The sequence below is a fragment of the Saccostrea echinata genome, unplaced genomic scaffold (assembly GCF_033153115.1).
Source record: "Saccostrea echinata isolate AGI-Se365-2 ecotype Australia unplaced genomic scaffold, CSIRO_AGI_Sech_v1 ptg000054l, whole genome shotgun sequence".
In the NCBI taxonomy this organism is placed as follows: domain Eukaryota; kingdom Metazoa; phylum Mollusca; class Bivalvia; order Ostreida; family Ostreidae; genus Saccostrea; species Saccostrea echinata.
In genome coordinates this window covers 29,729,267-29,830,283 of record NW_026889803.1, presented here as the reverse complement: position 1 = coordinate 29,830,283, position 101,017 = coordinate 29,729,267, and the positions used below count along the sequence as shown (strand labels likewise).

At 33.1% G+C, this 101,017-nt stretch overlaps 6 protein-coding genes across 8 annotated transcripts in view; 3 read left to right on the top strand and 3 right to left on the bottom strand.

Moving 5' to 3' along the window:
* Window positions 1-2,580: 2,580 nt before the first annotated feature.
* Window positions 2,581-7,398, bottom strand: LOC133205992 (max-binding protein MNT-like). The gene is made up of 8 exons (XM_061341897.1): window positions 7,276-7,398; window positions 6,886-7,009; window positions 6,346-6,387; window positions 5,843-5,954; window positions 5,236-5,422; window positions 4,406-4,474; window positions 3,914-4,270; window positions 2,581-3,681 (listed from the first exon to the last, which is right to left on the bottom strand). The coding sequence occupies exons 1-8, from the start codon at window positions 7,340-7,342 to the stop codon at window positions 2,750-2,752; spliced, it is 1,890 nt and encodes a 629-aa protein (XP_061197881.1). The 5' UTR covers window positions 7,343-7,398; the 3' UTR covers window positions 2,581-2,749.
* A 7,571-nt stretch (window positions 7,399-14,969) lies between these two features.
* On the top strand, window positions 14,970-15,791 carry LOC133204774 (transmembrane protein 248-like). Its single transcript, XM_061340519.1, has 2 exons — window positions 14,970-15,090; window positions 15,585-15,791. The coding sequence occupies exons 1-2, from the start codon at window positions 15,040-15,042 to the stop codon at window positions 15,789-15,791; spliced, it is 258 nt and encodes an 85-aa protein (XP_061196503.1). The 5' UTR covers window positions 14,970-15,039.
* Window positions 15,792-19,054: 3,263 nt separating this feature from the next.
* LOC133205873 (transmembrane protein 248-like) lies at window positions 19,055-32,406 on the top strand. 3 transcript variants are annotated; one of them, XM_061341758.1, is made up of 10 exons: window positions 19,055-19,199; window positions 19,745-19,758; window positions 22,442-22,562; window positions 23,057-23,239; window positions 25,030-25,211; window positions 25,600-25,721; window positions 26,441-26,588; window positions 27,108-27,279; window positions 28,732-28,869; window positions 30,066-32,406. In XM_061341758.1, exons 3-10 carry the CDS (start codon window positions 22,512-22,514, stop codon window positions 30,081-30,083), a joined length of 1,014 nt encoding a protein of 337 aa, XP_061197742.1. In that variant the 5' UTR covers window positions 19,055-19,199; window positions 19,745-19,758; window positions 22,442-22,511; the 3' UTR covers window positions 30,084-32,406. The 3 variants fall into 3 exon arrangements, with proteins under 3 accessions (XP_061197742.1, XP_061197741.1, XP_061197743.1); XM_061341757.1 differs by lacking the exon at window positions 19,745-19,758 and having other exon boundaries at window positions 22,462-22,562; XM_061341759.1 differs by lacking the exons at window positions 19,745-19,758; window positions 22,442-22,562.
* A 948-nt stretch (window positions 32,407-33,354) lies between these two features.
* On the bottom strand, window positions 33,355-38,390 carry LOC133206260 (protein CUSTOS-like). The gene is made up of 6 exons (XM_061342208.1): window positions 38,276-38,390; window positions 37,915-37,960; window positions 35,506-35,598; window positions 34,989-35,047; window positions 34,383-34,506; window positions 33,355-33,551 (listed from the first exon to the last, which is right to left on the bottom strand). The coding sequence occupies exons 1-6, from the start codon at window positions 38,385-38,387 to the stop codon at window positions 33,362-33,364; spliced, it is 624 nt and encodes a 207-aa protein (XP_061198192.1). The 5' UTR covers window positions 38,388-38,390; the 3' UTR covers window positions 33,355-33,361.
* A 341-nt stretch (window positions 38,391-38,731) lies between these two features.
* LOC133204526 (ATPase MORC2-like) lies at window positions 38,732-77,115 on the top strand. The gene is made up of 29 exons (XM_061340272.1): window positions 38,732-39,099; window positions 40,026-40,079; window positions 40,241-40,275; window positions 40,591-40,659; window positions 40,941-41,031; window positions 41,394-41,502; window positions 44,020-44,094; window positions 44,334-44,551; window positions 44,948-45,193; window positions 46,511-46,556; window positions 47,162-47,247; window positions 47,719-47,859; window positions 50,332-50,486; window positions 54,807-54,831; window positions 55,010-55,113; window positions 55,313-55,418; window positions 55,831-55,924; window positions 56,193-56,231; window positions 56,345-56,593; window positions 56,869-57,030; window positions 57,333-57,584; window positions 61,334-61,409; window positions 61,527-61,569; window positions 61,659-61,748; window positions 68,641-68,674; window positions 68,881-69,038; window positions 69,566-69,698; window positions 69,860-69,976; window positions 76,564-77,115. The coding sequence occupies exons 1-29, from the start codon at window positions 39,032-39,034 to the stop codon at window positions 76,651-76,653; spliced, it is 3,165 nt and encodes a 1,054-aa protein (XP_061196256.1). The 5' UTR covers window positions 38,732-39,031; the 3' UTR covers window positions 76,654-77,115.
* Window positions 77,116-97,990: 20,875 nt separating this feature from the next.
* Window positions 97,991-101,017, bottom strand: part of LOC133206045 (T-box protein 2-like) — a 9,091-nt gene continuing 6,064 nt past the window's right edge. Inside the window, exons 4-7 of the mRNA XM_061341952.1 lie at window positions 100,660-100,806; window positions 99,723-99,790; window positions 99,527-99,588; window positions 97,991-98,961 (exon numbers count right to left, since the gene is read on the bottom strand). Coding sequence (XP_061197936.1) covers window positions 98,309-98,961; window positions 99,527-99,588; window positions 99,723-99,790; window positions 100,660-100,806 — 930 coding nt within the window. The 3' untranslated portion in view covers window positions 97,991-98,308. The remainder of the gene's footprint in view (window positions 98,962-99,526; window positions 99,589-99,722; window positions 99,791-100,659; window positions 100,807-101,017) is intronic.

The window sequence follows — 101,017 nt, the reverse complement described above, 5'->3', positions numbered from 1 at the left end:
CCCCAATACCAATACACACTTAGGTCTGTGTCCAGTTTAGAGATCCACAAACCACTTACACTATAAACATTATGTATAAAAATTTAGTTTCAAAATTATGATTGTCTCTTACTTCAGAGCTTAGAGAATTCACTTGCAATTTATCATGTTTGTCAAATACACGTAAACCATACTCTGACAAACTTGAACTTCTTGATGTTCAAAGTATTCAAACACAAGTCATCAATATTGATTACTTTTATTTTTGGATTAATTTTCAAATATTTATAGTATATATGTAATTTAACAGCTAGAAATGAATAAAATTACCCCCCTTTTACAAATGGTGTTTGTAGATTCCTATATGACTATCCAATTTATAATACAGTAATGGTTTACAAATTCTTGTAGATCTTTATACATACTGTATGTGTACATAAATTGGCGTATTCAAAATTTAGCACAATCACTGGGCATGTAGTTGTTGGCATAATCATAAATTAGCGCTTCACATTTCCATGCCATGTTTTGTATATATATAATTGATTTCTTAGTGGTATTTATGAATTAGCGCATCGCTGTCTGCACCAAAGCCACTAAAATATGAAGCCCGCTTTTTTAAGTACACATACAGTATTCTATGATGAATGAATCTGACATTATTATACACAGTTAATATAAATGTAGAGGCATGTTTTTGTTTATATTAGACTTTCCAATATCAGACAATTAAGTATAGCTTTTGTTGAAAGAAAACATTTTTTTAAATCTTTATTATCTATGATGCTCCTCAGGAGTTTCCAACTCTGAATTACAGTAAGTTTTTATCCGTGTTAAAATCTAACAGAAATTCAGCTAGATTTTGTTACACAAAATGAAATTGCAAATGAAAAACAAACCCAAATGAAAAAAAAAAATTCTGCATCATTTCTCTTACTTCTGAAGTCAGAATACATATACTCAAATGGAGTAAACCTTTACCATTCAGTATTTCTCGAAAACATCACATTCTGTACCTATATATATAATGTGTACAAGCTGTATCTTCACTAAAACTGAGTAGCTGTCATCATCCAAATTCAACACATAGTCACAATACATACTGTACAAATTAACTGAATGCACCAAAGGGAATTTTATAATGCAATACCTTGTACTTAAATCTAACTATTAGTATCATTCATAAATATCTCTATGTTCTCCAAAATATCATGCATTTTAAACAACCATACCTCAAAAACATATATCGTTCTTATCTTACACACTTCACGTAGAAGTCTTCTACCCTCTCTCTAAAATTTCTGCATCATTACATACACTGTATTTTTACAAAATGCTTATGGTAAATATGTTCCACATAATTAATATAAGATCACAGACAGAGGTGATTTGGCCTGTATAAACAGAAAACCAGAAATATTTACAGTCATCAACAATAACAACAGATTTAACAAAAACATATACAACTTTCTCAAAATGAAAAAAAAAAATACATGTAGCACTTTACAGAAATGGCGTGAAATGCATTGTTTTACCACCTCAACAGTTGAATGCATTATGTCACAGTTTGAAATGAGGCACATGGACAAAATCGCTCACCTGAGTAACTAAGACCCTGCTCTTCTCCATTAACATAAGCCCCCCCCCCCCCCCCCCAATATATTCCTATGTTAAATTTTGATCCTATATTGTAGCTCAACCCTACCGCAGGGATTATGATTTTAACAAACTTGAATCTACCTTTCCATGTGAATATGACTTATCATGGCCTTACTGTTACCTGAGGATGTTTCCATGTGAATATGACTTATCATGGCCTTACTGTTCTTGAGATTTTTTTTTTAATTCCACCATATTCCTATGTTAAACTTTAATCCCCTATTGTGGCCCCATCCTACCCTGGGGGTCAAGATTTTAACAAATTTGAATCTACACTATGTAATGAATTTTTTAAATACGTTTAATCTTGTCTTGACGAGTGATTATTGAGAAGAATATTTTTAAAAGATGCCATTAAATTTCCACTAATTCTTAATGATCTCCCCTTGAAAGATGACATGGACCTTCAAATAAAGAAATTTAAAAAATATTCACCCAAGGAAGCTTTGAGGCAAGTTTAGTAGAAAATGACCCAGTAGTTCTGGAGAAAAGTTTGTGACAACAAAAACAACAGATAATGGACAAATTTGGATCACAAAAGCTCACTTGTGCCTTTTGCTCAGGTGAGCTATTAAAATGCTTCGAGAAGCCATTCCACATTTGGAAATCTGTGAATTAAGTTAGCATAAACTAATACATTGTTGTAAAAATAAATACATATATGTGAAATAAGGTCTGTGAATGATTATTCAAGAAAGCTGGATGAAATTGAACTACAAATTACTGTAACAATTGATAAAGTGATTATTCTTCAAATCAGGTCCATGAAAGGTTATAAATATTTATCAGAATGAATGACATATCGTATCCATATGTAACATGAAAGCAATATTTTCATATTTTTTCTCTCAAGTACTCCTCATTCTTGAACTTATCAGTTTGACACGATATGGAAAATACATATACATGATCCAATGAGAAAATACATATACATGATCCAATGAGAGATATTAAGCTCATCAATTTAAAATTACTAGACTGTACCCAAAATAACATAACAGTTTGTGATACATTTTACATCATTACATATCTGTATTGATGACACATGGTTGTGAGTTTCTGCTAAAATTGTCTGGATTTCAATAATGACTCAGTTGGCTTCCTTCAATTCCTATGATGTGGTGGTGGTGGTAGTAGCAGCTATGGTAGAAGTGGTGGCAGTGGTGCTCACCACACTGGGCAGGCTGACCACTACAACAGGTTTCACCACTTGTTGTCCTAAAACACCCCCCATCTGAGCTCCCTGCAAGAATCCATGGGGAATCAAGGGAATCTGCTTTAAAAGAGGACTTGAAAGCATAGAGTTTAACTGTGTCTGAGTTAATCCCTGTGCAAACTGCACTCCAGGGGACATAACTGTCATGGGGGACACCAATTGTGTCCCTTGAGTAATTTGAGCAAGTGACATAAGCTGCTGCATGTTAACATTCTGTGGCAGACTAGAGGGAATAGAGACTGACACTGTGGAAGTGGATGGTGTCACGACTTGTCCTAAAGATGTTCTAGGCAGTGCTTGAGCTAGAATGTTGAAGGGGATTTGTCCCAGCATGTGAGTTGTGCCTGTATTTGCAAGTGGTCTGATGTTGGAAACATTTCCTAAGGTAGCCATAGAAGGAGTCCCCGACAGCTGTGTAGCTGACAATGGTGTAGTTGATAGTGTTGTAGCTGACAGTGGTGTGGCGGATAGTGCTGTGACTTTGACAGTGGTGGTTGCTGTAGCAATTGAAGAAGTGGCAGCTGCAGTCTGTTTTGCCATACTCTGTGTTGCAGCACTATTCAATATCTGTTGTTGCTGACTAGAAGTTAGTCCTGTCATCAGGTTAGTAGATACCAGAATGGGCTGGGCAAATCCTTTGGCCATGGAGACCGGCATGGCTAAGGTACCCTGGGAAACCAGTTTATTAATTGCTGCTAACTGGGCTGCTCCTTGGGCAGCAACAAACTGTGTTGCTATTGGAATGCCCAGAGAATGTCTCAAAGGAATGGTCTTTAATGGTACTGTTGGTACTGGTGGTGGTTTAACACTGGGACTGACGCTTGTCACTGAAAACCAAGACAGACAAGATATAGAGGCACACCTTACAATAAATGCTATGCCTATTATACCATGGAACTTTAACATCTGTTGCATAATTTTATCATTACATCAAATGAAGAAATTTCTATCAAAAATAAATTATGGACACTGTATCCATAAGACTCATAATGTGAGTAAAATTGTTTTAATTGTGCTGATGTGTACTTTATGAAAGACACGAATGTTACAGATGATTACCTGTGACTATGGCACTCTGTTGTTGTTTCTGTCTTTTCTCTAATGTCCTGGCCAACAGCTGCGTTACTGGCGTGCGTGTATCTAAGGAATTCGAGGTAGTCACAGTAGCAGGTGCAGATGACGTCTGCTCAGGCCGAGCTGGAAGAGGAGGCTTTGTTAACAGAGAATTCCCTTGTATGGGAGACATTAAATGCTGTTGAAGAGGAGATTTAGAGGTTGGAATTTTCAATATGGTGGCTGCTGGCATGTTGACGTGGTCAGGCTTGCTGACCTTTATTATTGTCAGTTCTCTCTGGTGGTTGATTGCATTCTGATTGCTGCTGCCTGGGAATAATTTCTTTACAATGTCCCTTTCACCTAAAAAAATAAATGTATATCTTGACATTTCTAGATCATTCTCTTTTTACTTGAATCATATGTAACAGAAAATTTAACTTACAGCAATGCATCACTTTCCATACACTTTGCATAACATTTATTGTATTAACCTACCCATGTATGATTTATTGGGACTTCTAATATCATCATCATCATCATCACTGCATATTGGACTTCCTTGTTCTGTAATAATGACAAATAAATACTTTTTTAGTGCTTTTTTTTTAATGTTTATAGTAAGATAAAAGAAAATATACATTTTTGAGGTACCTGAAAAAATTGGTCTTAATATTTGTTATGTCATAATATACAAAGATAGTTTGCAAACAAATTCTTGTTTTTATTCTCTGACACAGCAAATAATTTCACTCACGGACAACCTAATTTGAAAAAAAAGGGTTTAGATGAGAATCAAAAAAAAAAAAAAATTGATTATAAACAATGTCTTATATGAATTAGATACAGCAACTAAGATTAATGCCACTCAATAGAGCAAATGCACAGTCCAGAAGTTTGTTTTTTTTCATTACAACAATGTTATAATTATGTGTGGTCAAACAAAATCTTTGATATCATGAATGAAAAATGTTTATCAACTTCATGTGCAATATACCATATCTCATGGTTGTCACTGGTGAAAAATTACCACATAATCAGAACTCTTTTGTATGCAGTATATAGTGGACTCTTAATTTCTAGCTGATTTCACCTCCATAAAATAAATAAAATATTAATCTTCATGGCTTGTTACTTAATAAAACTATAATAAAATTTTATTTACTTCTTTTCACATTTTTTGTATAATTTTAACAAATGGTTCATATCATTTTAATCAATTCATTTACTTCATTGTTTCCTTTATTAGGAGGGAGAGAGGTGATTCAAATGATAATAATCATTTTTTAAAAAATCATACAATCTTCAAAAGTTACATCTACTATTACCTGTAGCTGTTGATGTGGAATTGGTGTCTTGCTCATCAGGGAGGGTAACCCACTTATTTAAATCCACTTCAATATTCATCCTGGCTAACTCGGATTTTAAATTGTGGATTCTCTCTTGAAGTGTTATTTTCTCCCTTGCTAATCTTTGCATTTCTAGTTCATATTCTTTCTCTTTCCTTTTTACTGCCTAAAATACAAAAAAAAAATGTGGAAGTACACTAAAAAGTTTCTTAAACATATGATTTAATTAGCATTTTACAATTTCAATTTGAGTTGTCTCTCTTTCTCCCTCACCCCAGGTGACCTCTCACGTGCTAGTGTTTATATATGACGAACCAATCAGATTTCAACATGTACTGGATTTAAAGCCATGGTTCCCAGGTTGACCTACTTATTGTACCTTCTGTTGGCTCCACCCCTTCTCGTTACTAATTATAGGTAATCTGCACAAGCATGTCCATATCATTTTTATCTTATCAAATTACAAATGTAATTTCTCTGTCACTTCATACCTAATGGCCTCTAGATCATTTCTGTACTGAGGATAGTTAATGGTGTCTGACAGACAAAATTTTAGCTTTTGTACATTAAAAAATATCAAAAATACCTGAATGTATCGTATAGAGCCACGTAAAATACAGAGATTTGAAGTCCTCTTATCCTCCAAGGTTGGAATCTGTTTCTTTAAAATATCAAAGCATTCCTTCAGATGTGCCCTCCTACAAATATTTCATAGAAATATGAATTATCTTCTCATTATAATTATCCAGTGGCATCATATTAATACTGATATATTCAGCATGCTCAAATCTACATTTGTTCTAGTGTCCTGTATGATCCTAGCTATGCTTTTTGCATAAACATGTACACATATTATGAAAGTATATTTACCATGAGAAAGTTTTGAAGACCATATGCTATAAGAACAAATATGGAACAATGACTAAAGGATACTCAAAACTTATTATGTATGTAATATTATATGCAAAAAAAAAATGAAAGGAAATACATTGTATCTCCTTTTTATGTTCAAACACATAAACTAAGTTCTTAATCACCATCTACACGGTTATAACAACTATCTACCAATATGACAACTGGTATATTCACCTGTTTTTCTCTAATTTATTGTGAACCTCTCTGGTCCCAGCTCTGAAATGTTAATCAATCTCATCAAAATATCACTTGTACTCTCAAAAACAGTCATTTTGGAAGTAATATACATTCAAATCTTTCATATCTTAATAACTTAATCATCATTATTTATGATAAAAATTGTTCCGTTCCTGGTGGAAATAGTAAAGGTAAATGTTTTTGAGCTTTTAAAATTAACATCAATCATGTACCATGTGTACATTTTCACAAACCATCACTATTTTCATGACTTTCCTAGATGTGATACAACATATGAATGTGTGCAAGTGTGACAGTGTGCATGTGAGTATTGCAATGGATGACGTATTTATTTGTAAATAAAATTTTATTGTTTTAAATTAGTGTTTATAATTTTTCTTTATCTTTTCATCCCCTAAATGACAGACTTCTCGTCACTTCCTCCATATGATGTGCAATGCACACATCGACTGTTTCGTCATCAAGCACGTGGATGATACCTCAAGGTCAAGTCTGTTTACATTTTCAGCGGCTTACCCTCCTGCACGCCGACGTAACGTTGCGTCGTCTGGATCCATGTAGATGATTTTTGCAGAGCTGTAGGAATCTTGTGAAGTATCAGATCCGTTTGTTGACGATACTCGGCCTGCAGACTCATCAACTACAAGGAATGTAAATATCACGTTAATGGCGTGCTCATACATATGCAAATGAGACAAAAATGAAAGCGAGACCGGACGATTGTACACCGATCTTGTGTACAAATTTTAATCACTTGACCATTGTTTTCTACCAAAGTACATACAAATATTGTGCCGTAATCGATAAAGGGAATAATGCTTGCAACATATTCAATACATTTTAGCCTTTAAGAACGACAAATTACACTAGCATTTTCAGCCAAAGTTTGCCATGTGCGAAACATACCACGTGTTTTGGACTGGTTACGCCATTCCAGAAATTCAGCAGCTTCAAGCAGTGTATCCAGACTCATTTCAGTTCTCGATTTGAATTTTTAGCAAGCAGAGGTGACGAATATATCCTTTGCTGAGTGTTAAAAGGCCGGGCTGTATTGTTGGTCCAAAGAAACGTAAAACAACGTACATTCGAGGAAGATGGCGCGGCCCGACCAAAACACTCAACGCTAGGAAAATATTAATACACCACGTGGTTTTTGAGTGGCACCTGTCATTGAACAACCAATCAGAATTGACTATTTTGACGTCATCAATACACCACGTTAGAAATCACATGTTTTGTTTTGATTTTTATTGTCGAAATAAATCCCGTAAATTCACCAAAACATTCAAATGATTGTAAATAAGCACACGTGTGAAGTTAGATTAGCACTGAAATCAAGTAAATTTTGTCTATGTTTTGCATTTCATGTAATTACACACGTAGACATTGTAATCAGTGGGCGTTGTCCTGGCAATAAATTGTTGTGGAAAGGTAAAAACCACGTGATACTATCCTTATATGGATAACACGTGGTTCACCAAACCACGTTTAAGCTTGATGCGAAAGAGGTGGATCACATTTTAATTCCAAGTTTAATGGATGTTGCAAATATACGTTATGAAAAAATAAAGATTTTTTTTTTATTTCGTGAACGATCCGGAAATATAGAGAGATCTAAAAAAAAATAATAATAATAATAATAAATAATTCATCAAAAACATAAAATAATTAATAAATAAGAAAATTTGAAATACTTCACTGAACAACCAATTTTCCTATTTTCAGTGCTAACATTACAATTATGTCTTTTTTATGTATTTGTGTGTGTGTGGGGGGGGGGGGGGGTCCCTGCCATATCAGGTACGTATTTTTTTTTTTTTTTTTTTTTTTTTTTTTTTGAGGGATGGCGGTAACTTTTGTTTGCCATAACGAATTCTAATGTACTGTTGTATACATTTACGAACCACAGCATCGGACCTTGATATCTAACAGTGAATAACAAGAGGCCAAAAGGGCCTCAACGTTCACCCGAGCACTGAGTACACCTTGGCCAGAAGTTCCCTGTATATTTGATCCCATGTTACGGCTCCAGCCTAGCCCCAGGGGGGGCATGACTTAACCAAATTTAAACACATTGCATGGGGTTTGCTGTTCATGAGAAGATTTTTTAAAGATTTTCTTCTACATATTTGTACTATTTATGGAATATATGATCCTCATCCTTTGAAAGAACTGGAATCCATACGGTGTAGGAATGTTTTTGTCTCAATTAACATGATTCTTGGTCATTCAGCTGCTCTCGATTTTTCTGATTTCAAATTTTTAATACCATATGTTTAGTCGCATTGACTCAACCCCCTGGGACCATGAAAAAAATGCACTATACTGGGATGCTTGCATATTAGTGTGAGTAACCATTTATTGCACTGTTGTTTTTTTAAGAAGAAGATTTCAGTCCCCCCACCTATCCACTTTTTCTAAATATAGTATTTTGCTATAGTAAATTTTACCTTAGATACTGCCCCCCCCCCCCCGCCCACTTTATGTTGCTGTAAGGTAGAGCACTGGCTTTTCTTTTCTTTCCTTTTTTTTTTTTTTTTTTTTTTTTTTTAATGTCAAATTAATTTGGGAAGTTGGCCCCTCCCTCCTCCCCATTTTGAAACCGTTGCTACAGGCCTGGATTTTAAAATATTGTTTCCCTATATGCATGTTCCATGTGAATATCTAAACCCTATCATAACCCATCTATATTCCAGTTTGAATACATTTAAATTTGAAATGTCTGGGCAAGTTTGTATAATAATGTGGTTTATAACTTATATTCCGGTTTGTATACGTTTGAATTTGAAATGTCTGGGCAAGTTTGTATAATAATATGGTTTATAACTTATATTCCGGTTTGAATACGTTTGAATTTGAAATGTCTGGGCAAGTTTGTATAATAATATGGTTTATAACTTTATATCGTACTCCTCCTGAAAAGAAGATTCTTTTCTATGATTTTCCTATGTACAGATTTCGAGGGTGTATAATTTTGATACCCCCCCCCCTATTTTGGTTCCACCCTAAGCACAGGGGCTAGCTTTGAAGACACCCGAATCTGCACAAAATAAGGACGTTATTATTCACATTATTTTAATCTTTTCTGCATCAATGGATCTTGAGATGATTTTTTTTTAATGATCCAACCATATTTTCAATATTTCTTAACTATCTCTCCATTATTCTTTATTTGAACAAACTTGAATCCTCGTAACCCTGGAAAAAATGTGAAATGTTTATAGATGACACACGTAGAACATACGGACATTAGACACTGTAGGGAGTAGGGAAACTGACACACGATTGTTCAACTCTCATTCATAGTCATGATGTTCCTTTAAAACAGACAAACAAAAAGGAGACTCATGGGCCACAACGCTCATCCGAGTCACTCTGGTCCTGCTGTTCTTCATCAGAGAAAAAAAATCATTTTTAACCCCATATAGTGGCCCTCCCTTGCCCCAAAGTGGTCATGACATGTCCTAATTTGAATTCACATATCTGGAGGTGCTTCAGTATATTATACATTGCCTTGCATGTGTTTTGCAGAAAAAAAGTGAACATGCTCCGATTTTAAGCCTAATAATTTAATCCCAGGATCCAAAATTTGAAAAAAAAAATAATCAACATATCTTGCCAGGGACCTATATACTAGTAGTATAGTATATAGGCCCCTGATCCAACAGTGGTTGTCAGCTATCATCCGCAACTGTACTCGGCAATGCTGGTAGCTGACAGACCCCACTCCCCTGATCTTGCTTATGTTTCTTTATGTATATGGAACGCCACAGCTGCCTTATGTGATGGGTCTTCATAATAATGAGGTTGCAGGCCCGTAGAACGCGGGTTTCATTGGGATGATCACCAAATTATTTATGAAATAACAACTGCTCCCAAGACTAGATATGGTACATGTATGTGTTTTCGAGAAACCTCGTTAGTCATGTGACGAGACTTATCTTTGAATATGAATAATTATAACAGAGAAAAACTATCAATGATATGCAAAACTAGATCTGCAAGTAAAATTTATAAATTTTATATAACTTTATAGGTATCGATAACATAAGGTATTAGAAATGTTTCTTACTAAAACGCAGGAGAAAACTGAACTATTCGATTAAGTGATATATCACCTATTCAAAATTCATGAATAGGTGATATCACCTATTTGAATAGGCGATATCACTATTTGAATTGGTGATATCAACTAATTTATTTGAATAGGCGATATCATCTATTCAAATAAATGATATCACCTATTCAAAAAGAATATGAGATATCACCTATTTGAAAAGATGATATCACCTATTTGAATAAGCCACGTCACCTATTCGAATAGGTTATGTCACCAATTCAGGAGCTGAATAGGTGATATCACTTATTCAAATAGGTGATATCACCAACTGAATAGGTGATATCACCTATTCGGATAGGTGATATCACTTAATGGTAGTAAATGCCAAAACGGCGCCTCATACATTTCTCATGACGGCCAAGCCGGTTTCGATCCTTCATATCTGCATGAATCTTCTTACCAACTTGAACTTACGAAGTGTCAGTGTTTCCTAGGGAATTCTAGGTCATTTTGGGATACTTGATTATATAAATTGAATAACTGTAAGAATCCCAAGAGTGTTCCAGCCCCCTTTCTTTGTTGAACTGTGCAAAGCTATAGACCACCACACTTTCGATATTAAATTCATAAAAGGGGATGGGGTCATTATTTTTTTATGTAATCTCTACTAACTTGTAAGCTTTGCAAAGTCATACTCAAAGTGAACAAAATAAATCATAAACCATGATTTATTGACTGGTGGCAGTAATTAATACAGTTTCTTTTCAATCTAATTAAAATAATATTTGATCTTCTCCAATTAGATTGATCCCTCATTTGTGTCTAGCGATCTAGTTGGAGCGGATCGAAGGTCTCATTTCGTTCATATTGGTCTTTTTCAGTGTCTCAACTTCTTCCAAACACTAAATATATTATTAGAATAAATACACAGACAGAAAAGGCGATATAACTCAATACAAAAAGAAAAAGTTTTTTTGTGAGTGTATATTATAAAATATATTGATAAAAGAGATGTTGATTATAAAATTATATTTATTAAATTATTTTTTTTTACTTTTTGATTTGATATTAAAAAAAAAAACGAATATTGTTCCATCCTTACAAGTGGCCGGAAATAGAATATCCGTTTCGAATAGTTTTTAATAGTACACACCTGTCATGGCTGACGATGGACACGTACATTGGCCTTAGTTGAAAGTAACAACAAAGTTCGACGCAGTAACGTTGAAAAAATGACATGAAAGATTTTATACGAGCTACGATAGTGTAACAGATATCCAAATTACTCAAACAAACAGGTAAAACTGTGAAAAGAATGTAGACATGTTGATTTTAATTTGAATTTCCTGTTTGGGATTATAGCATGAAGCAAATGAGAACTTCAGATGTGGGTGTTTTAATAAATAATGTTTATCAATTTGAAATTGAGCGTATACTCCTGTTTTTATTGACTTTAATGTAAATATTTCCAATGAATCTAGCATTCTTCTTAGAAGACAATGAAGCAAACAGAGAAATTTAAAAAAATAAATGCAAAAAAATGAATCAAGTAATGAAATTAGAAAGCACACACATGGTCACCAATAAGTTGAAGATATATATAAATGGAAATCTATTGTTAAATTCTTCTAGAAGCTATCATTGACTGAGGGTAAACTAAAATGTATTGTCCAAAAACAGCACTCTTCATCCTGCCTTTTTCATTATTTGATGTGGATAGTCTAAACATGTCAATTAAATTTATTTACTGTCAAGCAATGATGCTATTCAGACACAGCTCAAATTGTTTGATGTTTCAAAAATATGTTTATTTACTGTAAAGATTTATTCATTTTATTTATAGTGAAAATCATTCAAGTAAGGTAGACATAAATGCTGTGTGGCAGTGCTTGTGTCAGATATTTCTAATATATGTGCATGTGCATAGAGATTTTCTAAATGCAATCAATAGATAATCTTAAAAACTGGTTAAGAAAAAAATTGGGGGTGAGGGTAAACTGATCGTTAGTATGCAACTAAAAACTAAGGATGCCTCTCAAATCATGTTTAGGGAAGTATTATTAACAAGACATTGTGCTTATTAAATAATAATTTATTAATATTATTTAACTTAATGTCCTTGCCTGCTTGAACTGCTTGTATATCCAAGATGTTTATGGCTTGTAAAACTTTTGTTGCACACTATTTCAGTGCTTTGCCTATTAAAATTGGTGGGCCTGAAATTTATGCTTGTCAGAATTATGTTGCTCTAAATGATCTTTGTAAATGCCTATTGTCTGATTAAAAGTACACTAACTGATTTCTGAAAAAAATACAAGTCATTCAGGCACCACTAAATTTACTCCACACTAAATACAACACAGTTTGCTGGAACCTTTCTGTGGTTCCTTTTCCATTCTAGCTTTCAAATTCGTATAATAGACTATTTCCAGAATTTATTAATAGCCAGCAAATATTAGTTAATGAATAACCTTCATCAAGTTTTACATGTATTTTTGGTAGTTAATTTTGTTTTTATTTTAATGCATTTAGCAATATTGTATATATATCACATTCAATTTCAATTCTAAGTATAAATTTCATTTATAAGATAATGAAGCTGGCAAATGCTGAATTGATTCAGGTGAGCGTTATGGCTCCTAGACAACTATGTTTTCTCTCTGTCACCATATCTCTTTCACTGTTTAACATAGAGAATCAAAAACATGATGTTTTTCATGACACAGTATTATTTACAAGTATATATGCATTAATGGATTTTTATCGTAATTCATTTTTTTTAATATAAATATCAAAGTTTAGATGCTAATAAAATCATCCATTTAAATTTCTTTGCTTAAAAATTAATATTTTTGGTGTTTCAAAGTTTGAATTTCTCAATATGCCTATTTTGATCGCCATTTTAGATCAATTTAGAAGCATGATAAAAAGCCTTTAATCCTTTTCCAAATTTCCCATTTTATTCACATCATACTAAGTTCTTGTAGGTTAATGCAAACTGAAAGTACCAATAATAAGATGGGGAAAAAGGTGTCCTTTTTCTGATATGATGTTTACTGTAGCAATTCAACCAATTTTGTTTGTTTGTTTTTTTACAAATGAATTTGCTCTCAGACTGAGAAACACATGTATGCATTAACTGTTTCTAATGAAGAAAATTGCTAATCTGTCAATCAGTAATGAGATTATGATCAATCCATTGAAAGTACTAATGGAAACAGGTCATAGAAAACTACTTCAAAATTTTCCAATGTTGGATTTATTTCTCAAGAATATTTACACTTCAATTTGAGACTTTAGCTAGTATCTATGAAAATTGCTTTATGCTTATGAAAAAAGCAACTTGAAAATCCACTTCCTTTCAAATTCACTGTAGCAACTCCTGATGTGCTTCACATAAATGCTGATTGTGTCTTACTGTGCAATAAACTATCAAATTTTCTACAAGTTTATCTGATATCAGGCACATAGGAGGCAATTTTTTTTTTTGGGGGGGGGGGGGGCAATCTCAACTGATGAACAGAAATTCCTTAATACCAGAAAAAAAGTCATCAGACAAAATTATTGAGGGCACACTATCATAAATAAGCACAGATTTTCTATTGTTTAGTGTACAATAACACTGTTTTCTTTTATGGTATGGTAAATACATGTATACTGGTTCCTACTGGCCTGGATATTGCAGAATTGCAACTGTACATGTATCTTTCTATAGAATATTTTATAATGAAATAGTAGCTAAAATAGTATAATATAATTCTAATTTGTTAACAAAATTTGCTAACAAAACTAAACCAATTAGGTATATCCATTGGAGCAACTAGAATACATATATGACTCGTATGAATATTATGGTGCTTGATCAATCTTTTGTATTATATATGATATAGGAAAAAAATGTTTGAAATAGGGAAAAAGAAAAAAAATTCAGGTAACTGATTGCTGATATTCAAGATACATGTATATTTCTAAGAATTTGGATCATGCAATACTGTCAACCTTTAATATTTAATCAGTAAAATCAATGCACTGATCAATCAGTTTAGTGATACATACATTTTTTTTTCTGTTTGATATATTAAAATGAAAATTTCATGTGCACAAATTTGAAAAAAAAATTCTCGCATGATTTGTCAGCATGTCATTTTACCCAATGCAGATGAAGTTTTGGGGTATATTGGAAAATAATAGCTAGACTGTCTGTCTGCTTCAAAACTTAATTTATGTGTGGTCACCATAATAGGAGGAAATGTTCAAAGGTCATACTTGATATTATACCTGTAATTGTTAATGTCCAGACAGCGGTCATGACGTAACCTGATTTCAATTTCATAAGGACAAAGGTCACTGCATATAAAACATGTGAAATTCTTGTTAGACTGAAAATTTTCTAAGAAACAGATAGTACGAAAAAATGTTTATTTGATTGGGGAATTAAGGAGGAGTCTTTACTTAATTGATTCAAATGAATGTTATTTACAATGCGGTTCAAATGTGCCCCACTTCGTCTTGCAGCGGGTATAAATTTTTGTTTAATCAGCTCTAGTTTATGATATACAGAGCAACTCAACAATTCACCATTATGTCATTTGGGGTTCTTCTTCATCACTATGAAGTTTGAATTCCACTCAAAAAAGAAAGGTTTTCTTCACCTGAAACAGGTGAGTATAGATAATGCTTCACAGGTGTATTTTCTTTAGAGTGATACTTTTCCAGTTAAAACCTAAAACTGTAAAATTAACAGTATTTTTTTATCATTGAGGTAGAAAATGTGAGTAGAAAAATTTGGGATAGATATCACACACACATACACACCAAAAAAAAAAAAATCATTATAGGGAAAATCAAAGATTATATACAGAATACATGTATTTATGAAAAAATTCAGAATACTTTGTACAAAGACGCCATTTTATGTTTCAAAGGTATACATAATATTTTGTTGGTGGCTTCTATTAGTAAATCTTTAAACAAATGACAAATAACAAATATTTTGTCATGCTATCAGGAAGAAATACATGTAATATGAAATTACATCAACAAATAATGGGGGATTGTTCTAAACAATCAAAATTGTTCCCAATGTCTGGTATTTATGACTATCACAGTATAGGGATACTCTTTACACTAAACTGCATTTTATTTTTAATTTCAGGGACTACGAAACGTAGCGATAATGGCATTTGACTGTGCTATTTGTGAAAACTTGAAGAGTTTCGCTAAAAACAAGCCACCAATGGTACTGTTTGTGATAAGCCTAGGGACCTTTGCCGTGGTGCTGCTAACTCTAGCATACATAGTCAAAGTCAAAGAACTACCCAATCCAGATCTCACAAAGGTATTATATCTACAAATATTCTGACGAATTGTGTGATATAAAAATATCTTTGTTTTGTTTCTTTGTTTTCCTCCCAGTTTTTGAAGTAACCTGTAGAGTAATGGTAGGTTCCTATGAGTCTTTTATGAAGATTGATATGTAGGTAAGGGATAGAGAAATTGTCAAGAGAAAAATCACAGCATGGAATTTAAAAGACACATCTTTTATTATACATGTACATTATACTGTCATGCAATGAGTAAGAATTCTCAATCTTCACAGACATTTTTAGCTCTGCTCACCTGAGCTGAAAGCTCAAGTGAGCTTTTCTGAAAAGATCACCCGTTTTCCGTCGTCCGTCCGTCTGTCTGTAAACTTTTCACATTTTCAACTTCTTCTCAAGAACCACTGGGCCAATTTTAACCAAACTTGGTACAAAGCATCCTTGGGTGAAGGGGAGTTTAAATTGTTAAAATGAAGGGCCAAGCCCACTTCAAAGTGGAGATAATCAAGAAAAAACAAAACTTGAGTGGGGTCATTAATAAATCTTCTTCTCAAGAACCACTGGGCCAGAAAAGCTGAAACTTATGTGGAAGCATCCTGGGGTAGTGTAGATTCCAAATTGTTCAAATCATGACCCCAGGGGTAGGGCCGGGCTACAATAGGGAATCCAAGTTTTACATTGAAATATGTATAAAAAATCTTTAAAAATCTTCTTCTCAAGAACCACTTGGCTGGAAAAGCTGAAACTTATGTGGAAGCATTTGTCTCAATTAACATGATTCTTGGTCATTCAGCTGCTCTCGATTTTTCTGATTTCAAATTTTTAATACCATATGTTTAGTCGCATTGACTCAACCCCCTGGGACCATGAAAAAAATGCACTATACTGGGATGCTTGCATATTAGTGTGAGTAACCATTTATTGCACTGTTGTTTTTTTAAGAAGAAGATTTCAGTCCCCCCACCTATCCACTTTTTCTAAATATAGTATTTTGCTATAGTAAATTTTACCTTAGATACTGCCCCCCCCCCCCCGCCCACTTTATGTTGCTGTAAGGTAGAGCACTGGCTTTTCTTTTCTTTCCTTTTTTTTTTTTTTTTTTTTTTTTTTTTAATGTCAAATTAATTTGGGAAGTTGGCCCCTCCCTCCTCCCCATTTTGAAACCGTTGCTACAGGCCTGGATTTTAAAATATTGTTTCCCTATATGCATGTTCCATGTGAATATCTAAACCCTATCATAACCCATCTATATTCCAGTTTGAATACATTTAAATTTGAAATGTCTGGGCAAGTTTGTATAATAATGTGGTTTATAACTTATATTCCGGTTTGTATACGTTTGAATTTGAAATGTCTGGGCAAGTTTGTATAATAATATGGTTTATAACTTATATTCCGGTTTGAATACGTTTGAATTTGAAATGTCTGGGCAAGTTTGTATAATAATATGGTTTATAACTTTATATCGTACTCCTCCTGAAAAGAAGATTCTTTTCTATGATTTTCCTATGTACAGATTTCGAGGGTGTATAATTTTGATACCCCCCCCCCTATTTTGGTTCCACCCTAAGCACAGGGGCTAGCTTTGAAGACACCCGAATCTGCACAAAATAAGGACGTTATTATTCACATTATTTTAATCTTTTCTGCATCAATGGATCTTGAGATGATTTTTTTTTAATGATCCAACCATATTTTCAATATTTCTTAACTATCTCTCCATTATTCTTTATTTGAACAAACTTGAATCCTCGTAACCCTGGAAAAAATGTGAAATGTTTATAGATGACACACGTAGAACATACGGACATTAGACACTGTAGGGAGTAGGGAAACTGACACACGATTGTTCAACTCTCATTCATAGTCATGATGTTCCTTTAAAACAGACAAACAAAAAGGAGACTCATGGGCCACAACGCTCATCCGAGTCACTCTGGTCCTGCTGTTCTCATAACAACTGCTCCCAAGACTAGATATGGTACATGTATGTGTTTTCGAGAAACCTCGTTAGTCATGTGACGAGACTTATCTTTGAATATGAATAATTATAACAGAGAAAAACTATCAATGATATGCAAAACTAGATCTGCAAGTAAAATTTATAAATTTTATATAACTTTATAGGTATCGATAACATAAGGTATTAGAAATGTTTCTTACTAAAACGCAGGAGAAAACTGAACTATTCGATTAAGTGATATATCACCTATTCAAAATTCATGAATAGGTGATATCACCTATTTGAATAGGCGATATCACTATTTGAATTGGTGATATCAACTAATTTATTTGAATAGGCGATATCATCTATTCAAATAAATGATATCACCTATTCAAAAAGAATATGAGATATCACCTATTTGAAAAGATGATATCACCTATTTGAATAAGCCACGTCACCTATTCGAATAGGTTATGTCACCAATTCAGGAGCTGAATAGGTGATATCACTTATTCAAATAGGTGATATCACCAACTGAATAGGTGATATCACCTATTCGGATAGGTGATATCACTTAATGGTAGTAAATGCCAAAACGGCGCCTCATACATTTCTCATGACGGCCAAGCCGGTTTCGATCCTTCATATCTGCATGAATCTTCTTACCAACTTGAACTTACGAAGTGTCAGTGTTTCCTAGGGAATTCTAGGTCATTTTGGGATACTTGATTATATAAATTGAATAACTGTAAGAATCCCAAGAGTGTTCCAGCCCCCTTTCTTTGTTGAACTGTGCAAAGCTATAGACCACCACACTTTCGATATTAAATTCATAAAAGGGGATGGGGTCATTATTTTTTTATGTAATCTCTACTAACTTGTAAGCTTTGCAAAGTCATACTCAAAGTGAACAAAATAAATCATAAACCATGATTTATTGACTGGTGGCAGTAATTAATACAGTTTCTTTTCAATCTAATTAAAATAATATTTGATCTTCTCCAATTAGATTGATCCCTCATTTGTGTCTAGCGATCTAGTTGGAGCGGATCGAAGGTCTCATTTCGTTCATATTGGTCTTTTTCAGTGTCTCAACTTCTTCCAAACACTAAATATATTATTAGAATAAATACACAGACAGAAAAGGCGATATAACTCAATACAAAAAGAAAAAGTTTTTTTGTGAGTGTATATTATAAAATATATTGATAAAAGAGATGTTGATTATAAAATTATATTTATTAAATTATTTTTTTTTACTTTTTGATTTGATATTAAAAAAAAAAACGAATATTGTTCCATCCTTACAAGTGGCCGGAAATAGAATATCCGTTTCGAATAGTTTTTAATAGTACACACCTGTCATGGCTGACGATGGACACGTACATTGGCCTTAGTTGAAAGTAACAACAAAGTTCGACGCAGTAACGTTGAAAAAATGACATGAAAGATTTTATACGAGCTACGATAGTGTAACAGATATCCAAATTACTCAAACAAACAGGTAAAACTGTGAAAAGAATGTAGACATGTTGATTTTAATTTGAATTTCCTGTTTGGGATTATAGCATGAAGCAAATGAGAACTTCAGATGTGGGTGTTTTAATAAATAATGTTTATCAATTTGAAATTGAGCGTATACTCCTGTTTTTATTGACTTTAATGTAAATATTTCCAATGAATCTAGCATTCTTCTTAGAAGACAATGAAGCAAACAGAGAAATTTAAAAAAATAAATGCAAAAAAATGAATCAAGTAATGAAATTAGAAAGCACACACATGGTCACCAATAAGTTGAAGATATATATAAATGGAAATCTATTGTTAAATTCTTCTAGAAGCTATCATTGACTGAGGGTAAACTAAAATGTATTGTCCAAAAACAGCACTCTTCATCCTGCCTTTTTCATTATTTGATGTGGATAGTCTAAACATGTCAATTAAATTTATTTACTGTCAAGCAATGATGCTATTCAGACACAGCTCAAATTGTTTGATGTTTCAAAAATATGTTTATTTACTGTAAAGATTTATTCATTTTATTTATAGTGAAAATCATTCAAGTAAGGTAGACATAAATGCTGTGTGGCAGTGCTTGTGTCAGATATTTCTAATATATGTGCATGTGCATAGAGATTTTCTAAATGCAATCAATAGATAATCTTAAAAACTGGTTAAGAAAAAAATTGGGGGTGAGGGTAAACTGATCGTTAGTATGCAACTAAAAACTAAGGATGCCTCTCAAATCATGTTTAGGGAAGTATTATTAACAAGACATTGTGCTTATTAAATAATAATTTATTAATATTATTTAACTTAATGTCCTTGCCTGCTTGAACTGCTTGTATATCCAAGATGTTTATGGCTTGTAAAACTTTTGTTGCACACTATTTCAGTGCTTTGCCTATTAAAATTGGTGGGCCTGAAATTTATGCTTGTCAGAATTATGTTGCTCTAAATGATCTTTGTAAATGCCTATTGTCTGATTAAAAGTACACTAACTGATTTCTGAAAAAAATACAAGTCATTCAGGCACCACTAAATTTACTCCACACTAAATACAACACAGTTTGCTGGAACCTTTCTGTGGTTCCTTTTCCATTCTAGCTTTCAAATTCGTATAATAGACTATTTCCAGAATTTATTAATAGCCAGCAAATATTAGTTAATGAATAACCTTCATCAAGTTTTACATGTATTTTTGGTAGTTAATTTTGTTTTTATTTTAATGCATTTAGCAATATTGTATATATATCACATTCAATTTCAATTCTAAGTATAAATTTCATTTATAAGATAATGAAGCTGGCAAATGCTGAATTGATTCAGGTGAGCGTTATGGCTCCTAGACAACTATGTTTTCTCTCTGTCACCATATCTCTTTCACTGTTTAACATAGAGAATCAAAAACATGATGTTTTTCATGACACAGTATTATTTACAAGTATATATGCATTAATGGATTTTTATCGTAATTCATTTTTTTTAATATAAATATCAAAGTTTAGATGCTAATAAAATCATCCATTTAAATTTCTTTGCTTAAAAATTAATATTTTTGGTGTTTCAAAGTTTGAATTTCTCAATATGCCTATTTTGATCGCCATTTTAGATCAATTTAGAAGCATGATAAAAAGCCTTTAATCCTTTTCCAAATTTCCCATTTTATTCACATCATACTAAGTTCTTGTAGGTTAATGCAAACTGAAAGTACCAATAATAAGATGGGGAAAAAGGTGTCCTTTTTCTGATATGATGTTTACTGTAGCAATTCAACCAATTTTGTTTGTTTGTTTTTTTACAAATGAATTTGCTCTCAGACTGAGAAACACATGTATGCATTAACTGTTTCTAATGAAGAAAATTGCTAATCTGTCAATCAGTAATGAGATTATGATCAATCCATTGAAAGTACTAATGGAAACAGGTCATAGAAAACTACTTCAAAATTTTCCAATGTTGGATTTATTTCTCAAGAATATTTACACTTCAATTTGAGACTTTAGCTAGTATCTATGAAAATTGCTTTATGCTTATGAAAAAAGCAACTTGAAAATCCACTTCCTTTCAAATTCACTGTAGCAACTCCTGATGTGCTTCACATAAATGCTGATTGTGTCTTACTGTGCAATAAACTATCAAATTTTCTACAAGTTTATCTGATATCAGGCACATAGGAGGCAATTTTTTTTTTTGGGGGGGGGGGGGGCAATCTCAACTGATGAACAGAAATTCCTTAATACCAGAAAAAAAGTCATCAGACAAAATTATTGAGGGCACACTATCATAAATAAGCACAGATTTTCTATTGTTTAGTGTACAATAACACTGTTTTCTTTTATGGTATGGTAAATACATGTATACTGGTTCCTACTGGCCTGGATATTGCAGAATTGCAACTGTACATGTATCTTTCTATAGAATATTTTATAATGAAATAGTAGCTAAAATAGTATAATATAATTCTAATTTGTTAACAAAATTTGCTAACAAAACTAAACCAATTAGGTATATCCATTGGAGCAACTAGAATACATATATGACTCGTATGAATATTATGGTGCTTGATCAATCTTTTGTATTATATATGATATAGGAAAAAAATGTTTGAAATAGGGAAAAAGAAAAAAAATTCAGGTAACTGATTGCTGATATTCAAGATACATGTATATTTCTAAGAATTTGGATCATGCAATACTGTCAACCTTTAATATTTAATCAGTAAAATCAATGCACTGATCAATCAGTTTAGTGATACATACATTTTTTTTTCTGTTTGATATATTAAAATGAAAATTTCATGTGCACAAATTTGAAAAAAAAATTCTCGCATGATTTGTCAGCATGTCATTTTACCCAATGCAGATGAAGTTTTGGGGTATATTGGAAAATAATAGCTAGACTGTCTGTCTGCTTCAAAACTTAATTTATGTGTGGTCACCATAATAGGAGGAAATGTTCAAAGGTCATACTTGATATTATACCTGTAATTGTTAATGTCCAGACAGCGGTCATGACGTAACCTGATTTCAATTTCATAAGGACAAAGGTCACTGCATATAAAACATGTGAAATTCTTGTTAGACTGAAAATTTTCTAAGAAACAGATAGTACGAAAAAATGTTTATTTGATTGGGGAATTAAGGAGGAGTCTTTACTTAATTGATTCAAATGAATGTTATTTACAATGCGGTTCAAATGTGCCCCACTTCGTCTTGCAGCGGGTATAAATTTTTGTTTAATCAGCTCTAGTTTATGATATACAGAGCAACTCAACAATTCACCATTATGTCATTTGGGGTTCTTCTTCATCACTATGAAGTTTGAATTCCACTCAAAAAAGAAAGGTTTTCTTCACCTGAAACAGGTGAGTATAGATAATGCTTCACAGGTGTATTTTCTTTAGAGTGATACTTTTCCAGTTAAAACCTAAAACTGTAAAATTAACAGTATTTTTTTATCATTGAGGTAGAAAATGTGAGTAGAAAAATTTGGGATAGATATCACACACACATACACACCAAAAAAAAAAAAATCATTATAGGGAAAATCAAAGATTATATACAGAATACATGTATTTATGAAAAAATTCAGAATACTTTGTACAAAGACGCCATTTTATGTTTCAAAGGTATACATAATATTTTGTTGGTGGCTTCTATTAGTAAATCTTTAAACAAATGACAAATAACAAATATTTTGTCATGCTATCAGGAAGAAATACATGTAATATGAAATTACATCAACAAATAATGGGGGATTGTTCTAAACAATCAAAATTGTTCCCAATGTCTGGTATTTATGACTATCACAGTATAGGGATACTCTTTACACTAAACTGCATTTTATTTTTAATTTCAGGGACTACGAAACGTAGCGATAATGGCATTTGACTGTGCTATTTGTGAAAACTTGAAGAGTTTCGCTAAAAACAAGCCACCAATGGTACTGTTTGTGATAAGCCTAGGGACCTTTGCCGTGGTGCTGCTAACTCTAGCATACATAGTCAAAGTCAAAGAACTACCCAATCCAGATCTCACAAAGGTATTATATCTACAAATATTCTGACGAATTGTGTGATATAAAAATATCTTTGTTTTGTTTCTTTGTTTTCCTCCCAGTTTTTGAAGTAACCTGTAGAGTAATGGTAGGTTCCTATGAGTCTTTTATGAAGATTGATATGTAGGTAAGGGATAGAGAAATTGTCAAGAGAAAAATCACAGCATGGAATTTAAAAGACACATCTTTTATTATACATGTACATTATACTGTCATGCAATGAGTAAGAATTCTCAATCTTCACAGACATTTTTAGCTCTGCTCACCTGAGCTGAAAGCTCAAGTGAGCTTTTCTGAAAAGATCACCCGTTTTCCGTCGTCCGTCCGTCTGTCTGTAAACTTTTCACATTTTCAACTTCTTCTCAAGAACCACTGGGCCAATTTTAACCAAACTTGGTACAAAGCATCCTTGGGTGAAGGGGAGTTTAAATTGTTAAAATGAAGGGCCAAGCCCACTTCAAAGTGGAGATAATCAAGAAAAAACAAAACTTGAGTGGGGTCATTAATAAATCTTCTTCTCAAGAACCACTGGGCCAGAAAAGCTGAAACTTATGTGGAAGCATCCTGGGGTAGTGTAGATTCCAAATTGTTCAAATCATGACCCCAGGGGTAGGGCCGGGCTACAATAGGGAATCCAAGTTTTACATTGAAATATGTATAAAAAATCTTTAAAAATCTTCTTCTCAAGAACCACTTGGCTGGAAAAGCTGAAACTTATGTGGAAGCATCCTGGGGTAGTGAAGATTCTAAGTTGTTCAAATCATGACCCCCAGGGGTAGGGCGGGGCCACAATAGGGAATCCAAGTTTTTACATTGAAATATGTAGTAAAAATCTTTAAAAAAAATCGTCTTCTCAAGAACCACTGGGCCAGAAAAGCTGAAACTTATGTAAAAACATCCTGGGTTAGTGTAGATTTTAATTGGCCAAATCATGACCCCTTGGGGTAGGGCGGGGCCACAATAAGTACTACAGGGGTAAATCAGGTGAAAAACAGCAAGGTCAAAGTTACTCAGGTGAGCGTTGTGGCCCATGGGCCTCTTGTTTGTTTTTTTTCTCCTTTCATTTAGGACAAGGCTAAAAAAAAATTGACATCTTTTGGTTTTGCTTTTTGTTTATTTCAAATGTGAACATTCAACATGATTTTAGCATGATAAAATAAATCTTTACACTATGACAGTATCACAAAGGTCTGTAACACTAATTATACAGTGTCATTATGTGGAATTGTACTTTCATTAATTTAATATTTTTTTTCTTTAAGATTCCTTTGTATCAATTTAAAAAGATCATCCTTTCATAAACTAGCAGAAATACAACTTTTCTATAAGCATCTTTTGATATTGCTGTTATGATCACTTAGACAATCCTTGGGGAGTCTCTTCCAGACATCAAGAATAAAAAATTACAATAATTGAAGAAAAAAACATTTCAAGATATCCCTGGCTAATTCAAGAAAAATAATCCTTCCTCAGATTTTCAATTTATGTGTACAAATACATTTTTGAATGACTTCTTACACAATTTGAAAATGAAAGACATTTATTGAATAACAAGCATGTATAATAGAGTCTAGGTCACCTGGACACTTTTCCCAAGCTAATGGTCTGAATTAATGATGCATCCATGTTACTAAAATGTATCTTTTTAATTGGTAGATATGACTGTAAATTCTGTTCCCAACAATTTTTTTTCTGGAAAGTGAAGTGTCCAGATTTTTGGCTCCCGGATTACTGAGGCTTTGTTTGTATTTAATATTAAGGATATATCTTTTCAGGAATGGAACAACTTTTTTGAAAATTTTGCTGAGGTAGAATTCTGCGTGTTAGGAAATCAAACAGAAGAAATTATTGCAACTACTACAGAACCTAAGTTGGTAGATAAACTTTCCAAATTACACCAGTCAGTTCTGAAAGGCCATGTAAAAACCACTGTTGAACTAGAGAAAGGACAGATTGTGTAGGTGAAATTTTGTACCTTCTTAATATCAGGCTGATTTGATATTAATCTCTATAAATGTACTGGAATGTTAATTTAATGAAAATAGGATAAAAATTCTTAATTTGATGTAAAAAAAATTTGGCATGTTTGTATTTATACTATGAATTTCCCCCTTGAAATTCTTATAGACTACTTTGAAAAGAATACTATCTTGTTCATATACATTTCATGAGACATATGAAGTTTCTATGTGACATTGTGCTTCCTTTACTCCTTTGGATAGTGGTGTCGAAAACATGAAAAAAGTATTGACAAGTTTTGTATTGATGTGATCTTTTATGCATTAATTTTGTATATCTTCTGTGGGTAACTCTTCTGTGTAATATTTTATGTTATGAATTTACAGGAATACATCTATATCCATGTTAATTGAGGTCACCCCCTCTCAGAGTGATAGTTTCTTCAACATATCAAACAATGTCACCACACTGCTGGCAGCTGTCAATGGCAGTGAACTCGGACTGAGAGGTAGAAACTCTACAGATTGTTCTGAAATATCAGAAATATTGTGACTTTTGAAAGAATTCTTCCAAAACCTTAGTGAACAACTCTGATAATTAGAGGCTAGTAATGTTGCTTTGCCTCTGTAATGAAGAATTAGATTAATTTAAATATTTTATGTGTTACATTTACATTAATTTTAGGATTATGTCTAATGGAAAGTAAATATTTTTGTTGGGGCATTTCTTTATGTCTATATCATGGTAGCAGTATACAGAATATACAATTTTATCCATCCCCAATTTTCTGTCCTTTTAAAATAAATTTTGTTTTTGCTATTCCTGCAGGTATGACTAAGATTTAATTGTCCCTTTCAAATTTCTTAGAAATTTTTATGCCCTCCTTTGAAGAAGGATTTGCATATTGCTTTGCTGCTGTTTGTTGGTCTGTCTGTCTGTCGGTCCACCAAGTTTCCGTTCATTTTCTTCACAGATGTTGCACATACTGAAATGTAATTTGGTATACAGATTTATCATAAGAATATCTAGGTCAAATTTGGTTTTGGGTATGATTGAGCCATTTTTGATAGAGTTATGCCCCTTGGACTTGGAAAAATTCCAATTATTTGGGGAGGGGATAAGTGTTTCACAAACAATATCTCTTGTCATTGTATATCCAATGGTAATAAAGCAGTAGGACCTTGAACGAATACTGGTAAACACTGCATAATGATTTTTTTTCTCCAGGTTTAGCTTCCAAAATGAGTATGAACGTGTCCATGATGTTGCCCATCAAATGGAATGAAGCAGTTTGTACAGATAAAAACTGTCAGAAAATCCAAATTCTGACTTGCATAAATTTCCAGGGACCAGCTTCTTTTTTCCCTAGCCAACGGTAAAACATTTGACAGATCAGTGTAGTTAATTCACAACCTACTCTGTTACCATATTTTTGTTGGATATGTATTTAAAAAGATGTAGATTTGGATATGTATTTAAAAAGATGTAGATTTGGATGATTTCACCAGCACAAACCCTTTCAGAGAATGTCATTTGATTGAAACCTTGTGAAAAACTCAGTGGCATAACAAACTTTACTAAAAGTTCAGTATGAAAGATTAATGGTTAATTATGTATAAGCAGATCAATTTCACATGAGTGTTTAGATATGACAATTGAGTATGAAACACTTTATCAATTTTGATATCCTCTGTCTATATTCTGAATTATAAATAATGAATGAAAATTTTCTCTCTTGATAACTATTGATTTGCCACATGTTTGAAATAAAATTTTATGCGGAAACAAAGGCTGTATAACAGTAAAAATGAAAATTGAAAATGAAAGAGAAAGTAAGAGATGGAGAACTTTATTAGTCAATAATACAGATTTATTTTTGATGACTTGATTTCAGACATTTTGGAGGCTGTAGAAGTACTGTAAGTGTCACTGAGGGGGTGGGTGACTTCAGTTCAAGAATGGTGGGGTATCCCAGGAGTTACTCCGCAGAAAATCTGTGTGCACATTTACCTCGAGTCACAATGAAGTACAAGCTAGATCCCACCATGAATATGTTGTTAACACTGGTAAGTACAATAACAAAATGGATCAACTTCTTTTGTCCATGAAGAAATGAATAGTAATAAGTGCACAATTAATCACTTTTTGTCCCCTGCTTTCTTTGAAAGTGGGTTTTGTAATTTTTTTGTGTTTGTCTGTCATTCTGTCTGTGTAACACATTCATTTCTAGGCGATATCTGAAGAAGCCTTTGAGACTTAGCAAAGGAATTTTATATAACGCAGTTCCTTGTGGTCTAAAGAGTACGCTTATTGATTATGAGGTCAAAGGTCAAGGTCAGAAATCCATACATTGGAAATATTATTTTCCAGATGATAAATTTAGTATTTATTTGAGCTTTTTTGAAAAAAATTAATGTCACAACTCCCTATGGCCTTACAAGACTACTATTGATTTTGAGGTCAAAGGTAAAATGTCAAGGTCATAAATTCATACATTGTCTGTGTGTAACACTATTGTTTCTGGGCAGTTTCTTAAAACCCTTTGAGCTTTTGCAGTGAAATTTTATAGCATAACTCCTTGTGTCCTATTAAAGACCCCTATTGATTTTGAGGTCAAAAGGTCAAGGTAAGAAATCCATACATTGCAAATATTATTTTCCTGATGATAAATATAGTTTTCTTTCAGCTTTTTTTCAATAAAATTTAAAATCACAACTCCCTATGACCTAATAAGACTACTATTGATTTTGAGGTCAAAAGTCAAGGTCATAATTTCATACATTCTGTCCCTATGTAACTTTTTTGTTTCCGGATGTTAACTTAAAAATGTCTTTAAGCTTTTACAATGAAATTTCATAGCACATCTTCTTGTGGCCTTATAAAGACCCCTGTTTATTTTGAGGTCAAAATGTCAAAGAACAAGGTCAGGAATTCAATCATTGCAAGGAACAGTTTCCACACTTTACTTACTTTAATTTTCTTTGAGCTGTTTTTAATGAAATTTTACACCAAAACTCCATATAGCCTAAAAATGACCACTACTGATTTTGTTGTCAAAAGGTAAAAGGTCAAGATCAGAAATTCATACAAAGCAAAAAATTGTTTGCAAAAAGTAACTAGTTTTCCTTAAGCTTTCCCTATGAAATTTTATATTATAATTCCTAAAGACTTAATAAGACCCCTTTTGACTCTATGGTCAAAAGGACAAGGTGAAAAATTCATATCTTGCATAAAATGGTTTCCCAGTGATACTTCTAGTTTTCTTTGATGTTTTCTCAGTGCTATGCTTCAACCACAAAATTAAATTCCCATAAACCAAATTTTTTCCTCAAACCACTTAAATCTGACCCAATGAAAATTAGCGATTTCAAAAATCAAAAGTTTGTCAAATAATTTGAGTTCAATGATTTAGAGTCCTTGTTTCATGTGTATCATCTATTGAGTAGTAAAGCTTGGCTTGAGAAGATGTGGATAGTTGTAAGGGTGAACATTATGAACATGTTTTAATGGTTTTATAGGAGGACAGGTCCCTTATCAACCTTCACTTGATGCACACCACCTACTTTCTGTTTGTCATGTTTGTGACAGTCATCTGTTATGCCCTGATCAAAGGTCATCCATCCACACACAAAAGCAAGTCTGGCTCATACTCAGAGGTATTGTTTAATGTTATTTAGAAATTGTTGTTCCACATTATTTTATATTAGCTCACCTGAGCTGAAAGCTCAAGTGAGCTTTTCTGATCACCTGTTGTCTGGCTCCGTCTGTTCAGTCTGTAAAGTTTTCAATTTTTTGACTTCTTCTCAAGAAACACTAGGCCAATTTTAACCAAAGCTGGCACAAAGTATCCTTCGGTAAAGAGAATTGTAAAGTGTGCAAACGAAGGGCCTAGACTTCTTCTAAGGGGAGGTAATCAAGAAAAGGCAGAAAAGTGGTGGGTCATTAAAAAAATCTTCTCAAGAACCACTGGTACAGAAAAGGTGAAAGTTATGTAAAATCTAAAAATGTGGATTCCAAATTGTATAAAATTATGGCCCCTGGGAATAAGGTGGGGCCACAATAGGAGATGAAAGTTTTACATTGAAATATATATTGGTAAGAAAAATCTTGAAAAAAAAAACTTCTCAAGAACCACTTGGCCAGAAAAAGGTGAAACATATGTAGAAGCTTCCTGAGGAATTGTAGATTCTAAATTGTTAAAAAAATCATTACCAACAGGAGTAAGGTGGGGCCACAATTGGGGATGAAAGATCTACATTAAAATGTATAAGAAAATTTCAAGAACCACTTGTGTGAAAACTTCCCAAGATAGTCTAAGTTCTAAATTGCTCAAATCAATAAGGTTTGAGCCACAGTAGGAGATCATAGTTTTACATAGGACTTTACGGTACTTTAAAGTTCTTCCTGTCCAGAACTGCAAGACTGTGTTTGTCAAATTGATATTCAGAATCACCACAATTGTGGACTCAGATTTGGTAAAAACATGATCCATTGAGGCTAGGATTGGGCCATATTATAGAGTCAATTTTTTTTATTGGATTAGTTATTGAGAAAAAAATCTTTGAAAAAAAACTTCTGAAGTACAGCAGAGTTAAGATGACTCAGATGAGCATTTTGACTCATTGTTTAGAAATATGTTTAATATGGTTTTTTCCCAATTGACCTTTTTTTCCCTGAAGTTGATAATCAGAAATGAAATGCTGAAAAATAACTGACTCCAGAATATATGGAAACCCAATTTATTGGGGGGGGGGGGGGGGCTAAATTGTAATATCTTGGCAATTACATGATTCAGTTGCATAAGGAATACATGAAAACATGCTTTAAACAATTGTGTTTTTTTTCTTTCCAGGTACCAACCAAAGTTTGAAATAAGACACAAAAGGTTCAGATTTAGTGCAATATTACATGAACATTCTTGTCATTCAAAAGTCATCATGTGTTATGTGACTGCTTGGTTGCTCACTGGACACCAATGTTGTGTGCCATATTTATATTTATTCTTCACTGTGATGGTTAAAGGCAAAAATTGTGATTCTCCTAATGTGATAAGATGTTGTTGCTTGAATCTCTCACCCTGGTAGTACCACTGTATTTCATGGTGTGGATTATGTTGGTCATTCATATCAGCTAATCTCAAGTCAACTTAATAGTTTTATCTATACACTGCTAAATGGTCATTGCTTTACTCTAATGCTGCAATACTGCAGGGCAAATCAAATATTTCTCTTTGTAAACTTCTAGTATTGCTGTATTGTAATTCTGATTTTGCATCTTGCCATTAGAAAAGACTTTAGCAATTTTGATACATGTACTGTGAATTGCCTCATTAATTTTAGTTTATTTAAATGTGAAACCATATACATATTTATGCAGTCAAACCTCGTTATCTCGAACTCGATGGAACCAAGAAAAAACTTCGCAATATCTGAGAGTTCGAGATATCAAGGGTTAAATTCTTCAGAAATATGTAGTTAGGACTTCCCAATCACTTTGAGATATCCATGGTATTTGAGATATACTGTTCAACTGAATTTTTGGAGTCAAATAAATGTGTATCCATATCTAAATACATGTATATATGTTTATGCCCATGCAGTAAAGAAATCTATCAAACAGATTAGGATATAATAAAGAGAAATGGTTATTGCCTATTTTTGCCATTGGACAGAACTGTTGAAATTGAGCTAAGTGCATGTATGTTAAGCAAACTATAAGGGTAGAAAGCATAATATGAAAAGTTATTCATTGTTCTTTTATTAATACCCCTTGGTACTGATTTCATAGTGGGGACCAATTTTATTAGTTTAAGAATGTGACACATATAATAACATTATCTTTGAAGCTCTATAATTCTTCTTTCCCGATGTTTATTTTCAGTGAAAATTTTAGCTCCAATTGATTGGAGATTCAGTTTAGACATCTAAGTATATTCATCATTTGTGGCAATATTTATTAGCAGTTTACATATTCACATGATTAAATACGTGCACAAAAGGGGGCTATTTTCTTATGGGAGTATATTTTTCTAATTTTAGTTACATACTGTTTGGGTTTGTTTTAGCATTTTTATTTCCTCATTTACATTTGTTTCTTCCTCATCTTTAGTCCAAGATATTTATCTATGTATAGTACACAAACTGGTATGTGAGTATGAATGAAATACTCTTATTTGAGGAAGTTGAGCAAGACTTATACATAACTGGTGACATATGATGTTCAAGGAAAAGTGTGTACTTTACAACAATTGTATATACAAATGTATATATATAAAAGATTTACTTTTGCACGCATATGTTCATAATTTTTTCATTATAACTTACTTTTGAATTTGAATTTATTTGATACAGTCCTATGCATTCAATTGCTATATTTTATGAAAATCAATATCTGATGCATTTTCAGTTTGTTTATGTTATATGTATTGAAAGTGCTTGGGTGTAACAGATGGCAATCTTGCCCAGATCTCAAGTTTTATAAATATGATTTTTTTTTTAATGAAACTTGTGTACAGAAGTAATGCCAGCTTCAACTAAAATGTTAAATAAATTAACTAAATATAATGTGGTTTAGTTCCTAAGAAATCATTTCACAATCTTTCCATCCATTGGGTGGGAGTTCAGGTATTTCATTATGAATCTGTATGCCTGTCCATCTATATTAAGTTATTAAATTGAATTTTACTTCTGGTGATTGGACAAAAAACAAAACCATACAAGTAAGCATTCCAGATTTTATGCCATATATATATATATATGTATAAGAGTATACAGTTCATAAATTCCTTCATCAAATGTTTGATTTTATTTACAAGTTAAATTGAAATGTACGACAATAGTCAATATTCATTAAGTTGCCATTTTGAAGAATAGACATGCATGTACTTTGCTGCATTAAGGTTTCAATAGGATTTTCAAAAAATTTTGTCCATTTCAATTTAATATTGAGATGTGTAATAAATACAACTGAATACCCATATGCAGCAATACATTCCACTGAACCATACCAATTTTATTCTCTCTGCTGCTAAAGTTCTGCTTTATTTTGATTGAAGTACATTTATTATTGATTAAATGTTATCCACCTGTTGTCGTCATGTTATTTGTATATGTATATACTGTTACAGAGATTTACCTCTTTCTATTGTTGGTACAGTTGATACTTCTACAGGTATGATAAAGCCTCACAAAAACCCAAAAAGTAGTTTGTTTTTACTTAACACTCGAGAGGTATAATTTACTTAAATTTAAAGGTCTTTGACCCCAAAGACACCAACCTTGGTCCTTCCTTGGCAGGTCTCTCACCTGTCACTCCTAGGGCATGGCATGGCGCCATATGTACCTGGCGAGGGAAAAATATGTGATGGACTAGACCAGCATTCAAACCCAGCCCCCCTTGATCACTTGCTCTACCGAGCTATCTGGCCATCGATGATTGAACATGCCTGACTGCCACATAACTAAAGGTTCAGAATCTGATGAACTATGTTTTTGCATTCTTCCATCAAATTTCAATTCAAACTTTTAGGATATTATAATTGGGAACCTGTTTGGGAAGAAATACTTTAAATTGTAATGAATGGCTATTCGTCATTTTAGCCAAGTTTTACAAGAGCTAAGCTCTACAATGAACATGTAGCTACAATGTATATGTATCTACAGTATATATAAAAAATAATCTTAACCATCTGATAATCTGAACCATGTTTTATAAACAAGTCTCAATTCATGATATGGAAATACCATTCATTACAAATGGTAATTTGTAAAGTGCGTGTACATCATATTTTCATCAAGATTGATAGATACATGTATACAGAGATTTTAATAAAGGCTGACGGGAGGTGATTTATCACTGATTGGAATTCACTGCTTCAAATTAAATTAATAAAATTAATAATTGGCAAAGTAACTTTGGATATACATGTACTAGTAATAATAAAAACGGTGTTCCAACGTAACTCGAAACACAGCTATTCTACAATAGCCTCTTAAAATGGATAAATTTGCCTCCTCAATTTAAAAATAATTGAAAGCCCTTTTATATGTACATGCTTTAAATCATATATATTTATTGATGAAAGATTTCTTATTTCAAGAAAACCCAAAACATTAAAAAAAAAAGAAAAGAAAAACACCAGATGATATTTCATGAAACTTTTATTTCATCTTTTTTCTTCTTGTGTTTTTTCTTCTTTTTCTTTGCTGCTGTCTCTTCTTTCACTATAAGTATTGTCTTTTCTTTTTTATTATGAGTCCTAATGTAAGGAGATTTACTTTCTTTCATAATTTGCTCAACAGATACGGCTGCATCTGCTAATTTGCTCTCTTCATCTGAACTAAAGAGTGAAAATAAAATGGTTAAACTAAAATATGCAATTTTAAATTTTTACATGAATGTACTGAGCGTATTCACATGTAAGCATCTTATTTTCTTAATTTTACCAAGTACTGGCTCTTAATGAGATAGACAGATAAATGTAACAGGTTGTGAAAATATTCACTATACTTGGGTTTTAAAGGACTTATCGCATGTCACTTAAAACTTCATTTTTTTATGTGAAATTCATTCTATGTGTTCTACAAATAAATAAAGATATTATTTAAATGAATTAATTTGCAAAGTTTTTGAGTTTGAAAGCAACAAAATTCAAATCTTCCGATATGCATATTTTCTTTCTCGATTTTACGTGCCATTATGTGTGATGTCATATGCGACCTTTGTGTGAAAACAGCTGTTAGCCATGTTGTAATCTAATCGACAAACAAACCAATTAAGGCAATTAATTTGTCACCTATGCAACTTGAACAATCTTGAATGCTCTCAAATCCTATTACATGGACATATACAGTCAAACCTCATTATCTTGAACTTGATAGGACCAAGAAAATACTTTGAGATATCCAAAGATTAGACTAATTAGAGATACCCAAGGTAAAATACTTAAGGAATAAGCAGTTGGGACTTCCAAATCACTTTAATATATCCACAGTATTTGAGATATCCATGTCTGAGATACCAAAGATTTCAACTGTATATATTAGAGGGATCCTTAAGAGTCTACCCTGCTACCTTTGTCAGAGATCCTCTTTGATTTTTCTGCTATGGAGATTAAAAAAAAAAGTAAATTGTAAAGAGGAAAATAATGCTACATTTTATTAAATCCTACCTGTCACTGCTGCTGTCAAGTTTCATCTTCTTGACAGGGGGTAGCCTTTGTTTGGCAGAGGACGTAGGTACCTCCTCATCAACCTCTCTTATCAAGGTGCTGGATGTAGAGAATAGCTTGATACCTACAATAACAATGGGAGAAACAATTGCTGCAGAATATATCTTTTTCTGGCTTGAATATGAGGCCATCTTTAAATAATTGTTTTGGTTGCCCTCTCCCGATCGACTGGCTAAAAATGACCTGACTCAAAACTTTCTAATCCCCAGGAAGCAATTATTTTTTTTTTATGCATTCCAGAAAAAAATATTTGAAAATTCAGCATTGATGTTGAAATTTTCTGGGGTAAAAAAATTTCTCACCTACCTACCAACCCAATTTTTTTTTCATCTGGAATCAGGAGAGGGCAAACAAACTTTATTTTAAAGTTGGCCTCAGGGACCAAGCAGAACTACCCCCCCCCCTTCAGAATTTTACTGTTGAGGCCTTTTCTTCATTAAATTCCCCTCTTTTAGTATTTTACTACTATTTTATTGATTTGAAAGATCTTGCCTATTCTCAAATCATGGAGGAAAAGAAAAATAAAAAAAATATATAATTATTTACCTGTATCTTCCTCATTGTTTTCAATTTTCTTTATTTCTTCACCTTTGTCTTTGAGACTTCTACAAAAAATACATGTAGATAATTTATGAAAAATTCCCGCATGCATATTACTGGTACATCCTAAATAAAGCTAAAAATAGAGCTATAAGTACATAGGCCAGGAAAATAAAGAACCTGGTGCAAAAAATACATGTATTACATGAAATGTTCCAGCACCCAAACAGTATTGTCAAGATTTTAAACATTCAGTCAAGCATGATGGTAAACAAACTAATAAAATTTTAAATGCAGTGTAAGAAAAATGGCTAAATCATTCCATTCAGTGAACATTTAGATTAGAAACAAAAGGTTTCCAGTTACCTGTCAAAGGGAAATTTATGTATAACCCTATAAAGAATCTATAATTAGTACACTTTCTTTATATATTTACTCTAATCAAATTTTGTCAAAATTTATACAAGTAGCTGATCAAACCACTGAGCAAAGTGCTCTGCAGGGAAAAACTTAAAGTCTTTACCTATCTAAGAGTTCAGACAACTTTTTGGCTACAAAATTTCTAAATTCTGGTGTTGTATTCAGTGGATTATTTTCAGGCACGGGAGAAGAAGCTCTGAAATATGAATTGAACTTCATAACAGCACATACTTTACATGGATTGGGTTTCAAATTCTGCAAAGATGATACCAATAAATAAGAGGCCCATGGGCCACAATGCACACCTGAGTCACACTGGCCCTACTGTTATTCCGAGGAAGATTTTATGAGACTTTTTTCTCCCTTTATTCCAATGAAAATTTTTGACTCCATGTTGTGGCCACTACATGTACCTAGCCTCAAGGGGTTATGATTTAACCAGCTTGAATCATCCCAATACGGAGATGCTACATTATTTATAGTTCTGAGAAGATTTTTTTTTCCATTACACTAGCATTGTGAAAAAAATCTGACCTCTGATTTTAGTCCTACACAAACCCTTAGGTCAATAAATAACTATAACTTGAATTTAAACAAGAGGCCCATGGGCCACATTGCTCACCTGAGTAACTTTGGCCATGCTGTTCTTTACCAGATTTCCCCCCCCCCCCCCCCTTGTAATACCTATTCTGGCCCCACCCTACCCCCGGGGGTCATGATTTTAACAATTTAGAATCTACACTACCCAAGGATGCCTCCACATAAGTTTCAGCTTTTCTGGCCAAGTGGTTCTTGTGCCCCGCCCTACCCCCAGGGGTCATGATTTTAACAATTTAGAATCTACACTACCCAAGGATGCCTCCACATAAGTTTCAGCTTTTCTGGCCAAGTGGTTCTTGAGAAGAAGATTTTTAAAGATTTTTCCTATATATTTCAATGTAAAACTTGGATTCCCTATTGTGGCCCCGCCCTACCCCCGGGGGTCATGATTTTAACAATTTAGAATCTACACTACCCAAGGATGCTTCCACATAAGTTTCAGCTTTTCTGGCCAAGTGGTTCTTGAGAAGAAGATTTTTAAAGATTTATTCCTCTATATTTCAATGTAAAACTTGGATTCCCTATTGTAGCCCCGCCCTACCCCCAGGGGTCATGATTTTAACAATTTAGAATCTACACTACCCCAGGATGCTTCCAAGTAAGTTTCAGCTTTTCTGGCCAAGTGGTTCTTGAGAAGAAGATTTTTAAAGATTTTTCCTATATATTTCAATGTAAAACTTGGATTCCCTATTGTGGCCCCGCCCTACCCCCAGGGGTCATGATTTTAACAATTTAGAATCTACACTACCCCAGCATGCTTCCACATAAGTTTCAGCTTTTCTGGCCAAGTGGTTCTTGAGAAGAAGATTTTTAAAGATTTTTCCTATATATTTCAATGTAAAACTTGGATTCCCTATTATGGCCCCGCCCTACCCCCCGGGGGTCAAGATTTTAACAATTTAGAATCTACACTACCCCATGATGCTTCCACATAAGTTTCAGCTTTTCTGGCCCGGTGGTTCTTGAGAAGAAGATTTTTTAATGACCCCACCCTATTTTTGTCTTTTCTTGATTATTTCCCCTTGTAAGGGGACTTGGCCCTTTATTTTAATAATTTAAACTCCCCTTCATCCAGGGATACTTTGTACCAAGTTTGGTTAAAATTGGCCCAGTGGTTCTTGAGAAGAAGTTGAAAATGTGAAAAGTTTACAGACGGACGGACGGACGACGGACAACGGGTGATCAGAAAAGCTCACTTGAGCTTTCAGCTCAGGTGAGCTAAAAAAAAGAATAATAGAACCAAGAAAAGTTTACTTACTGATATGATAAATTATGGCTTGCTACTCTTGCAAAAGATTTGTTCCTTTACATATTTCCTTGAAAAACTCTGATCCCCTATCATAGCTCCACCCTAACCTGGGGGCCCTGATCTATATAAACTTGAAGCTACACTATCTGCAGATGCTTGCAATTTATCATGACCCTCCTGTACTTCAGAAGACTTCTGAAGATTTCTTCCCCTATATAACTTTGATCTATTTTGCCCCAGTGAGAGCATGATTTGATCAAAGTTAAAACTATATCATCTGAGGACTCTTTTATATTAATATGACAAATCATGGTCCTGTTGTGCTTCATCAGAAGACTTTAAAAGTTCCCTATATATAATGGTAACCATGTTAAATGTAGCCCTCCCCTACCCCTGGGGGAGGGGCATAGTTGAAATCAATGAAATGATTCAGATTGAAAAAAAAAACTTCCATATGAATATGATTATCATACCTCCCCCCACAATTTTGAACAAAATTGAATGTACACTACCTGAGGATATATAGGAAAATGTTGAGGATTAATTCATGCACAGAATAGTTTTTGTACATAAAAAATAGTCAGTAGATAACAAATAAATATATTTTTTATTGATTGGATTTGCTTCAGAACGGTTACATTGATGAAATCAATAATGGAATACCTTTGGGATGGTAGCAATACATTTTCCTGGCTCCTTGTTTCTTTTCCTGAGAAAAATAAATGTAGCTTTTGTATTTAAATATTACAATGTAATGCATTTAACGATATAACATGTTCAATTAGCATTACGGATATGAAAATTTCATGGAAACCACCCTTTATGTGAATCTCAATCACCGATCACTGTGCAAAATTTAGGAACAAATGCTTGTATGTCATTTCAGCATGCCATGTTCTGAAAATCACTCAAAATGTACATGCTTATGATAATTTAGAGGAAATTCGAGTCTTACACATTGATACCTTTTTATGTTTTATGTAAAATAATAATTGTCATAGAAATTTAGACAATGAAAACTTACTTTTGGTCTCTCTTACGATTAATTCAACACCTATAGCTGCCTCTTTTAGTCGCTGATTTTCGATTTCATCGGTTGAACTATCTGAATCGGACTCGTCTTCCATTTTATTCATACCAAATGTTAAAAAAAGAAGAAAATTGATAATAAACCATTCATTATCATGTTTATGCAATTGTCTTCATATATTGAATATAAAAAAAGAAAAAAAATCTCTTTTATCTTCATGTATCATCCACTAATTTGCAAAAAAATCTTTTTCGATTTGTTAATTCTTAAATACTAGATTTGGATTCAAAATGAGATCTGAAAGTAGTCCCAGAATTATTTATACATGCGCGATAGGAGAAATGAAAATTTAGGGGAAGTTTTCACCATTATGTTGCAGAATAAGTTGTCTAATTTTTTATAACTCCAATAAATGTTTTTCGTATTGAGATTTCATAGCGAGGTGTACTCTATCGATGACACGTGGATGAATCTTTGTATAAACAGGAAATGCTGTGATTCGGCTACATGAGGCTGTGTATGGAACTGAAGATAAATATAGATAATTTTTAGAAATCTATACATATTAATTCAGTAATGCACAGAACTATGAATGCAAATACTTAAACTGTGAAATTGCATCTATTCAGAATGATGAATTTGCCTGGACATCGTGAAATAAGGGAGGACGTTCTGGATTCCATGTAGTCATTTTTCGCGCACTATTGAGAAAGGAATACTGCGTTATTACATCGGAAAAAGACCAAGAAAATGACCAGCAATAGTTATAACACACTAAGCCGTGCACAATTAAGTTTTGAATACTTGCACACAAATTCGTAAGTTGCCTTGTCATAACATTGCTTATGTAATAAATATTGACTTAAAAATGTACCATGTACTATAGCATTTATTGTAACTAATGCACATGTTAAGAGCTCAGTGCTATATAATGTAAAATGTCATATTTTCAATTTGATGTATTGATCACTTTTCCCATTAAATCTTAAAAAATGAGCGCAAAGTTGTTACTTGCAAACACCAAGTTTCCAGCAGACTATGATCTGTATTTATAGTTATTCTCTTTAGAGAAGTGGACAGGCTTTTGCCTACATCCACTTCTCTTCGCAAGCCTTCATGTTTTGATTCTGGAAAACGTGTAAATCTCGAACCGGTGACGGTCTACACTTCAACTGACATTTCGTCTAAAATACGTCTGAATGTACATAACAGACGTGTTATATTATCAATTTTAACATAAATACACACAACTGTCACAAGAAAACTCCAGAATCAAAACATGAAGGCTTGCAAAGAGAAGTGGATGTAGGCGAAAGCCTGTCCACTTCTCTAAAGAGAATATATTTATAGTATCTATTGATATTTTATGAAAAAGACAACTTCATATGAACTGTTAGGATGGGAGTTGGGGACATGCCCCAAACAATTTTGCCAGTCAGTACTTTGTTAGAGAAAGCCAATTTACAGTCGTACCCCCTCAACATGCTGAATAATTTTGCCAGTATTATATATATGTACTATACAATAGAAATCGAAGTTAATTTGTACCCCATTTGGGAGATTGGTCCCAACTAGTCTAAGATCCTTTTGTTCTGGTATTATTTTCTCTTTTAATTTTATGAGCCTTATAATAGTGTTAATATGAATGAACAAAAAAAAATTGCCTTAAATATCTGTCTTAATGAATCTAAGGTTGAAATTTTATCTGAAAATTAATATGAAATTAAATAACAATACATTTCAGAACAACTCATGAGTTTTTGTTTGGTGCACTTGCTGAATTGGTTGATAATGCAAGGTAAGTACTTGTGTAACATTTGCTACAATGAAAATCTTCAAATTTTCCAATCGTCAAGTTCAACATGTATTTATTTTTTATGGTGTTTAACATTGTTTAAGTTACATGAATTAAAATGATTTGATTGCTTTACAAAAAAATCTCTTCTTCTTTTTTTGTAGAGATGCTAATGCAACCAGAATGGACATATTTTCAGGTTTGCACTCTATTTGCCATTCTTTGCCAAAGTTTATTCCAAAGGCTATTTGTATCTACTAACTATGAATGATATTGAACAATTGCTAGTCAACCTCAGCAGAAATAATTGTGCCTATAGATATGATAAATTTGCTAAATATCCAAGGAAATGATCATTGATCATGTTGATAGGGAATCAAATGCATGTATTATATATATTTGAAAAAAAACTTGAGGAAAATCTAATTTTGCCATGAAAATTGATTTTTTAACCAGACTTAATGGTGATTATATATAAACTGTATTCTGCATTGGAAAGAACTTTTAATTACAGAACCAGATGAAAGCTTACGAGGAGGATACATGTTATTTTTTGTGGATAATGGAGAAGGAATGGATCCAAGTAAGCTTTTACAAAGAATTTCATTGTAAACATTGAAGTTTTATTGGTTTGAACATATCTTGTAAATGTTTAATATTATTGAAAATATTTGTACAATACGTTTCCTCACTTTCCTGATCAAATATTTCCAAGCAACGTCTCTGAAATGTAATTATTTTTAATGTAATTTCAATTATTTTAATTTATTTTGGAAATTATGCAATTAATGCAAGATTTGAATAACTTCAAGGATTTCCTCTTTTGAAGAGTTTGAAAATAATTTTTTTTTTCAATGTTTACAGATGAGACAGCAGATATCATCACATTTGGAAGATCCACTAAGAGATCTTTGGATGAGTCACACATTGGCATGTATGGAAATGGATTGAAATCGTAAGTAGGAAGACAAATAAGCTTATTTAAATGGTTGCTCCTTAATCTCAATATATTATTTTCCTATGCAGAATTGTAACGATGAAGGAAGCATCCATATGTGTGCATGTACAGTAAAGAATGATCATTGCAAAGTGCCAGGAATGAACACTTTTAAATGAGTTTTGATTCATTAAAAATGTAATTCGTTATATCCATTAAGTGAATGATACATTTTTAAACAACAGGGAATGAAAATCACTTCACTGTAAAAGCTTTAATTCATTATAAGCATGTTAGCTGTAACCATGTTTCACAGTTGTGGAATCACTTTTACAAGAGGTTTATTTGATGAAAGTCTTATTTATCTTTGTTTATTTCAGTGGTTCCATGAGGATTGGTAATGACCTCATTCTTTTCACAAAGAAGGGAGCAACGATGACTTGTCTCTTTCTGTCCCGATCATTTCATGAAGAGGAACATATTGATGAAGTGAGCATTAGATTTTTAAAAAATAAATTGTGTATATATTTTATTTCTAGAAATTTTTGAAATATTTTAAGAATTTCCAGTTCCATATGGAATATCTACTGCAATCATATGAGCAGTGTTTCATTTTTGGCCTGCATCTTGTGTAAATTATTAATTTTTGCTCAGGATGTATGATTTCAATAAATATGCATCCCAGTGGAGAAATAATATATAATATACCGTATTTGGCTGAATATAATACGCACTTTTTTCCCCAAAAAATTTTCTGTGAGAAAGGGGTGCGTATTTTACACCACAATGGGATTTTGATAGGTTTTTCTTTCATGTGAAACACGGCTATCATACGCACATACCGTAGTATTACCTAGAGACTTATGCAATTTCTTGCTGTTTATCGCCGTATTTAATACTTCGGAAAGTTATTGTTGAAATGTAGGCTTGTTCAAAATGTTATATTTATAACCTTTTGATAGTTAAATTAAATTTAAAAGCAAGTTAAAATTAATTTGAGCTGCATGTTCATCGTTTCCGTGTAGGCCGCCATTAACGATGTTATTTATAGATGTTCACACATTCCTTTGCCACGTGCTTCCGTAATCATAGTACACATGTACCTAGTCTATACGTCCCAATGAATGGAAGCCAATGTTGTGAACACGTGCGCTTGTCACTTGATAATTACCCCTCAACACCCCTCCAGGCAATTAAATTGTTTACCAACTCCAAAGCATTGTTTTTACAGTTAGAGCACTGATTATTTACTGCCCTTATTAATGGCTTTGATTATTTTCTTTGTTAAAAATCGGGGGTTGGTTTATGATTTTTCGTATGTGATTACGACACATTAAACAGTTAAACGCTTGTTAAATGTAATTTTACTTTATCTTATATCGGCCTCGTGTTAAAATAATTGAGAGTTAAGAAAGGAAATATGAAGTATGTTGAACTTAAGTGTTATCATTTACTCGTTCTCTGTAGAAAATAAGATATCCCCGAAGATTACCTCGATGTATGAAGACATATATCCCACCTTTGTACATCATTTTTCACAGCTTTGGAGGTGTGTTGATAACTTTACATGCTTGTTAAATTTGATTTTATTTTTATAACATCAGCTATTTATTTAATTAATTAATTTCAAGTTCAAAAGAGGAAAATCGTAGTCTATGAATACTTTGATGTTGCAATATCGCTTGCCCTGTTAAATTAACGTAATTTTCAACATGATTACCTTAAACTAAAAATAAATATGACAACTGTTAAACTTGCAACAATATCTCGTGCTTTGTTGAAATTAAATTATTTCTACAAAGAATAGTTAGAATACGGCGACGTATAGTTTCAATATCACCATATGCTAAAAAAAAAATTAATAATAAACTCTGTTAATACTTTAATGCAACATTATCTCGTGCTTTGTTAAAATAAATAATTTCTCCAGATTGCCGCGATATGGAAAGTCAAGATTAAGAAATAAAAACGCATTTGAATAAAACATCGTGTTCTGTAAATTTTCGGCACTTCATCTCCGCGCCGATTTTCATAGCAAATTACCGCGATTTTCAAAAGTTCAGAACACCGCTTGGTAAAATTTTCTGCTGCGTATAATACAACCGAACTGCGTTTTTTCCCCCAGTTTCAGGCTCAAAAAGGGAGGTGCGTATTTTACACCAATGCGTATTATATTCGGCCAAATACGGTAATTATTATAGAATTATAGAAAGACAATTTTTATTATTTTAGTTTATTTCAGTATAATCTAATTCAAAAATTGGTTGATTGCATCATATCCACATGATAAGCTACATGTATATGCACAAGCAATTTTGGTAGGTATAAGGTCATCAACAACAGGTCAGGTTTCGCATCTCGGTGTTAAATTGCAAATAACATGCAATTTAACAGAAAATATTTGAAAGTCTGGATAGCATAGTTTAAGTAGTCTACTGTGGAAATTTTAAAGTTTCTGAAGCATATATTCTGTTACATGTATCATTTTAATTTTTTCTTTAGAAGCTGATAAGTATTGATTTTTTATTTTTTCTGTTTTTCATTTGTTTTAACAGCTGATATGCTTCTGTGCATTTTATGTTTGTGCATTTTATGTCTGATATAATATGTGAGACTGTATTTACAATCTAAAAATGGACCCAAGGTACATAGTTGATAGTGTATTATTTTCATGCCACAAAACCACATATTCTTACTTCTGATTGATAATATGAACCACCCAAAGCTACAATAGAACATTTGGCACTTTTGTGCAATGTTTTATAGTGTGCCAGAATTTCCTCTGTAATATCTGAATAGATGTACACTTGGATCCGGACGCTTTGTTGTCATTAAGAGAGACTCATTAAAAGGTGTCCCTTGGACCCATGATAACCATTTTCAATAATCACTGTAAATGAGCAGTGTGAAGTCAATTGAATAATTCTTGAATTGCACAATAGGCACAGGATTGAGAAATTATAATAACAGTATGACTTTGAATTTATGTGTTATTTTTATTGGCAGGTTATTGTGCCAATTCCATCATTTGAAACAAATACCAGAAATACACTGGTAACAGGTGCCAAAGCAAAGGAAAAGGTGAGAATTGAAAAATACAATAAACTGACTCCATTTTATACATGAGATGGGCTCAAATAAATTTCCATTAAAATGATTTGGATTGAATTTTTAAAAATCTCGTTCATACCAAAATATTTTTTTTTTGTAATAATGGATGTTAATGTATCCAATATAAAGGGATTTATAGGGTTTTCTTGCTTAATGACCTTTATGAATTGATATCTTTGTATACATACATTCTCCTTTGTTTGTTGCAGCATAAACTAGAAATGGACATCATTCTAAAGTACTCTCCTTTCAAGACAGAGGATGAATTCTTTGCCCAGTTTGATAAAATTGAGGGCAACACAGGAACTTGTGTTATAGTGTATAATGTGAAACTATTAGACAGTGGAGATCCAGAATTAGATGTCCTCTCAGATCCAACGGATATTCTTCTAGCAAATCCAGAATCCGACTTTGACTCAGATGAGGGGTATAAAAATTTGTTTTATTATAGGGACATCAGTTCCAAAATAAAGACACTCTTGCCTATTCATTTTCTAGTTTTAGTCAGACATGATCCTTTAAATTTTCCTGAATGATCACTTAAGATATCCTTTAGCAATTAACTGATCAGAAATGGTGAAAAAAATTCCATCAGGTCTGTATAAGAAGAGTAAATTCAGTCTAATATCTGTGTTTATTATGATTTTAAGAAAAAATATAAATTAAGACCTGAAGTTCAAGCTGTTCTTTTTTTAAAGGCACTTTGCAGTGGTATTAAATAAAATAGCTTTTAAAAAATCTTTTTTTTGTCCTTCAGGAATAAAATATTCTGTGTCTGTGTTGTCATGATAATCATATCTTTGTTTTCTCTTAATATCTACAGATTAATGCCAGAGAGAAAATCATTTCGAGCATATACAGCAATATTATATGTGGATCCTAGAATGAAAATTTACATACAGGGCAAAAAAGTCCGCACGAAAAAGCTAGCATGTTGTTTATATAAACCCAAAATGTACAAATATTCTTCAAATCGATTCAAAGCTCGATCAGAGATGGAACACCAAAAAGCCAAGGAAGAGGCCAAGCAAGCGGAATCTAAATCTCGAGAGGCAGAGAGCAAAGCCAAGTTAGTACATGTAGATTAGTCAAATACTGGTATAAAACTTGGAATTATGTGTACTTAATCAGTGCCTTGAGATGTTAAACAAATGCCTACTTTGTTTGACTGACATGAACATTTTTGAGTAATACACATCACCAATGGGATATGTGCTTTTTTTTTATTTTGCTCACCTGAGCTGAAGGCTCAAGTAAGCTTTTCTAATTGAAATTTGTCTATTGATGGTTGTAAATTTTTCACTTTTTCATTTTCTCCTCCAGAACCACTGGGCCTATTTCAACCAAACTTGTCCAGGGTTAGATACCATTAAGGATGAAACAGTACAATACCAAACCATTAAATTTGAAATATGATACAGTACTTTTTAACGATACCTAAATCTTTAAATATTTTTTATTGAACAATGAAGTTATAGAATGTAATTATTATATAGATTATGTCTTTATAACATCTGTTTTCATTGGAAATTTTTTTAGACAAATTTTAGAAAATAAACTGGTACATGTATAATCTAAATCAATGATATACAATTATTTTGACAAGTTTGATATAAAAACCGCTTCTTACGGTTGCTAAGGGTCCAAGACCCTTGTTTTTGACAGTGACACTAAAAGACGACGGTGAATGACAGTCAAACCCACAGGTAGGACGGGGCCAAAATGGGTGATAAAAAGTTTTTCAGAGGAAATCTGAATATATAGGAGAAGTTTTCTGTAGAACAGCAAAGCCATGATTATTAGTCATGTTAAATGGAAACATCATCAGGTAGTGAATATTCATGTTTGTTCCAATCGAAACCCAGGGTAGGGTAAGGCTACAATAACCGATCAGAGGCAGGGGGTAGGGTTGGGTCATATTATGTGATCAAAGTTTTACATTGGAATATATAGGGACAAAATCTGATGAAGAGCCATAGTGACTCAGGTGAGCACTGTAGCCCATGGGCTTCTTGATTTTATTTCAACTGCATTTATGATAATATCAATTATTATATTTGAGGCAAAAATGTTGGTTGCCATTTCATTCATGAAATCTTTATATCTTTATTTACTACAGTTTGTACCATTAACCTTTTATGATCATTTGTCTGTGCAATCATATCTGGGTCTCAGTTATCGTTATCATTTTAAGAAGTCCATTACAGTTTTTTTGTAATTCTTTATATTTTAATGATGCAATGCATAGCAAATTTATTTTTGTCATTAAATCATTTTATTGGAGTAGTTTGTTAACGTTATAGGTATTGATATATGTACATGTCTGTGAAGTAGATAGTTAGAAATCTGAGCTTTACAAAATTAATTTTCTGTCTACTTTTCACAGGTTTCTTGAAAACAAATATGGGGATTCAGTTACCAAAGCCCAGAGGGTAAGTTGTAACTTTGTAAGGCGGATAAAGATTGTATCTTTGAATAGCTGATTTAAAAAATTATAAAATATTGTTGTTTATAAACAGAGGAAGTATTCTCGTAAGTTAAAACTAGCCTGTAAACCTTTGACATTTTTGTACTGATATAGTATTATTTATCAAGAACAAAATTACTTCCTGGAGTAAGTGATCATGGAATGTAATCTATAAAGGTAGTTTTATCATCATGACTGGAGAGGTGTTTTTTCCTTGCATTGGCTTTCACATTACAGCCATATGTTACCATGTACAATACAAATAATTTAGTATTGGTTACATGAGTCATTGACATTAGACTTTGTTGGTATTTTGATGAGTTCTTTTTTTTTTAAGTTGGATGCACCATTTGATAACCAGCCTATCTCCATTCATTACAGTTAAAGTAATAAATGGAGAAACCCTGAAACTTCAAGTCAAGAAAATGTACAAAGAAAGTATAGACTAGACATATTGGTACATTAATGCTTGTACTGTTCATGGGCATAAACCTTAGTATGTTAAAATATTTACATGTATTTTGAAATAAATAAGATGGGGATGATGTTGGAATATCTTCTTTAATACAGACAGAGTTAAGAAAGGCACAGGAGCATGCAGCAGAGATGAAGAGAGATGCTCTTCTCAAGAAGCAGGTAGCAGAAAGAAAGAGCAAGTGAGTAATCAAGAAAAAGAAATAGACAGGTTAAGATATGTAAATGATTGTTCCTTATTAAGAACCTCTGCCCCTCTGTAGGGTAAAATTTTTGGAGTAGCTCTGGTCCTCAAGTAACTACAAGTCCTACCCAAACCAAACTTGCATGGATATTGATCTTGGGATGCAAACTAATATGAAAAATTGAGTACAGTATTTGCCTTACTTGTAGATAACATTCTTAAAGGTTAGCTTCGTAATCTTTGATTACCTATGTTTTTCGTAATCTTTGATTACCATGTTTTTCTCTCTGAAGAGTGTCATGGTTGTGATTCAAGGCTGTTATTATGTAATCATATGACTGGTGCTAGAAGAGAAGGGGGTGTTCTGTTTTTCTAAAGAATATGTATGATTTGAAATGATAAATACATACATAAACATTGTACATTTGAATTTGGAACATCATCAATAGTTATGAATGTTTTCTTGTAGAGCTCTTAAAGATCCAAAACTTCTAAACTTTATTTTTGGAATCAACTTGGAGAACCGAGCCCATGATGGGGTATTTGTGTACAACTGCAGTCGACTCATCAAGATGTATGAGAAAGTTGGACCGCAGACAGAAGGTGGAGTGTAAGTAAAAGTGCATTGGGGGAGTGCCCAAGCTTATAGGGGAGTGGTCAGGCGGCCAGGGGGAGTGGCTAGGTTGTAGTACTGTAGCAGTGTTGCCGGCAAAACAGACACTTGGGGATCTCACGGTCCATCAATTATCTGTCTGGGAGGAACCATAAAAATTCAAAAAAAAATTATGTTACTGTATATAGGGAATTTTTGTCCAGTTTTTTTTTTTTGCCTTTGTCACAAATGGGCGAACTTAAAATGGGATGAAATCAAAGTAAACATACTATATCTTAAATACAATTGTGTATGGACAAATTTAAAATGGACAAAATGTAAGGGTGAAAATAACCATGTATATAGAAGTAATTATAAGATTCAAACATCACATGGTAAGTTTTATGTAAATTAATGTGTCAGGATCAATGTAACATCCTTTGAACTGGGCAAATAGTGTATAAAACATATCAGAATAACCAAATCCAAGTTAATTTATTTTTTTAGTATAAATGTAAATAAATGAACATAAGTCTTCTATACTACTCACAAATCTGTCAGAATTGCTTAATCATCAGGATCTTTCATAGGCTAATATCTTCTGAAAAAGAGTAGAAAAAATGCACAGAGCAAATGTATTTTTCTAATTTTCTTGGTCTTAAAAATAAGAATGCAAGAATTACTGAATTAATATAATTTAATTTTGAACTAATAATTTATAGCTTAAAATTGAACATGCATTCAAACCTTGTTATCTTGAACTCAATGGGACCAAGAAAAGACTTTGAGATATCTGAGGATTTCAGATATCCAGGGTAAAATACTTTTAAAAAAAAAAAGGGGGGGGGGGTTGGGACTTCCAAATCACTTTGGCATATCCATGGTATTTGAAATATCAGTGTTCGAGATACCGAAGTCCAACTGTATTAAGTGGACAGAGTGCTAGTCTGTGGTAATAGAATTTTAAGTAAGCAAGGAAACTTGGCCATCTACTTTTAACATGATGGTTAAACTTTATTATCTTAAACACTGGTATCTCTAGTACCATATGTTGAGGTGATATGGAAGTCCCATCCACTTATTCTTGTAAGTATTTTACCTGATAACCCAAATCCTCAAATATCTCAGTGTTTTTCTTAGTCCCATTGAGTTCAAGATAATGAGGTTTGACTCTATGTATTGAAAAATCCCTTTTATCTCTTTTAAAGCTTTTATTTTCTATATTGTTCCTGATAAGAATGTCAAAAATTGCGATTTAAAAATATAATTACCTTCACTTAATTATAAAATGTCATTGTGATATTAAGTATTTCTTTGGAGTGTTCCTTGAACCTTAGAGTTGAGATTAGCTGTGTATTTTAATGTTTGGCTTTGGTTTGGGATGTCAGATGAGATGGAAGGTATACCAGTATGTGAAATAGCTTCATTTTGCTAAAATAAGGAATGCATTTAATGTCTTTAGAAAATCTTCATTAGAGTAATAACCAAAGCATGTATTGCTCAGAATGTATGCATGGTTTTGAAAACATGCAGAAAGCTTAATTTGTCATTCCTCTTCGATTTTTTGTATCATTTCAATCATAGCATCTTGTTTATGCATGGTACTAAAATCATGCAGTGATCCAAACATATCTTTTGCAATTACTCAGCATACTTGTTTTACCATTACCCTGTTTGATAAATTAACCCTCATCCTGGTTTCATTATTTATGCCTTCTTAGTGGAAAAACTTCACCTCTGCGCAGGTATGTAGCATGTTTTGTGGGCTGAATATGGCTTCCGTTTATTGGCATGGGATAGAGACTTTTATATAAATGAAACATACTAAAAACATATATGGTATAGAAAGGACTGGGCATTGCTGAAAAATTTGCAGTATACTATGATATTTTAAGTTGTGTTAATATTCAGTAGGAAAAAAACAAATCTATGTACATTATTTATTTACATGTACATCTGTGATCTACCAAATGGGATTTTTTTAGCTGGTTAACTTGACTTTCAAAGTTATATTATCAAGAAATCGTCAGGAGTATAAATGTAATCCATTTTGACATGTTGTTAATGATTATTGGTACATTATAATTCAGTATCCCATCTACATGTAAATTCAGATATCACAATTTTATTACAATACACCAGGATATCAGTATTATTGCCCAGCCCTAGTTCAAAAAGTTATGTATAAAAATAAATCTTTTTATGATGATATATAAATTTCTGGAAGGTAAACGGAAATGAGAGTTAATGAATCTTTGGATAGGAAGCGTGTATAAAATTGCCTTTGTCCTTTGCTTTCTTTCATCATCATTCTTATGTATGATCTAATTTTTTGACTTAAATATTGTTCACTGACAACATCTTCATTTTTGCAGCTAAAATGATATGTGTTAGGATAGTGGCTTTACTTTTATGCTCCAACCAGGTGTCTGCCATTTGTATGAACATGTTGATGACATTTTTAAGTCGCTTTTTCTCTGTTGTTGACAGATACTGCAGTGGGGTTGTAGGGGTGGTTGATATCCCATATTTGGTGCTGGAACCCACACACAACAAGCAGGACTTTGCAGATGCCAAAGAATATCGACACCTACTGAAAGCCATGGGGGAACACATGGTCCAGTATTGGAAGGACATTGGTGTTGGTCAGTTTCATAAGAATTTTTAAGACAGATATGTGGTTGATATTTATGATCTGGCAACCTAATGATGCTAAGGGCTATTCCAGTAGAAAAATCTACCCGACCCCTGGATGGCCAAAAAATTTTATGCTATCCTTTGGGGTGCTTATGAATAAATCAATTCTGTTGTAGGTAAATGGATAATTTTGGCCCCACTCTGCAGGTGCCCTATAGTGATCAGTCTGTCCATCTGTCCATTGGATATCTTTTATCCAGAGCATATTTTCTCTCCCCATGACCCACAAACTTTCTAGTGCAAAATTTACTCATAGACTGGACTGGGTAGAGGATGCAGTGACCTGAACAAATTTTTTTTAGATTAAAGTTCAGGGTCAAAAAATCCTTTTTCTGCTGCATATTTTCTCTCCCCTTGGCCTTCCTGGCAAAAAATTCACCAATAAGAGTGGGTAGAGGGTGTGCAGTGATCTTAGGCCAAATTTCTTTCTCCTTAACACTGAAACAAAATTTTACTAAGTTCAAAATGGTCCTCTCCAAAAACGGTTCTTTAGATCTTTCTGCCATCCAAATGTCCATTGTTTAAAGCGAAACCCTTCGAAATGGTCACTATCTCTTTGATGTCTTGTTAACATCTAATTCCAGAAATATCTTCTAACCCTGCACGTTTTTTTAGCTATAAGTTCTTTTTCTTTTTAAACCATAACCAGGTCTCTTTGAAACGTCTGTAGCATTAATGAATTGAAAACAAATTTGAACAGACAGTAAATTGAGCCTGATTTATTTTTTGCTTCTTCTCATATTCCAAGATCATTATTATTGATGTGGTAACAAATGGGAGTAATTAATTAACAGCTGCAGCTGCTTTAAGCTGTGTACTTTAGGTCATATCTCATTTGTAAAATAAAATTTTATGGTAAGTTTATAAAATTACTAGCGATGTCAACGAGTACCCAGTTAACCGGGTACTCGATCGAACGTCCGAGTATCGAATACTAAAAATGGTACTCGGTTACTCGGATGTGTATTTTTTCTTATTTCAAAATACCTATTTTTATCAAAAACTTATCAAAAAATAACTTAGATGTGCATACGGTAATTAGCGTGTCGTCACCTATACCTGTAAAACACCCGTTCTCGCCTGTGACTGTGTATATACAGTACTTGGTGGCCAATCACCTGGTACACAGCTGTTCTCACCTATTGTGGTCCTTAGTTTTTGAATGGCTTCAATGAATGTTTTCGGTGTTCATCGTTTAAATATGGTCTATTATCTTCAAATCATTTCAAAATTATTTAGTTAATATACGGCAGTGAAATCGGACATGCATAGAAACACCGCTACCCACTTCAAAAGTGAAGAAATATTTAGAAATAACTAAAGATTAAAAAAAAATATTGAAAGTCAGTTTGCTTAGTAAGTTTAGTGTATACAGGGGAAACAACCAACAAATGAAATAATATTAGACTAGCGATCCCAGCAACGTCCGTTCCTTCTCTTTCGCTAGTCCAATATCATCACAAGCCTGCTTAATAGATTGTTCTCCTTTTGCGTTGATGAAATAAATCCTGAAGAAGAACTAAACCATTTGTAATTTTTGATGTATTAATTGTGTCGTTTGTGTTTATTTGATAAATAAATTTAGTGCCAAAAAATCAATTCCGTTGGACTCCATGTTAATATACATTTATAAATGTGATAAAAAACAACTTTGGAGTTTAACAAAGCTTAACGGGGCTCAACAAAATTAACAGACTTGTATTAACATTTTTTCCGAGTACCCGGGTACTCGATCGGAAAAACGTCCGAGTAACCGATAATCAAAAATAGACCAATTTGACATCCCTAAAAATTACTTTCAAAGATTATATGACAAATACAGGTGACTCTTGATGGCTCGAACTCCAATCTCTCTTTAAGTTTTTGATTTCTCGAAGTAAAACTCTGGTCCTGTAATTCCTGATATATTGAAATTCTGATCTCCCTAAGTTCTCTATCGATCGAACCAAAATCTGAGTCCAGTTACACAGATTTCATTGTTTTTCACTGTTCATCTCTCAGTGCATGCACACTAACAGTCAAGCACGAGATTAATTCAGCATGGACTTGCTTGGATATGAATGCCTGAGGCTGGCATGGATGTATAAATTGAGTGTTTATATAGGTGACACTACAACTGTGTGTCATCCAAGAGTTAATACTAAAATAATTGGTTGATTGGTCGATTACAAAAACAGATAGCTATATATGACTGATTCTGATTTGAGAGTCAACAAGGCATGTCAATAATTTCTCATAAAATATAATTATTTCATTTCTCTGCAATCCCAGTATGGCAACCATTGCACAAAATTCCTGTCTTAAGAAATGAAAAGTGTTTACAGAGTAATCTGGCAAAGAAAACGGTCAACCTAGAGAGATCAGGTGTGCTATTCAGAATTTAATTTTTTACACTAAATACCAACTGAGTGTAAAAATGAATTAAGAACAAATAAATATTGAAACTCAAATTTTTTTTAAATTTATTTAAGATACATTATTTGTTGTTGAATTCAAGTGAATTACCAGTAGAATACGAATGAAAATGTACCAGGATGTTTTTCTACTTCAGTTAAACATAAAATTGAACCATAAGGATTGGACCTGAAAATTCCGAATTTCATTCCCCTTTCGATCTTGAAAACCACTTCATCAGACTTTTGTTTTAGGTCCCTTGAACTTCAAGAGATCTCTAGTCATCTATATAACATAAAAACCACTACCAAAATGTTCATAACCATAAATAAATTGCTTCTATCCCAGGTTCCTGTATGAAAAATGCATTCTATGCATGGTCCTCTTTTTAGCTCACCTGAGCTGAAAGCTCAAGTGAGCTTTTCTGATCACCCATTGTCCGTCGTCCGTCCGTCTGTCCGTCCGTCTGTAAACTTTTCACATTTTCAACTTCTTCTCAAGAACCACTGGGCCAATTTTAACCAAACTTATTACAAAGTATCCTTGGGTGAAGGGGAGTGTAAATTGTTAAAATAAAGGTCCAAGTCCCCTTACAAGGGGAGATAATCAAGAAAAGACAAAAATAGGGTGGGGTCATTAAAAAATCTTCTTCTCAAGAACCACTGGGCCAGAAAGGCTGAAACTTATGTGGAAGCATCCTGGGATAGTGTAGATTCTAAATTGTTAAAATCATGACCCCCGGGGGTAGGGCGGGGCCACAATAGGGAATCCAAGTTTTACATTGAAATATATAGGAAAAATCTTCAAAAAATCTTCTTCTCAAGAACCACTGGGCCAGAAAAGCTGAAACTTATACAGAAGCATCCTTGGGTAGTGTAGAATCTAAATTGTTCAAATCATGTCCCCCGGGGGTAGGGCGGGGCCACAATAGGGAATCCAAGTTTTACATTGAAATATATAAGAAAAATCTTAAAAAATCTTCTTCTCAAGGACCACTGGGCCAGAAATACTGAAACTTATATGGAAGCATCCTGGGGTAGTGTAGATTCTAAATTGTTCAAATCATGACCCCTGGGGATAGGCCGGGGCCACAATAGGGAATCCAAGTTTTAAATTGAAATATATAGGAAAAATCTTAAAAAATCTTCTCAAGAACCACTGGGCCAGAAAAGCTGAAACTTATATTGAAGCATCCTGGGGTAGTGTAGAATCTAAATTGTTCAAATCATGACCCCCGGGGGTAGGGCGGGGCCACAATAGGGAATCCAAGTTTTACATTGAAATATATAGGAAAAATCTTTAAAAATCTTCTCCTCAAGAACCACTGGGCCAGAAAAGCTGAAACTTATATGGAAGCATCCTGGGGTAGTGTAGATTCTAAATTGTTCAAATCATGACCCCCGGGGGTAGGGCGGGACACAATAGGGAATCCAAGTTTTACATTGAAATATATAAGAAAAATCTTTAAAAATCTTTTTAAGAACCACTGGACCAATAAAGCTGAGACATATTTGGAAGCATCCTGAGGTAGTGTAGATTCTAAATTGTTCAAATTTTGACCCCCCGGGGGTAGGGCGGGGCCACAATAGGTATATTAAAAGGGGGGAAATCTGGTAAAGAACAGCATGGCCAAAGTTACTCAGGTGAGTGATGTGGCCCATGGGCCTCTTGTTTTTAAGATAAATTTTCTGGAGTCCTAAGGTAGGATAGAATTTTTTACTGGAAAACCCCATAAGAATACTCAGGTATATATTTTTGAAAACAAAATTAAGTTAGCAAGTTTCTTTTCATACCAAATTTTTTTTTTCCAAAATGTGATATTACTTTCAATTGGTCTAATGATTTCAGTTGAGTTTTTTTGGATCTTTTTACAGCTCAACAAGGAGTTACAAAATTTTGGTAAGTACATGTACTTGACTGTAAAACATACATGGTGTGTATGAAAAAGTTTTATCAGCAAAACATGATAAGTTTCTTGAGAAATGCTTTGAGAGTCTGATACCAGATGTCAAGCTTTTATTTTGAACAAAAAATGAGAAGATCTAGTAACACAGGTACATGAATGTCTTTTTCCCAGGGAGAACTTTGGGTACATCTCTCAAAAGTGGAAAGATCCACCATCACAAGATATGAAGTTTGTGAGGAAAAGGGCAATGCAAATTAATGTAACATTACAGTGTGGTAAGTACATGTATATTTTGTGTTATCAGGTGTAGTAGTGAATGTAGAAATTATAATTTCATTGTAAATGTGAAACAAGAATACATGTCTTGTTTTGATGGCATGAGTTAAAATTTTTTAATATTTTGTTATAAACTTCTTTACAAAATACCTGCGTAAAATTCGAATTACCATCTTGAATGTTCACGTTGAATTTTAGATAATTGCCTGCGATGGCGGACCTTACCATTTTCATCGAATAATATCGGCAAAGATTTCGATGATGATTGGGTGTGTGCAATGAACCCTGATGTTCAACATAATAAGTAGGTGTTTAATGTACCATACAGTACATATCACATGTAAAATCAAATTCATATTGTGTCAATTTCACTTCAGTTGGGTAGAGGATAAATCTGGTTTGAAGTATGAGGTGAAGAGTTTCTGGAGATAAATTACTGTAGAATCATTTTTTTTTACATACTGTTAAAAGTTTACTTTTTTGTGAGTGTGATTTCATAGATATATACATGTATATTGTAAAAGATTCTTACATTGTGAGAGTTACATGTACATGTAATATGGAAAAAATTTCCAGTTTCCTTTTTTGTGCGTATTGCTAATTCATGGGAAGGGTTATTTATGAATGAAACTGCAATGAAATACATGTATATTGATTTTATAGTAGGTGAATTTTTCTGGATAATCTTAATATTTGGTACTTTTTTCCCTTTGAAGATGCTCAGCAATAGAACAAAAGATGAATATACCTGAAGGGATGTTAAAGAAAGAAGTGAAAACAAAGGAACAGAAAACCAAAGATATAGAAGAGGTATAATTGGAATTAGATAGAAATATTTTGAACTAAGTCTTGAGACATTTAAGCCATCAGTTATCAAAGATAGAGAAAAAAAATTGTGTAAAATGGATGGCAAAGGTGCATCTCTTATGAAATACATATATTCATTAATGTTCTGCAACTGGTTGCAATAAATAACATTGGATAGGGGAAATTTTCATCAGTTTTGTTTTTGCCCATTTAGTTCTTTTGTTAGCATTGTTAATCTCTTTAATAAGATATTCTTTATTTTTGAACAAAGGAAATCAAGAAAAAGCAAGAACTCCTACAGAAAATGAATGTAAGTGCTGGTTATCTCTGGTGAATATTCAGAAAGACACAGACATTGTCTTTGAGCATTTGTTGGCTTTATGACATGCTGTACATTTACTGAGAAAGTATGATCTAATTTAGAAAACAAAGGCAGTGACATCGTCACGGCAGGCAGCTGAAATGGAAAGGAAAAGACGTGAAGAAGAAGAGAGGCAACAAAAAGAGGAAGAGGAAAGGAGGAAAAAGGAGGCAGAGAAGAAGAAACGGGAAGAGAAGAGGAGGAGAGAGGAGGCTGAGCGAGAACGGGAGAGGAGGGAGCAGGAGAGGAATGCCAGACTGGAGAAGGCCAAAAAAGAGAGGGAAAAGGCAGAACGGGAAAGGAAAGCCAGGGTACGGATATCCAGGAATGCTGGAATTTGTAGCTGAATAGAATTCTTTTGTATGTAAGAACTGCACAAAACAGCTCCTCAGAAACATTTATGTTGATTTGTCTTGATGTCCTGGTGGGCAAGTGGGTGGGTGTTCATCCCATTAGTTTCCAGATGATAACTTTTCGAATGCATTATTAGTTCACAATTCACAAGTAGCAAATCATGAGAAAAATGCTTATGGTGTTCTTTCTGAAATGAAGGACAATGTTTATGTTGATTGGTTCTGTTCTGTAGGAAGCAGCTGTGGCAGCTAAAAAGAGAGCAATGTCTCCCCCAGCTGCTAAATCCAAGGCCACCGTCAACAACTCAAAATCAAAAGCCATCCGGTCACCAACTGTATCACAGTCCTCCATGAAGAACCCCCGAGTTACTCTTACCAACATTAAAAATACACAGGTATGCACAGTGAAGAAATGTTACGATGTGGGACCTGAGATTAAGAAAAATAAATGACATGAGTGGCTGGTCATCCAGGTTTCTGTAACTATCTTTGCAGCTAGCTCCTTTTGTGATGTTTTCAATTCTAAATACATGTGGCAATTTCCTTTTGTAAATTCTAGAATATCCCAGTCATACAGTGTGCGAGTTTAAAGTAAAAGTTAGACATATTTTTGAATCTGCCATATCAATTCCAGAACATCGGTCACACATGAAAATTAGTTTATGTATAAAACTGTATATATATTACTTCTTGACAGAATTTTGATGGGACAGGAGAGGAAGTTGTGAATTCAGTAGGGAAGAGGAAGTCCCATGTCTCCAGTGATTCCGAGGAACTCCCCAGTCCTGCTAAAAGATCTAAAGCCACCTCCTCAGTGGACTCAGAAAGTGACATTGTGAACTCTAATAAACACAAGTCTGTGGAAACACAGGCAGATGATACAGAGGATGAAGCACCACCTGTCAAAAGGGGGAGGAGATCAGCATTTAGTAACTCAGTAGCAGATATAGTACGCATCATTTCGGTTATCAGTGCAATTTTGACATTTTATTTACTTTAGCAGGCTTAGAGTGGTTTTGCTACAAAGGTTCATAATGTTTAGATTTGTTTTTTTAACCAAACCTTTATTAGCTCTTCTGAGCCACAGGCTCAAAGAGCTAATGCTATGGCCATTAGTGTGGTGTGCATAACTTTTTAGAATATGGGCCATAACTCAAGAACCTCTTGGCCAATTATTGTCAAATTTGTCACAGGGTATCCTTGGCCCAAGGGCTCCGGTTTATAATAAAACTAGGGTTGTGACCCTTAAACAAGGGGAGATAATTAGGAAAATAGAAACAAAAGTACTGGTTGCTAAAAAATCTTCTTCTCAAGAACCACTGGGCAGATTATCACCAAACTTACACAAAAGGATGAGGATATGTTGTAAATTAAAATTTGCACGGGGAATCACCCTGGGGCAAAGGGCATGGTTTCAAGGTCACTTCAAAGTTGACCAAAAATTACATTTTACTAAAATGTTGATATTTTGCTTACTATAAGGACTAGGATCATCAAATCTTGTCAGTTGATGCATGAAAGGACGTCATATCATGTTGACTCAAAAGTAGGTCACTGTGACCTTCTTTTTAAATTTTGCAGCCATTCTTTTTCAAAATGATTTAGAGGCATATTTTGAACAGTTTAAGGCCTATGATCATCAAACTTTGTCAGTTGATGTATCTTGCGTCCTCAGAGTACGTCGACTAAAAAGTAGGTCTTCTTGACCTACTTTTTGAATTTTATGGCTAATCTTTTTCAAAACAATAAAGGTCATTAATTCGAAAATTGAGAGGTTTAGAATCATTAAATCTTGTAAGATGATGCATCTTGGGGCCATAAAACATTTATTAAAATGTAGGTCACAGTGACCTACTTTTTGAACTTTGCAGCCATTCGATTTCAAAGCGTTTAAGAGGCATAATTTGGACATTTTAAGGCCTATGATCATAAAACTTTGTAAGTTGATGCATCTTGGGTCCCCGAAAAACTTCAACTGAAAAGTAGGTCAATTGACCTACTTTTTAATTTATATGACTTTAATTAAATATTTCAGGTACTATTTGGCTTAGAATCATCAAACTTTGTCAGTTGATGCATCTTGGGTCCTTGGAGTACAACAACTGAAAAGTAGGTCACCGTGACCTACTTTTGAAATTCTATAGCTGTATTTAATATTTTCGGGTACTATTTGGCTTAGAATCATCAAAATTTGTCAGTTGATATATATTGGGTCCTCGGAGTAGGTCGACTGAAAAGTAGGTCACTGTGACCTACTTTTGAAAACTTATGGCTTTAATTAAATATTTCAGATACTTATTTGCCTAAAATCATCAAACTTTGTCAGTTGATGCATCTTTGGTCCTTGGAGTATGACAACTGAAAAGTAGGTCACCCTGACCTACTTTTGAAATTTTATGGCTGTATTTAATATTTTATGGCTTAGAATCATCAAAATTTGTCAGTTGATATATCTTGGGTACTCAATGTAGGTCAACTGAACAGTAGGTCACCGTGACCTACCTTTCAATTTATATGACTGCAATTAAATTTCGGGTACTATTTGGCTTAGAATCATCAAACTTTGTCAGTTAATGGATCTTGTGTCTTCGGAGTACAACTGAAAAGTAGGTGACCTGACCTACTTTAGAAAATTAATGGCTTTAATTAAATATTTCAGGTACTAACTGGCTTAGAATCATCAAACTTTTTCAGTTGATGCATCTTGGGTCTGTAGAGTTAGTTGACTGAAAATGAGGTCACTGTGACCTATTTTTGAAATTTTATGGCTATATTAGCTCACCTGAGCCAAAGGCTCAAGTGAGCTTTTCTGATCACATTTTGTCTGTAGTCTGTCTGTCTGTCTGTCTGTCTGTCTGTCCGTCTGTAAACTTTTCACATTTTCGACTTCTTCTCAAGAACCACTGGGCCAATTTCAACCAAACTTGCCACAAAGTATCCTTGGGTGAAGGGGATTCAAGTTTGTTCAAATGAAGGGCCACGCCCTCTTTCAAGGGGAAATAATAAAGAATTAGTGAAAAATTAATAGCATCTTTTAAAAATCTTCTTCTCAAGAACCACAAAGCTAGGGAAGATGAAACTCACGTGGAAGCATCCTCAGGTAGTGTAGATTCAAGTTTGTTCAAATCATGACCCCCGGGGGTAGGGCGGGGCCACAGTGGAGGATCAAAGTTTTACATAGAAATATATAGGAAAAACCTTTAAAAATCTTCTTCTCAAGAACAGCAAAGCCATGATGAGTCATATTTATATGGAAGCATCCTCAGGTAGTGTAGATTCAAATTTGTTCAAATCATGACCCCAGGGGGTAAGGCGGGGTCACAATGGAGGATCAAAGTTTTACATAGAAATATATAGAAAAAATCTTTAAAAATCTTCTTCTCAATAACAGCAAACCCATGATGAGTCATATTTATATGGAAGTATCCTCAGGTAGTGTAGATTCAAGTTTGTTCAAATCATGACCCCCTGGGGTAGGGTGGGGCCACAATCGAGGATCAAAGTTTTACATAGAAATATATAGGAAAAGTCTTTAAAAATCTTCTTCTCAATAACAGCAAAGCCATGATGAGTCATATTTATATGGAAGCATCCTCAGGTAGTGTAGATTCAAGTTTGTTCAAATGATTACCCCAGGGGGTAGGGTGGGGCCACAATGGAGGATCAAAGTTTTACATAGAAATATATAGAAAAAATCTTTAAAAATCTTCTCAGAACAGCAAAGCCATGATGAGTCATATTTATATGGAAGCATCCTCAGGTAGTGTAGATTCAAGTTTGTTCAAATGATGACCCCTGGGATAGGGAGGAGCCACAATGGGGGATCAAATTTTTACAAAGGAATATATGGGAAATTTTTTAAAAAATCTTCTCAAGTACAACAAAGCCATTTGTTATATTGACATGAAAGCATCATCAGGTAGTTTAAAATTCAAGCCCCCCCCCCCCCCAATCTTTTCAATACTGAACTGATTTGTGCTTTTGCCTTGCCAATGTGCTCAGGTGAGCGATGTGGCCCATGGGCCTCTTGTTTAAATATATCAGGTACTTGTTGGCTTAGAATCATCAAACTTTGTCAGTTGATGCATCTTGGGTCCTCAAAGTATGTCATCTTAAAAGTAGGTCACTGTGACCTACTTTTGAAATTTTATGGTTATAATTTTAAAACTATTTTAGGTATTAATTGGCTTAGAATCATTAAACTTAGTTGATGCATTTTTGGTCCTCAGAGAATGACAAGTGATAAGTAGGTTACCATGACCTACTCTCAGGTACTAATTGGCTTAGAATCATCTTGGGTTCTCAGAGTGTTTCATCTAAAATGTAGGTCATGATGATCTTCCTTTGGAATTTCAAGGCTTTTTCTAAATATACAGGATACTTAGAGGCTTCAAATAGAAGTGATAGGTTGTACAGTTTATCAGAAGAGTGATTCAAGGCCCTTGGACCATATACTGGAAGTAGAAAATCAATAAGGGAGGGCAACTATGTTAAGACAAACTGTTCAAGTTGGAAATGCTAAGGTTATTGAATTACGGCCACTGCTTTCTCACTTTTTCTAGGTGCTAACCCTATGGTGAGGGTAGCCCTAGTCCAGGCCCTATGTTACCCTAACTCTGATGCATTCAGTCTCAAGTTTTGTAGCTTATTGGGGTGTGTTGCAATATTTAGAATAAAGAAGGTATATTTTCTTTGCAGTCTTCATGTGAAGATGATTCAAAAGTAGAAGACAATGACGTAGGTCGATTGTCGTCAACAGATGCTGACAGTGATAGTAAGTAGTGCAAAAAATTCATACATATTGGTATGGTTGAAGTACATGTATTTTACGAAAATAATTGTGCATGTCTCTAATTTATGGTTCATATTGCAATTTTTTCCTAAATTTTAGGTGAAATTGGGACCAAAGTAGAAGTTCAAGTCAGTAAGAAATGGTAAGTTTTGTGTGGAGTAATGTTTGGAGGAATAATGAAATGGAATGAGGAGGATTTTAAGTAATGTCGGGATTTCTTTTTGATTTTAGGTACACTGGCAGGGTGGTTAAAGTCAACCACGCAGACAAGAAATGGAAAGTTAAATTTGATAACAATCCCAGGGACAAGTATGATAAATGGTAAGTGTTTTATATAGTGTCACATTACTGGTTTCTTATTATAGTACATTATATAGGTGGAATACCTTAGATGGATTTGGAAAAGATCATAACTGCATTATGTAAAGATGCAGAAGCTTGCACATTTTGAATTTTAGCTCCATGTTTTGTATGTTTAGGCACAGTGATGCACACTTAACTCATGAATAGAATGCAATACTCGATTGTGATCAAGGTTATGAAGTAGTGTGAGCTTTGAGTGATTTTGTGCTTTCATAGAATATCTGTAGATCAGGAAGACATTTTCTGAGATATAGACTTAAAGATGATGAATGAAACAGTTCATAAACACTTGGAAATGTGATTTACCAGCATTTAGTCAAATATTAAAAAAGAAAATAAGGGTGCAAATGATATAGTCAATGATCAATATCTTAACAACTGACATCACATGAATATGAGTACTTCAGCGTGATAATAGCTAATGTTGCAATGATAGAGGGAAAACACGTGAAAATCTTACCTGTGGTCAGTGGAGTACTTGTATATAGGAAATTCTGATACCTGATGTGTGACATTACAGAACCTTTTCTCCCCTAATAACTGTTCAGAATTATGTTACACACACTAGTGGGAGTTTATTTCTTGAATGCACAGCTGTGTTGATTAACCATAAGTCGATGGAATGATTTGCTTTGAATTGCCCAATCTGAACATCTTAAGTTTTTTTTTTCAGAAATTTGTTCTAAAAAAATAGTCATATCAGAATAAAGCTACCATATTGGACTTCAGCTCACAATGTCATATTGAACTGGATAGACTGAAAAGTGGCAGTAATCTGGTGTTACTGCTATCTGGAACTTTTATTATATACCTTACTTTCTTTACAACTGCTTGGCCAATATCCGTAGTCAAATATGAAAGAAAGTGCCATTAGTATTTAAAGGGCAAAAAAAATGTGTACAGTCGGAAGTCTACATTCCGTATATGGATAGGTAATAAAAGAAATTATGGAAAGAAAGTGAAGTTACAAAATATTTTTATATTTTTTGAAATTTAGTTGAGCTAAGATGGCATCTGGTGAGCACTGTGGCATTTGTGTCCTATTGCTTCTGAGAAAGTTAAGATTGTCATTATGAACAAATCTAGAAAATATGTATCAATTAATGAACAAAAGTGTGATTATGTCCCATATTTTGATATTTACCAGTACTGTGCACTGTGTCTTTTCAACAACAACAAATAAAAGTGGAAGAAAAAATCTCTCCTTAGGTTTGTACTATTATCTGATTGTCAGAAACAAGATGATGTACTTCTTTTCTTATACACATTGTAAATAAGTAAGCTGTGAATTGTTAAAAGGGCACAATTATGGAAAAAAAGTACACCATATGAGTAATGAATTAGGTAATAATCATATACATGTATGTATTGTCAGGCAATTCAATGCATGTCTAATTAGGGCCCTGCAAGGATTTGCGGGTTCCCTATAGTAATCACTCTGTCTGTCTGTCTCTCATTCTTCCATCCACAAATTTTCTGTTTTTTTTCCAATAACTTTTTTGTAGTTGACCAATTAAGTTCAAATTTGGTATGTTGGTTGAAGAGGCAGTAAGACATATTTTGATGCTAAGTTTGGTTCTCTATGTCATCCACTTTGGAGCTGGGGTGGTGGGGTAGATTCCTTAACTTTACATTAGAATGAATGCCAGGGCAAAGAGAGATAACTGCTGAGAATGTTCCTATTGTAAACTGTGAAAGCTGCAACTAGTCCTATGAGATTAATTAACTTTCCTCTTGAAGAAAATCCAAAGCTTTATCTGTTTCTGTCAAATTGAGATTAATTAACACCTCTGTCTGCAAATGAAGTTTGTTTTGAAGTTAAGGTCCATTCTGAATGATTTACATTCTCTGAAATGTGGATTTAAATAATGTTCATACTTTATTTTGGTAAAATACACAATGAGTTATGATTTTCTTAAAAAAAAACAAGATATACATAAAGATATGTTTTTTTAATGGGTTTTTTTTATTTATTTACTTATTTTATTTATTTATTAATTTTTTTTTTTTTTTTTTTTTGCTGCCATATGTAAATTCAAGAATACTATTAATTTTAACCGGTAGTCCAATAATAAACTCATTCCATCATTACTGAAAAAGTTCTTATTGTAAACTTGGGAGAAAAGAATGTGAGAGCAGTACAATTAATCCCCTGGGATTAATTATCTTGTCTAGGGCAGAAAATTTTCCAGGCTTATCTTTGTCACTTTAAGATAAATTAACATTTGTCTGCAGTTGATGTTTGTTTTGAAGGTAAGGTCAAGCCTGGGTGATATTTGCATTCACTGAAGGCTGGCATTTTATAAAACACATGCTTTATTCTTGTTTAAATATACATTTAATTGAGTTATTATAGATATGATGTTTTTTACTGCCTTATGTAAATACAGGGATACTCTTTACAGGTTGTTGGATATTTATGAATTATCTTGAAATTTTATACAGTTGTTATTGCATATTCTTCTTTGTATATTTTTCAATTTTTGTAATCAATTAAAATTCTCATTCTGTAAGCTGCACCCTTATGTTTCTACCCCTTGAAGGGGCCCTTGCTGACTGGTCAGTTTTCTAGTTCTAAATGAAAATTTGTAGAAATATCAGTCTTGCATTAAATTATAAGTATGATGCAGCTTTACTGAGGAATTGTAAGAGAAGAAAAAAAATCATTGCAGCTTTATTATCTCCTTGTAACGAAGTTGAAGGGTATATAGTAATGCGCTTCTGTTGTGTGGGTGGGTGAGTGAGTGCATGCATAACGAAAGTTACACAAGTAGTAATTTATATCTAATCAGTGTGCTCTTTTGTGAAGGGATGCTCCACTTTGTGGTGCCCTTGTTACACAATTTATTGTCACAATTGCAAGGTATTTGAAAACTACAGTATAACTGTTGAAGATATAATGTATAAATACTGCATATAGTTGAAGGTAAGATTGAAAATTTTCTTCCCAGGAAAACCATTGTCAACTGAGGTGCAGCCCTTAACTACATGCAATATTTATTGGATTATACAAATAAAGGTGAAACAAGTGCACATAGATTCTGCACTTTCAATATTTTTGCGAATATCACCCATCATCAAGTAATGTTGACTGTTGCTAAGTTCTGGTTTCATAATTTAGAGGATAACCATATTTTTAAACAAATGTTCCTCCATAAATCAAATTCAACTAATTTACGTGAAAGTATAATACTGAGAAATGGAGCTCTTTCACTACAATCACCTGTAACCTGCTCCTAGTACAGAGGAATTGTGGGGGTTATTTCCCTTTGTACGGTTATCTGTGTGACTCATTCCAGCCTTGATTCTCTCTCATACAATGTGACTTCTATTTACAGTAAGACTGCCACTGAGAGGTTTATGTATGTCCAATAGACCTAATTCCTATACCATCTTGATAAGGCCTTTCACACCCATTCTTAGTGATGTTAGTCATAAGACGAAGACAATGTTTATATGGAGATCCACCACTGACACCATCAGATAAAATTGTCCCGTTATACTGGTCAGTCTAAGGAGCTGTTTATGTCAGTCACCCCCCTGTCTTTTGTGTCCATTGTCCTGGATCTTCTTGACGCTATCATTTCACTGCATGATGCTGACATTTAAATGTACCGTCCTTACCCCATCTGACACAGTGGACCACCTCTTGGCCATTTAAATGAAGAAAGAGTACAAATTATTGAGGAATGTCCAACATTTAAACTGCCACAATTCATGTATGTTTTAAAAAGAAATTAGCTTTAAAATTTGGAGATTTTTTAACACTATCGAAGCCTCTGTTTATGGCATTTTCTTTTTTCCCCATTATTACTCATGGTGTATTTGCATAAAAAAAACAGACCAATAATTACTAAAATGTATTGGTGTGTCAAGAAATCTTTGATTAGCTGGGACTTCTTTTTCCATTTACTTAATGAAACCTTCACTGCTTCCAATGTTTTCACACCAGTTCCTGTGAATATTTTGGGTCTCTATCCAAATTATCTGTGACAGCTGTTCCTATTCCTGAATCCCTGTTCCTTTAGGAATATAATCACATAATCCATTTTTTGATTGACACCTTGCCTCCGGATAGATACAGAGATCTCTAGCGAATTCTTTAAAGAATTATTTTCTTCAGGGATGTAGATTGCATTTGACTGGTGGCCCGACGTGCGAGATGTTTTTCTTTTGGAGATGTTTCGGCACCTTACTTGTAAAATTTAGCTGCTTGCCTATCACAGAATGTGTTTTCCTTATTATTGTTCTGGCTAGATCTGTCGAGAATTTCAGGCATCTTCGTTGGTTCTGACACAACAGCATGGCAATTGGGAATAAAGAGTTTATTTCTTTGCGAAAGTGATTAAAAATTTACAAGTACCGTCCACAGTCGAGTTGTAAATTTTAACCAATTGTAAGCAATATAATTTTATGTCTATGTGAAGCAATTAGCACTGTCCCTTATGTGTAATTTGCCGATATTAGCAAATGCTGAAGGATTTCATTTAGCAATGGACTGCATAATGCTTCAAATCTCTGTGGGGACTCGCAACTATTATTTTTTGTGGGGTTAAGTTATTTCTTGCTAATTTTTTGTGGTTTTCTCTCTTAATGAAACTGAGTGATGAATATATAATATATATTTTCCTAGTGTAGTTTTCTTTTCAGATTGTCATGCTGAATCTTGATTATTGTTGTTAATCAATTTACTTATATATTATGGAAAAAAAATGGTGTGTTAACTCTACAAAGTCTACACTAGCTGTTCATCAGTATTAGGGGTAATAAACCATAGATTCAACACACACACCCCATCCCAATCCCTCAACCCCTTTCCCTTTCCCCTCATAAGAGTATATACATGCATTTATATGTAAAAGATTGGGAATTTGTGAACTGAGAGTGAAAATAAATAATGTAGCAGTAAATGCATAGTTTATTACAACTAATTCTTTAGTATATTTTCTGATTTCTTTAAAGTCTGTTAATCAAAAGGAAGCATCCAGCATAATGGAGTCCCCAGTCATGAGGGAATCGTTTGATCTGGGTATTTGTGATGAGCCAGTTAGGTCATTGATACTGACTCTGGGATGCAGTGATTGGAAGCAAAGTGATCGTTTTCTTCAGTGGGAGTATCATTTGACAAAGAGACCAGGGTCTGTGGTCATTTGACAAGGGAAAATTACACCCGTGTCTCGACATTGATGAAATTTTAATCAGATGTTACATGGATTTTTTTTCTTTCTGCGGGTGCACTAATGCAAGTGGCCTTAGATCTTGTGTTGACTGTGTTGCTTTGAATGATCTTTTGATGAGGTGCTCTTGCTCATTGTTCTTTAATAAAATCATTTGTGAGATTGAAAAAAAAAAATGTTTCTTTTCTACTTTTTATGATCCCCAAAAAAATAAATATGAAAAGTCTTGCAGGAACTCAAAAATTGATAAAAAAAAATTTTTTTGACATACCGGTAGCATAGTTCTTAACTTGGACAGGAGAAGCAATCTTCATTAAAAGTCTGTAATTTATCAGTTTTGTCAATTTTCTTCCTAAAGGCCATTTGCAAGAATATAATGAAATTCCCAACAATATAATATTTGGGCCTTAATGTGATATATCATTTTTCTTCATCTTTTTCATAACAAATTGAGATTCCTTTCATAATCCAACACTACTGAGGTGCTTGAATTGGAGCTTTAATATCTGAAGTTACTTAAGATTTCTTATTAGAATCCCATTTTGGGAAAGTTTATACGTTGAAATGTTAGTTGTTATGTAAGAAGGTATAAAATTCTTATGTATTTAACACTGGTAAGTGATCAAGGATCATTATATCTGTAATGGCAATCGGAGATGGGATACAAAAAAAATTAATTTCTCAGTGACGTACATTGGAATTCTTATCATTTGATTCATATTGTACCATAGTCAACAAGATGTCAACCGAGAGGTGACAAATTACAATATTTGGAATCTGTTTGAAAACATTGATATCACATTGGAACAATAGGTGTACAGGTAGGGGATAGCAACTGATTAGTCGCAGTGTCAGATGCCATACACCTCGGTAGCCATGCGGTGGTGTGTGGCCACGTGTGCTATACCAAGAATTAGCCAGCAAAGGCCACAATTATCACTCCTCCGTCAATATTTTACCAAGCTCCTGATCCATACCTCAGTATTTCAGGCTGTTTGAGATGTTTCTCGGTATAGATAATAAAACAAGTTGTTAATGTGTGGTGTTTGTAATGAGGTAATTATAAGGGGGGCTATGGAGGAGTTGTCCTGGGGAGATAATCCTTACCTTTGTTAAGAGTTCTGAGCTTTTGTATTGGGACTGGACTGACCACAGGTTATGGAAGCAGTGTATTCTCTCTGTGGGGATTCTCAACCACTTTATTTATCAAGTCCCCAGAACTGAACTGTTTTGGTAGGGCAGTGGTGTGATTGGGGACAGGCATGCTGGGTCCTGGGTGGTGTTTTCCCCACCAGGTCTTATCCCTGGCACGTTCCAGAGACACTATAAAGAACTTAATTAAATTGTGTTGGCTCCACTTCCCTTGAAAAAAGTTGTAAAGTTACTGTTTATTTTGGACAGAAGTAGAGTAGTCATTACAGTGCAGGGTATTGTCAGAATACAATGCTGTCCTATCAGTCAGAGTGGGGAACCATATTGTTTGCTTTATTAGCCTCATCTAAAGTTTGAACCCAGACCACAAAACATGAGCTAAAACTAAAATATGTATTAATGAAAAGTTACTGCTGTATATAATCCTGGTTGGTTCCTATCAAATTACACTCAGAAAGGAAATTTCTGCATATAGTTCAGAGAAACAGAACCTTTCTTTACATTATTTTTTTTCCCTTCAGGTTTGACAAAGGTGGTACAGATATCAAACTCCTTGTAAGTATTGTGCTCAAATGTAAATGGCTGTTATTCAAAAATGCCACATTATCTTATTTGATCTGCATTCCATAAACCCAGGTTTAGAAATAAATGAGAAACAAGAAAATACTCATATGTTTAAACTGTTTTAAAAAAATGATTGAAAATATATTTCAAATGAGAAACAGAATATAGAAGATGAATGAGTGAAGTTTGTTTTGTAGAATGGTCATCCATCTTCATCAGAGTCCACAAATCACACCCCACCCTCCCCGGCCTCCTCCCAGGACACAGCGGCAGAGACGCCATCATCGTCAACAGCAACAACTGCCGTGGCAACGTCATCTGATCAGGTGACAGAGGAAATCGCTAACGGCTACAGGTTAGGTTTCATAGTTCATTGCTCCTATTCTTTTCATTGTACAGTAGATAAATGATGGAACTTCATATTTCTAGAGTCATGAAGGTAGCGAGTGTATCATATTTGGTTCACGATTATTAGATTAATTCATGGAAAGAAGTATCATCGATCTGTGCAAATCATAAAACTCTGTGCAAATCATAAAACTGTTGCTGCTACAGAAAACATGCAAAAAAAAAACATCCACCAAAGAGTTTCTTAAACTGATGAGATTCCAGTTGTTAAATTTTTATTACAACAGTTATATCCATATCAGCCATATATCCATATCAGCATTAGAATGCATAATAAGGTCTTCTTTCTGTTGTTGCTGAAGCAGACTGAGTAATAAATGTACATCATATTTTATAAGAATTTTGTATTCATAAGTCTTTGTCCTTTTTCAAGAGGGTCCTATGACAGTTTTGCACTTCCCATATCTCTAATGAAGAATAAAAATTTTGCATTGGAATCAGTTTGGTATGTAGAAGTTTTTTTTTATTTTGTAGGACCTGTTTGCGATACTTCTTGCCTCCTCAGTGGATCATGGAGAAGGATACTATCACAACCATGACGCTGCAGGAACTGGCAAATTTCCCCCTAGATGATTTTTTTGATCACTACGAGAAAGGCCTGCGAAAAGTAGGATTTTTTAATACATTTTCCAAATTGAAAATTGTGGAAAATAAACAATGAATTAAAAAATTCATGAATTTAAAGGGCAGTGTGTAGTGTGTTTGGATGAAACTGTGTCATAAAAATGAAGGATAGTTTTGAAGTTTGTTTTTTCCCTTCTTTTTTAGTTGGTTGGAAATTTTCAAACTGAGGCAGCACAGAGAAAACAGGAGAGCGATGCGGCCGTATCCAAACTGTCATCTGTCAGGAAACTGATAGCCAAACTCCTCAAGTCAATCAATGAGGTAAGCCATTAGATAGGACGCGGGCAGTATTCTCATATACAGTCAAACTTCGTTATCTGGAACTCAATGGGACCTAGAAAAAACTTCGAGATATCAAGGGTAAAATACTTAAAGAATAAGGGGTTGGGACCTCCAAATCATTTTGACATATCCATGATATTCGAGATATCAGTATTCGGTGTTCAAGATACCGAAGTTCAACTGTATATACATTATTGTATTGTGATGCATGGTTTACAAAATGGTTATCGAAACACTCATTCCATTATGAAATATTTTTGTAATATATATTGCAGTAAGTTTATAAAAGTGAAATACATTTAAATCTTGTTATCTCGAACTGAACAGGAGCAAAATAAAACTTTGAGATATCCAAAGTTTTGAGATATTGAGTGTAAAAAACATTGCAAAAAACATGGTTGGGACTGCCAACTCCTTCGACATATCTCTGGTATTCATGATATCAGTGTTCAAGAAAACTAAGTTCAACTATCATGATTTCTTGTTATACATACCTTATCATGATCAGTGTATTATGAAATGTATCTCAAAATATCTTAATTATTCTAAGCTTAGATAAAAAAAATTAGAATTTTGTTAAAATGTAACTCCACCCTTTGAAAGTTGTGCTGTTGACCTCTTGTTAAAAAAATATTATCAAGTCAGTGTTATTTATAGAAAAATGGAGTATTGTCTAAAAGTAGAAGGGGGTTTGGGGTTCCTCCCCTAACAGGGGGTTGAGGGGGAAAACTAGAGTAACCAGGGATTTCATTATAGGCAGGGAAATTCCCCAGCCCCTGGGTCTAAGGGACAAGCCTGTCCTGTATGTGATTTTATGATCCTTGTTAGTAGATAATTGTATCTCGCTTTTTTTTTTTTTTTAAATAATCTTCAGAAATTGTTCCGATTACCAGCAGTTCAGTAAATGAAACAAATTGAATTTATCTGATATTTTATGTGTCCCTGTTCGCAATGTCATTCTTCAAGGTAACAAGACTACGTGTGAGAATTTAGCATCAGGATATAACACTCTTGCAGTTTAACTGAGTTGGGTTAAAAATGGAATGCGATAAATTTTCTAATCTTTCCTATCTTGGAAATTTCAGCACGAATAGAAAGTAAATGCAGGAAACTTGGAAAGCATGTCCAACATCTATCAGATTTAACAGCTTAGAGACTAAGGCTCTTTGGTCTTATCAGTAAAACTTCTAATGTGAAAAAAAGCCTTTGTGAAATTTTACAGTTTATAGTCTACCATCTTATGAAAGTTGATGTTTGTTTGAATGGAAACACGTGTTTCTCATCGTGATGCTTAGGATTTCATACAAGTGCACTAAAGATGAGGGTCTTGACGTTTCTTTTTTCTATTGGTTAAAGTTATCTTGTTGCTAGAGTACCATTTTGCATGATTTGGGCAGTAAAAATACATGGAATTCAGAGAGAGAGAGGCCCTCTTCAGACAAGCCTATACATTACAGCATCAATATTCATATTATTGTCAGCATTAATAGCCAGTATCAATACACCATCTTCCAATACAGAATTAATTGGCGTACATCCCGGCTTGCAATGGCAAATTTTGCCACCTCCATACTGCAGATAATGTCGTCTGTTGCTTGCTTCATGATTGATGTGCACCCAGGGACCATTATTTTCCAAACGCAAACTCTTCCGTTAAAAGGGCCGATAGCATTTCTTTCCCATTGCCGGATAAAACTTTCCTTGTTTTTTTTTTAGAAAGGGGATGTTGGATCGATTTTAAGAATATTAGTCGTTACATATTCTACTGAAAAGGGGAAGACAGCATTTTGGCGACATTAGAGAGTTTCGTTTACATGGACTGATAAGAATCTCTATTAATTGCTTGGGTTTTTATACCCCCCGCAAACGAAGTTTAGGGGGGGTATATTGGAATCAGCATGTCCGTCTGTCTGTCCGTCTGTCCGTCTGTCTGTAGACGAGATTTTGTCCGGACCATTTCTTGGAAACTGTTGGAAGGATTTGTCTGAAAATTTGTACACTTATTATTCACCATATGAAGGTGTGCACCTGGTATTTTCATTATGATTGGATAATTATTTTGCATTTTACAGGTGTTTTTTTCATTTTTATTATGAGGTTTTGTCTGGATCTGTTCCCAGAGACTATTGCATAGATTTGTATGAAAATTTGTACACTTATTATTTATCATATGAAGATGTGCACCTGGTATTTTCAACATTATTTGATAATTTTTCTGCATTTTACAGGTGTTTTTTTTTTAATTTTATTTTTATTGACTTAGTCATTTCGGGTTCATGTCTATGGTTTGAGACATAGAATCTAGAACATCTGTACAAAAATGTGAACTACAGCTTAAAACTACTCATTAGAACTAAAAAAAACCCCACAAAGTATTAAAAACAGTTTTTACATTACACAGCAGATAGTGTAAATCCATTTGTCCCTTGGGAGTAATGAGTGGACATGCATCCAGTTAAAGATTAATTAATGAGTTCAGTGTGGGAAGCTGTTAGGGCATCTCTGATCAAGCAGGTCTTATCTATATCTCGGGGGAATTGGGCAGAAAGAAATAAAGATCTCTGTTGTCTAAGTCTCTTAATTGTAATTTATGTCTGTCAAAATACATAGTTACTAAAACCAGCCTTTTATTTTTAAAATGAGTTTGATATAAAGGTATTAAAATCAATTTGATTTTCTATAATTAATTATGATATTTTTTTTCAACAATCAATTTGCAGTGTGTCATGTCTCACAAAGATGGCAGATAGTTGCAAACTTTTTTTTCAATGTAATAAAAAACACTGTAATTATTAGTGTTGATGTTTTATTAGGCTGCACCTTAGTTTCATTCATTTAATAAAGTGCCCCACCACAGCATGATATGCCCATCAAATATTGTTAAATTATCAGAAACAGTTTAGATTCAATTGTTTGAATGACATCTTTGCGAGACAAGGCAGTCTGCAATTTGTTGTAAAGATATAAAAATTCAAATAAAAAATGTACAATATAAAATAATTAGTTTAAATTATATTATACAATATCATATAAGTTTTAATTATTATATACAATATCAAATTAGTTTTAATTACATCAAATTTATCTTGAAAGTAAGACTAGCCAACAAGAACAATTCAATACAACAAAAGCAATTAATTAAGAGACTGATTCCTTTTGCCCATTTCCCAAGAGATGTAGATAACACCTGCTTGATCAGAGATGCTCTGCCAGTTATCTCCTCACACTAAACTCATTAATTTATCTCTAATTTGACATGCAATTTTCTGCTATCAAAATTTTCCTTGACCAGTGCCTGATCATTACACCCATGGGAGAGGTGGAATTTTTGTTGTTACAGATTGCTGTAAAGAACATAATGAAAAAAATAAGACTAGTATTTTCTTGATTTAACACTTTTTTAATAAAGATACTGCAATACTCTGACATCTTTTGGGATTGTGTAATTTAAAAATTAAAAGACATAGTTTTTTGATTCTAAGTCTAATGGTTTTCTAGTTATGATTTTTCCATATTTGGCCATAGCGTCTTTATTAAAAGGTCAGAACGACATGGTTTTAATGTGCGACACACCTACCCTAGATGTATCAGCTGACAAAGTTTGATAATTCTAGGCCTAATAGTATTAAAGTTATGAGCCAGACATGAAAAAGCTAACGGACGGACAAACATGAACGCTATAACATAATACGTCCCGTCGTAAATCATATTTCTCTTAGTGATTTGGTACTTTCTCTGAAAAAACCCAGCGGGGGGTATTTGTTCCTTTTGGACAGTTCTAGTTTTTTTTTGTAATGTTCAGGAAAATTAACAGGACGTTTGCTGTATGAAATTTTTTTTCCAGTTAAATCTTCATGTGCAGTGATTACAAAGCGATACTGCTTTGAAGGTGTGTTTTTTTTGTTTTTTGTTTGTTTGTTTGTTTTTAAATGGGACTAACTTACCAAGGAAATAAAAATCACAAGACTAAATTCTGTGAGAAAAAATAAAGAAGAAATTATACTAAAGGTTTTTTTTTTTTCTCTGGATGTGGAAGTTTTTTGCCGAAATTTGAAAGAATATATGTATAATTTTGTAAACACCTTTTATTTTGAAATGTTTATCAACAGTAGCATCACTTCTATGTGTTTCATGTTTTTTTTTACATTTATGAAATGGTGTCACTAGGGAAAGAATGTTACCACAAAATTAGATAGTTTCATTGTATGTACCAATACGTAGGCAGAGGATGAAAAGGTTTTGAATCAACATTTAATTTTAATTTTGAACACCTGTATTTTATTGGATGCCTTTTATCATGTTTATTGGGTCTTTTGTATGGTCGACAAGAGACAGCTTTGAAATTTGAAGCTCTATAATACTGTTTTAGAACCCATTCTAATCCTTTGCAGAAAACTGCCAATAAAAAGTAGAAATGTGAGAATTTTCAAAAATATTTACTGTTCTTTGTTGTTTATCTTGTTAATGTCAGTTTAGATATAAATACCTATAAGCAAAAGTCATTTAGCAGTGGTCATTTAGCACATTAGTTTATTTAATTTGCTAAATTAGTGCTGAAAACTATTCCCCCCAAAATGATTTGTTAGTGAAATTCCCTAGGACTGAACAAGTTTTCTGTAATAGCGTAGAGGACAAACTTAACTCCCTCCTACATTTAGTTGAGAGTGTATTTTATATGGCAATCTGTCGGATTGCCACAAACATATTAAATGTTTTCTGGACGGATTTGGTTACCTTTAGTACAGTCACAGAATAGCTGATGTTTTACTTTGCTGACATTGTGCATATGTTCAGCGTTTTGGTCTCTTTTGCTCCGGTAACAGCATTGTCATTTTATGGTTCTTCATAATAGATTTAAATTAAAGCCCTTTAAGAGGATAAACTAGAATTCAAGGGATCATATGAAACCAGAATGTTTATTGTAGATTCATTGGACAATTTTATAGGTCCAATATGTATATGTTACAGACACTGAATCTTTATGGTCAGGTTTATTTATTTTAGCCCTATTTCTTTGATGGCCTCCTAAAGAGGTCACTGAATTCTTAATATTACATAAAAGGGTAGTGGTTAAAGTATTTCCCATGCCTCATTTTACATAATCTAAAGAATATATTGTATGCAGATTAGTTCAGAATGAACTATTTCTTGACTAGATTCCACTACATCAGCTATCATGCATTTGGACTATTATTATTTTATCTCCTAAAATAAGATTGAGAATTCTCATCTGTTTATAGTATATTATTATATCTCTTATGATATAAATACTTTTGAAAACTATGTTTTAAGAATTCAATTAAAAAAAAATTGACTGACTCATGAAAGTTAGACTTTGGTTATCCAAAAAAAAAAAAAAAAAAATTATGCATAAAAAAATAACACATCTTTTCTTTTAATGATTGCCATGTATTTATTAGTTAGGCCTTAGAACTTTAAAATAATGTTACTGCCCTTTCCAGACTCAGGATTAAAAAATTAGTATTGAATTTTCAAAATCTGTTATCCAGAATGCATAATTGCTTCCTGGAGATAAAAAAAGTTTTGAGTCCAGTCATTTTTAGCCAGTGGGTCAGGAGACAGCAACCAAACAATTTTTTAAAAATGGTCTTATATTTAGGCTTTTTATTTCTTCAAATTTTTGCAAGGAAAACATGCAGAGCAGATAAATCATGTTTCAAATTGACATGGAATATATGTATGTTTAAATAAATATTTAGAGAAGGAAAGAAAAATATGAACATTTTAAAGGGTAGTTTGAAAAGTTGAATACCAGTATCATAAATTATCGGTATAGTGCAGGCTCAGAAAGGATTTTTTTTTCCAAAGAGATACATTATACTATTTTTCTTTTCTAGAGAAATTCACAGGATCAGTGATGCACTGAACAGTACATTGTGAATGAATATGTTGAGGAAAATTATCTAGCTATTTGACAGTAAAGATTGATTTGAAACAGGGGAATGACATGCAGTTTTTCCCACCTGAGAAGTTGATCTGGCTAGATCTCCATGCTTGAGTGTTAATGTGATTGGTGACCACCCAAACGTTAAATTGATCCTCTTGTCACACTGTTACGAATATCTGTTAAAGACCCTCTTCTGGTTGTTATATATGCAAGATGCTGGGTACATTTAGTACTCCCACAGGTGTAGTCAGATCTTGTTTCCCCATAAAAAAATATATACAGAGATTGTCAACCACTGTGGTGTCGGTACGTTGAGTACGGACCTAATTGAGACGTACAGTACTGGAAGTTGTACGTAAGGAAAACTGTGTGAATAAAAAAAAAGAGATTTACAGCAGATAAAATCAATGACGAAACAGTTTGATGTGCAAAATAATGCTTTTAATGAAGTTCTTATGCGACTGATAAAAGTTGTGTGCATACACAAGTGTAATGTTTGCAGTGGACAAGGACAAAATGTAATCCTAAGCCATGTCATAAAGCAATACTAGTCTTTAAAAAGTTCAATAATGCTGATATTTGTACTTAGAGGATTTAACTACTTATAATATTTTTAAAAGTATCGATGATTGGTCTAATTTTATTTTCTTTTTTGCAGGAATTTGATATCGATCCAGAGGCAGATGGAGACCAAGTTGATGAACTACTTGCCGCATGTGTAAAGCAGGCCGTCCAGTCACAAACATAGGACCTCCACCTCATCAGATCCACCCCTCAAAATCTCATCAAGTAACTACTGGGCAGTTCTCTGCTGAATCCCCCTAAACAGTGACTGGGATATCCCTTTATTGTCCTCCCTGAGTTTGGAATGCTGGGATATGATTCTCCTCTCATCTGTTGATGCTGTGATGAGAAGGTGGTTCGTTTTGAACTACTCAAACCTTTTCCATGCTTACATCACTTGCCATAAGTCATGTATAAATTAAAATCCATCAAGGATCAAAATTTTCACAAAAATAATTTTTTTGTTTTTTACCATGGTGTTGCTTTGCTTCATTGTGATGGATACATAGGCTTATTTTGTCAAACATATTTATGTAGTTCAGTTCACTGTTAGACACAAAATGTTCGATTTTTGATCAGTTAATTCACAGGTCTGTGTTGACTGATTTTTCAGTGCTTGTTAATTAGAGAATTGTTTATGGTGTCATTAAGGTATAAATAGATAATAATTTAGATTTAAAGATTTACATAAAAAAAGCCAGTCAGCTTTATTTTGTTTCATATTTTAAATGTTGTTTCACAAAGTATGAAAGATAATGCATAATACTTTGATTGGATTGTAGGATACCAAAGTGTGATTATTTTTAGTCTCCTGATCAAGATAATTTAATGCTAAGTATTGAAGAGCACAACCAAAATAATTCAGGTTTGTTGCTGTAAAAAAGATGTTTTTCCTTATGAAAATTATTACACTTTGTTTAAAGCACAGGCTCTTAGATCATGAAACTTTCGTAAGCTGTAAAGTGTGAAAGATTTAAGAAAGTCGCAAAAAAATTCTTCAACTGGTGCCAAATTTTCATTTTGTAAAAGACAGTAATTTGAAGATTTGGCAAGATGTCCCATAGTATGTTTTTATGTCTTGTGCAGTTTTTCTCCTTGTCTTAAGACATTGCTTAGATTCATGTTTCATGCATTAGTGACCCGGTTGACAATATATGCTTTTTTTTTTTTAAATCAAAATTGTTACGATCCTTTTATTCTCCTGTAAATTTTGAGAAAACTCAATGGTCAAAAGTCTTAAGAATATATAGGTAGAATTAAAAATGTTGACTGTGGATTTGTGCATCATTTCCATGAATGCAACATATACAGGATTTTTTGAAGTACATGTATTAAGTTTTATGGAAATATGAAAAGAGAAAATGAATCTCCAATTCAAGGGGTAGGTCATTTAATCTGATCATAGGTGTACAATAATTCACCTACCCAAAGGTCTGATGTAAGGTATGCTGAAGCCTTTCTCTTGTGTATGTGAGACATGTTTGTAAATTTTATAACCTGTATATGTTTAAACACAGTGTGCCAGAGCTAGGAAGTTATTCCAATCCTTTAATGTGTCATGATGGAAGGTTCTACAATATGTGTGTTGGTACATCAAGTCTTGTATGTAGTAGTACGTTATGTGTGATTAAATTGAATAACTTGGCTTGTAGAATTGACAAACTGACAAAATCACTCGATGTTCGGTAAAAGATGCCCTCACATAGATAACTTCTTTAATAAAATGAAAATATACATATAAAACTTCTGTTTTATATGGTACATATATCACAGGTCATGTTCTGGCTCTACAGCATACTGTGGGTAATTTCTGCAGTTTTCTCATTTATGTGGTATTAGGCATATGAGTAAAATTAAAAATATGCAGGATCTTGTATTTTATTGAGTAGAATCATGAAAAATGAGAAAGAAACAAATTTCAAAAAGCTTGGAACTGAAGAAATTACCCATTACTTTTCTTTTAACTTTTGATTCAGTCTAATCCAATCATAAGCACGGAGTACAAAATATGGTGGTATAGATATTCTCTGATGTCCTAAATTAAAAAGAGAGAGTCTTTTTTTAATTTGTTTTATTTGTAGGTTTGTATATATGCATTTTTTAGTGTTTTGCTTTTTTAAGTAAAAATCCCAACTCACTCTCAGGTTGCTATTTCATATTTTATAAATTACTTGTGTTTATTTATAATTATGATTCAAATTGACGTGGTTGTCTTTGCAACATTGCAGATTAAAAAGTTGGAGGGAAAATAGCAAATAAGTTAACAATTCCAAGGTCAGTATTTTAATATAGGTAATTTTATTTTGGTTTTTAATTTAGAGAAAAGAGAAAAGTAAAAGATAAAAATAAGTACAAGTGTATTATTTTGTACTTTAAAATATTTTTTTTAATTGATTAAACTACACTGTGTATAATTTATATGGTCAGAATATTTATAGTTAAGGTTGTGAACTACAAGTTAAGATTTTTTTTAGGAATATTGTAAACAAGGGTCACAAGAGTAAAGTTAGAATTTCTTGTGATTTATCATCTTTTTCTTAAAGAGTGTTGGAGCTTTGACAATTTCAATCATTGAGAATATCATTTCACATCGCAAAACACCTGTGTACTTGTAAATACATGTTTTATCAGGTCACAAGAATGGCATTGTTTATATCACGAGACCAATGAGTTTGAATGATATGTGTGAGCGAAAAAGTCTGTACATACTAGAATAAGGTTGTATATAATACATGTAGATTGTGAACTTGCGATATATATAACTTGTCATTTTAAAGAAATGAAACAATAAAACCTTTCTCAAATCAATTTGTCTTATTTTGAATAAATTTAGGTTTACATTCAGAAATGAACTAATTTTACTGTAGTTTTTAGCTCTTCTGGGCCAAAGGCTCAAAGAGCTAATACTATGGCCATTTGTGTGGTGTGTGTAAACTTTTTAGAATATGGGCCATAACTCAAGAACCCCTTGGCCAATTATTGTCAAATTTTTGACAGGGTATCCTTGGCCCAAGGGCTCTCATTTATACTAAAACTAGGGTTGTGACCCTTAAACAAGGGGAGATAATTAGGAAAATAGAAACAAAAGTACTGGTTGCTAAAAAATCTTCTTCTTCTTAAGAACCACTGGGCAGATTATCACCAAACTTGCACAAAAGGATGAGGATATGTAGATTAAAATTTGCATGGGGATTTACCCTTGGGCAAAGGGCGTGGTCTCAAGGTCACTTCAAAGTTGACCAAAAAATTACATTTTATTAAAATGTTGATATTTTGCTTACTATAAGGACTAGGATCATCAAATATGGTCAGTTGATGCATCTAAGGACCTCATATCATGTTGACTCAAAAGTAGGTCACGATGACCTACTTTTCAAATTTTGTGGTCATTCTTTTTCAGAATGTTGAGGCATATTTTGAACAATTTAAGGCCTATGATCATCAAACTTTGTCAGTTGATGCATCTTGGGTCCTCCGAGTACGTCGACTAAAAAGTAGGTCACCTTGACCTACTTTTTGTATTTTATGGCTAATCTTTTTCAAAACAATTAAGGTCATTAATTGGAATACTGAGATGTTTAGAATCATTAAATCTTGTAAGATGATGCATCTTGGGGCCATAAAACATATTTATCAAAAAGTAGGTCACAGTGGCCTACTTTTTTAACTTTGCAGGCATTCGATTCCAAAACATTTTAGAGGCATAATTTGGACATTTTAAGGCCTATGATCATAAAACTTTGTAAGTTGATGCATCTTGGGTCCTCAAAAAATGTCAACTGAAAAGTAGGTCACCATGACCTACTTTTCAATTTATATGACTATAATTAAATATTTCAAGTACTAATTGGCTAAGAATCATCAAACTTTGTCAGTTGATTCATCTTGAGTCTGCAGAGTTAGTTGACTGAAAAGGAGGTCACTGTGACCTATTTTTGAAAATTTATGGCTTTATTTAAATAAATCAGGTACTTATTGGCTTAGAATCATCAAACTTTGTCAGTTGATGCATCTTGGGTCCTTAAAGTATGTCATCTGAAAAGTAGGTCACTGTGACCAAGTTTTGAAATTTTATGGTTATAGTTTTAAAAATATTTTAGGTATTAATTGGCTTAGAATCATCAAACGTAGTTGATGCATCTTGGGTCCTCAGAGAATGACAAGTAGGTCACCATGACCAACTCTCAGGTACTAATTGGCTTAGATTCATCTTGGGTTCTCAGAGTGTTTCATCTAAAATGTAGGTCATGATGACCTACCTTTGGAATTTCAAGGGTTTATCTAAATATACAGGATACTTAAAGGCTTAAAATAGAAGTGATAGATTGTACAGTTTATCAGAAGAGTGATTCAAGGCCCTTGGGCCTCTTGTATTGTACCATAATAAAGGAATACTTTTAGCCTGTTTTGTATTGTTGGTCGTTTGTTAACATTGAAACATTTTCAGCTTTTTCTCTTGGACCATTGAACAAATTTCAACTAATTTTGGTATAAAGCATTTATGGACAAATGGGAACAGAAAGTTTGAATTTCATGATCTCTGAATACCTAGGTCCTGAGGGATGGGACCAAAACAATCAAAATTAATGGTATCTTAAAAAATCTTCTTTACTCCTGGACATCAAGCAGTCAAACTGTTAGCTTTGAGCCCTCTATCAAATTTTTTGAATTCATGGCCCCAGGGTCAGAGTTCTGGTGTTAGTGTGGTGCTCTATTGACGTAAAGTTTAAAATTTTCAATGCATAAATTCTTTTAAAATCTCCTCTTCCCCTGCATATTTAGCAGACTGTGTGACTAGTTATGATGAGAAAGAGTGCCTCTTCTAAATTTTGAAATTCCTGGCCCCTGGTTCAGGTTCTGGTGTTAGGGCTCTATTGGTTATTTAGTAGAAATGCATTAATTCTTTAATAATCTTCTCTGCTTCTAAATATTAAGTAGACAAACTAAGTGCATAGTTATGAGTAAGGGTTCCTTTTCCAAAATTGTGAAATTCATGGCCCAGGCCCAGGATTTCTTTGTTAAGGCAGGCCTGTATTGATTATATATTGAACATGTGTATGCATTGATTCTTTGAAAATATTCTGTCCTCTTGAGTATTAAGCAGACACACTAAGTGCATGGTTTCAATGAGTAAGGATGTCTCTTTTAAAATTTTGAAATTCATGGCCCCCAGAGTCTGGGTTCTGGTGTTAGGGTAGGACTCTATTGATTAGATAGATTAAATCTTTGACATTTTTTTCTGCATCTGAATATTAAACAAACAAACAAAGTCATAATTAAGATGAGTAAGGGGTGTCTCTCCCAAATAGTGAAATTCATAGCCCCAGGGTTGGGCATTCTGGTGTTGGGGCAGAGCTCTATAGATTACATAGTGAAAATGCATGAATTCTTTGAAAATCTTTTCTTCTCCTGGGTACTAGGCAGACAAACTAAGTACATAGTAATGATAAGTAAAAGTGCCTCTTTCAAATTGTGAAATTCATGACCTTTGGATCATGGGTTCTGGTGTTACATGTAGGATAGGGCTCTATTAATTATATGGTGAAGATGCATAAATTCTTTGAAAATCTGTATTAAGCAGACAAACTTAAGTGCATAGTTATGATGAGTAAGGATGCCTCTTCCAAAATTATGAAATTCATGGCCCCTGGGTCATGGATTCTGTTGTTGGTATTAGGCGTTTTATTATGGATATTGAAAACACATTAATTCTTTGAAAATATCTCTGCTCCTGGGTATTTAGCAGAAAAAGTGCATGGTTATGATGAGTAAGGGTGCCTCTTCCAAAATTGTGAAATTCATGATACCTTGGTCAGAGATTAAGGTGTTAGGCTAGGGCACTATTGATTCTTTAGTGAAAATTCATTAATTCTTTAAAAATGTTCTCCTGGGCTTCCAGAAGGCAAAAAATGTAATTAGCAAGGGTGCTTCTATCATATTTGTGAAATTCCTGACCAATGAGTGGGGCGGTTTTGTGTTAGGCCTGACTATTTTGAACATGTAGGGGAATTTTGTGCTGTACTTTGAGAAAAGTTATTCTCCTTTGCTATTCAACTAGGATAAATTAATCACTGTATGTAAATAATGTACATGTAATTGCTAGCTCAATCATAAAAGTTTTTTTATGTACAATACAACAAGTATTCTGATGCTTTTAGCTTTCAGCTCAGGTGAGCTTATCTGATCACATTTAGTCCGGCATCTATCTGTAAACTTTTCACATTTTTGACTTCTCAAGAACTATTGGATCAGTTTCAAGCAAACTTGTGAGAAAGCATCGTTGGGGGATTCACATTTGCTCAAATAAAGACCACACCCTCTTTCAAGGGAAGATAATGAAAGATAAATGAAAATGTAATTGCATCTTTTAAAAATCTTCCCAAGAACCACTGGGCCAGAAAAGATAACACTTATGAGAAAGCTTCATTTATTACATAGTGTAGACGCAAGTTTGTTCAAATCATGATAGGGTGTGGCCACAAAAGGCAATCAAAGGAATATATGGGAAAATAATCTTTAAGAATTTCCTTCACAATAACAGTAAAGACATAGGCCACGATTATAGTCATATTTATATGGAAGCATCTTCAGATAGTGTAGGTTCAAATTTGTTCATATCGTGGCACCTGGGGGCAGGACGGGACCACAATTTGAGATCGAACTTTTACATAGGAACATCTAAGCAATAATTAGTTATATTTATTTGGAAGCAAATTCATGCTGGGTAGATTCTAGTTTGTTCAAATATGACCCCCGGGGTAGGGATATACCACAACAGGCAATCAAAGTTTTACATATATATAGGAATACCAGTATATCGGGAAAAAATCTCATTCTTAAGAACAGCAAAGCCCTTGTTAGTATTTATTTGGAAGCATCCTCATGTAGCGTAGATACAAGTTTGTTCGGGCGGGGCCACAATTTTTTAGAAAACGAAATCTGGTTACTAAGAACAGTAGGACTAAAGTGACTCAGGTTAGTCGTGGTCCAGTGTGTGAAATGTAGTAGAATTTGTGTTTATTTAAGAAATTTTGAATTTGGTCTACTCCTTACCGGGTCTGTATAGTCACGAGTAGACCTCATCAAGTCGATAACTATATAAAGTTCAAAGTACTAAAATGTATATCTGCGATCTGAGGGGAAAATTTATTTAGAATTAAAAGTATATCTTTACAAACAATGTATGCATCCGAATATATTTTTGAATATATACATCCGCATAAATTATTTTCATATTTCATGTATGCCATGTAGATATGGAGCTAATATCTGTTATTATCTTCACACTGATGACTTACAGATCATAGATAATGAGTTGATTTTTTGATGTTTTCTTTGTATTGATAACTTACAGATCAAGTTCATGTTTGTTTGACCCATTTTCCCGAAAGTTATAGCCCTTAGACTTAATTTGAAATTTCTAATAATTCTGTTTTCCGGATGTCAGTTGGGGCATTTGTATCATACCGATACATCTAGGTTTTTGTTGTTGTTGTGTGTATATGGGGGGCGTCTTGGGGGGGGGGGGGGTTAGTTCAGAGCATGAAATAAAATTTTAAAAACTAAAGCAATACGTACTTATACTTGTGCCTCCCCCCCCCCCCCGGGAGGGAAACATCTATTTATATGAATTGATTTTCTGGAAATGTCATTTGGAAAAGTTCAATTAATAGCTCATCTGTCTCCGTTTTTTTTTAAATTCAATTCAATTGATTGATTCACCAAACACGTTGGCATACAACCATGTTACATACAGAATGAAAAGTACAATGTGTTATCAGATTACTAAAACACATACTGCAGTACATACATAAGTATACAATTCAGTGAAGTCAACTATGTTTACAACTTGAAGTTTATACATAATCATTTGGCAACCAGTGTAATATGAACAGAGATGAATTGATTATATAATGTATTAAATTAAATAGATTAGAACGCGTATTTAGGACGCAATTCAAAAAATTCTTGTAAAAATTCACACAGCCTTCTAGAATGAACTACATTGTCAGGATTACAAAATACTTTACAATGATTTTCCTTCAACATGTTATCATTTAAATTACAGATGTTCAAAGGATAATGCCTTTTTCGTAAATCTTTATACGTAGTACAATCATATATGAAGTGTATTTCATATATTTCATATATGTGTTTATGAAGAATTCAAATAAGTAACTTTTTATTTTGAACAATAAAATGCTTATTTTGTTAAAAATAATTCATCCTCTAAATACCCTCAGCATCCTTGCAAACTTCAAAGAATTCAGCAATTAAGAAGTACACGTTGTCTGTATATCAGTATAAAAGATGATTAAGATTAAAATTGCACCAATCTCACCCCCCCCCCCCGAAATTTCAAGTTTTTTAACACTCTTACACCCCCCTTTTTTCAAAGAATACTCAATTCTCTGATCAAAATTGTACCGGAACAACCGTTCTCTTTTATGGAAGAAGAAACTCATGGTTTAAACAAAAAGTAACTAAAAAAGATTCAAGTATCACAACAGAGTGAGTGAAAAATATTGGTACCAAAGAAAGGTTTTGTCACAAGGAATACACATGTGAAATATGAAAGCCCTAGCACCGACTATTCAGAAATCATGGTTAAGGTTAAAACCTTTCAAAAGTAGGTCATATTTCAAGGTCAAGATCATGTGGTAAAAAATATTGGTACCAAAAAAGTGAAATATGAAAGCCCTAGAACCAACTTTCAAAAGTAATGGCTAAGGTTAAAATTTCTCTCAAAAGTAGGTCAATCTCCAAGGTCTAGGTCAAACTCCAAGGTCAAGGTAAAAAATGTTGGTACCCAAAGAAAGGTCTGGTCACATGGAATAAACATGTGAAATATCAATCAAAGCCCTAGCACCAACTGTTCAAAAAGGTATGACGAACGTTAAAGTTTTGTAAAACATTGCCAATTGCAAGTAGGACAGACTCTAAAGTCATGAGGTCAAATATGTTGGTAGCCAAAGCAAGGTCTTGTCACAAGGAATATACACATAAAATGCAAAAGCTAAGTTATAGACAAAATTAAAGTTTTTTTCAGACAGACAGACCAATAAAAATCTTCGATTACGAGGACATAATAAATAAATAGATAAATAAATCATAAATAGATAAAAATACATGTATAATAAATAAATAACTCTTTTTTTTATTTAAATAAAATAATGCACTTCGCTATGAACAGAAAAAATGGAGCATATTCACAAGTATACTATACTTCTGGGCACCTGATCCCACCTCTGTTGTTTCCGGGGGGGGGGGGGGTGCATGTTTTTGCAAAGGTCAAGGGGTCAAAATTTTTAGCAAGTTCGGAAACACCTTGTCACAGATAATTCACATGTCAAATATGAAAACCCGACCTCTTCTCGATCAAAAGTTATAAGCAAAGATAATTTATTTTTTTGAAAAGTAGGTCAAACTTTAAAGTCAAGGTCACGGGGTCAAAATTTATAGTATATTTGGAAATGTCTTGTCATGGGTAATATACATGTGTAAAATGAAAGCCTTATCTTTTCTCATTCAAAAGTAATGACCAATTTAAACTATTTTAATGTTAAAACTTTTGAAAAGTAGGTCAAACTTGAAGATCAAGGTCACGGGGTCAAAAATCATAGTTTATTTAGGAAAGTCTTGTCACAGGTAATGTACATGTGAAATATGAAGCCCTATCTCTTCTCATTCAAAAGTTATGACCGAGGTTAAAGTTTTTGTGACAGACAGATAGACAGATGATTGAGATTTAATGTCCCCTCGCTTTCGCGAAAGCGAAGGACAAAAAAAGGTGTGATAGTGTGTTAGAAACACGGTAAGTTAAGATTAAAATTAGAGTAAGTCACTTTAATCGAGATAAGAAAAGTATAATGCAGACAGAAGAGGCGAAAAAGTATTAACTACCCACAATTTTTCTGTATCGGATTTTATCCCTCGCGAAAGCAGGGACATTTTAAAAGTCTTATTCGTCTGTCAATCTGTCAGTCTGTGAGTGTCTGTCACAAAAACTTTAACTTTGGTTACAGCTTTTGAATGTGAAAGGATAGGGCTCTCATATATTTCACGTGTACATTAATTGTGACAAGACCTTTCCAATTATACTACATTTTTTGATCAGGTGACCTTGAACTTGAAGTTTGACCTACTTTTCAAAAATATTAAACATTACTTAACCTTAGTCATAACTTTTAAATGATAAGACCTTCATATTTCACACATACATTAACTGTGATAAGACCTTTTAAAATATACAATGATTTTTGACTTCGTGACTTGACCTTGAAATTTGACCTACTATTCAAAAATTTTCACATTGGCTATAACCTTGAATAAGAGAAGACGGGACATTCATATTTGACCATCCTCACAATTTCAAGGTTTTGTGATTTCGGAACCCTAGACATGTGGAATTCCAAAATCACATTACCTTGACATTGCGAGGGTGATATTTGACATGTGCATTACCTGTGACGAGACGTTTCTAAATGTTTGATGATTTTTGGCCTTGTGACCTTGATCCTGAAGTTTTACCCACTATAAAAATGTTTAAAATTGGTTATTACGTTTAAATGGAAGAATATTTGACATCTGCATTACCTGTTTCAAGATCTTTCCAATGTCCTCTCGTTTTGACCTCGTGACCTTACCTTAAGGTTTAACCTTCAGTCTTTTTGATTTTTTTTTTACATTGGTAATAACTTTTGAATGAGAGAAGATAGGTCTTTTATATTTCACATGTATATTACCTATGGGAACACCTTTCAGAAAGAACTTGGTCTATTATTTTTGACTACAAGACCTTGACCTAGAAGTTTGACCTACTTATCAAAAATTTTAACTTTGGAAGATACAGGGCTTTCGTATTTTTTTTTTCACACATGCATTACTTGTGGCAAGACCTTTCGGATTAAACGTTGGTTTTGATCTTGAAGTTTGGTGCAATTTTGAGAAGCTTTAACCTTTGCCGTAACTTTTATTGATTAAGGTAGCACACTAAATACCCATGAAATCTGTTTTAACTCACTCATTTCTTTTAAGTACACTAGAAAAAAAAAAGAATAATATCACTATAATGTCAATAATTAATGATCTTTGTAAGAAAATTAATTAGTTGTGACATGTTTTTCGCCATATTTTGTATTAAAAAAAAAAAAATAAATAAATAAATAAATAGAAAATTCTATTTATTGGTCATTCGGAAGACTACATTTTAGAATGTGGTTATGCCATCTACATGCAATATGACAGTCTGTTATCAAATGTATAGTAATTTTGATCCATTTTAAAAGAGACCTGATATTTAGACATATTCACATTTTAATCTGGGTTCTATTTCAATCATTCTGTTACTTTTTTTTTTGGTGAAAATTGAATTATACATTTTCTATTCAGAGACTTAAAGTGTAGTATACTTACAAGTGAATGTTCAATTCCTGGGGTATGTATGTTTTTTTTAATCACATTCTACTCAAATATATATTAATATATTTTACTGAAATTTAATTACAGAAAAGTTGTATAGTATTTATAAAAATCATCACTCAAATTCGCAATAGATCAATCGTTTTTTTTTAATGCATATTCTGAAGTGCAATGTCTGATTTCACAGTCTTCTTACAGGGGGCTGATAGGTCATATTTTAAGCTATGTTGGCAAAAATTGTGCGGTTGAATTTCTTTCAAATTAAATATAAAGAGAGATTTTCTATCCTAGAGCAAAATTTTAAAGTTTCAAAAAAAAAATGAATTTGAGGAAAAATTCGGTCAATCTATTATGTACTACCTTAAAAGTGAGATTTGTATGATGAACAGACAAGACAGGACACACAAACAAGACAGTTACAATACGCCATAAATGATTGCATCCCGACCTTGAAGACACCGGAAGCGGGGACCACAATTCTTTAAATTTCCTTTTTTCCGAAAATCTTATACTAAAAATTTTGAGAGAAAAAAAATATCTTAAATATATTAAATGCACATTTGTATATAAAAAAGGGGTTAAATTAGGAAATTATCAATAAATAAATAAAGGGATAAATTAAAAAAAAACTAACAAACAAAAACAAAACATGTACATGTCAAAAAACAAACATCAGAAAACTAGAAATAGTTAATGATAAATTATTAGAGTCGGATCACGAACAGGATTAAACACAGGGGTTAAAAACAATAAAAGCGTCATAATCGCTATCATTTACAGGAATTTTGTGTTAAGGTTTATTAGGTCAATTCCTACCATCACGTTTTATGAAAGTGTTGAATATGCGTTTCTCTTTCTTTTGCAACATATTTTTCCGTGGCGAAAAAAGGACATTCATTTAATATTTAAACTTTCCAAAATGTACTCACCGTTTGTTTCTGTGAAATGTATATCCAAATTTGAAAACTGGATAATAAAGAATTTAATGAATTTAATGAATTTGTTGGTTTTTAAATAAGAAAAATAAATTGCATTCTAGAATTTTCTATTTCTGAAAGAAATACCGATATTTACACCTAGTAGAAGCATATCATGTAGATTTTGAATTTACCGCATGGAACTGCTATAAAGTCTTAAATCATCAAATGTTATCAATAAAATTTGACATATATACTAATCCCCCAATCTCCTTCAAATTTTGCCTAAAATTTCAAATTTCATTCGACTATATATATTTAAAAAAATATTAAGATAAACCCAATGTTCGTTTTGTCTATCGCCGCACGGCAAGAGAGTCACCGACGTCGTTATGACGTTACTTTTCGGCACTCATTTTCAGTTCATCCGGATATCTTTTTAACCTCTTGCGTGCTTCTTTTTAATAATATTCACTGCCATTTTGCTATCATCCGCCTTGTTTCGGGTTGTAGTATTAAAATTACTTGAATTTTGTTCAAATACTGTTTTTTTAATTGCATTCCATTTTGCGTAAGTCGTATGCATATTATCAGATTCAAAATTAGGTCCAAGTGAAATGTCATTCACGGTCCATTCTTGTCGTGCTGCGTTAGACAAAGCCCAACGTTGTGTTTATCTTAATATTAAATAAAAAATACATTGCAGATATCTAAATGAAATTTAAAGGGCAAAAATCAAAATAGACAGAGGTATTAGTTTGTAATGTTTTGATGAAAACTTTCGATTATTAAAGATTTTATAGCAGTTGTGACTACTTTTGGATCAACCCTCGTACAAATTTTACGAATATTCATGTTGAATTCGATATGGTACAAGTAGTTTACAGCATCTCTCCAAGAGCTGGTTAGAAAAAATTTAGCGGAATGAACTGTGTCATGACAATAATAACAATTTCCTCTAAAATCAGAAGCTATGCCTTTAAACAAAGGTATACTCATATTTGGTTGTCATTACGTCACAAGGCATAGTTAGTATATAGAAAAAGATCCCAGAGTGGGGGAAGCGATACGAATTTCTCTGCAGTATGCATACGTTGTGCAAAGTTTGAGCCAAAGGTAGGATTTAAAAACCTAAATAAAAGTACATGTATTTTGGTGTGTATGAGGATGATAACTGTCGTGGGATCACGTGATAATTCATGCAAATATGCGGCTTATGCAAATTATCACGTGCTTCCAAGTAGATTATCTAAATCTAAATGTTATAGTACATTTGCCTTCCATCTTCCACTTCAAACACTCCCTGTAAGTTTTGAGAAAAAAAAAGAATTTCGTCATCTTGAATCACCTGTTTACTGCCGTTTCTATATACATAAAAAAATGGACTGGAACAAGAATCTTCAGTTTGAATGGAAGAACAATTAACAAAGTGTAAATTTTGAATTCTATCTTTTGGTATTAATATTGAAAAAGTGAAATATACTTTTCTTATAACTGTACAATGTAGTAATGTATGGATAGAAATCAAGCAACCTATCCGTTGTTATTTTTATAATCCAACTAACTACTGACTCGAAAGCGGCGACTAGCTAGTATAGAAGCTAAAGCTGTGATTGTCGTGTTCGATGTCCCGACCTGAGTACAAGTCGTCGTTCTCGTCACGAGGAGTGCGTTTGACCGCCTAGACTCGTCGTCCCTCCATTTGCCACCACTGGTGACAAACTTGCTACCATTGTTTTGCATTAATCATATGTTTAAAGACAGCACATCATGAAAACAGACGTGTGTGTTTCAGCGGTAATTGTCTAATCAGAGAGTGTTTCTTCCATAATGACCCGTGCACAGTTCTCTGGTTTCAACATCCGCGCGCAGTTTGGGTTGTGAGGTGTGTGTGGTCGCTAGTTGTTAGACTGACTTATTTGAATTCCCAACTTTGCTTCGATTGAATTTTATGAGGCAAATGTATAATTTTACGTAAATCGTTGACGTTTATTATTCCTTTTGAAAGGCTGGAATTCTTTGAAGTTCCAAAATACCCTGTGATTTAGACGAATAAGATTTTAATTTCAGGTATTTTTGTTTAAGCTTAAAATTCGGAAAAGTTTGATGCCGTTGCTTTTAAATTTGAAAAACTATATGTAGAATTTATATTTATGGTCTTGCCTTTATATGTACACGTTTTCATTTACATTTTATCAACTTTTTTTTTTTTGCCTCCGAATGAAATTATATATCTTTTTATAGAAAGTAGTTACCCCAGAGGAACAGTTATTGCATGGTTAAAGTAAGATTTTTTAAAACCAAAATAGTTAGGTTTCTGAAAATATTTTCTTTAAAAAGCTTATGCATTTTTTTTCTTTAGACGAGGAACGATGCGTTGACATAAAAAGAAGTATTATAAACAAACCTTGAAGGAAGTTACATACTCCTTTGCTTGATTTTTCTACATACCCTCTGTAATTAATTAACAAAATTAATTAAAACGTTAGACGTCTGAGTTTATCACTTACATCATAAAGTCTATGGAAATGGCACGAGGAGTTCCTCTTTTAGCGTGTGTTTACAACTTATCCAATAGCAAGATTAAGAAAAATAAAATTAAACACACACACACACACACAGACACATACACACACAAATAAGCAAAACAAACCATCGAGGAATTAAAAAAATATATCAAAACGATACTTACAAATAAAAACAAAATTTGGACAAAAGTTATTGATAATGCAACATCTGCAGCGTTTAATTTCGTTAAATTTTAACAAACTAATTAAGTTTTTAATTTTTTTCTTTAATTGTTTGGAAACCTTTAAACAATTTTGCTAGAATCTCTCATTTGCATATGGTTTGTTCCTGCAATTAAGGCGGTATGTTTGCTTGTTTGTGTATTTTTATAATATAGTACATGTGTATTGTAAATTTAAAAAAAAATATCAATTAATACATTTAAATGAAAAAATCCAAACATACAGCATAATTGCTCTGAGCATATAACACTATTTTTCATTTACAGACGATTTATTGTCTTATAATAGATAGTATTACAAAATGATACGAGTAAAACAAATCAATAAGCACAAGTGATTACATAACAGAAAACACTATTACTGAGCCTTGAACATCAATCGAACATGCACTTAGCGTATCACTTACAAAACAAACAAAACAAAATTAAACAAATTTTTAGAATTACATGTATTTTCATGCATTTGTAAAATGTCCATAGATCAATAGACAACGTTAACGTGTAACTCCAAGCTCTGGAAATATTTCAAAGTTATAGAAAAAAAATTGAGATTAATCCCCTCCCCTCTCTTTTTCTCTTTCACTCTCTCTCGGGATAAGGGTAAATTAAATTTTAAATATGTATAAGTTTTTTTTAATTGTTACCAAGCTTTTTATATTTACATATGAAGTAAAATATGTTAAATGAAACATGAAAATTAAAAAAATATATATATCATCGGCCATGAACTCTTACCAATGTCCTTTTTTTTGTCACAAACGAGCTGTGAAATTACTAGGGATGTCAACGAATAGTCGACTATTCAACTATCAGTCGAATGGACCGACGATCGAATAATGAAACGACATTCGAATATTATTTCAACTAAATAAATGAGTGATAGATGAGATGGAATTCTCATCAAAAAAATAAGAAACAGTTTTTTCTCAAAGACAGTCGATAATTTTCCTCAACAAAAACGGTAGATTTTCCATGTACGTATAGAAAGTACAGCAATTATAAGTGCTTCACTACTGCGAGAATTAATTGTCAGTAACTGTCTTTGTTGTGTTTCAAATTACGGTACAGTACATTTTAAAATCGTCCCGTATTTACACAGAGACAGACTTTTCATATATAATCTTTTTATCAAACGTATGAAGGAAATAACCAGTATACATGTAGCTACAAACTGAGAAATTATATTGAAATTTACTTTCAAATGAAATTGATTACTTTGAATGTATGAAATTATAATGATAAAAAGATCTTTGTTGACTTGTTGCCAAGTATCTCTTATATCTATTAATTTAAACCGCTCTTTGAAGGAATATCTTGACTTCTGACAGGAAATGAAATAAATAAAATCGGGTATTTGACAAAATACAAATCTGTAATTTTTATCATAAATTAGTAGATGGTTGGGGCCTTTAACTTTATAGAAAATAACTTTTAGAAAGAGACATTTTACGTAGGCAAACCTGTAGCAAATATTGTAGTGATATTTCATTACACCACGAATTAATTCAGACAAAAATATACAATTCCCATTATTATTAGAACCACGTCGTCATCTCCTTTGTCAGATGATACAAAGAAAAGCTCCGTTTTATAATCCGTGTAGATTGAAGCTGAAGTATACTCAGAAACAGTTTGAAATACTGTGAATTATAAAAGTGCATTCTTAAAGCAGTGTAAAATATGAAGGCTTTCTTATTTTTTCATACACGGATTTATTTATATCAAAACGTAGTCTATACGTTCAAATTAAGCCCAAAAAAATCGTCGAAGTAAGACTTTGAAATGACTTTGACTATGCTACAAGTATTTTGTGCAAGATTTTGAAAAGATATTGATTTATGATACAAGTACGTATATAGTAAAAGATTGGAATGATTGTGTCTTATTGTGCAAGTATTTTTAGTAAGATTTTGAAATGATTTTGACATACAATAAGTATTTAAGTGAGATTTTGGAATAATTTTAAAAAATGCTACAGTTATTTTTAGCAGGATTTCGGAATAATTTTAACATATGCTACAAATATTTTTAAAAAGATGTTGGAATCACTTTGACTATTGTCATAGGTATTTGTATTAAGATTGTGAGATGATTTTGACTAATGCTACAATTAGTATTTTCAGTTTCATTAACTACAACAATGCTGTATCGATTATTAAAACGATGCCCATGAAATGATAACATTTACTCAGATGACAAAAAATTCCAACCAAAGGAATGAAAAACCACCCATTGTACACTGTAGTTCTATTATTTACTTTCAAATAACTAGGTCAATGACCTACTTTTTAATGCCAGTGGCTTCTGAGCATTTCTCGGAAATACCTCAAATTTTCACACGCTGTCCAATAAAGTATTGGACAAAGTGTGAAAATTTGAGAAAATTGAAAAATTTATCAAAAAAATATGACAAGTAACAAAACTCTTTGGATAATGAAATATGATGAAAATAGGGTTAGTGTTGCTAAATATAAGTAAACAAATAGAGATTGAACATAATTATTCCAGTCCGAATTTTCTCTGTCGATTTTCAAAATTTTACCCAATTTTAATATAATATTACAAAAGCCTGATCATAGGAACTGTAAATTATTTTTTGGCTTCAGTTTACTTATACTGCCCTTATTCTATTGGTGTAAAAATTATATGAGGTCAATGATCAAATTCTTGAGATATGTTAATTGTCTGGAATGATTTTTGTTTATATTTTAGATTTTTCTTATTGCATGCCATCCAATTATTTGAAATAGTACATGAGCCTTAACATACATTATGATTGCAAAATTGTATTTAAAAATAGATACTGAATTTTCAGAGAGCGTTTTACAAGGAACTAACGAATAAGAACCAAAAATTTGGTTGGTTGTAAAATATTGCAAAATTAATGATTCTGTTCAATATGGCTTCAATAATTTTTCATATTCTTTTGAAAAAAATTTCAATTATTTTCAAATTAATATAAAAAAGAAAGTTATTCGCGGAATAATATTTTGGTCTTTGTCGTAAGTTCTTCTAAAACGGGCCAAAGAATAATATCATAAGAAAAAAGTATTGGTAAAATGAAGAAAAAAAAAGATAAATAAAAATCATTCGAATTTCCTCTGCATTACCATATTCCATTTTTTCTAAAAATCAAAAACCATTACATTTTGATATTGATAATGAATTATTGCACGCATGGTTATTTTTTTTCATTTGTACAATTTTTGTTTTAAGGATGACGTTTACTCAGATGACAAAAAAGTTCACTGATAAGAATGAAAAACCACCTACTGTACATAGTAGATCTATGTTCGTAGTGTTGTTATTCACTTTCAAATGACGGGGTCAATGACCTAGGACCGATTTTACAAAAGAACTTACGACTAACACCAAAATTTAAATCTGCTCATTACTCTCTATTTCACATTGATTTGAAAATTGTTTTAAAATTTTTAAAAAGAATTTAACAAAATATTTTATGCTAGCAATTTCAAACAGAATCATTAATTTTGCAAAATTTTACAAGCAACTGAAATTTTTGGTCTTAGTCGTAAGTTCTTTTGTAAAATGGGTCCCTACTTTTCATGCTAGTGGCCCCAGATTTGCTTTAGGTCTATGATATAAATAAGCAATGAGAGTTTGAACCATAAACTTGTCAATTATCCTAGTCTGAATTTCCTCAGACAATTTTCTAATTTTTACTCATTTTTAATCTAATATTTCAAAATCTGAATGATAAGAGCTCTAAATTATTTAAAGCCTCAAATTACTTTTGTTGCCCTTACTCTGCTAGTATTAAACTTATATAATGTCGTAACTTCATGCTTGATATTGCAAGAAAAAAAAATGTGACAAAAATGAAAAATTAAGCTTAAGTTCGAATTTCCTCTGTGTCAACATATATTTACTATTGTTCGTGCATATTTTCTTCGTAGAATAAAATATTAGATTTTTAAACCGATATTGAGTTATAATATGGTAATTTTGTCCATTTAGAACAATATTTGATTAAACATATGTTACTTTATAGTATTCCTTTTCTGTCAACTAAAACTCCCGAGTAAACGGGTTTGTCATCCCTAAGATAGTTTACTTAAACCAATTTATTTTTGTCAACTAAAACTCTAAGTAAACGCCGTACACAATTAAAAAAAATACAAGAAACAAAACAAAATTAGTAACATTTTGAAGCATTTAAAGCTAATTGATTATTCTAATTTAAAACAAAAACAGAACTAATGCCGTTTATCAAATTCGAATGAGGGTGTATTTGATTTGGATTCGGAAGGAATCTGGGCACAATTGAAAAGTGAAAACTTTATTGATCCGTCACAATATATTTTAGCATTCTATTAATATATCGGGTTCCTGTGACTTAGAAAAAGGAAAATATTTTCTCGATAGCGTGTTTTAATTTGGTAAAATGTGCTATGAAATATGGCTAGATGAGTTATTTGGTACAAAATGTTATATTTTCAAATACGCTATTCTATAAAATTGCTATCACTGGGTCATCTCTCCCGGAATTTAAAACGTTATTTGTGTGTATTTTCACTCAAAAAAAACGAGCAAAAAAAATGGACAGAAGAATTAGAGACAATAAAAATACCCCCCCCCCCCCCCGCAATCACTTTTAAAACCCAAAGTTAGTAGTTTCCGCAAATGCTTATGTTACCTGTTTATGACAGTGGGAATTTCACTTATTCGATCCTCTAAAGCATTTATTTATTTTTTTAAAAAACACAATCAAGCCGTTGGTCGATTTGATTTTCTTTACTGACTTATTAAAATTTAAATAAAGTTAAAAATTGATTGCGTTACACCGAGAGCACACACTGAAAATTTAATAATTTGCATTTAACTTTAATCTTTTATTTTGAAGCTGTTTATTAATTATGTGAAGTTATAATATACGTGGTATAATAGCAGACTTAAATATTTGTTGACAATGGTATTTCAATCAAATGTAATAATTTCTTATGCGCATAACTTTTGTAAAGTCTGTCCAGCTGTTGTCAGCCAACCAAATCGTCTGTATAACTGGACATTCAAACTATGAATGATTCGTACACGTTCCTGCAGACTAGATGCCAGATACGTCCATGTTCTTTTTCAATTAATTCAAAGTTTTTATTTGTATCGGATACAATTGCACTAACTTTTTATTCAAATCAAGCAAAAATTTTGCGAGGAATTATATTTTGGTTCATTCTACGTTTAGTAGCAGTGCCAATCATACACAGATTTTTTTTTATTTGTATGTTTATTTTAATCATTTATTCTACATGAAACCCGATTGCCGTTGATCAATCAATAAACACAACCACATCTAGACTAGTTAATTCTAGTTTTTAAAGTCAGCTGTATGAAGATTTTTTTTAAGTGTTAAAGATCAACTATTTTATGGTCCTTCCATCAATGTAACGTTAACGTACACATCGATAATACAAAGGTTAACGTATTTTCGCTCACTGTTTATGATTTTTTTTTTTACACATATACAAATAAATCATAAAATGATAGCTCTTTGTTTTTGTACTTAATTTGATAACGCATTATACCGTCTACCTGAGCAATACAAAAGGCTCACGGAGGGGGTGACTTGTCGACAGGGGATGTTTACTTATCCTATGCACCTGATCCCAGCTCTGGAATTTACAGGGGTCCGTGTTTTATGCCCTGTTCACAGATTTGTATTGTGTATAGGTAATTTTGGATGAAGGAGTTCCTATTTTCACCTTTTTTCACTTAGACGGAAAAATTGTAACATTGCGGGAAACCGCGTTCAAGGATTATGTTTTTTTTTTTCAATAAGCAACCGTTCATCCCCATATTTAAAGAAAGAAAGAAATAATTTTATTGTTATATATTACCAGGTGAGCTTAAATAACTATATTTATAAAAATTCCCACATTAAATTTATGAAACAATCATGTTGCTTTTCCTACAATATTATATTTTAAAGTATAATATGCAGCCCAATGTACCATTTTGTAGATATTTTAGTAAATAAACTGATTTGAAATGTACTTCAATTTTTCCTCTGAAATGTCGAAGAACTGAACTTTGAAAAATTTGATTCTGATTAATTCTTCGAAAAAAAAAATCTCGTTCCGGACTAACTTATTTTTCACTAGCATTAATTTTAAATGGAAAGAATTGTTGACTAGCACGGCGCTGTAATTTGGATTGTCGGAAAGAGATTCGTAATGTTTCAGGCTTTGTAAGTATACGAGAAAACCCTTTCTTACCTCATAAAAAATATTTTGCCTCAACTCTTAGACCCATATTTCTAACCTCGAATGAACCCATGAGAAACAATGTTGCTGATTTAACGAAAAAGACAACACATTTTTTTTCTCAAGATTTTTTAATCTGTATTAAAACATATATTTATGAACAGACATGCAATATTGTACATCAGTACTAGCACCATTTTTAATCATGCGTAAAAGAAGAAATAATAAAACCCTTCAAAATTGGTGCATCGTGTGAAAGTCACAGGATTTCTCGATTGTCTTGGGGGTAATTTACAAAGGTTGTTATAAATAAATATGAACATATTACATGTATTTAACAATTGTTCCTGTACATAGTATACATACATAAACAACATTTACCCTCTTAATGTTGCGGGCATATCAGATGAAATGTCACTGTCTCTTAGTGATATGCTTTCAAGAACTTCGAGTGCTCGACGCGAACAGCCCGCTCTGGTGTGATGACGTCATCAATATATTTTTTTCCACATTGATCATGATTTAGATTGTTCAGGCCATCGGTCCAGTGAAATTCATGTTCATCATGTGAACATTGGGTGTAAGATGGGAGGGATAAGGTTGCGTTGGTTGCATGTATGTACAAGATGGCAAGGAAGGATGTTGTGTTGGTGGAGTAGTTCGGATTCCGTAGTTATGACTGCTTGATAAATGCCCGGATGGCTGTCGGAGTGCGCAGTCGCTGCTTTGTTGCGGCAGACGACAAGATTGCATTTGAGGATTTACACTATGCAAATCTAAACTTGATGACACCGATTGGAGCAGTCCGGAAGTAGTAGAGACAGGCAAGAACGAGCTGGCGGGTGAGGTGCGGTTGATGGGGGAATGATGCGGATAATAAAGCTGGTCATTTGGTGACGCCATACACGACTGAGAGTACGATTTAGCAGCACTGCTCATGTACTGACAGTGAGTTTGTTGCAAGTTAGCACTTTGAGTCGGAGTGGTTGCTTTCAGTGGTCCTGTTGTACTTCCGTTGACTGGAGAGGTTTTTGTGTGGAGAGGTTGTAGTTCCCCGTCGAGTCCGTCAGCGTGATGAGGTTCGGGGGTTGGAGGGATAGAATCACTTTCGTCTTCAGACTTAATTCTTGACATTTTCCTTTCGTTTCCTTCGTCTTCTAACTTTATTTTCTTGGAGAAGTTATCTGTAAAATAGAATAATATTAGTAAAGCAAATAAATACATAAGATTTCTGTTTCATTCCAAAATTTGTGGGGATTTTTGGAATCTATTTTTGAGTGTCCAGTGCTTTGAATCCCATTTGTGACTTTGTTGGCAGGTGCTGTAATGTGCTCTTAGTTACCTAATGGAATTACGAAGGGGAAGGTGCGAAAACTTTCGGCGATATTTCAGCGAACGTCCCCTGATTCAATTAGGTGCTACCATCAATATTTAACGAGAGAGATGGTAATTTCATCAATTCGAACGCTCAATGGATTTCTTTTTCGTTTAGCCAAGATGCGCTGCGACTAGGTGTGAGGTTTAAATTCACCCAGGAACTAAACCCGATTGTTATGGCAATAAATGCGAAAAATCACTCCAAATAGGCGAAGTATCCAGTGTTACATATTACCCTGGTAACAGATTTCGACCAAAAAAGTGAAATAGACGGCGAGAGACAATTATTCAAGCAGACAGCTAATTTGATCAAAATAGTGTATATTTTCACTGTAATTCAGACTTAAAGTGTGGATCATAATTTGCCCCTACCTTTTCCAATCTCTGAAATGTTTTCTTCACCTGCTGGCCGCTTCATACTCAACCGATGATCTCTGTAGGGAAATAAAAAAAAAGACATTATTTTTGGTTCTTGATTTGCCAGCCATTTTCTTAAACTTTTTTTTATTTCAAATTCTTTATTTGTACTGGAATTTTGAAAGTTTTATGATAGTCTATTTATAATTACCTTCTTCCCATTCCATTATCTCGGAAACCTTTGGCGAAGGGATTGTTGTCGATTTTCAACTGTGTGATCTGTAGAAGATAAAATTAATAAAATCTTTATTTTGTTGTTGGTAAAGAAATTGAATCCACACATGTCAAAATAAATGAAATATTGAAAAATTAAGGAAAATAGTATAGAATTATTGTCATTGATTTTTCTAAAACGGTGTAATTAATGCGGTACGGAAAGACTTAATTGAATTATCGGAATCGGATGTTTGTTCATTAAAACTGTAAGGGATATTGCTGTCTAGAGAAACTGGACTTTGTGTTGTCAAGCCAATACAATTGTAGTTAAATAGTCATTGTTGTCGAATAATTTATTTCGATCTTTTAATTGAGTGCGGGGCTAACGGAGCCATTCCGTTGATAGTTTTTCCAAATCCTCCAAAGACAAGCGGGAAATATGCTCTGTGATCAGATGACGTCTGCTGCATCTGGCCAAAAATTCACTAAAATTCTGTTATTGTAGGGAAAGGGGGGACAATATGCATTACGGTATTTTCAGGAATTTGGGATAAAAACATTCTTGTGATTTACTGATTGAACAAAATGAATGAAATAAAAAGCTGTTACGTGAAATGTTTTTGTAAGAATGAAAATAAAGGTATTTCCTGACGGAATAGCTGTAAAGTCAACAACACGTCAAGTGCAATTTATAACGAATAGCATAAATCAAGGGTCGAACTGAAGTGGCACTGTCTATTGTGTGCATTAATCCCTTGAACAAACTCCATTCTTTCCAGTTTTATCTACCTCACGCAATAGTCCAAACATGGAATTGTTATCGTGTGATGTTGATGGCATGAATTGATTAGAACAGGTGTTGTGAGATACATCAAATATTGAACAGGGTACTGCTACTACTGTACTTAACGTCGACTGAGAAGGCAACTCACCTGTTCGTTTTGGTACGCCGTCACCGCAATGAACGCAGTTTCCTCGAATGCGTACGTATTGAAGGAATTCCATCTCATTGTGAATATATCGTTTGCTTGCACTACATGAACTCTGGGTTGATACTTGTGCATTGAGTTTAAAATTATCTGCAACGAAAATAAAAGGACATCTATAAAATCCAATAAATTACCATACATTAATAAAATGTTTTTTTATGATATCTTGTTGGGTTTTTTCCCTTTCTTTCTTTCTTTTTTTTTTATTTATTTAAATGTAATAAAACTCATCATTATTTGTATTTTATGCGATAATTATCGATGTATTTTATGACATATAATGAATAATGCACAAGTAATT

Coding starts and splice junctions, on each gene's coding strand:
- LOC133205992 (XM_061341897.1), bottom strand. CDS start 7,342: ATGAGTCTGGATACACTGCTTGAAGCTGCTGAATTTCTGGAATGGCGT. Junction 4,475..5,235: donor TTCCACATCAACAGCTACAG/GTAATAGTAGAT, acceptor TCATTATTACAG/AACAAGGAAGTCCAATATGC. Junction 3,682..3,913: donor ACAGAGTGCCATAGTCACAG/GTAATCATCTGT, acceptor CTTGGTTTTCAG/TGACAAGCGTCAGTCCCAGT.
- LOC133204774 (XM_061340519.1), top strand. CDS start 15,040: ATGAAGTTTGAATTCCACTCAAAAAAGAAAGGTTTTCTTCACCTGAAA. Junction 15,091..15,584: donor GTTTTCTTCACCTGAAACAG/GTGAGTATAGAT, acceptor TTTTAATTTCAG/GGACTACGAAACGTAGCGAT.
- LOC133205873 (XM_061341757.1), top strand. CDS start 22,512: ATGAAGTTTGAATTCCACTCAAAAAAGAAAGGTTTTCTTCACCTGAAA. Junction 25,212..25,599: donor CTAGAGAAAGGACAGATTGT/GTAGGTGAAATT, acceptor ATGAATTTACAG/GAATACATCTATATCCATGT. Junction 25,722..26,440: donor CAGTGAACTCGGACTGAGAG/GTAGAAACTCTA, acceptor TTTTTTCTCCAG/GTTTAGCTTCCAAAATGAGT.
- LOC133206260 (XM_061342208.1), bottom strand. CDS start 38,387: ATGAATAAAATGGAAGACGAGTCCGATTCAGATAGTTCAACCGATGAA. Junction 35,048..35,505: donor TTGTCTGAACTCTTAGATAG/GTAAAGACTTTA, acceptor TATTTTTTGTAG/AAGTCTCAAAGACAAAGGTG. Junction 34,507..34,988: donor AAACAATGAGGAAGATACAG/GTAAATAATTAT, acceptor TTGTTATTGTAG/GTATCAAGCTATTCTCTACA.
- LOC133204526 (XM_061340272.1), top strand. CDS start 39,032: ATGACCAGCAATAGTTATAACACACTAAGCCGTGCACAATTAAGTTTT. Junction 40,080..40,240: donor GAATTGGTTGATAATGCAAG/GTAAGTACTTGT, acceptor CTTTTTTTGTAG/AGATGCTAATGCAACCAGAA. Junction 50,487..54,806: donor TTGGAAGGACATTGGTGTTG/GTCAGTTTCATA, acceptor ATCTTTTTACAG/CTCAACAAGGAGTTACAAAA.